At 42.9% G+C, this 144,179-nt stretch overlaps 1 protein-coding gene across 1 annotated transcript; it reads left to right on the top strand.

The window, feature by feature from the left end:
• Positions 1 to 45,861: 45,861 nt before the first annotated feature.
• Positions 45,862 to 124,312, top strand: RSPH3 (radial spoke head 3). The gene is made up of 9 exons (XM_069234592.1): positions 45,862 to 46,131; positions 62,658 to 62,745; positions 73,509 to 73,650; positions 85,252 to 85,397; positions 85,482 to 85,685; positions 91,553 to 91,715; positions 96,799 to 96,885; positions 108,894 to 109,312; positions 123,456 to 124,312. The coding sequence occupies exons 1-8, from the start codon at positions 46,013 to 46,015 to the stop codon at positions 109,277 to 109,279; spliced, it is 1,335 nt and encodes a 444-aa protein (XP_069090693.1). The 5' UTR covers positions 45,862 to 46,012; the 3' UTR covers positions 109,280 to 109,312; positions 123,456 to 124,312.
• The last annotated feature ends 19,867 nt before the right edge of the window (positions 124,313 to 144,179 follow it).

The raw sequence follows: 144,179 nt of genomic DNA, 5'->3' as shown, positions 1-144,179 counted from the left end.
CCACGATTTCTTTATTCCAACACATATCCAAACTTACAGCATGTTCAGGCATATTGACCACACTTCTGAGCTCAGAGAAATGAGAACATTGTATACTGCATTTGAAGGTTTTCCTGATTCTTACCACATCACCTATTTCTACTTTTTCTCCACACATCTTGTAACAATCCTCAGGTGACAACTTAGGGTCAGATTTAAGTGCCCCTAGTGCCTCCTTGCGCCACATTAGCGTAACTCTTTTTTACTCTAATGTGGCCCAACGAGGTCAAAATCGCCACGACAGATTTACTAAGTGGTGCAATGCATTTTTAACGCCTGTTCATAGCAGGCGTTAAAAGGAGGCACACTGCTGTTTACAGTGGGCTTCTGGGTGCTTTGCAGAATTAATATCAGAATTTTTTACGCTAATCCTGCAAAGTGCCGAACTAGTGTAAACAATTCTGACGCTAGTTCCCGAACTGCCACCGTGGTGCGCCATATATTAAATACGGCGCACACATGGTGGCGTTAGGGGGTGCGGTGCCACTTTTCATAAAAGTGCCCCTAAGCCTCCATCCTCAATCTGTTAGTTTTGTTACCTGGTAAACTGCCTTTCAACTAAACAAAAATGGGAAGCTGTATCTGCATTAGGAGTGGTGTGAATGGCCCACAATAGTTTTTTCACCTTCTGCAACCAATCCAGTCCACCCACAAGAGATAACTGAATATTTTCCTTTATCACCCTATTGCACCTTTCCACAAGACCATTACTCCTTGGTTAGTAAAGTGTGGTTAACACATGGTTATTACATATGTCTCTAAACCTCAAACGTGAAATAAACTGTGTCCCATTGTCAGTGATTATTTCATCCAGCACTTCCTCCTGGAAAAAACAATTTAACTAAAACCTCTTTTACTATAGTTGTGCATGTGCTGTGCTGCTCATAAAATGTACTCACAACACACTTCCATTCCCATAATTCCATTCTTTGCTTGGGTAGCCACCTTTGAAGGTCCAAATATATCACAGCCATTTTGGATCAAGCTCTGTCCCGCACAGGAACATAACTCACAGGACTAGGAACAGTAACTTGTGTCTCATCACTGGTAACACAGTACCTGCACTGCCTCACAAACTGGTCCACATGTTTATCCATCCCTGACCATCAAAAGAGTTTCCTCACTCTCCTCTTCATAGCTCATATTCCAAAATGTCCTTAATAAGTCTCAAACTTATGACTACAGGTACAATGTAGTCCTTTGGCCATTGACAGTTCTAAATCAACAGGACGGAAATTGTCTACATTGGCAACAGATATTTTGCAATTCAGCCATTCCATAGTCACATAATTGGCAACCAGTTGCAAAACCTCATCATGCTCCATAGCCACAATATACTCCTGCTCAGAACTAGTATCATTGGTAGGCACTGACAATTCACTCACTACTGTCTCTTCATCAGCATGTCAATACCTTTCCCAACATCTTTCAAGGGCAACCTGGAAAGACAATCAGCCATAATATTTTTTAGTCCATGTATGCAATCAATGCAGGACCAAAACTCTTGTAACCTAAATTGATATTTAGCAATTCTGGGTGTAGATCTAATAACCCCTTTTATGATGAATGAGCCAAGTAAAGGTTTGTGATCCATCCGAACAACAAACTCTGAACCCCATAAGTACTGACATAAGTAATTTACATCCCACCAGCAAGGTAGGGCCTCATGCTCAATAACAAATTTTGAGCTTTCTGCTCCTTTGAGACTGTGATTAGCAAAAGCCCCTACTTCTTCCCAACCATCTCTCTTTTGTAACAAAACTTCCCCAAGTCATGCTGACTAGCAACCGTCACTACAATGCTAGAATCATTAGTGCCAAAGAGCTTGAGAGGAATGGCCTTAACGATAGTGGCTTTGAATAAATTAAATTCCTGAGTACACTCCTCCCTCCATACATACTTCATTCCTTTTTAAAAGATCACACATCACATGGGTTTTATCAGCACACACTGGAATAAAATTCCATCAAATCCATAAACAAAAGTAACTGATTCTTTTTTGATGGAAGGAGTGCTTCTACAATCGCTCTCACCAAATTTTCCTCAGGCTCAACTCCACACTCAGATGATTTATGTCTCAAATACTCAAAATATCACCACCTAGCTTGCTTTTCGCAGCTTTCAAAGTGACCCTTTTTTCTTCGAGTACAGATAATATATGTGGAAGCTTACTGTTATGAAGACCTTTGATCTGAACATATATCAACACATCATCTTGAAAGCAAGTAACTCCTTTGACATCTTTGAAGAGCATGTCCACCAAATGCTGGAACACAGCAGAAGTAAGACCAAAATACATTCTTTCAAATACAAATGCCCCTTCAGGAGTCACAATTGACGGTAAGTCATGTGAACCTTCCTAAAAAACAATTTGCTGACATGCTGTTGGCATATCCAAAGTTGAAAATAACTTCGCTTCTTTGACCATTGATAACATCTCCTTGATATTCGGCAAAGAATGTCTGTCTAACCAAATCCAAGAATTGAGATCTCTCAGATCAACATACAACCTGAAATTTCCATTATTCTTACATGCTAAAACAACTGAACATGGCCATTCAGGACTCTCAATAGGTTCAATAATGTCTTGATAACAACGTTTGTCTACTTCCATGCGTAATTCAGGCCTAATATTTGACAGAACCCTTCTAAGTTTGTGCACAACAAGATTTGCTCCACGTTTAGGTTGGATTTTATGTTTAAAACACTTCAATCTTCCAAGAGTGTCAGTGAAAACATTAGTACATTTTGTTTCCCATTCCAAAACCTGCATAGCCCAAACACTAAAACATTCTTTCTTGAGGAGCACTTGCTCTGAATTACTAGGATTAATATTACCCCCAGATTTCTTTGCTACAACTACCCCAGTAATGATAAGTCAAATACCGCAACAGACACTACTGCTTCAGTAGAATTTCTCTTAAAAGACACTAGAGTGTTAAAATTTGCCCATAACTTGTATGGGTTTACCTCCATATTCTATCAGCCTGACCGTGGAGTTCTTCAATTTAATACCTTTAAAGTCTTTCTAATCACTAGTTCCTATCAAAATTAAAAGCAAACCTGAAACTGGCATAACACTGAAAATGATGTCTCAAACACCCACTTGACAATATAGCCTCCTAACAGTGGTACATCCTATACATCCTATTGTAGGACTTGTTGCCCTTAACCCTCTAAAAATGGTTGAAGAAACATCATCCATACATAACACACCACTTTCATCCTGGGAGTCAGAATTTCCCATATTAGAGCTATGTTCCTGTTCACTAAATACACTAGCCTGTTTGTTTGTCTTTTTTGCTAGACTTGCACACCTTACGAAAATGTCCTTTTGTTTTACATGTCACACATACTTTATCAATCGCAGGACATGAAGCAGAACTACCCAAATGGTTAGTACTGCCATAACCAAAACAAACAAAACCTTTAGCTAAACCAGAACCTACTGGTTTATTTTTATTCCTAGGTCTTTCCCTAACATCAGTTATTACAAGTTATGATGTCTGCTGAGTTCTAGACATTTCAGACATGTAGGATACTGTGCTTTTGGCACTAGCAGCTACCTCCATAGACCTCTATAGCATTACTCAGTGATAGATCAAGCTAGTAAGTTAGCAGTTAGTAAAGCCTCCTGGATTTTCTTATTAGCATGCTCCACTAACTGATCTCCGAGCCCTCATCATCAATCTATTTATTATTTTTATTTTTTCACAAAGAAATGTTTCCAAAAATAAGGAACGTCCTACATTTCTCAAGGTTTCTTGCAAACAGAGATCAAATTCATAGTTTGAATTAGCTATTCCTCTAACTGCGTATTACCTTGCGGTTCTCATTCCAAGGCTCTTTTTCTTAATCGCCAATGCCTCCATTGTAAACCACACATATTTTTCAGTTTTTCCAGGCGCATATCAGATTGTAGGAAGTAAATTAGATTATGAACTGAAACCTCTTAATTATACCTTAAGTGATTCTATTTAAGTGGGGTGACACAAAAATAACTGTATCAAGTCTCTTTTCCTTGGTGTAGTAGGCATGGTGCTCAATTAAGTCTAGTATATTTTGCAAGCCACTCATTTTTTAAAATGGCCGCCATAGTAGCAGCTATTTACCCAGGATGCTATGCATAGCAATAAGCACTTTTGTGGTGAAAGAAAAAACTTTAATTTTGCGACGTGGGTGGGTGCATTTTGAGCTATGAAAATAAGCAGTAATAGCTGTAAATGCTGAGTTATGAATCTTGCGCTATTCTGCATAATTTTGTTGTAATTCTGTAAAATTATGCCGCAGCAAGTCATGCCCTCCCCTATTTATAGGTCTAAAGGTCCTACATGTTTGAATGTTTCTAAGTTATTTGGACAGACGTGGCACAGAAAACCACTTTGCTGTACCATGGGCCAAGACACAGTGACTTGGGGGCCCTTTATGCAGCCGACTCATGCTTCACATAGCTCCTAATCCTTTAAAATTACCTGAAGATGATTAGGACCTTTGTAAGAATGGATAAAGCTATTAGCCCCACTATATCTATGCGCTCGCTCTTACTCACATAGCCACGGGAATTTACCAGGGCCATATACAAGATTACCAAAAGACTCCATGTTATCAGAACACTTTTTTTACTGCAGCAAATCAGTGTATTTTGGAATGATAAGTTATGGTTCTTTTCTATAAAGCAAGTCAGACTATGCCCCCCTATATCTATGCATTCGCTCTTACTCACATAGCCACGGGAATTTACCAGGGTCAGATACAAAATTACCAAAAGACTCCATGTTATCAGAACACTTTTTTTCCTGCAGCAAATCAGTCTATTCTGGAATAATAAATTATGGTTCTTTTCAATAAAGCAAGTCAGACTATAACACCTGAAATCATTGATTTACAAAAGCAAAGGCCAGAACTAGAAATGTTGTATCCAAGTGAGATAGTGCCTTTTGATATTTAGGGTGATCTTATCAAAATAGAAACAATTGCACATGTCCCCTTATGAAGTCATCAATACAGTGTACTTGAGCAGCTTAATTACAATCTTGTAATGGAAGGAAGAAATACTATGGATCTGATTTAGAGTGTGGGGAATGGAGTTAACTCCATCAGTATGGCAGACAAAATACCACACCGTATTGAGGGACCTACTCCTGCGAAATTTAGAGGTGACCTTGTGGACAACTCTCTACATTGACAGCTGTCATGGTGGCTCCTGTCTACACAGGAAAAGTGTGACAGACAATACCATCAGGCATGATGGGTAGCTAGCAAACTTTTCAAATGCTTTGTGTTTTTCAAAAAACAAACTCTCAAAGTGGGAATTTGTCTTTCCAAAACAAAAAAATTATGGGCCACACACCCTAAACAGGATGGATGGTGTAAAGTCCGTCCTCTGACGACCCCAATTCATGCAGGCTGCAAGAGGAAGTATTCCGTTGAGGTTCCACAAGCAAAAGATTGAGACTGTAATTAAATTTACTGAAGCTTATTGGAATATGAATGAAAATTTGCAGTTGATCAAAGAAATGCATAAGGCATCAAAGAGACAAAAGAAAAGAAACTCGCTGAGATATTTTATACATTGGCTTTAATACAAATATTGTAAGAAATAAGACACTGAATGAAGTGAGACATTTTGATATCTCCATTCTTGTGACCTACCGATCAATCATTTCACAGTTCCACTTTTATACTAATTTTCCAGATAGGGAATGTGGTTCCACTGTTGAGGTTTCAGAACGGATTTGGGGTGATTCTCTTTTAAATGCAATTTTCTGTCTGTAGCACTGACACAGCCTTTGTGCTAGGTGATGACTCTCACAAATAGTGCTAGCTCCAAATAGGCATATCCACATCTAGGTCACAATGAAGCATCAGATCTGTCTTAAATCTTCCTGAGCAGTCACCAGGTACAGACAAAAGGGCTGCCAGCTTAGAAACTCTGTCACCTTCAACAAGAGAAACCTCTGACCTATCCCTCAAACCTAACACCTACTCTATTTCATTATTCAGTAAGAACTAATTTAGCAGCCCTTTGCTAAAATTGACCTAATTGAATTTCTGTGGGTAGCCTTTTAGCCATCCAGTATCACTTTAATTTCTGAGTCTCTACCCTCCAGCCACAAAGATGCAGTCAATATACTATCACTGTCTAATGAAGCTGTAGCTACTCTTCATCACATCATGCAAAATACATCCCGCTAGTCTATAAAGATAGAATTCCACCAAACCCAGGGGCATACTTATACTCTGTTCGGCCGAATTGCGTCATTTTTTTTTTACGCACAGACCTAACTCCATATTTATATTTTGACGTTAAAATATAGAAGTTTGCACCATTTTTTGGATGCGTGCACCTACCTTGGGTCAATGAGATGCAAGGTAAGCGTTCCCATCTAAAACATGGTGCTATCCCCATAGCCCCATATTTATCCCCCTTGTGCTAAAATGACATACAGGTGGGAGGAGGGGCTAAATAATGCACCATTATTTAATGCCTGGGTCAGACCAGGAGTTAGGGGACCTGTTTACCCATTTCCATGGATAAACATCATGGATTAGGTCCGCAGGTGCCCTCCTCAAGCTGCAGAAACACCCCCACACACACCAGAGCGACACCAGGTGATGGGGGCCCCATCCCAGATAAGTGTGGTAAGTATTGGTAAGTATCTTTTAACTTTTTTTTAAAAGTGTCATCGGGGGCCCTAACTTGGGTCCCCCTGCATGGCACAGAGTAAAATGGCCATGCCCAGGGGACACTTGTCCCCTATGCTGGCCATTGGGGTGGTGGGCATGACTCCTGTCTTTCCTAAGACAGGAGTCATGTTTTTGGTGATTGTGCACTGGGAAATGGCACTAGTCTGGTTAGAGGCATTTCTTTGTCTCTAACCAGGCTAGCATAATTTTCTGATGCACAACCCCCTCCTTCCCTATTGCCACCCCCACCTTGCTCGTGTATTTTTTGAAGACGCTAGCCCAAGTTTAGCGCCGGCTTGTGCATTCAATAAATACAGCTACCGGCTGGCATTGTGAAATGACGCAAGCCGGCGCTAAACCTTTTGCCGCAAAACTGCATTAGTGCAGTTTTGCGGCAAAATGTATAAATATGGGCTTAAGATTTACAAAAGTGGTTTTGTTTTTAACAGCTGTGCCACTGAAAAGTAGACCATTACAAATGGAGAGCATCCAGGGCTCTTTGCCCCAGGGCTGTTCTTACTGGGGTCCCCACGCACACATATTACAGCATGTCTTTCCTAAGACAAGAGTCATGTTTTTGGTGGCTGTGCACCAGGAAATGGCGCTAGTCTGGTTAGGGGCATTTATTTTGTCTCTAACCAGGCTAGCGTAATTTTTTTGATGCACAACCCCCTCCTTCCCTACTGCCACCTCCACCCGGCTAGCGTCTTTTTTGAAGACCCTAGCCCAAGTTCAGCGCCGGCTTGCGCCATTCCTTTAATATGGCACCCGGCTGGCACTGTGGAATGGCGCAAGCCGGCGCTATATCTTTTGCTGCAAAACTGCATTTGCACAGTTTTGCGGCAAAAAGTATAAATAAGGGCCCCAGAGTCTTACTCCCACACACTTGCTACATATCCACCACAAATATACGTACATGGAATACATCTAGGCGTCACACAAACTATTCTACCAGCCTTGACTGTCATTGCCTCTTTGTTGGCATTCTAAACACTTCTGCCACATAGGTATCTCCACTACTGTTTATCCTGCTATTGGAGTTTCACAGATCACTAGTTTGGCGATGAACCTATCACTCCTGGTCCCCAGTGCTATCACAGCTATCAATCAGAACCCTTTGTTAATAGGAATCCGTCTTTAGGCATCTTGCATGATCTATCTGGAATCTCCCTCGCACCCCTTCTGCTCATATGAGCCTTCTTATGATCCCATCCAGAGCTCACCAATGCTAATTGCCATAGTCCTTTGAGTCCCTTTGTTAGACATTAACCGTTTTTCTGACTTCAGTCACCTGAGTTTCTTAAACCCTTTTTCCCATTCTTCACAGACCACACTCATTTTCACTCTTCCACTTTAGACCTCTATTCCAAAATTCAGCCCTCCTGCCATCTGATCCTCACTCTAGCTACAGTGCCCGCATCAGACAACGCCTGCTGTCACTCACAGGTCAGAATTTAACAGTCCCGGCTTTTTGTTGCCTTTGCATGCTCTGATTTACCAGCAAATAAGTAGCAGTTTGATGGGTGGGCTAAAAAAATAAATATGGAGTTTTCTGGGGGTTGACAGCATAGGACAGATGAATAAGAACGTTTTATTAAAGGGATATTCTAATACATGTGATGTAAAATTGCACATGTGTCCTTCTTCTCCTAGTCTTCTTTCTCTTTCAGGTCCTTCTGTGCCTTCTGGTCTTGGCCCTCCTCCAGGTCCTGCTCCAAGTCTTCGTTATTCTGATTCTCCTTGCCCTGATGCCTGTCTTTGTGATTCATCTGGTACTGTGTCCATGGGTCCTGGTCCTCCTTACTTGGGTCTTCTTGGACTGAGGCTGTTCATTTTGGTCCTGGTCTGGTCCATTTGAGTCTTGTATCTCTGGCTGCCCTGGCCCCCACTAATCCTCACCAGCCTGGTCCTGATACCCCAGTTCATGGCCCTCCTGCTCCGCTTGGTACTTCAAGGTCTGGTCCCCTTGGTTGTGGTTGCTCTAGTTCTCCTAGCCCTGTCCCTGGTCCTGCTTATTCTGATCCTTCTTTCCCACATAATTCTCACCCTTCTGGTCCCTAATCTTAATGGCCCCAATCCACCAGCTCCTGACTAGTTCTTCTGTTACTTCTCAAAATTGCCATGATACTCTTGGCCCTGGTCCTCCTACTCCTTGACAGTCTGATTCTACACTAACTTGTCCACTTAGGCTTGGTCCTCCTTAGTAGAGTTATTCTGTTCTTAGCCACCTGGCTTGATCATTCTGGCTCCTGTCATCCTGGCTCTCCTTGTATGATAATCCTGTGCCTCTGTGATTTGTTCTTCATTTTCCTCTTCTTGGTTGTGGTTCCACCTTGGCTGATTGCTCTGGTTGCCTCGCCATCTCCTTCTGATTCCCCAGGTTGTGTTCTCCTAGTCTTCCGCGCACTCAGTCTTATTTGCCTAGCTCTATTATTCCTATTCCTAGTCATCACAGTTTGTGTTCTCCCCTTGTTTTTTTGCCCATTAAACTTTATCCTTTTGTTTCTGGTCTTTCTTGTTTGGGGTTTGTATGCCGAATCTTTTTGGTTCTGGTCTTCCTGGGCCATCCTGGTCCAGGCCCACTTTTCCTAGCACTTCCTTTTCCTTCTTGATCCTCTTGACCCTCATCCCCTTTACTTTCTCATTATGATGCTTCTCGTTCTGCTCATCTGATTCCTAGTACATAAGTTCCTAGTCCTGGTGGTCCACTCTGTCCACCTGGCCTCATATGACCTGGTCCTCCTATGCCTTGACCTCTTAGCACTTCTCTTCCTGGTCTGGATCCTTCTGGTCCTCCTGGCCTATTGCCTTATCCTCATGGCCCTTTTGGCATTGCACTCAATGTTCTGGGCCCTCGTGGTCTTCATTCTCTTTGTCTGGGTCCTTCAGAGCCTCATAATTTTGGTCCTAGTCCTCCTGGAATTCCAGATCCATTTCCATTAATCTTCTTGGCTATTCTGGTTCTCCTGATCTTCCACCTGGTCCTGCTGCCCACAGATCATCGTCTTTCTTCTCCAATTGGTACTGTGAGCCCTGGTCATATTGTCATGCTCTACCTGGCACTCCTATGCCTATTCGTGGTCCTCTTAGTGCTGATCCTTCTAATCCTAATTAACCTCATCCTCATCCTTCTGGATGTGGATGTGGTCCTACTCATATCCTTGTTAGTGCTCTCTATGTCTTCTTTGCTTATTCTGCTCCCCTGGTGATAACACTCATGCTCCAGATATTCCTAGTCTCCCAGAATCTGGTCCTGATCCTTCTGTTCTTTGTTTCTACACTACCTGATCAGCAAGGAAGATCATGGCCTTCGTTGCTTTGGTCGTCCTGGCCATCCTGTACATCATCTTCCTGGCCACCCTGTTCATATACATGTGTAGTGGACCTCCAGGGTGTGGTCACACCTGTCCTGACCTCCATGGTCCTAATCCTCCTTTTCCTTCTCACCCTGGTTCTCCTGGTCCAAGTATTCCAGGGTCTGATTCTCTTTGCCCTGATGTTCCTGTCCCCCCTCGTCCTTCGTTTCCTGGTCCTCTTAGAACATTTCTTTCGGGCTCCAGTTGCCTGTGTCCCTCGTCTCACCTCCTTGACAGCCTTGCCATGGTCATCATATTTTTGTTTTTCATACTCCTTGTCCTTCTTTACATTATCCTCTTGGTCTGTTCCTTAATTTTAGTTTCTCTTCATCTTAGTTGTGATCGACCTGGTTCCCCAACAATCCTTGCTTTGGCCTCCTTGGTCCTGGTTGTCCTGGTGCTTCATGTCCTGTTGTACTTGTTATCATAAACCTTGTCCTTAGGCCATCCTGGCCCACCTTGGTTATGCCGATCTTGGCCCATTTGGCTCTGTTCCTTTCTGGTACTCTTGGCCCTGGTCACCTTGTCCTGGTTCTTCTCACCCTGGACTTCATAGCACTGGTACTGCAGGTCCTTGTCCATCTGGCCTCTTGTATCCTGGCTATCTTAGCCTTTGTCTTCGTGGTTTGGGTTGTCCTGGTCCTCTTTGATCTTTTCCTTGTCATTGTAGTCCTACGGGTACTGCAGCCATTGATCCTGGCCCTCTTGATCAAGGTTCTCCTTGTTTGGGACTTTCTGAGCCTGGTCACTTTGGTCCTGTAGGATACCGTGCACGTAAGGCACTCTGCAAACGGCAAAGCAGAAAGTGTTGCAGGTGGGTGGCATTGGCGAAGTAGGCATCCGCAGTGCACGAGAAAATATGATAATTGGGGAATGGATCAACCATTGTCTGGAGACTGAGCAAGTTTAAAGATTGTTGGACAAGTGCTTCCTGCATGATAGGCAGAAAAGGGTTGTTTAACAGTGTCAGTGCCGGGGAGTACAACGCATCACCCTGGAGCAGTTGAACTAATTTGCGCCAAGCCCAGGTAGTGGTGGAAATAGTTTGAAGATCTCTACAGTGCAGGGGAAGTCCCCGAGATAAGAGGTCGCCCAGGGAGACCGGAGTAGCCAGGTCTAGATTGTGTAGGGAATGTGTGCATCAGGATGGAACTAGTAGAGTGAATAATGACATTGTGCCTCAAGATAATATAGTTGAAAATGGGTAACTCAAAAGCCACCCGCTCATATGCGATAGTATGGACTTCCGAGGGGAAGGAGGGTGCCTGTCCCCCCACACAAGCCTAATAAGCAAACTATGGAGTGTGGTGAAAAAGTAATTTGTTAGCAGTATGGGGATGTTCAGAAAATGATATAAGAATTGTGGGAGATCCACAATCTTAATGAGGGATATACGGCCCACTATAGATAACGGTAGCTTTACCCATCTATCCTCTTGGGCAGTGAGCCTCTCAACAGAAGGCCCATAATTTAACCGGATGACCTGGTCGTTGTCCCTGTGGCTATGTATACAGAGGTATTTTGTGGAGTCCTCACACCATCTGAGGGGATATTCTACCATAGGTGGGAGGGTACTGTCAATGAGTGGAAAGAGTTCTGACTTACTCTAATAAATGTGCAGTCCTGAAAATACACCAAAGCGGACCTATTAATCTAATATCGGTTTGAGGTTAGCTTCGGGGTGGCGGATGAACAGCAATACATCGTCTGAATAGAGCAAGACAAGCAACGGCCCGCTAGTAAATTGTAATCCCTTGTGTATATGTCTCTCCCACAGGTGACGCACAAGGAGATCCATTGCTATTGTGAAGAGCAAGGAAGATAGGGGGCATCCCTGTCAGGTACCACACATTATTGGGGAAAAAGGAAAGAGCGCCCCATTTAGTTGTATAGTGGCCGTAGGCTGTGCCTACAGCAGGGATATTGACGCCGTGTATCTCCGTGGAAATCCAATTTTGCGAAGGATGGCATGTAGGAAAGGCCATTCAAGTGAGTCTAATGCCTTTTGGGCATCCAGTAAGGCAATAGCCGCCGGTAAATCTGGCGATACCCTGTTGAGTACTGCAAAAAAAGTACAGAGAATGAGAGGCGTGTAGAACAATGCGGAATAAAGCCCGACTGAGCTGAGGAAATAATCTGATCCATCAAAAGAGAGAGGCAGGTAGCGATCATTTTGGGCAGTAACTTATTGTCAAAATTTAGTAAAGAGAGTGGTCTATAAGACTCGCAATACAGGGATCTTTGCCGGGTTTCTGCAGCAGAGTTATGACAGCCTTTTGCATTGTTGCGGGGAGTACCCCAGCCTCAAGTGCCTCAGATACCAGGTGAGGGCCTAGTTATATTTTTTGTAGAATGCACCTGTGAACCTATTGAGTCCCGACTGTGTGTCCCCTCCAGGGAATCTATTGCCTGAGTGACCTTATCCGCAGAGAAGGGCTCAATGAGGAATTGTTGTTGAGCGAGGATAGCCATACTAGAGCTATATCATCTAAATATTTATGTAATACAGGGCATGGTGGTTTCGGGTGAGCCGTGTAAAGGTGTAAGTAGTATGCATAGAATTGAGACTGGACCTCTGCAGTACCAACGGCACAACTGCTCCGGCCTCTTTATTTCTAGTATGTGGGCTGCGAATATGATGGGTGGATAAGTCTAGCCAATGTTCTCTCCAGTCTGTTACCCTCCCCGTATTTACATGCCAAGGCGTATTTACTCCAAGGCACTGAACCTGTCCAGTAATAATTTACGCTGATATAACTGAGAGTCCTCACTCGTCCCGGGTCAAGGTTCACTAGCTGTTCCTCTATGTGTGCAAGACTCCTGTGAATGTCACGCAATACCCCAGAATGCTTAGATATGCAGATGCCTCAGATGTGTGCCTTGAATGCATTCCATAACACTGCCCAGGTGGCCACCGATCCCTCATTCAATTGGAAAAATTCTAATATTGCTTCCTTCAGTTCATGGCAGAACGGTGCATCCTCAACTGCCATGTCAGGGAATCTCCAGGACCACCCGGCACCCCAAGACACTGAGATAGCAAGTGTAGTCAGCACTGGTGAGTGATCTGACAGTGTTCGAGGGAGATGCTTGATCGAAGCGACCCGTTGGGCAACGGTGCTAGTTAGAAGGCAATTATCGATGCATGACCATGTGCCATGGGGCGCCGCACAGAATGGATATGCTAGTGAGTCAGTGCCATAAAGTCTCCACGAGTTCAGTAAAGCATATGTTTCGCAGATAGCATTTAGGGTGTAGAGAGACTGGGTTTTGGTCACCGAAGCGCGCAAGGTAATGTCAAGCGCCGGGTCCTTTGTCATGTTAAGATCGCCTCCAGTGATTATGTGACCTACCTCAAAGTGATCAATGTGGGAATGGAGATCATGAAAAAAATCAGGGGCGTCGACATTTGGAGTATATATATTTACCAGCAGAATTTTGAGTGTATCAAGTAGGCCAGCTACCAAAACATATCTACCATCCTTATTCGACTAAGTTGATAGGAGGCGAAATGGAACACTCCTGTGCACCAAGATGCATACCCCACAAGAGTAAGTGCTGTAACTAGCACAATAACAGTGTGAGCCCCAGGTGGATGCGAACATGGGCTTGGTGCCAGCGGGCAGGTGCTTCTCCTGTAGAAAGGCCACTTGTACGCTGTACCTATGAAGGTATTGCAGCACCTGTTTTGCTCGCGAATGTTCCATGACATGAAGTTGATGTCAAGAGACTGCTTGATGACAGGAGTGTTATTCACCATGTGAAACATATGTGTGGCCTTTTGGAATTAAAAAGGCAAATATGTGGTTTGCATTGTATGACAAAGAAACATTTAAATGAACATTCCACAGAAATATAATATCCCACCTGCCACCCACACCCGGCCTTGAACTGCCAAGTGGATCCCATACAACCTCAACTAGAGGTAAACCCAACAAAACAACAAATATCACGGTATCAACCATGTGTGCGAAGCAACCATGGGTGGATCATTAGAAGATACGTCTATGATGGAGACAGAGCAATTAACATCGTTATAGTCTTATGCCAATCAGTAAAGGCAAACCAGAGCTGTGCTGAGCTTGATAACCCAGGTGGGCCCAGTAGATTCAGTCTGGGGGAACAGGTCCATGCTAGAGAAGGGCCCTGCTTTCAGATCGCCATGCACCGGCACAATCCCACAGAGGGATGAACCCTGCTTGGATTGTAGCTTGCAGAAGGCTATGGCATCACCATTGTTGGTCAAAGTAATGTGGTTTACCATTCACCTCCACACGAAGTCGGGACGGATATAGCATTCCATAGTGAAGATCGAGGTTCCATACCGTCCTCTTTAACTCGGGAACTTCCGTCTAGTGTCCTGCACAGCAGGTGTGAAGTCTGGAAACAGGGACACAACAGCACCCTGGTACTGGAGAGGGCCCTTTTCCCAGGCCAGGTGGAGGGTAGTGTTGTGCTCTCTGTAATTGAGTAGACAGGCAATGATGAGGTGTGCAGGGGCACCAGGGGCAGGACGCAGCCCCAAAGTACGATGAGCTCTCCCCACTATGAACGTTGTGGTGAAACTCTGCAGTCTGAGCAATTCTGCCAGCAGAGTTTCAACAAATAGGTCCATTCGGCCTGTGTTAGTGGATTCAGAGATTTCTGAAAGGTGCAGGTTGTTGCGGTGCCCCCTCACCTAATTTTTCATTGCATGTTCAAAATTCCTTTCGGAATTTAGGATTGGAGAACATGTTTACTAATCCAGGGTCTCCACCCATTAATGCTAAGGAATTCCTCAAAACACAATATTTAGAGCACGCTGCGAATTTCAGATACCAAGGGGCAGTAAAATTGAAAACTTTTGAATCCTATGCTCAAATCTCTACCTCCACAGTGTTAGAACCATATTTAACTTGGTTTTTGAGTTCTTCATCCTATGCTCTCCTTGTGTTATTTAGATTAAATTTGATACATTTTAGAATGGCTTTTCCGAAGAAATGTACATGGCATAAAAAGCTCCCAAATTGTCCCTGTGACAATTTTTCCAAGCAAAGTACGTGTTACTTTTTCTTATTTTATCCCCCTTATTTTGCTCCTAGACGAAGGTTTATACTGCCGATTTAGCATAAATTGCAAACTACATCTCATAAGGAAGCATTGATTAACATTCAAAGACTTTCTTCAATACAATTGTGTCATTCTGTTTTAAGTTTTATTAAATCGGCTATGGCCGTTAGGAAGAGATATGAATTGATTGAAGCAGTTACACATTAACATACACTGGCAACATATGATTTTATCCTGATGTTGGGTTTTTTATCTTTGCACTGTATATGATTACATTTTTGGGTTGTCAGATTGATTGCGAATGGTAATGTGTAGAATTTTGTGATACTGCTGATTGAAAATGTTTTGTTATCACTGTCTTTTTTTTTTTATTGTATTGTATTTTAACTATTTAAATTTTTAGCTTGAAATGTTTTGTGCTTTTACGGCATATTGCCGAATAAAGATTCTCTGACTGACTGCCGCCTGTGCAAGACACACCCGACCTCTCTATAAATCGAGTATCTGAGGCAATCTTGTTACTTATTTGCTCACTCATAAGCATTAAACTAGAACAGTCAGTTTGCTACAGAGTAATTTATTAGCATTTTCTTCAATATTACATATCCAAGGCAACGTTTTGTTAACTAACTCAAATGTGAACCAAATGTTTACACATAATATTCTTAAGAAAAGAGAAGTAATGCTTGCATTTCACCTCAAGGATACTTGCTGTGACTTTACCAGCGTCAAAATCAACAGACATGTTTTGGGTTTCAAGGTCAACAATCAACATTACTACTACATTGCAACTTTCTTTAAAGTTCACTCAGTGTGACGTCTCATGTGCATGGCAGTTGTTGTCGATAACTCGGGAAAGATGAAAACTTTTATCTATTTACCCTTGCAAGATTGACTTACAAAAATTCTATACATGACAGAAGAGTTTCTGCTCACTTATTGGATCCTGCAAAATTTGAGGTTCCAGATAAATCACAAGTAAATGGCACCCACAGCATATGAGACTCACCACCTCTGACAGTTCTAGGCAGAAAAATGTATCCTTCAAAGGCAAAACTATTATCTAGTCATCAAAACAGTCTCTGTTGCTAGAAGAATCTTTAGCCTACTATTAGAAATATTAATTTCTCTTCTAGGACAATGGATTCCTACACATTTAGAGGTATACTTACCAGACGTTTATGCAACACAGGGCAAGAACCAAAGTTGCTACTCTGCGTTTCATGAACGGTAAAAAGCTAAAGAATGCTATATTTACTAAGATACAGCACTTTTCAGCTCTCTATCTGTGCTGGCGCACTTGAGTCTGCCTAACGTAAAGCAGACACCTTTGCGCCAGGCTGCCTGTGTTACAGTCAAGGTTGTTCTTCCTAAGAGGTCATTTCCTCTTTCCATTTGTGATGCACAATACATCAATAAACGTATTTCTACTCACTATGCCTTTCTGTGGTAGGCGCAATCCCAGGTTTACTACATTTAGTAAATCTGGGATTTCGTCAAAATCCATGGGAGGATACATGGGAATGCCCATGCTCCACCCCTGGAACGCCTACTACAACACAAGGTAATGTAACACAGCACAAGCTGCTGCATTGTATTAAATTTCTTTACAAAGTCATGCAAGGTTGCACAAATTGCCCCTTGTGTTGCTCTGTAAATTCCATTTAAGAACTGGCATTGCCTTGTGACAACTTGTGTCATGCAAGGACAATGCATGTCCTTAATAAACATGAGATGGTCAGAGGGCAAGAGCAGGGAAGCCAAGCTGATTTTAACTTCACCAACTCTTTTGTCCCTTCCCCTGTGACACCAGAACAAAAACATATCGAAAGGAATTCCATTCCACAACCCCTATCTACCCTGATGTTTATTGTGGACTTTACCATGCTGGAGAAGGGCACTCACATGGACCGTAAGGACTTTTCAAGGAACCCAGTCTGAAGAGGAGCAGACATCTCCTATTAGTATTTTGAAACCAAGGGCAGTCTATCTATCCCTGAAGTCATTATTACTTGTTGGACAGAGACATGATACAGGACGACATAATGATGTGTTAACTCAACAAGCAGAATGAAACAAAATCCAGGATCCTTTTGAAGGAACCTTAAAAGCTCTGTAACGAGTTAAACATACATTGTGAATAAAACGAGTACCTCATCAAGAATTTGGTAACAGGAGTCCTTGGTTATTGAGTAACCTCACAACTACATCTGTTTCCAGCGACAGAATTCAAAAATGCTCAGACTTCCTGTTTAAATTCCCATTCCTATTGAAATACCTATGACTCAAAATGGAGAGAGATGTACGTTGATCAGTCAGTCAGAGTCCTTTCTACAGTCCTTCCATAACTTCTTTCTGTTTTGTTATTCCCAGACGGTAACTCCAACCTCAATCAATGCAAAACTGATGATTCTTATTGCTCCAAATGGGTTGCATGTAAAGCTTGAGTGAAGGACTACAATGTCGTGGATAATCCTGCTCCTCCTGCTCCGTCTCTGTTGATGTGTAGGACATACACATCAATCAGAAAGAGTGAGGGGATAAGGTAGAGAAAGAGAGAGAGCACGATGCAGAGAGAGCGAGAAGAGACAGGTGTCACTTAACTATTTCATTAGATCAACAAGGAGGTGGGAAGATGCAGCAGGGTTGTGGATCTTGATTATAAAGATCATACAATGATCAAGTAAGTGACTGTGGAGAAATACCTCAGAGCACCAATTAAACATTTAGCATTGCTTACCGAACTCCTGGGTGAGCTGCACTATTGTGAGCTCCACACAAACCCAGATAGAGGCATGCAATCCCAGGAAGCCATGAGAGCAATTGTATTAGGATGAAGAGGAGAAATAAACCAACTCCAGACAAACAACAAGAACCCTATCTAAACCCCGCTAAAATGTGTGAACTAGAAAGTGAGAAAATAAGAAAGGTGAGGAAATCATAGTACGGTTTCAAGTTAGCCGAATTGGGAAGTCACACAACACAATAGAAAGTTGCCAGGCAACCTTGGCATGCTTCACAGGCTAGAATAATCGTGCTGACTTGATTGGTGTGGAAAGGATTGGCCTAACCTGGAATTGAGTATACAAAGTGGTTAGTGGTGTTGTCTGGAGTTTAACTTCCTTGGCCTGGACACACACTGCTTACTGCCACACTTACAGCCAATTCTCTCATTATGTAAAGGTGTAGCTGGAATATCTGCCTTGTCTCTTCCCAAAAGCTGTCTGTTTCACCACCAAGGTTGGTTCACTTCCTTCCTGTGATGTCAGGTGCTGCTAAAATTCCTGACGCTACATAAATGTGGTATTCTGACTAGCCTCTCCTGTCAGAGAAACCACTCATATCAGATTTTCTTTCAAAGGCTCTTACTTCACTTTCAGACTCATTGAACTGGGTGCTTCTGTCTTGAACACCTGCCAAATGTTAGTTTGCATCTGCCACTTGAGTACATTAATATTCTGGAAAAGGCTAAGCATTAAATAACCAGGCCTTTTTATGTCTTCAAATGCAAAAGATTTCACAATATGTGCCTTGGTAAGCAACTTGATCCAAGGCTGTGTCAAGAAGAGATGTTACTTCCATTAGTATTTTATTTGGCTAAATCTTTCTTGCTGTTTCCAGTGATAGAATATAGTCTGGGGTGTGGGAAGATCATCTATCTCCCATTAAAATAAATTATCACTCTTAGTAATTATACGTAGTCTTTGTGAACTTGATGTGTCCTCCTTTTGAGCTTATGCCTTAATCCAATATATAGTGCCTGTTGTAGAAGGTAGCATTTTTATGTGGCTATGGCACCGCTCATAAGGGTGACTGCGATACAGGTAATTTAATCCTTAAATCATTACACTATTTTCAAAACAATACGAATGCCACGAGAACTTGTCTTCTTTCCTTTCATATCAGCATTTTCTATAATTCTTCCTCTCCAGACAAGAGGTCTCTTTAATTACCACAGATATAGAAACCACTCTTAGGTATTATCGTGCCCAAACAAAAGGCATTATGAAGTGTCAACTTTTGGATCTACCTGAATATGTTCCACTATCTCTAAACAAACCCCGGTAAGGTGGACAGCCTTCTATAAGTACATTCAATCAGAAATCCAGCAAAGCACATCCAGGTAAAAACATCTTATTTCACAAGATGTTCAGCAGCCACCCTTCTCAGAGGAATGTCCATAAAATATACATAGCAACTCCTAAGAGATCACTATATACCTTTACCATGTACTATTGCTTTTCTTTCTTCTCTTGATTTACCACTTCCTAGAACAAGGAATCAACTTGCCTTTCTTGTAAAATGTATAAGCTTCATGAAGATAGTGTATGAGAGAAAGACAATCCCATGCATCCCCCATATTCCCACCCATTATGGAAAAAGCCAAGCCTCATTTAGGTCCTGTTTTCCTTCTCTGCATCCCATATGGGTACATAGGATCGCTGAAGGACTGAGGACCTGGTACTCCTGGGTAACCTGAGACTTGGTAGCACTCAAGGACCAAGGATCCAGAACCCCTGGGGCACCAAGAACCAACTACCATCTCAGGACCTGGTACTCTAAGAAGACCCAGGATCTGATACAAATAGGGAACCCAAGAACAGAGGAACCAACACCCTGGGAGCTCCCAGAATCGCTTACCCACGACGACCCATAATCAGGTACCCCAGGGGCCACACAAGACTAGGTACTGTCACTGACCCATGACCCGGTACCCTGAGGGCACCTGGAGCTGGTACCCCTGGGAAGCCCAGGATCCTGCACCACTGGTGCACCCAAGGCTTGCTACTCATTGTTCCAAATAACTAGAAAATCGTGGACTAGCTACAAATCTGAGACCCAAGTCTAAATACCCCCAAGGCATCCAGTACCATGTATCCCTGGTGGACAGAGGCCCTGCTAACTCCAAGGGATGTAGGGCCCTGAGGCTGAGAGGGCTGAGGGGACACAGCCCAAGCGCTCTTGGGGTACCCAAGGCTATGGGCTTCCAGGTCATCCTGATGCCCCCAAAGCAACTATGACCTGTTAACCTGGGGGTCTCAGGACCTGATACCCAACAAGGACTTGGTACGCCCAGAGAAATGCAGGGCCCAGTCCCCCAGGGCACTGATGACCTGATATCCCTAGTGCATTGAGCACCTATTACTTCCAGGGCAACCAGGTCCTGGTACCCCTGGTGACACATTTGCAGTGCCACAGGGGACAGATGACAAGGCACCCTAAGGGAGCTTTGTCCTGGTTCCCCTGGGGAACCGAGGTCCCTGTACCACTGGGGCACCCCAGACTCTGGAACTCTGGGACAGAGGACTCAGTACCCAGACCATTACCCTCAGTGCACCTAAAACCTGGGTGACACAGGGACTGGTACCACTGAAGCACTCAGGAGTAGGTGCCCCAGGGGACCAAGGATCTGGTTCAACTTGGATAAGGAGAGCCAGTACCCTGGGGCACCCAAGACTTGGTGCCTTTGAGGAACCAGTCCCTGGACCACCATGGGGGACCCAGTACTTCCCGGACAGCAAAGTCTTTGTAGCCCCAGTGGACCTTGCATCTGGTACCTGTGAGGCACCCAAGACTTTGTACTATCAAGGGTACCTACGATCTGGTACCCCTGAGGACCAGGACTCACTGTTCCCAGGGGATCCTTCCTCTGTACTCCTGGGGCTCCTAAGAATAGTAACAATAGAGGACCCAGTACCACCAGGGGACCCGGGACCAGTACCCCCAAGGACACAGTATCCCTGGGGGACTGAGGACATGGTACCCTCGGGCACTGAGGCCCCAGCAACCCCAGGGTGCCTCCCCATTTCTGGTACTCTGGTAATCCTGGAGTACCAAAGACCTTGTACTCCCGTATAGCGAGGACCCGGAAGCTCTGGGGAACAAAGGACCTAGTAACCTCTTGGGTACCATACTTCTGTGGTACCATCAGAGACCCAGTCCCAATGTCCCTGGGGCACAGAGGACCTGGTACCCCTGGAGCAGCCACGACTCATTGACCCTGGATCCTGTAACCCCCTTCCCCATCCTCATGGAGCACTTAAGATGCTTTACTCACAAGGAACCTGGGCTCTAGTACTCCTGGTATCCCCCTGGTGACCCAGGAGTTGGCACCCCTGGGAGTCAAAGGCATGTTATCCATAGGGTACTGAAAACCTGGGAACCCAGGACCTGGTACTCTGGATGACCCAGAACTTGGGATTCTTGTAACCCCAGGGGTCCAAGCTCACTACCTCCTTGGGACCATGAACCTGGTGTCCCTCGTGTAATGAGGATCCATTACCTCTGAGAAACCTAGGACCCAGTACCACTGGGAAACCCAGGTCCCAGTTCCTCTGGGCAACATTGGAATCAGTGCACCAAAGGGACCCAGGACCCCGTAGCCCTGGGCCAAAGGACCCGTTACAACTGAGGGACCCAAGACTATGGACCCTTGGGGAACCCAGGACCAGGTACGCATAGCCACCTAAGACCCACTGCTCTTGGTGGACATAGTATTCGGTACCATGGCGACCTAGGACGTGGTACCCCTGTTGGTCTGAGGACACAATACACAAAGGACCTGGTACCAATGGTGCACCGAGGACTCAGAACTCCCCGGGCAACCAGAACCTTGTACTGCCGGTGGCCCAGGACACAATACCCCATTGGGACCCAGAACCCTTTAACTCCAGAGAACCATGCTCTATGTACCCTCAGGGCATCAAGAACAAGATTCTTCCCCTGGGGGACGTAGGACTAGGGTACCTACTGGATTATGACAGAAAACATCTGTACTGTACAATACACTTGTACAATTGTTCTTTAGCCTATTTTAAAAATGAACAGCATTTGAGTAGAGAAGTTACTCACGCGGAGTGCGATAAACTGTACAGTGGAATGACCAAGAGCAGGAATAATGTACAGAATATGGAGGTTAATTACAAAATGCTTTTATCTGGTAATATAACAGAACTAAAGAATTACTCTTCTGTCAGAAGGGGGGGGACGCGGTTAGTCAGAAGATCTGCTACATATATTGTGGTCATGTCTGCACACAGAAATACTCTGGAATGAGATACTTGTGCCAATCAAAATTATATTGGGTTAGACTTCCCCATCTGAGTTAGATCTGTGTCAGCTGAATAGTAGGGCCTTTGGTAGAGGGTAATAGAGCTGTATTATGGCATTGTTTGGAGCCACCAAATTAGCTATTGCTAGTGACTGGAAGGAGAGGGAACCACCCTCTCTCAATCAGTGGAACAAAAAAACAACGTCACATTTTAGCTGTGGAAAGACTAACTGGTCAGGGAAGAAGCTGCTCTATTTGAGCACATATGTCTACGACTAGTGTACCACCTCTCAGCTGGTGTACCAAATCTAATGTATTCGATATAGTATCCTGATGTGTTGCCCTATACAGAGCGCTCTGGGCCACTTCAAGTGACCACAGTTAAAATATTGACACATTAAGGTTGTATGTGTGCCCTGGTATTTTGAAGACATTTCCTGTCTTATTGTCTTATAAAATGATAAAATAATAAAAATATTGTTACAAAACAAGATAATATATATTTTTCCTTTTGTAGGAAACCTTAACGTATATCTGCTCCTGAATCCTGGTTGCTTTTTCCCCATTCAAGAGAGTGCAGTAACTCTTTAGCCAGTGCTAAATATAGTTTATGACTGAAGTGTGGAGTTGCCAACAACTGGTTATAATTTATAATTTTCAGTGTTTTTCTGGTTTTAAATTCATAACTGTAACCAAACCTGTCTGTTACATCAACCTAACCTTCCTTTATATTTAAACAGCAGTTCTTTTGTGTGCAAATTATTCCTGATGGGACAAACTGAATATCAGATACTGCCATGTAACGTAATAAACAGCACTTCTTGTGTGCTCTCTGGGTCTTTAAAAAAACGGTATGTTATTTGTGTGCACGATGGGTTTGTATGACAAGAGTCAGATAACCTCTTACATTTAATCACTGTGTTATATGCACCCCTTTTATCTGGTTGAATGCATACTTAGAATGTTTTGCTTCCATTTAGTAGGAGGTAAATAGCTCCCTCATTTCCTTCAAACTCTTCCCAACCTCTCCCAAAGCTAATTCTCTAATCTGTGTCACACTCAACACCACCCTCTGCAACTTGAGACATAACAGAAACTCTGCTGATGTTAACGCCTTATAATATTTCCCTGGCTAAATACGTATAATGGACACACACAGACAGGCCCAGTTACGATGTACTTATCAAAATATAACAGTCAGCTACCTCCTCTGTAAAGTTGCTAAGATTAAAGTAAAATAAAAGTCATTGGTGTATAGGACCAGAGCAACCCAAATGATCCAATGTGAACCTGAGTAATATCTGGTACATAGGAAATTGTGGAAAATCACTATTTCCTATATGCTAAAGTAAAATCAAGACACTGGCCAAGCAGGCACGTATACCCTGATGGTATGCCTTCAAGGTGCTACACTCTAAGTGTCCTCCTTCCAATTGCATATCACAGCTACAACTCTAGTACTGCCTGCAAAGTGACCTCAAGGCATTACTGTTTTGAATAATACAAACAATGAGTACGTAAATGCTTGGGGCCTCAGTTACCCCTATTTGGGCATCCCCCCAGACCACCAGGTCAGCAGAGCCAGTGGTCTCTGCTCCCCTGGTGGATGGTCTCTTCCCAATTTAGAGATCACTGCCTGCCTTGCAAGGGTCCCTAAGCCTACATAGCTGGTTCTGCAGTTGAGCCACCACATCAACAGCAGCACTGGAGGCTGAGGACACCATTTTGTTTTGTTGCTGCTCTGCATTTATGTGGGAGTTTGTTTTGAGAAACAATCAATGGTCCTGACGCACAGAGTTGTTCTACCTGCATGTTGGCCCAATCACTGATTTCCCCCCCCCAAGACAGATATGCATCACATTGCAGTCCCGTGCTGGGAATGCTACTGAAGGTCTCCCTGTCCTAAATAGGGTGGGCATCTGCCACTATGATCTGATGGCTGCTGGTGAACAGGTTGTCAGGCGAAGGACTTGTGCCAACGAATCTTAGATGGGTCCATCTGCAAACCTTGTGGTTATCCCACTGTAAATGATGGGGTGAGGGGTTTACCACCAATAATGTTTAAAATGGGTTTGTAAGACCCTGCTGCATTTGTGGTTGGAATGGTATGCAGAGGCACTGCATAAACGCAAGCCTACACTGTTTAGCACTCCAGCACGTTGATGCAACGGCACAGACCTGGTGAATGCCACAGTGCACGCGTGGAGCAGATTACTCCACTATCAGCAGGGCACATTGCTTTATATGCTCACAATGCCTGCAGACTGGTGCATGTGGTTTGGGATTGAGCAGGAGAAGGGAGTAGCCACACAGTTGAGGAAACTGCATGTCAATAACACAGGAGATTTGTTCATAGAAGGTACATTGCTGACATTATCACAGTTTTGAGAGCAAGGACATACTCTAAACATGTTGGATATATTTTTGTATTATAAGATACAACACTCACTTTGGGAGATACTGGGAGTGGAGTTACGTCAGCAACAGACCATAAACTCACTAACAAATGTACTGCACAACAAGAGCCCCAAGCACATCATCACATAGGTATACTCACTGACTGGTAATACTAATGTAGTTACAACCCCAAAAAAGCAGACAGAACTGGCAATCTGATAGGCAGGAAACAAAAACGGATGAGGCCTGGGAAACCTGTGTCTCGACGATAAAAAACATAAAACTGAATAGTTGGAAAAGGCTAATACATTTTAAATACATACAAAGATATTAGTGCAGCCCTTCATAAGTATACGGTAATGCAGTGGTTCCCAACCTTTTGACTTCTGTCGATCTCCATTTTATCAATACTGGAGCCCGGGGACCCCCACTGAATCATTATTGGAATCCGGGGACCCCCACTGAGTCATTACTGATAGTTGGAAGCTAATATTATTACATTTTCTAAGCAGTCCCCCTTGAGGAGGCTTTGCGGACCCCCAGGTGTCCCTGGCCCACAGGTTGGGAACCACTGCGGTAATGGACCAAGGAAGTGGCAGATTTTCTACACATGGCCTAGACTTGTCCTGGCATACACCAATACTGGAAAGATGTATTCTCTGATCTCAGTAAGATAACAGAAACCTATATTGCACCCATTCCCATGCTTGCACTCCTAGGCTTCGTAAAGCAGTTACTCAAGTTGATCACAAAGTTCACAGGTATTGGATCGTTACTGGGGCGAACCAACATGTAGCAATGCTGTGGGCAAAAGCCGCCTTCTAACTCTAGAGGAATGGAACTGTGATTTAAAATACTATGAAAATATGTCTGATACGTATGTATGCTAATGCTAGTCAAGAGTAGACCCTGGAGTATATGGGGTCCATGTCAGGCATATTTGGCTAAGAGACTTGGCTCACCAGACACCTGGAAATGACACAAGCAAGAATCGCAATCTAAGGGCGTATTCCTAAAGACAAATGCTTGAAATGATCTGTTCTTTCTCTTAGCTCATTGCATTTAAATAATTTTCTCTACGTTTCGTGTTGTGGTGCCGTCTTCCTGTCGGAATGTAACAAAAAAAAATTCCTCCTGATTTCCTCTCTCGCGAACCATGTCATACATGCATTGTTGTAACTGTTACTCATTGTAATGTGGAAAATTCTGAAACAAAAAGTGCGCTTGTAAATGGGCCATGCGGTGTAGCTATCCACTTCAAGACATAATCCATAACTTCTCCATACCAAAATGTAACGGGCCGCCGGATGAATGAGGTCTCAGAATGTCTCCCTCCCAATTGGACAACATCTAAGTACTGGAATGCTTACTTTTGTCGATAGCAAGCAATGCCGGACTGAGTATGTGTGACGGCTCTGGTATCTACTGGGGTGAGATCATCATTCTTGCCTGGATTTCTACAATCATGGACGTAGGAAGAGTGGGTGACACAGGGGATATGTGTCCAGATTTTGGAGTGGGTGGACATGGGGGACAAGGGTGGGGGGGATGAGGGGACAAAAGAATTTCCCCTTCTCTACAGTGATTCACAGGGCCATTAGCGCGTGAACGCGCTAGCTATACTGGCCCTGTCTGCCCATTTGTTGTGCTGCAGCACACAAGGGATTCTTTCTCACCTTGCCGCCACAGCTGCCTGCAGCCTGCACTTCTGAGAACAAAGGGAGACGAGAGAAGCCCTTTGTTGATTGCTGTCTGCATCCTGTCCCTCCTGAGCCCTACCCTTTATGCCGCACTTTAGACCAAACCCTGAAGACAGCAGCAAGATTTGAGAAGGTAAGATGGTTTGGGTGTTTAAATAAAGTATTGCCAATTATCTCCTTTCTTTTTAAATACGGTGCTGTGTTGCCGAGTATCTCCCTTTTTAAACACAGTATTGTTGAGTTACTGTGAGATATGAGCAGGGCAGGCTTTAGCGCGCTGGTGGCACCCTGTGCGACAATGTTTGTTAGAACCCTCGTTTCTGTCGCCTCTCTCTCACTCTCATCTGTCTCGAGCTTGCCTACCCCAGTGCTAATTACTGTCCCCTAAGGTGACCATCCTGCCCCTTCAACATTTCTGTCTCCTCTCTCTCCCTCAGCCATCCTGGCATTTGTGACAGCCTGCTCTGAAGGCTAAGGGCTGTCTGTAAGTCTAATTTCCTGTCAGTGGCCTGTGGATGCGAAGCCAGCACTGTGGCAACTCACAGCTATACAGGACTTCACAGGTTGCAGTGGAACAGAGCCTGACACTGCTGGATAGAAAGCGGAGAGACCAGCATACAGCACAGGTCCCAGGAAGAACCAGATGGCCTGAGAGATAGACAGGGCCAGGTAAGGCAGCAGGGCCTGCTCTAGGGCAATGCGACCGGTGCAACTGCACCAAGTGCTGACTTAGGATTAGGCCACTGTGTTTGCAAGTATATTGTGGCTTTAAAAATAACCACTGGGTGTTCCTTGCCACCAACAGTTTTCAGGCAACAATAAAAATCTCAAGATAATTCCAGTGATTAATGGGGTTCCTGGAGAGAGATTGAAGTTTTTCTAGTCAAAGTTTTGACTCATCATAATGTAGAGGGTTAATATGCCTGCTGAAGAGAACGGCTACATGCAGATCACAAAGTGCATAAAATGTGAATAGGCTAGTGGGTTACTGCTTTTGTCAGATGTAGGAAAGTACCCTCATTTTTGCATGGTTACCCCGCCTTTTGCCTGCTGTCAGTATGTTTTAACTGTGTTCACTGGGATCCTGCTCTCTCTCTAAATTTGGTTGCTTGGACCACACACATCCCACATTTGGCATACTGGTGCCCCTTATAAGTCCCTAGTATATGGTACCCAGGGCATTGGGGACCAGGGGTTCCCCATGGGCTGTAGCATGTATTATGCCACCCATAGCAGCTCATGTAAAATGTGTCTGCAGGCCTGCTATTGTAGCCTGCGTAAAAAGGTGCATGCACCCTTTAACTTAAGGTCATTGCACCTGGTCACAGTAAGTCAACCCAATGGTAGGCCCTCCTAGCCCAGAGGGCAGAGTGCAGGTACCTGTGTGTGAGGGCACCTCTGCAGAAGCAGAGGTACCCCCACAACCTCCATCTCCATTTTCCTGGACTTCGTGAGTGCGGGACGCCATTTTACGCATGTACTGGACATAGGTCACTAGCTAGGCCAGGCTACAAAATAGTAACTCCAAACCTGGGCATGTTTGGTATCAAACATGTTGGAATCATACCCCATACTATTATCAGTATTGATTATATAATTCCGTGCACTCCGGGGCTCCTTAGAGGATCCCTAGCATTGCTCCTACCAGCTTTCTGGGGATTTCTGGGCAGCCCACGCTGCTGCCACCCCTCAGACAGATTTCTGCCCTCCTGCTGCTTGAGCAGCTCAAGCCCAGGAAGGCAGAACAAAGGATTTCCTTTGGAAGAGGGAAGCAACACCCTCTCCCTTTGGAAATAGGTGTTACAAGTCTTGGGAGGGGCAGCCTCCTCAAGCCACTTGTATGTTCTGTATGCATTTGGTGCCCTCCTTGCTTAAACCAGTCTGTACTAGTTCAGGGACCTCAGTCCCTACTCAGGCACAAAACTGGACAATGGAAAGGGGCGTAACCACTCCCCTGTTCATCAGCACACCAGGGGTGGTGCCCAGAGCTCCTCCAGGTGGCCACTTGATTCTGCAATATTGAATCCAAGATGGACAGAGACCTCTGGGAGCATCTGAGTGACCAGGTCAGGAAGGTGATGTCACAGCCCCCTCCTAGGTGGTCATCCTGCTAGGTGACCAATCCCCCTTTCTAGGTTACTTAGGGTCTCCCTCTTGGGTGGGTCCTCAGATTCGACATACAAGATTCTAGCAGGACTCCTCTGCAATGTTTACTTCGACTTCTGGCCACTGGTACCACAACTGGAATTCACAGGAACCTACAATCTGCCGCTCCAGCAAAGACTTTGCACTGCAACATTTTTCTCTGGCTCCTTCCAGCAACTGCACCATTTCCCCGGCTATGCTTCCTCTGAGGGCAGCAAGTCTCCAGTCTGCATGAGAAGAAAGAAGGAATCTCCCTTGGAGTGAAGGAGTTAGTTAACTGCATCCACAGGCACCAACTGCAATGACGACCAGCAGCATGGATCTCCTCTCCTCCGGAGCTGCATGGATCCTGCATCAGGGGTGGTAGTCTGGAGTGGTCTCTTTGGTCCTACCAGCTGTTAAAATTTGGAGAAGATAGGCCCTTGCCTTCCCACGCAGGACAGTACTCCCATGCACTGCGTCTCTTGCAGCTACCAAGGCTTGTTGGCATCTCCTCCAAGGAATCTTCAGGCTCCATGTAGCCCCAGCCAACAGCACTCTTCCATGTGAAGCACAGCCCTCTATGTGCTTCTTCTGCGACGTAGGACCTCTCTTCAGGTGTGCTGCGTGGGCCTCTCTGTGACTCCTGGGCTCCTTGTCTGTAGGTTTCTGTGTGGGGCTATCTCTCCTTCTCCAGACTCTCTGCACTGCTGACAGTCACCTGGGAATCCCCTTCTTGGGGTGAGTCCCCCTGGACCTTGCTGGTCCCCAGCAGCTCCACTTTTCTCCTACTGCGACATTTGCCTTTGCCAAGGCTTTTTGGTGGTCTTTCCACACCACAGACTGACTGCAATTCTTCATCCAGCATGGGACGTTGACTGCATCACCCAGGAACTCTTCATCTGCTCCAGTGATGCAATGAGGCCCATCTTCGTCTCCCCGTCGACCAACTCTTGCATCCACGACTGGAGACTCCAATGTAAACTGGACTTGGTCCCCTTCTTTTCCAGGTCTTCCTCTTCCAGGATCCACCTCTGGTTTCTTGCAGTCTTGTCTGCGTCTTGCAATATCATTTTCTGAAGTCCTTTCGGTGGGTTGGGGAAAAACCTCCTGGTCGCTGGGGGGCACTCTTGTACTTACCTTTGGGGTTTCCTAGTTTCTCCCGCCCCCCTCTTCCACTTCCTTGGGTGGGGACCTGACTTTCGCATTACACTTTTTTAGTATATGGTTTGGTCCCCTCTAGGCCTTCAGTATTGCCTGATGCTTTTCACTGTTTTCTATTGCTTTTTATGCCAATTTCTGATTGCTACTGTACATATAATAGTGTGTAGCTTACATCCTATTGGAATATTGCCTATCTAGTGTTTTAGTGTTTGTGTTACTGTAATAAGGAGCCTTTATTTTCGTAACACTGAGTGTTTCTTTCATGTGGGTAAGTGCTGTGTGGCTACAGTGGTATTGCATGAGATTTGAATGTCTCCTAGATAGGTCTTGGCTGCTCAGCGACACCTACTTCTAAAGAGCCTGGCTTCTAGACACTGCCTACACTTCACTAATAAGGGGATACCTGGACCTGGTATAAGGTGATAACCACACACCAGACCAGCTTTCTACACCAGAGAGCTCCTTTTTTTGTCCCCTGCAGTTTATAAATTAAAACCGACTATAGAACAGTGAGCAATTAACTCATCAAAGAGCTGCATGCAAACTTCAAGGTTTAGATTGGAGTGTTATGATTTCCCCCATTTTTTCATTAAGTTAATGTTACAAAACCGGTTAATTTGAGTGCCAATCAATTCTTATTATTATAGAGAGCCCCCAACCATGGTGTTGTGTTTTAAATTCTGAGTTTGCCTCTCTCCAGACAAAGCACTCTTAAACTATACCTGCTACCGGTATGGATGACCTGTGACTCCTACACCTTGTAGTCCTCTGTCTTATGTAACATTTCCTATACACTGATTTACACACATATGTACACATGATTGTCTCTGTGTAATGTATGTGTGATGTAAAGTGCTCTGACACCCTAGTCTGGTATGAGGGATGTATGATGGAACAACACATGCGTATATCATGCATGCCTTAACAACGCGGTCTCAACAATAAATGCATGCTTTTACAACTCATTTTATGTAAAAACATGTTTGGTAAAGGAACATGTGTGGTAAATTCTCCCCACCCTGCCCCCTTACACCTGATACCACACTCCACCCGCCCAAGCATTTAAAACTGCCCCTGTCCTAAACCCTAAACCCCCCCTGCCCTGAGACCTAAAAGTAACCCTGCCCTGTCCTAAAAACTACCCCAACCCCTCCCCTACCCTGAACCCTAAAACCTACCATGAACTGCCCTAAAAACTACCTTGTCGCCCCTGCCCCAACCCTGAGCCCTAAAACCTACCCGCTCTGTCCTAAAAACTACCCTGACCCCCACACCCTCGTCCTCAACCCTAAAACCTACCCTACCCTGTCCTAAAAACTCCTCCGATGCTACCCTGTCCTAAAAATTACCCCAACCTACCACCCTAAACCTGGCCCCAGCCCTACTTACTTCTCTCCCCTCTGCTCCTTCCCGTTCCACCTGGACAGCTAGACAGCTCTCTATGCTGTAACCACGCATATGCATGGTAAAGACATGTGTGGTAAAGGCATGCGTGCTAGACCCATATGTGTTGTAATAGCAGCGTGGTCAATGCATTGCATTGCATTGATTGTGTTGTAAGTGATGTTTCCCTGTATGAGTGGTGCTATAAAACTAATGATATGCATCTGAGAGAGGGTGGTGATGGATGGTAGTGAGGGAATCCGTGGCGGAGGTGGTCATTGGGGGGCACCAACAAACAATGTTGCACAGGGCACTACCAGCCCTAAAGCCGGCCCTGTCAGACAGCACAGCAGTTCACAGGAAGGTGGCAGCACAGAGACTGCCACTCAACAGTCAGACAAGGACCTAGCAGCAATCATAGGCCTTACTGGACTTCATAGGCAGGCGGGGGCCCAGAGACTGACACCACTTGACGAGAAAGAAGCTCCCAGTAGGCAGCACAGTGCTTGGCAGGCAGAACAGGAATCAACAGGAAGCACTGCGCCCAGCAGGCAGCACTGGCCTCTTAGGACTTCACAGGCGGACAGCAGCACAGAGCCTGTTGCTGCCTAACAAGCAGTAAAGGGCCCAGCAGACAGGGAATTGCAGGCCGCACAGGACTCGACTGGAAGAGCTGGGCCTGACAGGCAGTGCAGCCTTTTAAGGACATCATAGCCAGGCGCCAGCACACAGCCTGCCACAGCCTGATAAGCAGGAAGGGCCCAACCAGTGGAATCTCACCTGCCAGGCAATGCCTGCCAAGCAGCAGTTAACAGGGAAAATGCACATTACTTGGCAGGCAACACAGGACATAGAGGGATTCAAAGCAGGTGGTGCAAGGCAGCCTGACATTACCTGGCATTCAGCAAAGGACCTAACATTCAGTGGCACTGTGTCTGGCACACTGCCTTGGACCTTACAGAAGTCCCAATCCTCACAGGCAGAACAGGGCCTGATAAACAACATAGGGTCACACAGACTCTGGCACAACTAATGGCTTCACCAGTGCCACATGGTGCGTCTTGACACAATCTTTTTTGAGTGATGCTGAGTTAGTCTGGCTGGCCAGGCCTCTCACTTACCTCTCAACCATCTCTCTCTCTCTTAATATGGCCAGGTACTGCTGAGGCCTCCCACCCATTCCAGAGTTGTCCCTCCCACATGTCCCATTACTACTATTTAGTCAATAAAACACACTTCTTGGGTTGGGGTCGTAAACCCCTGGCCCTATTTCATTTGTGAAACAGCAAATTAAGATCAATCATCAATTAAAACATTTATATGCAGTAACCCCACCCTATTTACAGCTTAATTTATATGTGTAAATGTCTAGCCTTAGCAGAGGTGCTAATAAATCTGATTTCCTAATATTATCTAAATTCAGTTGCTGCGTATCCACTTCAGTGACTGCGGATGAGTTCATGACTGGCCCCGATGAGTCCCAGGCCTGGATCCACCCCTCTGGTTAAGTAGCCCTGGGGTTGGTCCCTCCATATGTGAGGGCATTCCCCCCTCGCCCCCCCCCCCCGCCCAGCATATCAACGACCTCCCCACCCCCACAACCCTCTGGGTGCAAACTTTGTGCAGGGGGCCCACCTCAAGGTTGTCCTGTCCCACCCAGAAATTTAGTGTCTCCTACGCCCCTGTCACAATGGATCATAAATTTCCAGAATAAACACTGTTTGTGTTTGTTTAAATGCAATATGATTGCTATTATATAGAAGTATTAATTGATAAAGTTCCAAACAATGTAAAAGTTCTATAATGAAACACACGGTGATAAAACACACTAGCAAAACATTAAATAACTCAAACACCAGTTCATTTGTTTATCCCCGCGTCACTACACAGTCTCTTCCGGTTTGGCTTGGGTTTCTTGTACACTAATGAGTAGCTCTAAACACCTTTCACCTCTCAGGAAAAGTGTATTGGTTTACCGCAGCAGGCCTACTCCCACGATGTTAGCTTCCTGAAAACACGTCACTTGCACTACGTATGCGTGGTAGGAAAGGGGAATTTTTTGAAACACCTGAAAGCCAATAAATATTTTTAGAAATGTGAAACAGGCAAAAAGGACCATCCGAAAAGTTTAATTTCTAGAACCAACCATTCACATCATTGCTTCAATCGTTTTGTAAGTTTGTAAAAGCCCGATGTGCAAAAAAAAAAAAAAACACTTAGATATTATGTTGCAGCAAGGTTCCACAACGTTATGCAAATTCCTGATATATTCTGAACAATTAAGGTTATGGAATTAGACAGGAAACCAATGTTTGAAAACATATACGTTGTCGAAAATGTAAGTTTGTATTATACACTGCTTTCGTGTATATATATATATATATATATATATATATATATATAAATACACACATATATATATATATATATACATACACATATATATATATATATATATATATATATATATATATATATATATACATACATATACATATGTGTGTGCCCACATCTCTGGCAGTATAACTGCGTTGTTTGGCGTGACTTAGTGGGTGCGAGCTGCCTGCACAGTCACCTCTGGTTTTAATTTCAGCTCATCAAAGGCCAGAGTTAACTCCGCCAGACATAGTGGAAGAAAGGGGAGTCCCCCCCACCCCATAGGGTGTCCTAGCCCCATCATGTCTGCTGCTTTTAACAGCATGATGAGAGACCTCCACGCAAACCGTGATGACCACTGTTTCTGGATAGGTCGGGCACTTACCTCTGCAGGCGCCCCTCGGACCACCCCGACTAAGATCTATAAGTGACAAATTCAGGCCCTCATTTATACTTTTTGGTGCAAAACTGCATTAACTCAGTTTTGCACCTGCTTACACCATTTTTTAGCACCAGCTGGGCACCATATTTATGGAATGGTGCAAGCCGGCGCAAAAGGTAGGCTAGCGTAACAAAAAATTACGTTAGGCAGGTAAGAGTCAAAATAAATGACTCTAACCAGATTAGCGTCATTTTTTTACACTAAGGGGCATATTTATACTTTGTTTGCACCAAATTAGCGTCATTATTTTTTTTACTCTAATTCGGTGCAAAACGAACTCCATAATTATACTTTTGTGCTAGACCCATCTAGCACCAAAATTATGGATTTAAAGTCATTTTTTGGAAGTGGAAACCTACCTTGCCTTAATGAAATGCAGGGTAGGCGTTCCCATGCAAAAAATTAATCTATGGCCTTAACGCCATATTTATACTCCCGTGCAAAAATGGTGCACAGGAGGGAGGAGGGGTCAAAAAATGGTGCAAAGCTTGCTTTGCCCCGTTTTTTAACTGCTGGGTCAGGGCAGGCGTTAGGGTACCTATGTGCCTATTTCCATGGTGGAACACCATGGAATAAACCCACAGCTGCCCTCCCCAGGCCCCAGGGGCACCCCTAACCACACCAGAGGAACTGCAGAGGATGGGGGACCCCATCCCAGGTAAGTATAGATAAGTACAGGTAAGTATTGCATTTTATTTTTTAAAGTGCCATATGGGGCCCTGAAATGGGCCCCATACATGGCACAGGGTGCAATGGCCATGCCCAGGGACCCTTGTCCCCTGTGCTGGCCATTGCAGGCGTGCATGCACGTACGCTATACCACATGTCCATCCTTTTCACTAGTGGTCAGTGGTTTCCAAATACTGAGGGGCATATTTATACTCTTTTTTTTACTCTAATTCGGTGCAAAACTAACACCATATTTATACTTTGGTGCTAGACCCGTCTATCGCCAAATTTATGGAGTCAAAGTCATTTTTTGGAAGTGGAGACCTACCTTGCCTTTGCTTTTTCTGTGCTTGACTATTGAAAGGGAGAGCAAACTCAAGTACTCTGACCCAAAAAATCTCTCTCCTTCCCCTAGGTGTTAAGGGCAGTGTGTTGCATATTTCTGTTTCTGCGGATCTGCAGTGCCGGCTCGCTCGCACTGCTAAAAAGTTCGAGACAATGGAAACTATATGTGAACATCTTGCCTCTTAGATGCAGCTCCTGTGATACTCATTTATCAACATCACTACTCCCGGTATCGTTAATTTCATAATACTCCTCTACTACTAAATTCTACCTCTGCAGCTTCTATCTCTGCACTTACCGCCGATGCTCCTAACATCTCTGAACATCTCACCACGTGACTGCCATTTTTGTGAAGCTCTCTTCTGAATCACGTGATACAAACACAAAACAACTTGACTGCCATTTTTCCTCGGGGAACTCTTTCTTGTATAATAAGGAGTTCTCTTGACAATATTCATGTTGTTATATTTTTTTGCTTGATCTTCACGGTTCCTTTTCAGGTGGAAACTCCAGTGTCACAGTGGACACTGGTGGCATTTTGTCAAGGGGATTCTAGGGTATTTATACTGCATACTAGTATTTTTATTAAATGCATTTAAGCTTTAAGAAACGATGTGATGCTCTATTGGGCTTTCCTGGCATTTCTTCTAATGCCTGCGCAGTCAGTGTTATATTTTTTCTCTAGGTGAAAACATACTTCAATTCCCCAATCTTTTAGGATGCTGTTCCTTTTCATAATTTGCATTGGGAGTTCCGGTGAAGCAAATACCACAACAGTTGGATCCGTTTGTTGACTACCCTGGGCTTGAGTAAATTTTATAGCAACAATGTCATCTGAAGCCACCGGTGCCAGGTCCAGGAGGGCATTTATTAATTTGACAACAGTAGAGCGGTTAAGCACGCCTTGAGGACCTCTGGATTTCTATTCTGGGATCCATTGCACCTGAAGGCCTTGGTCTAACCTGGCCTGATGTAAGCTATTCGCCAAACTTAGCTGTTCTATAAGCATGCCTGCTCTGTCTGTCCTCACAAGGCGGTTCCATACTGTGGCATCTGTCTCCTCTGTTCTGGGTACCGCCTCTGTTTGTTTGCCTAGGGAGTACCTAGACTCCACCTGGTTGGCTTCAGTGGCTAGCAATGAGATAGCTATTTGCCAATCCTGAGGGGGCCGGGCCTTGTCCCCCATGCCTTCCAATTCCAGTCCTTTCGTTGCTCGGGCAAGGGGAATGGGCCTCCAAGGGTCTGATGGCTTTTGTGGGGGCCCTGGGGAATTTATCCTCACATCCTCCTCCTGTATTTTGCCGGTTGGTGTTTCTGTATTGTCTCTAAGGGCCGCTTGAGTGTTCTTCCTGCCCTTCCTTGCACGATTTCGCTCTCTCTCTGTCAAAGATACTGGAGGTGCCCTTCTGAGTCCCTAGGCTCTGCCATTTGATTAGGGTGTTCTAGAGCACTTCCAAGTGCAGCTGGAGTTGTTGCTCTGATAACGTTCCCCTCTATATTACTTAACCTTCTAACTGGGGAACCTCGCAGGCTATGCTGATTCACCTCAGAGGTCACTAAAGCTTGGGGAGTAATAGTCTGGCCCAGGGACAATGGGGTATCTGCACCCACTTCCTTGGATGGGGGGTGGATCTCTTTCAAAATTCCTTCAAAAATTGCTGGCAATTGTACCAAACAATCTACTACCTCCATGCAGGAACAGATAGTAAAGTCATTAAGTTGCTTTTTTTGAATCCTTGTTATTAATGAGTTCTATTCTTGTAGCTGGCCATCAATTCCTGCGCCGAACACACCCAATGTATTTAACAAATCTACCTGAATGTCCATTTTCTGAGACTGAAACTGCAGACTGTTGTCTGCAATGAGTTCAAGATTTCAGCCCATATATCCGTTACGGGGCCGAAGTGGCTGCCGACTCAATAGGCTCACTTCTCTGAGTTACCCCAAGGGTTACCTGGGCAGTGCAGTTAGGCTGAGTGGCTCTCCCTATGACCCTGCCTTGCCCCAGGGCACTTGGAGATGTCCCCTCTGGGTCTGCAATTTTTGGACTAAAGGCAGGGAAGTAATATTATTTGGATCTGGGTCTCCTTGAGGGAAAATGTTGTTCCTCTTTCCCTGCAACCATAAAAACCTCATCCTGTTCACTAGGTAGGTTGGATAAGTTGGCCTGACAGGGAGAGGTAGAATGCTGTTTGGTCAGGCTTCCCCACACAGGGCATTGTGAAACTGGATCCTGACCACTTAAAAGGGACACTGGCCCCACCAATGTCCCTCCAGGGGCACAATCCCTGATGTCTTTGTTGTCCTCCACCATAGATCTGACATTTATGGCTCTATCCTCCAGAATGTTATTGATAGGGGAGAGTGGTGTTGGCTGGGGCCTGAAGATTCCTTCTTCCTCAGGTCCAGTTTTTTGATCAGGGGCCTGGTCCCGGGCCAAAACTGTCGGGAAAGTGTGGCTTGATGCTCATCACCTAAAAATTATCAGTAATTTTGTGGGGCTTGGTTAGAGCTGTGGGATGGCTAGTCTGTCTCTCCTCCTTACCTAGAAGGCCCACTCCCCCTGACTGAGGTCCATCTGTTACTTTTGCCTTTTTCACTACTTATACAGTGTTTTGCAGTGACGAAGATTCAGTGTGGAGGGAGCTCGGAATAAAGTCTCTGGGTGATCTTATGGGCTGGACCGTGCTGCTTGGTCTCCTTTTCGGCTGGATTTCGGCAAGTAATGATTCCTCCTTTCTCCTTCTCTTATTTGTGAATGAGGTCTTGCCTCTTATTTGACCTGGTCCCATTTACCCTTAATCAGCAGTCAATGTAGGCATTGTAGGCAATATAGACAATGTAGACAATATAGCCAAGCAGATTAGATCCTCAAAGGCCAAAACCTTCAGTACGCCTCAGGCAGCGTTATCCTGAAGCCATCTCAGGCTTTTTCAACCCATTTGCAGCCACACCCTGCCCCTTCAGCTCCCTCTTGCAGCTTTCTGCTCACTCCCTTGGTGATGCTTTTCCGTCTTTCTCTTCCTCTGTCTTTCCCATTTGTGTCTTTTGCTCACAGTAATTGTCTGATGCGGATATTAGATGGCAAACTTCAAAAAATAAGTGCTGGTGCCTGCCCCCGGAAACCACTGGCTCAAATTAAGCACTGATTTGCTCCCAAGTTGGAGAGCACAGAACAAGGGCACATTTGTTTTTTCACTGCGTGGCTATTGAAAGGGAGAGCACAAGCAAGTATCTGTCTCCTTCCCCCAGGCCTCAGGTGTTAAGGGCAGTGTGTTGCATATTTCTGTTTCTGCGGATCTGCAGACAATGGAAACAGCATGTGAACATCGTGCCTCTCAGATGCAGCTCCTGTGATACTCATTTATCAATATCACTGCTCCCGGCATTGCAAGTTTCATACTCCTCCACTACTACAAAATTCTTTCCTCTGCAGCTGCCATCTCTGCACTTACCGCCGATGCTCCTAACATCTCATCACGTGACTGCCATTTTCTTGAAGCTCACTTCTGAATCACGTGATACGAGCACTAACCAAGTTGACTGCCATTTTTCCTTGGGAAACTCTTTCTTCTACAATAAGGAGTTCTCTTGACAATATTCATGTTGTTATATTCTTTTGCTTGTTCTTCAAGGTTACTTTTCAGGTGGAAACTCGAGCATCACAGTGGACATTGGTGGCATTTTGTCAAGGGGATTCTAGGGAATTTATACTGCATACTAGTACTTTTATTAAATGCATTTAAGCTTTAAGAAACGATGTGATGCTCTATTGGGATTTCCTCACATTTCTTCTAATACCTGTGTAGCCAGTGTTATATTTCTCCTTATTAGTTCATAGTGAATTTGTTTAATATACAGAATGTGACTGTTCCTCCATTTTTTCTTACTGTTCCTGGAGACCAACCCATTCCATGCCTGAAATGGAAAAAAGTGTTTAACAATTATACAAAGATATGTGGCATATCCCTTAGCTCTGAACATAAGGCCTCATTATTAATGCACTATTTATGTCCCGAGGGACAAGAAGTCTTTCACCATTTACCAAATCTCTCTCAAGAATAAGCATCTAAGTTAAATTAATATGAAATCTGTATTAAGAAATTAGATGTGCATTATTTTCCCAAAGTTAGTATGGTTCTAGAATTCTACCACTTTGGAAAGAGAATGCAACCCTCTGGGGAATCAGTAGAACGATACATTACAGAACTACGTAAACTAGCTTCCCCATGTAATTGTGGAATCTCAATTGAAGAATGTTTGCGTGATCAGTTTATGTTGGGGCGTGCACTGGAAGTAGCCAAAGATAGTATGTGGCAAAAGGACAATTCTTCTTTACATGAAGTCATTACAATGGCGAAAACCTATGAACATTCCAAAGTGTGTGTTGAAGTTATCCAAAAAGATACTATACACTTTGATAGGGGTGATGGCCCTCCTGTTAAAGCATTGGGAAAAAATAGGATTCAACCTAATAAGTATGTGAAAGGATTCCAAGGAAAATGTTTCCGATGTGGGACCATGGGACAACTGGTGACTTTTTCGGATTGTCCTGGGTGAAAAGTAATGTAAAATGGGTGGAAAGAAGGGTAATTTTGCAAAATGTTGTAGAGTGGACTGTGAATGTAAAGGTGTGAGAGAAGTTGAATGTGAATTTGAAATGATGAAATGTGAATAAATCATCTTACAAATCAAGGAGAAAGGCACTGAAGGACCTTTTGAGGTTGTGGAAGTGAATGGGGTGTCAGTCACAATGCTGTTTGACTCAGGGACAAGAGTAACTTTGATTCCTATGGACGTTTATGAGAAAAATTTGAAAAGGAATGTTAAAGTGTTTAAGCCAACATAAGACCGAAAGGATATGGAAGAGAATCCATAGAATTACTCAGTTATTTCTGGGGAAACCATAGAATTCAAAGAAAAAATAATCCCAGGGAAAATTTACATTTTGTTCAAGGGCGAGTCCTTGATAAGTTGGTTTCACCAAAATGAGTTATTTGTGTATCCTGATCCCAATGAAACACCATTTGTAAAGGCTGGCTAGGAGGCCAAGTGGTGTAAGGAAGCTTTCTTTAGCTTCTAAGTATTTTTGTAAAAGACTTTCCAGAGGTATTTAAAGAAGGTGTGGGGTGTCTAAAAATTATCTCCACTTGATTAAACTTAAGACAAATTCCCAACCCAAAGTTGCTGAAGTCCACAATGTTCCCTTAAGCGTGAGAGATAGTATGAATAAGGAACTAGAGAGATTGATTGAGGGTGGAATCATTATGGAGGTAGAGGCAATGTAGTGGCTGGCACCAGTGGTCATGGTACAGAAGGCCAATGGAGAAGCAAGGGTATGCACTGACCTTAGAGACTGAAACACATCAGTAGTTATTGACCATTATCATCTATCAACCATTACTTAGATGCTATGTTCGTTGAGTAGAACAAAACATTTTTCCACTTTGGACCTAACTTCAGCCTACCAACCGATTCGGTTACACTTCTTGTCCCAGGAGTTAACAGCATTTGTGACGCCATTTAGAACACATTCTTTTCTAAGCATGCCCTTTGGCTTAATCTCTGCTTACGCTGTTTTTCAAAGGGCTATGGAAAATGTGTTGAAGAGTATTGATGGTATCAATGTCTAATAGGATGATGTGTTGGTTTATGGGAGGAAATAAGATGAGTGCAACAGCAGGTTGCGGGAGGCATTGAAAACCAATAAGTGCAATTTAAGGTTGAGGAGATGGAATATTTAGGATTTTTGGTTACAACCAATGGAATTCGGCCTAAGAAAGAACTTGTTAATACTATTGTGAATTTAGACTCCCTAAGGGAAAGGACGATTTGGTGAAGTTTCTAGGCATGGCCGAGTTCTATAGCAAGTTTGTGCCTGAGTTTGCTCACAAAAGCAGCTGTATAAGCGGTTTGCTAAAGAACAGTAGAGAGTTTGTCTGTTGTCAGAAGGAATTCCTTGATATTAAGCACTGCTTGGCTAAATCTTCATGCTTGAGCAGCTTTGAATCCTGTGATCAGACTCTTTTGATGACTGATGCAAGTTCGAGAGGATTGGGTGTGGTTCTGCTGCATAAGACTTAGGGACAGATGAGAATCATATTGTTACTATCTCAGGCATTGGGAGGCGGAACCTAATTACTCCATCATAGAAAAAGAGGCCCTATCAGTATTTTGGGCAGTAAGAAATCTTAGAAAGTTTTTTGTGGGGACAAGAGTTTGAAATGAAAAGTAATCACAAACCTCTCAGAGACGTTTTCATGAAGAAAGGCATTGACTATATTCACAAATGGGTGGTTGCGGTACAGGAGTTTGAGTTTGAGCTGTCATATGTTCCGGGTGTGAACAACTCAGAAGCGGATTATTTTTCTAGATTGTGCCGGACTCAAATTGATAGCATTGAAGGGTGTGATTAGGATTTTGGAGGTGAGATTTATGATGTAGAGATCAATGTTTTTGTGTATCATGGAAGTCAAATTTAAGAACAGGGGTGGAGGAAAAAGTTGGAGAAAGACCAAACTTTACAGAAAGTGATGAAAATGATGTCAGAGAGCTGGCCTAAAAAGGGTTGTGAAGAGCTGAAACCGTATTGCCAAGTCAAGGAACAACTTGTTCTTATTGATGGACTGATTATAAGGGGTAGGCCGTTGGTACCTCCGTGTAACTTGAGAGAAAGATTGATAGACAATGCACACATAAGCCACATGGGTATTTCAAATACCAAAGAAAGAGTATGAGAAAGGTACTGGTGGCCGGGTATGGACTCATTAGTGGAGAAGATAGTGACGAGGAGTGCAGTAAGGACAGAAGGTTAAAGGATTTGGAATTTAGGAAGAGTGGGCAAGTGACATCCCAAGCAACCTGTGTTTGACGATTTGGCACCTAACTCTCATGATGTAAATATGAGAAAGAGCCAACATGTGAGGAGAAGGCTTTCTTGTTTAGGTGATTCTGTTTAGAACATTTTACTATACTCCTATTAGACATGTGCAGCATTTAATTAGGAACATGCATATACAGTTAAGTGACAATCTCCAAATAAGTTTTTTGCTACATCACTATTTCTGTTTGTATTGTGTAAATTTTGTATGTTGTATGGAGGGAAGTGTGTGGTTTTCTGGAATGTTAGGAGTGAGCTGGAGCCCAGAATGTTGAAACATCAGAGGAAGAGAGGATGGGGTGTAGTTAAGCTGGGCTCTGGCTGACTGATGATAGATGGGGTCTTATTGTCATGCTTTACTTAAATAAACCTTCTTGAGATTTCCAGCTGATGTCCTTCTCATCTTTATATGGAAATTGTACAGCCTATTATTGTTATTGTTGGCTTGTAATCATAAACAACTCTGGCCTATATTAGAGAGTGTAATCTTTCCCACAAAGCAACCATCAGGCATACAGTCATAAAATTACAAATGTATATAAAACTACAACTGTCACGGCAAAAAAAAGGCCTCTCCTATAAGGGCCTAACAAGGATTATCACAGAGCAAATCTTCTATATACACAGTTTGCCAGAGGGGGATACCAACATCAAAACCTTTGTCTACTACAGTAATATGTGAGGTTCAATCAGCTGCGTCACATTAATTGTGATATATGCAAGGTAGGCGTTCCGTTTGAAAATCCCCCGTAAAACAAATGCACTGGTATTTAGGACATTTTTCATAAATGACGCATCGTCGGAAAGCAACCTGCTGCGCTAGCAATGCGTCAAAATTCCTGCGCCTCAAAAACCCAGGCTTAGGAATGACACATTGGCTGTGGCAGAGGAATCTGCTAGCTCAAGTCACTTCCAAAGCTGGAATCTGGAAGAAAATCACATCACCCCAAAAGGTAAGTACACACATAAGGTAGGCAACACAGTACATTACACACTACACTTCATCAATGCCTTATGCCACACATACGTGGGCTTAATGGTACACATGAGTACACTATGCCCACTTTATTCACACCCTTTTACATTGGTCCTCATGCAGTAGGCTATGCATCAATCAAAACTGATGCATCACCTCTGTATTTTGATGCATTGCTGTATTTGCATCAGATTTTCTGATCAACTACAGAAATGCACTACTTTTGGGCCGTTCTCCCTATGGATGCGTCAGAATTTTTTACTCATCCTTGGGACCTTGTGCCATGGAGTGCCGTATTGTAAATCTTTGGCATCCATTGCATCATAAACTTTTACGACGCAGTGCAAGGAAAATTGATCCATTGCTGTGGTAACGCAGCAATGTGTCAGTTTTCGTAAATAAGGCCCTTGGTTCTTTCTTTTCTTCACCAAATATCTTCTCATTTCGTCAACCTCTAACCAAGCATAAATGCTTTCGATTGGGCGTGACCTGCAATTAATGCAAGGCTTCCAGCAGCACATACATTAACCCACTGGGCTACCCATGTGTAATCATAGATATTTGGTAGTGTTTTTTTTTTTTTTATCTGGAGCAGCTGCAGCATTAATTTTCAAAAAAGTATTTTCCATTACTATATAGATAATTATACTGCTGGTATGATATGATGTATTTGATCCTGCTGAATGGTTTAACATCACGTCTTGAGTGTTATTATACTGGGTAATTGTAAAATCTGTTTTTTACATTTAGTAATAACGAAAGTGTGGTAAATAAAACACATTATTATGTAGATAAATGGTGTAGAATCTGTGGTGTATAATGGATTGCATCAAATATGAGATGTGAATTTGTTCGAATTACCAGAACATCTGGATAAATAGGGCAGAAGCAGCTCTTTAGCTAGCTATCCAGCTAAATAATGCTGTATCTGGTGTATTTCACAGGAAATCCAGATAAACCATGTGCTGTATCTTTGGTATTTAACACAACAGGGGCAACTTGTTTTGAATCAATACTGTTGAGGGGATATTGGGGAAAAAGGTGACCCACCTGTGCTTTTTCACAGAACGTCCGATATATAGTGCAGAGTATGTGCTACTTAACAGCACCTATTGGCGAATAAGTGACTGTTCTATTCAATATGACCTTGAGATAAACAGCTCTTAATAATATTATTGACTCAGAATGGCAGGATATGTCATGTTTATGTGAATTTTTTCAGAGCTATATAGCACAGTAGGAGAACTTGGGGTCTGCTTGCACTGGACAATTCTTGGGTCTGAGTGATCAAATGAGTTTTTGTAGTAGGTTAGCTGTACGGTTACGATTGCAATAATGAAATAGTTGGTGCACAGTCACATCACAGCTGCGATAATGAACCACATCTTGCGACAAGCCAGCCCCCCCCTCCCCCCCCCACCTGGGGAAGTGAGAGGGTGTGACATTATGGCCAGAGCTGCCGACTTTGGCAATGCAGCAGGGGTGTAGCTTGGTCAGTACAATTGAGGGGTGTGAGCTTCAGATTTTCCCAACAATCACGTTGGAATATAATGTTAAAATACATTATACGGGGGCAGGGTGCATTAGAATTCTTTAAGCGGCAGTGGAAAGTGTGGGGAAAGCAGAATGGTAGGGGTACTAAGGTACAGATTTAAGAGGGCCTAGCGCCATTTCAATGGCACATTAGTGTAATTTTTTATGCTAATGTGGCGTTAGATGGCCAAAAACGCTGCACCATATTTACAAAGTGGCACAATGCAGGCATTGCACCACTTTGTAACTCTTTGAGCTACATTATCACTGCACTAAGGATAATGTATGCGAAGTGCCGTTCCCCCATTAGTGGGCCAAAAAAATGGGTCATGCGTCATTTTTTTCTGCACTTTTGATGACTGCTCTGAGCATGCATTAAAAAGAGGCTCCTATTGGTTACAATAGGCCTCTGGGTGCTTGATAGGATTAGCGTCAACAGTTTTTACGATAATCCTGCAAAGCACTGAAATAAGGTCAAAAATTCTAACTCTAGTTTCTTAACTACTGCCATGGTGTGCGATATATTAAATATGGCACACACAATGTGGCATTAGGGGGGCGCTAAGGGACGCAAGAAAAGTGGCGCTGCACTAAGTGCAGCTCCATTTTTCATAAATATGCCCATAAGTGATGGAAAACATAGTATTTTGTAAACGTACCAACATTTTTGAAGACTTTCAAAATAGAGAAATGGAGACCCCGTGTGCACTTTTTTGTCTGTGTATATGTAAAGATTTATGGTGAAATCCGACACACCTCCTCATAACCGATTGAAAACACCTATACCCAAATATTTACCAGAAAAGACATTTATTAGGGGAATGTGACACCCCAAACACCCCCTTGAAGCTACCCCTTTGCAATGGGGAACAAGGTTCACGTCTCGGCAACGTCTCAACAGCCTGTGATCCTGGGCAAATCACCTAATATCTCTGTCTCTATCAAAAAGGAATGTGTAAGGTAACTGATGTTCATGTAAAGCACTCCAATACCTTCAGGTCGAGTTCGCGATATAAAAAATACAAAACAAAATGTGACTGAAACAGCCTTGCTTAAGTGTTTACAACAGTGAGCAGTGTGCTGTCCTTACAGCTCACACCTTGCCGTTTCCGAGTCAGACGAGGTCTCCATTCCCTTTCCTTCTGTGATCAGAGAAACATTCCCACAGTTTCTCGAGGTGTCTTTGCTTTGAAACTAGGGCGGCTGCTCCTTTGTGTCTGCCTAAGCGTCTTTAGTTAGTGACCTTTGCTGGTGACATTTGTATGGCAGAAGAAAACATTGGCAAAAAGCCAAATGATCTCGAGTAGGCAAAAAGCGAATTGCCACTGCTTTTTTTGAGGCAGTGGAATATCAAGTGATTTGAATTACCCAGAATCACAGGAGGTTGAACCAAGCCGTGACTCGTACCTGATTCCTTTCAAGGTCGGCTGCTCTGGCCATTTATCAGTATCTTCACTCTGTTCGCAAGGGATCTATTCAAGGCCATGAATTACGATGGTCCTCTTAAATTAAGGCGTCAAGTAGGCAAATGTGAAATTACCGAGGTCAGAATACATCTCGCCATGGAAACCGCAGCCACTGATGACTGACTATCCAGGCCGAGAGTGGGTGGAGACGAAAGTGCCTGGCTCCGACGTAGGGATAGTTTACATTGGAGACTGTTGTCAGGGAACGTGCTCCGTAACTTGGCAACCGCAGAGCACGAGACGCTTCAGAGGCCACAGCTGATCTGCGCGCGCAGACAGTACCCCCCTCGAGCCAGAGCGCAGGGGGAACCGTGCGCGGACACAGCCCTCGACCTAGTCTCCCGGCACCCCTGCACCCCGCAACTCACCATCATCATGACGTCAGTACTTCAGGCCCAAAAAGAGGTCACCTCCGGCGGCGGGACCTACACCTTCTGCAGCCGACCCCGAGTGCTGCCCAACCGCAGCAAGTACCGTGGCATCCCACTAACTACGTGAGTGTTGTGGCGCTCATAGTTGTGGGGTTAGCTTCGACGTGTGTGTGTGTGAGGGGTGTTCTGTGTTTCGTAAGGAGAGCTTCGGTCTTGTATCTGTCGTGCTTCGTATTTTCATTATTTAACATTATTTATTTAACACCCCCTCCCCTACAACGGCCGCCCTTAGAAGGGAGATCTATTTTGCTCAAGTGAGATACTACCTATTTGTCCTGAGCGATATGAATGCATTTTTGTAATTTCTGGGAGTTTTTTTTTCTGTTTTGTGATGTAATGAAACTGTGGAAACATTGGCAGAACTCGTGTTTCTCAGAGGTGAGATAGAAGAGCACCTTCTGGGGTGAAGTACCTTGCTTTGTATCTTAGAAGAACAAACAGTGATGGGTGGAAAAGCATCTTTTAATTACTTGTAGCACGTCTGACCTTATTTGGCTTCTCTTCATAAATTTATAAGGAGACGCTTTAGAGGTTCAATGGACCTTTTGACTGTGCTTAGAGTAATTCCCACCATAAAACTCGATTTCAAACCCAATCAATAAAAATATTAATCAATTGAATCGATAATCTTGGGAGTCAGTAATTTCCACGCACCATGATCCCTTTGGCCATGAACAACCACACCTTTATGTAAAAATTAGAATGCCTATTTCCCCATATTAACAATGCTAATGTCCCGTAAACTCAATCTCAAAATCAGATGATAAACACAAAAACAACAGTGGTTGACCAGACCTTCCAAAGAATCTCAATTTTATGAGTGCATTGATCACTAAACATTCAAGAGTTACAGTACAAATCAATAGCAAGAATAACTGAGCAATAGAAATAGCATACATTTAGGCTCAGCAAATAACTGACATCAACTGTTGTTAATATTTAACAAACATCTTCTGTGAGTCTCCTAACTAACCTTCCGATTAGAATAGCATGTTTGGGCTTGATGCAAAACAATTTAGTCAACACAAATTTGGAAAAAAACATCTAGCTATGGCTCTATCAAATCAGCGGTTGGTACCTTGAAACAAAGGACAAATTACACCAACAATAACATCAGGCTACTACCTCTCCTCAGTATGGATATGGAAGCTGCAACTGCCTTTATCAATTGGACATCTGATTGGTCAGCATCCGCATCGAAACATAGCAATAGAGTTTAAGATAGAAATGTCTCTGGACTGGGGATAGTCGAAATGGCACTTCTCAGTAAAGATTAAGAAAAGAAAATGAGCTCCCCTCTTTCTGTGCAGTCGGGCTAAGTTAAAACCATCCAGAACACTCTCCATGTTGCTATTGGTCAACAAATCATACATTTACATTCAGTCCAATGAAAGTAGAACTTTAAATCTAAGATATAACTAAAACTGTCTTTCACACATCAATGATTGGCTCCTCTTCTCTTGTTCCCATCATCGGACTCTTCAGGTAACAATATTGTATTGCCTTGTACTCCAGTCAGTGTATCCATTGTCAGTTCCTGGGAACATCGCTTTCACACACACAAACGTTACGAAGTATCAATAGCTAATACAGAGTATTCTAGCAAGCAGCCCTCACTGGAACAAAACATTTACTAGTGTTAGGTCAACGCAGTGGAATAATACAGGTATTCATTTCTCCAAACAGCCATTTTGTGTGATTTTTCAAACACTGCAACTTAACGTGAGGCTGTGCAACTAGGCCCAAGACCTCGCTAACTTAAGGCCTACAATTAATAGAGCAAATACAAAATACATGATTATTGATATATCATATTACTACATTAATCTAAACATGAGCACATCATTTCATATTAATAAGCAATTAATAAAGACACTTCATAATTACTGAAGGCCATTCAAGTAGGCACATTTTCAAATTGCGCATAATTTTCTATATTAATTCATTTCTATGCAGATTCATAAATCGGAATATTTATTAGTAAAATTCAGCGTTAACATTACCCAAGCCAGTATTCCAGTCTGTTGTTTGTTTCTTCTGCTCGCTGAAACAGTACAAACCTGGACTAGCCATATGTGAATGATATATGCTAACACTACCTCCTTGTCCATCTTCCATGACCCAACCCTTACACACAAGATTCTTCTCCAACTGCAGAACATATTCCCTAGCCAACAAAATAGTTCCCAGAGGATAGACACTATTTACCCGGCTATACGATAAAGATGAATCCATGATATCACTTCCTATTGAAATAACAAGCATAAAAGTCATAATAGAAATCAATAGTATAATCAGGAATGGTGCCTCCTTTAGGGTGGAGGAGCGTCAACCCCCCCCCCCCCCCCCCAGCCAGAAGCAGCAGCTGCAAAACCTTTAAAAGAAAACGATAATAAACTTTGTTCATTATTGTTTTCTTTTAAAGGACGGGGCCACAGGGGTGACGAGCAGCGAGCCCTCAGAGTGCATGTGTGCTTGGCCGGCCATCTCAGGCCTCCAAACACACATGCGCAGTAGGCTCTCTCCAGGCCAGCAACACAGTTGCCAGGTTGGAGAGAGCCTGCACAGTCGCCCAGACTGCCTGGGAGTGCCATGGCTGGGCTCTCCCAGCCAATTCTGACGCTGCTCTGTGCAGCACCAGGATTGGCCACAGGGCAAGCTGGGAGCCTGTGTCTGCACTCACGGAGACAGAGGAGCAGAGCAGCACGCGGGTTTAAGGTAAGTGGCTTTTAAAAAACAATATTTGTAATTTTATTTTAACCCCCCCACCTCCTCCCCCATGCGCCCCCCTTCTGCTTGCCACTTGCCGCTTGCTGCTCCTGAGTATAATATCATCAATCCCACCTCCGGGAGGGAGGGCGGGAATCAGGACTGTGTCAGGGAAGACCAGGTCTCGGAGTAATGAAAAAATAAGAAATTGCCATTTGGAACTGGGAATTCTGTGTGGTTGTACGACTGATAAGTTCCAAATGGTTATATTCCATTCCATGGGGTTAAACTCATAACTTCACAGTTCTAGCCTGGTGTTACATCACTACACCGTACATTCTACCTGCTGAGTTTCTACCTTGCTAGCTAGCACCATGTAACTCTTAACCATGTGTTGAGATGAAATAATCCACGTTTTTTCCAAAATCTACCTCTTAATTGATCTCAAATGTTGGCATGTATGCTCATCAGTAATGTACAGCTCGACTGCTGTGGCACAGCAAGCTATGACCCACATGAAGCCCAAGGGCTGGCTTTAGCACTGGTGGGCCAAGTGCGATCATGTTTGCTGGCACCTCCCAATGACCACCTCTGCCACGGATTCCCTCATTACCAACCTTTAAGAGCATTAAGTGCTCTTGCATTTAATTCGTTTTATAGCACCAGAGAAGCAATCAATCAAGAATGTGGAACAAGTAGGACCAACCCTCTGCAGCACAAACCCTTTGGCTGCCAGTTTATAGAGAAGGAACTGTCTGAGGTTGAGGTAATATGTGTGTCTGTAAGTTAATGCTGTTCGACCTTGTATTTGTGGTTCATTAATGAAAAGCCATCATTATTAGGGTGAGCGCTGTAAATAAACATTTTAAGGTCACACTGTACTAATGACATTGTGGTTCCAGTACAAAAAAAAATTGTACACACATTTAAAAGGTTTAACAATATGAGGCTAAGTATATTGCTCCCAGAATGCTGTCTGATTAGATGCAAATGTTTGCAGAAGCTTGTAAGCAAGAGAGATGCTCAGAAACAAATGCAAGTAGGACATTTTAGGTGCTATTTCTGTAAAACGTCATCAAGTAAAATGTGTTGATGCATGCTAGTATTTCCAAAACATATCCCTAATGGAAAATCAGTGTAACCATTTCAAACAAGATTATGGGAAGCATAAAAATAAATAAGCACTAGCAAAGCCAACCGCTCCAAATTTTTTGGTGAGTCTATCGGTTTAATCAATGCATGTCTAATTTTGACTTGGCTTTTGTAACACCTTATTGTTCTGGGAGCTGCCAGGCCCTCACCATTTTAACAAACACTGAAAAAAATAAAGGGTTTTGGGTCTCAAAAAGCACACATTGCCACCAGTGGCGTAACAAAGTCCCCACAGCCCCCCTCCAGAGCCCCCTGCAGCACAGCACCTACCCTCAGTGAGTCTGGAGGGGGGCCCTCCATATTCTTTAAAGGGGGCCCCTCTTTGATCTGTATTTTAGCACGAGCAAATATGCCTGTGTAGATTTGCTCATGTGAAAATCTATTGAGCGTTTACAAGTTCACTTTCCCTCCAACCACTTTTTTCCCAACCCAGGAAGGACTTTAAAACATGCAAGTTACTATGTTTGCAGACTCAAAGGCATTCCAGCCCTGGAACTATTTCTCACAGCTTCCCCCAGCCCCAGCATGTAGATCTGCAGAAAGGTGGCAAAATAAGGATATTGCCACAGTAGATATTGAAATTGCAAGTATTCGAGCCCTACTACGGCAGTAGTGTTGGCATAATCAGAGAGGCTATTATCAGAGCTCTAACATAATGAGATTGCTGCTATAATTTGTCACCGCACTACATAGCACCAAAGGGACAAGTAGTTTTCTTTACAGGAAAAGTAGATTTAAGAAGCAACCTGTCCCTTGGACAAATAGATATTTTACTAAATTCCACACCCCTAAATCATATGTAAATCCGTGTGTAGGAAATGTTATACAAGGCAAGGTATAGGATTCAGATGTATGGTAGGCAGTATAGTTTAAGAGCGCTTGATCTGGAGAAGCAAAAACTCAGAATTTAAAACTTAACAACATGGTTGGGGGTTCTCTTAATAATAAGAACTGATTTCTACCCAAATTAACCCTTTTCACAACTTTACGATAATGAAAGACTGGGGAAAAATTATAACACTCCAATCTTTACATTGCAGCTTGCATGCAGCTCTTTGACAGTTAATAGCTCACTGTTCTATTTTACAATTTTAACTTAGAAAGTGCAAGTAACAAAAGAATCTCTCTGACAAAAGCAATAAGCCACTGACCTATTTACATTATATGCACTTTGTGATCTGCATGGTACACGTTTTTTGCAGCAGGCCTATTAACCCTCTGCACTACCTTACGATGAGTCAAAACTTCCACTAGACAAAACTCATCTCTCTCCAGGAAGAACATTTATCACCGTAGTTATCTTGACATTTTTATTGTTGCCTGAAAATTGCTGGAAGCTGGGAACAGCACCAGAAGGTGCTTTTGAAATCTTAATATAGTTGCAAACATGGCACCCGCACCTGAAGTCAATGCTCTGTGGGGTGGCACCAGTTGCACCACCCTACAGTTGGCCCTATCAAGCCCTAACCATCCCGGTTAGTTTTAGTCCCTGAGTAGAACAAAAAGTAATGGGTGATAAGCTAGCATTAATCTCAGCCATTGGCAACTACTATTGACCTGCTTTGTATCTATTATGCAAGAGGTAGGGGAAGATTGAGTCTAATTCAGTGTTTGTAACAAAAGCTGGCAATCCTCTTTTATGGTAAAGTCGGGGTGGGGGAGGGCAAATGGGATGTAACTTTGTTTGCTGTATCACTGCCTAAAAACATCTGGACCTTTGTGGCAAGTGTCACTGGTCATACCGGATGCCTTGGACATAGTTGTCAAGGGTTTAGACTGTTTATGTGTGACATTTTAACAAATTCAATGTAATTATGAATGGCATTCAACGACTATGAGTGACACTTTCTCACAAGCAAAATCAAGCTATGAAGATGAGGGAAACGTAAATAACAGAAATGACACCTATTTGAGCAAAGTGAAACTCTAAGATCTTAAAACTGCTGCAAAGCACAAGAAATGGAAGGGCACAAACCTAGTGCCCAGTTTACTTAGGCCCATGATCATGACGTGCTAAAAGTAAATTAAGTAAGGACTGGAGAAGGTGCTAGTGGCACTTACTAGTCTGTAGCTAACTGAAAACAGTAGAGCCATTCACAACAAGGCAGAGAATTAGAGATATTCTGCTTAGCATTTTCTTCATCTCATTTGTGTGGCAATGTAGCAATCATCCGGTAATGCGGGAACTTAACTTAAATTGTGTTACCCTAACGCGGCATGCGTGGCACTTGGCAGGACTGCTTGAATTGTTTGGGATTCCCAGTGTGGGTTGAAACCTGGGCACTCACAGCACACACTTGCTAACAGGTTCAGGGCACTCAACAATAAACAGAAACAGACAACAATTTCAAGGCACATTACTCACATGATAAATGAGACCTGAGTGTTTTCAACCAAACCCTTTTCAATACATAAGTACTTTGTGCACCCCTGCGTCTGAGATCTTTTTAAAATATTGCTATTTCAAATGTGCTCATGTCCTCTACTTTATTATTCACCCCAAAAAGCTTCATCATTTTTTGTCACACTCTGGATATGTATTGATGAAACTCTTGGGCCAATATCTGTTTTCATCCTGAAGATATCAACGGAATTGTAAGGGTCTTTTTTAACATCATTGCTCAGTGCTTCTGATAACTGGACATAACTAAAGTTTGTTTGTATTTTGGTTCATAAAATGAATTATTCATTACAAAGCCTAAATCCACAGAATAAAAATAAATACAACTGTAATGAAATGTTACTCAAACCTTTTATATTGCTTCATCAAAATCCTTAGTTCATTTACTTTTAGGGGACTTCTAATATAGCCTTAGAGGCCAATGTAGCGGGCTATCTGGCCATTAAAATCCTGCTTTAGAATCGAAGGCTCGAGCCGAAGGCCGTTAATCGCCGATATAGCTCCCTACGGCAGGGCCCGAGAGGGTTACATTTCCCTTGGGCTCCGTGAGGCCTTTGTTCACAGCAACAGCTGTTAACGACAACATTGGAATGTTGGAGCTCCGTGCTTCTACTGGCCATTAGAAGCCCCGGGCACTCCATTGTTTTCAGTGGTTCTCCCAACATTCAGATGTGCTAAATACATTTTTAATTTTCCTTTTATGGGTCATATCTCAAATCTCTTCACAATTTGTCTTGAATACACATTTCTTTAACACAACAGTCCTTGTTAACAAGATCAAATCAAATCAAATCATGGTTAGCCACATAAAAGCTCCATTGATTACGGACATACTGTTTCATGCATATTGATAACTGGATCTGGGAAAGAATATAACCTTGCTTTTCCCAATCCCATATAATCTGTGGAGACACATTTTTCTAGAGGACGCACATTTTCCCAGTCCTGATTGCCTGTCCAAAAGAGTTTGGGGAAAATGGGTATTTATTGCATTTTTGTTCATGACATTGTAACAAATAGTGCCAAAGCTGAATGGTCTGGCTATTTTATGATTGAAAGTGATTCTTCATTAATTCGCAAGCTTGTGTGTGTTGTTGTGTAGATGGGTAAGCAGGCTTTATAATGATTCAACAGTTGGTTGGATGAGTGGGTACAGGGATGGCGGAATGAATAAGTGACTGAGTGAACGGTTAAGTATCAGTCGAGAAAGCTTATAGATCATGAATGCTAGAATGAGTGAGTCGATTGATGATCAGTGGTTGTATAAATTGGTGAGTGCATGAATGGATGCAGACAGGTTACACCAATCACTCTAGCTGAGCACTCACATAGCAGTGGTAATATTGTTCTCCAAATGCCAAGAATTACCAATATAATGCCAGTGTAATCGCTACACCAGGACTAGGAACCATCGTGGTAAGAATGACCACAATACATATAAAGTATTATCAATAATATGCCACTGCAGGCATTATACCACTGTTCCAAGAGTCACTATTTTATGTCAACGATTACTGCTTTTATGTCAGTGCAGGCATTGCGCAGGGGTAATGCAAATCCACCTTGTGACAAGAATTGCCAGCATATGAATTTTCAGAATTGCTTTATCACTCAGAAATCTTTAATGCATGTTTGGATTTGCACCACCACTTATTTATCCTAGCTCCATGTTAAGATCAGCCCCATTACTCAGTAATAATTACTGCAGTAATCCTCAGTGCATGTTCAGTTTTGCACTGTCACTCAGTCATCATTAGTACATGTTGAGGTGTTCACCACTATTGTAATCCTCAATCCGTACCCAGATTTGTTTCATCACTCAAATGATGTCACATTCCGTTTCCAAACATATCAACAAAATACATTTTTCACAAGTAAACAATATAGGATCACATTTAGAATTTGGCGGATGTGAGATATGAGCCTAAATTTTGCAGCTGTCTCGTCCATCCTATTTAGAAGGTACACATACAGAGCAGACTGGGCATTTTTCAGCTTAGAGTATATACACATACATGCACATACTGTAAATAGGATGCATGGGGACACATCAATCAATTTCTTAATGGCCCCTTAGTTTTTATGCTGATATCACTCTACCCACTCCTTGTTTCGCCCAGTAATTTCTTTATTTTCTCTTTCCTACTCAAGAAGCCAGCTTCACAAGGGTGCAGGTTCACAAGTGGTCCCTGGACGGATCTATTTACTGAGCAGAAAGAGTATAGTAACTCAGGTTTTTACCACAAGTCCCTCTGAAGGTGTGAGAAAAGGTGTTTTAAATTAGGTTGTTACTTGAGTTCCCTCTGACGTCAGCAAAAGTGTGTGGTTCCACATTTGGTTACTAGATGTCCTGTGTACTCAGAAGCCTCCCTCATATTCCCCAATACGACACAAAGTAAGATCTTGAAATTATCCCTGCACCAAGAGCCCAATCTTGCAAAGACCATAAACTGTTCTTTTTTGTTTTCTGTACCTGATTCCTTTGTAAAACATGTAAAGGGAAAATTAGGCAATACTCCTAGGGAAAGAAACAGGTAACAGAGCTGGTGCTATTCGATTGGCTCGTAGAAGGAACATCAAGAAGCTCCTTGGGCAAATACACTTAGGAAGCTGGACCAGATAGTCAAATATATGCTGTGTTCAGGTACTAAATTGTGCTGCCTGTCATTTACATAAGCATGCCCACTTGTTCCCTTCAGAGTATACTCACTCGTGCATGAAAGAATGTATGTATGTGGACAGATGTACTACAAGAACACGTCTGCAAGACTGGTGCAGACGCAGCAGGTAGGGCTTATATATAATAATAAAACTTTCTAAAAGATCACTTTTGCTTTTGAAATCAAATGTAAGAGCCCTTGATAGCGAACTGAAAGGGAGCAGTAGATATGAATGGACTAAGTGAAGGCAGGATTGAACATCTACATGCTCCAAATCCTTTTTATGAAATCTGCATGCCACAATTTTTTGGTATCATCACAAATCCTTAAGGGGCAATTGTTATGAGAAAAAAACATGTATTTAAAGTTTATTTGCTTTGCCAAGTGTGGTTGAAGTTTATGGGAGGACAACACTCTTGCTGCAACAGTCTTACTGGTAGGACAGCAGTTTTGTGAGCAAACCATCATGAGGAAGACGAAGACATACCTGATGTGACATTGATGAAAATGTTTAGAATTATTGAAGGATTTTAGGGCCTGATTTAGATTTTGGCGGACAGGTTACTCTGTCACAACGGTGTTGGATATCCTGTCCGCCAAGATATAAATCCTATTATTTCCTATGGGATTTATATTTCAGCTGACGGGATATCCGTCACTGTTGTGCTGGAGTAACCCGTCAGTTGAAGTCAAAGTCCAGCCCTTAGTCTCAGAGACAGGCTATGGGGCTGATTACGACCTTGGCGGATGGGATACTCCGTCACAAACATCATGACTATCCCGTCTGCCATATTACAAGTTCCATTATATTGTATGGAACTTGTAAAATGGCATGCAGGATATCTGTCACGTTTGTGATGTATTATCCCATTCACCAAGGTCGTAAGCAGGCCCTTAATGTTTAAGTTACTGTTGGGTTGTAGAGTTCTTATGTGAGGCATGAGTGGTCCTGGAAAGTGATTCTTTATGATGGCAACAATATAGAATCAACATTGTTTTGTCTTTTAAAAGTGAATGTGAGTTGACCTGTAAATGAGCATAGCTAATGCAAATCTCAACTCCTGGCTATACCCAAGTGGATGGATATTTGACTTGAATTGAGGATTAACATCAACAGTTCAACGACATATCAATAACAGTGAAGCACATTCTGCCTGACAAGAATGACAGAGAGTAGTAGATTTGAAAATCATGAAGGTTTTTTTAACAGAGCAGTAACGTTACAAAGAAAGTCAATTTGTTTATTCATAGGTTAATAATCATCTGGTTAACTCATGAGTCCATATAGTTGAGGCAGGTCAAATAGCAAATGTGAAGGCAAGTTATTTAAACATCTAGTACGCACATCATGACAGATTCAGTTTCCTTGAAGGGATACTCCCTAATGCTAAACTCCAGATTTGGTAAAGTCAGGAAGATTTTATGCAGCAGGTGTCAGCAAAAAAAGCCACTAAGGCAGAGCCATATGATGGTTCTAATCAACAAAAGGAGAACTATGCATGCTTGAGAGATTACATCTATGAGCAGAAATAATAGACGCACAGGGTCTCAAGAGCTGGAGAGGTTGTCCACCTCCAAGGACAGATAGGAGCTGGTTTAACTGGCTAAAGTCTGTGATACACAATTAAAAGATGAAATTCAACAAAATATTTTCTCTAGTGGTTCCCAATTATCAAAAACATTTTTTTAAAAACTTTCGGTGTCGGCGCTCGTCTCATGAATCATACAGTGTAATACTTTCAAGTAGCCTGGCCTTTATTGCTATCGCACAGGAGAGTATTCTTCTTCACTTTCCTCTCTCATGCATCGGTGTTAAGATTTCTTGTCCAACTCATTAGAAATATACTGTCAATGGCCTTCACTCACAGTCTAACTATAACAATACAGATTAGTAAGAACATTGCTAGACTTGGCTTTCTGAAATAAGAGAACAGATAATGCACAGCAAGCATAAACACAACATTTCATTTAACATGGGGCCTTTCACATCGAGGCCTACAGTGACTATGGCCAATTACCGTGAACACACTCATGATTAACTGTTAATGTAAAAATCACTCATTATGGTCATTCTAAATATAAAGTATGCATGCATATAAGTAAGCATTGATTTTATGTAATGTGTAAAAATGTGTAGTTAAATGAAAATGAAAAATTGTGACAGCGTGTCACCACTTGTATTCAGCCATATGCATCTGATGTCTTTCTCCATAGTTCCATAGGCTGAAGCTTCCTGTCAAAACAAGAACTAGGATCTTTGTTTCATTGCAATCAATAACATTTAAAGCACACTTGTTGGAAAGCGGCCATGCCATGCTTAACACTGTATAATGGTTTTGCATATTGATGAAGTTGTAGAGTCTGATTACAACATAGTGCTATTTTCTTACTTTCAGTTGTCTCTTATAGTCACAAATAAAATACTGAAAAAATGAGGTTTGCTCCTCTGCTCCTTATCAGCTGAGGAAAACTGCAGCTATGGGGGGACCACAATTTAACAGCTCAAGGTATCCCCGCAGCTGCAGCTGGAGTGAGCAGCCCCTTGTAACTTGGAAAGTACATAAAAACAAGCCAGCACCAGATTGCACCATGTCCTACCTGGGACGTCCAGCAGAGAAGCAGGGAATCTCCTAGCCCTAGGTATTTCTCAAACAAGCTGAGCGCACACAAGTGCTTTTTGTGCAGCTTTGATTCTCAGGCTTCTGGAGACCATGGCAATGGGCATGGCCAATGCCTGTGGCTCATGTGGACTAGCGCTCATGGAAGTGAGCCCCATGCTGTCACCACTAGGAAAAATTGAGGTTACAGATACCAGAGCTGGTCCAAATGCCTCCCTTTAGTACATATTTAATGCCTGCCCGAACACCAAAATAAAGGCATCTTTGTCCTTTAGTGCTCATCTCTTTCAGTTGCGGGTACCATAGTGAACAGGCAAAATGTTGTGATGCAATGTAACTGGCACTCTAATTAGAAATAGCTGTCCTATGTGACGATCCAACATTTGAGTGACACTCCAACAAAGCAGTAACTGAAGAGGCTGACTCTTTTTGTTAAGAATATTATTATTAGTATTGTGCATTATTTTTTGTTGGTTCAAGAGGCCGGAAAGCAGTTAAAGATATCTCTAGGCCAGACCTAAAGTGATGGAATTTCTCTTTTAGTTCCCTCACATGAGAACATTTCAGTAGAAAATGTTCTCTCATAAGTTGATTTGTCATTCTATTTGGTGTTGTGTGGGGGGGGGGGGTTACAGGCCTGTATAGGGTTTGAAAGATATGGGCTGCTTATAGGCACTAAATCAGGTGCAGTGCAGGGAGCCAACCTTAAGGCAGAGTTAAGCAGAAATGCTGCTTGGAGCACCTGCATGAACATGAAAGAGAAACTAGCAAGGTGATTATATCATACATAAAGCAACAGAGAGAGCTTCAAAACAGAAAAGGATTGAACTGTTAAAAAACCTAAGTCACAAATTAAAAGTATAGATGCATAAACTGTAAAACTCATAATGAACTATACTGCAGAGAATCAGAAAGTATAATAGGCTCTTGAAAGATATTGGCATCTGCTGCTATGTCCAAATGCACCGCTACTAGACTTCAGCTCACATACAGGCGTAATTTCACTTTGAAAGTTATGTGAGTCCTAGTGATAGTATCTGATATACAACACTGAATTGTAGTCTTGGAACTTTTGGTTTAGAAATAGATAGATAATGAAAAAAGCACAGAATATGAAATACGAGCATTTATAAATTGTAATACCATTTTCCTCTTTAAATTATCAATTGTATTTCTTTGAAGATATATGTTGGTGCTACAATAAGAAAGCCCAAAGTTAGAAGGGAAGAGCATATTGCACATTTAGGGTCAAAAACAAAAGGTACCTGATAGCTATACACATTGAAAATATAAGGAATCAGATACTTCAGATATAAGATTTGTAGGTATAATTATAGTTCATCCACCTAGAAGAGGGGTGTAAACAGAGAATTAAAAGTACAGGGATGTGGAATTCCTATCGCCCGACACCCGGGACATCTTGTTTGGGATCAAGGGCAACAAGTTTTTATGTTTACTTTGTCCTTGGGACAAGTAGGCCCAACCCCCTGCAGCACAAACCCTTTGGCTGCCTGTTTACAGAGAGTTGAACTCTCTGCAGTTGAGGTAATGTATTTCCAAAGGATAATGCTGTATGAACTTGTATTTATGGTTCATTATTTGAAAGCCTTCATTATTAGGGTGCGTGCTGTAAATAAATGTTTTAAGGTCACACTTCACTACTGACGTTGGTTTCAGTACAAAAAAAAAAAAACGTGTACACACATGTTTGAAAAGTTTAGGCTAAGAGGCTAAGTATAATGCTCCCAGAATGCTCTCTGATTATATGCAAATGAAGTGTCATTTAGTAAAATGTGTTGATGCATGCTAGTATTTCCCAAAAATATTTCTAATGGAAAATCAGTGTAACCATTTTCAACACGATTATGGGAAGCATGAAAATAAACAAACACTGACAAAGCCAACTGATCTGACATATTTTAGTTTCATCAATGCGTGTCTTGTTTTGACATGGCTTTTGTAACACTTTATTGTTGTGGGAGCTACCAGGCCCTCAACATTGTAACAAACATTGGCAAAACCCCCCCAAAAAGTTTTTGAACTCTTAAAGCACACGTTGCCTCCAGCGGCATAACAAAGGCCCCGCAGCCGCCCTCCAGGGGGCCCCGTCAGCACAGCACCTGCCCTGAGTGAGTCTGGAGAGGGGGCTCCTCCATGTTCTTTGCAAAGGGGCACCCTCCAGTTTCGTTACGTCACTGATTGCCACTGTAGTTCCTGACACTGAACAAAACTACTTTGTGTGGCAATATGCTCCTTGTGGAAGAGCAGAATCCGATCACTCACAGTAAAGCCAGCCGAAAGAGAGAGAAATAGAAGTTTAATAAAAACAAAATGTCTTTGTTAACACCAGACCTAATTAAGGACCAAGACCCACATGTAGGTAGCTTTTTGCATGTCGCAAACAGCGACTTTCGCTGTTTGCGACGTGCAAAAAGCACATTGCGATGCACAAACCCAGTTTTGCGATTCAGTAACCTGGTTACCGAATCACAAAACGGGTTTGCGACTCGCAATTAGTAAGGGGTGTTCCCTTCCTAATTGCAACTCGCAATGCAATGTAGGATTGTTTTGTGACCGCGAACGCGGGCGCAAACCAATCGCAGTTTGCACCCATTTCAAATGGGTGCTAACACTTTCGCAAAAGGGAAGGGATCCCCATGGGACCCCTTTCCCATTGTGAATGTCACTGTAAACATTTTTTCAGAGCAAGCAGTGGTCCTGTGGACCACTGCCTGCTCTGAAAAAATGAAACGAAAACGTTTCATTTTTCGTTTTTGTTATGCATCTCGTTTTCCTTTAAGGAAAACGGGCTGCATTACAAAAAAAACTGCTTTATTGAAAAGCAGTCACAGACATGGTGGTCTGCTGTCTCCAGCAGGCCACCATTCGTGAGGGGGTCGCAAATTGCGACCCACCTCATGATTATTCATGATGTGGGCATTTGCGAAGCCCTTGCGAATCACAGATGGTGTCAAGGACACCATCCTACATTCGGATTTGCGACTCGCAATTTGCAGGTCGCAAATCTGAACCTACCTACTTGTGGCCCCAAATTCTTAAAGAAAGTCACAAAAGTGCACCCATGGTATATGTCGTACCCCTATAAAATATTTGTGAACTGTATTTTAGCGTGGGTAAATACGATGTGTAGATTTGCTCATGTGAAAATCTATTGAGCATTTGCAAGTTCATTTTCCCTCCAGCCACTTTCTTCCCAACCTTGGAAGAAGTTCTAATTCTGCCATTGTCAGGAGTAAATGTCCAACCTTTCTTATTATGGGAAAATATTAGAGTGAAGCTGGTAAAAATCTTTAAAACATGCAGGTTAGTAGGTTTGCAGACTCAAAGGCCTTCCAGCCCTGGAACTATTGCTTACTGCTTCCTCCAGCCCCAGTATGCAGATCTGCAGAAAGGTGGCAAAATAAGCAAATTTCTACAGTAGGGATTGAAACTCCAAGTATTCAAGCCCTACTATGGTAGTAGCCCTGGCATAATCAGAGAGGCTATTAATTGCTGCCATAATTTGTCGCCACACTACATGGCACCAAAGGGACAAGTAGATCTTTTTACAGGACAAGTAGATTTGAGAAGCAACCTGTCCCCTGGACAAGTAGATATTTTAATAAATTCCACACCCCTGAAAGTATCTAAATTGGAAGCGATGTGAATATATAGGTTGAGATCAACTGTGACCGGTCTAAAGACAGAAAAGGAAATGCAAGTATATATACAGGAGTACATTCATTAGAGGTTACTTAAAAAGTACCTGTGTGCACAAATCATAACAATCTAAATGTAAGAAGAAATACTGACATTCTGATTAACACAATGTAAGCACATTTGAATAGGTATTAATTGAAGTGACATAGAAAGATAACGTTAACTTTGTATCTGAACTCATGAAGCTGTAACTAACTAACTTTCTAAGAACTGATTGAAGGCATGCATTGATGATCAATATTCGAAAGACTATTGGACGTAATTGGTTTAGTTACTAAAGATCGATCGATTGTCTTGAATTAATTAGTTGAAGAATAATTAAGGAAAGGAATTAGGCATCGATGATATCTAGTGCAATAGGTCATATTAGTTTTCAGTTCATAATTTTGAGGGATATGATACAAATGAGAAATGTGTGAGAATGTAATGAATGTTGCAGAGAACATACTGATTCAAATGATCTGCATAAATAAATAATACAACATAAACTAAGACCATGTTCTATAGAAAAACGTTTCACTAGACAGTATGTTGATATTAATTATGTTATTCAGAATCTTTATTTTGCATTGATTATTTGGCCCAGAAAAAGCAATCTTTGTATTGTGAAACACATGTTGGCCTAGTGTGAATTCTATATTTATAAATAGTTTTTGGATAATCTGTTCAAAGTTTTCCTTCATTTTTGAATTTGAATAATTTTATACTATAGCAATGGTAAACTCAGAATGAAATTCCATATTAAAACAGTTCACCCAACAATACTTTCCTGCTTTAAGAGTCGCAGTTGCTTAAAGTATTACATTTTCAGTTTCTAGTAGAACCAATGAGTCACAGTTGTCTTTACTAGTTTTTGCAAGGTTTACTATACTTAAAAAAAATCTACATCAGTCATTCTAGAAGTACCTACCCCATGCATTTTCTGCTCAGAATATCTGCAAACCAAATATGGATTTATTCTCAAAATGCTCATTGAATAGATGTACGTGTTCAAACTGCATTTTCACAGTTTGAAAATTTGTGCTGAAAACTCTTGTGTGATTTCTTTTGTTTTTGCCAACATGCTGGATTGCAAATTTCTTACAACATGTTGTATTGTAATTTCACCAACACCAATCATGAAATGAAATTAAGCTTACAGATGTATAGTTATATATCAGATTCCTAAGGTAGTGCTAGAAGTCAGCACTCAAAGTATTGCAATTCCTGTTTAAGGATAGTTATGCACTTGATAAACCTCAGTGTGGTTCTCTCACAAGTATCCTTGACATCACACCAAAGAGTAAACATGTGGCATAACATTTATCAATTCTTTTTTTTTTATTACAGTTTAGAAGAAGCAATTCAGTATGGAAACATTATGTATGACAGAAGAGTTGTACGAGGTAACACATATGCACAAAGCACTCTGCCTCTGGTAAGTACAATGTCCTTAAATCATAAACTTTATTCATGTTTAAATTTGAATTAATGCTACAAGTTGGTAGCTGCAGCATAAAAGCAAAAACTCCATATATGTACCCTGTTTATAGAAGTTGTAACTCTATTGGACTACTCTTGCTCTTTTGCAGTCTTAAATGGTGTGTGAGAGGCTCTTAACTCGATTTCACTCCCACATCCCCCTCTTTTTAGAGCCATAGGTAAAGCCACATTTTGGCTTTCATTTTTTCCCTTTTTTAATCTGCATAATTTTAGCTGTGAAATAACTTAGCCAGCAAAGGGAAAGTATTGCAATCATCCCTTAATTATTGTGGATACATTCTTCTAAGGACAACCCTTAACTCCAGAGTAAGGCATTTAAAAAAGGTTTCTATTATTCAGGCAGTTCAAATATACTCATTCTACTGTCTTCCTTTTAGCAGGGGTCACTTCCTCATGGCATTCGGTAGGGTTCTGTATTATGATTAGATTTTTTTTTTATTCTTCTCAAACTTGGCTAAACTATGGACCTGCTTTTCCTCGCAAGAGAGCCAAAGGGCTTTGGTCAGGAAAGACCACATCAGTTCTGTCCTGTCTCTCCATTTTCCACTCAACAATCGCCTTGACCTTAACTTTTTTAATATCCTGTTTAGTTTAGATTGTTCTTAATTTTTTTTCACACTGTAAAGTTCAGGGTACACACCCTCTTTTTTTTCTGTGCCTTTTCTGTGGCTGGGTTTTTCTGTTGAAGCTCTACCCTCCATCTAATAGAAGCATGATTTTCAAATAATGCCAGCATTTGGCCAGCGTGCCATGTGGCCAGGCAGCAATTCCCCAAAACGTAAGGCTTCCATGCACTCCCATCCCAAAGCTGAGCTATAGCCCATGCCTCAAATTTCTTCATGATGTAGTTATATTGGGAAACAATTTGTGTTACCCAGTGTTGCTATGTCATGGTAGTTAATAACCAGATTCACAATAGATGTTTTCTAAGAGAGCTATACCTAACAACACTAAATGTTTGTCTAATGTACTCAACCACCTGAACTGCTTGCAGGTAGATATAACAGATGGAGCACAACATTTATCAGTTTATAATGGATGAAGGACTGATTTAGCCTAGTGGGGTGATTTAAACATTTGACTTCCACAATACACAAGTCTCAGTACAGCATCTTAGTTAGCTCAGTCTGCTGTCTTGTTGAGATGGTAGCGCAAGCTCCAAGACCACATAGAGTACAACATCAAGGCACATTTCAAATTAATAATTCACTAACATGTTACACATAAATTCTTCCTAGAAAGGAAATCTTGTATATTATCTCTTATGTGGGCTTATTCCTTACAATGTTTTCAACAAAGGTCTGGTGTATTATTACACATGAGAAAACTTGATTGAAGCCAGTTGGTTCTATGTCTAAGGAAGAGAATATTCTGGAGATAGAGCCTGAACAAATGGCGACCTTGAAAAATCCAATATTGAGTTTGCTTTATTTCAGACCATTAATCCCTTTTCATGTTGTAGTCACTCAGTTTCCCCCGATCATGTAATGTAAAATGTGTACAGCTGACATGCCATATGGTCTACATTACTTCACAACCTAGGGAATGCTGATAATGTCATTTGTATTATTGAATGTGGACTGTTGTAACATAAATATACATAATTGCATGTGATGTGCTTTTTCCATTTACAAACCAGTGATGTGCAGTTTCCACACTACGTGGTTTGCGAATTGGAATGCAGTTTGGGGAATAGGAGGGCAGTCGAAAATCACCCTGCCTAATGTATATTAGTTAGACAGGCTGCAATTTGCTACCCCTTGTGATTGACTGTGAATGCAAGGATTGAGGCCTGTACGAGATAGCAGAACTCCATTCCTGCATTTGCATTCCAATACAGATTTTTATAGTAGCTTGTGCTTATTAAATGGTCAGGTGCTGCATAAAAATATTTCTCATTTTGGGACATATCCGGGGTGCAGCCTCCTCCCGAGGCTGCTGCTACAACTTCAAAAGAGAAAGCTGCCTTCTCCGGGGCATCTTCCCATTTACAAATCAGCTGCAACCCCAACTGGGGTTCGGTGACTGGTCAGTGGTTTGCTAACACAATTAAGGTTACAAATCTTGATACATTCCATTGCAACCCCAGGTAGGAGGGGATGTCCCCTTCATGCTCCCACCTATTTGCAATTCAAAAGCGCCAATTCCTCCAGCATGAAATAGAATCCTTTGGCTATGAATTCTCTGGATAGGGAATCTCAGTTGACCAGGCAAGACGTGCTAGCATCAGAAAAGCAGAACCCCCAAATCACCATCAGAAAAGCAGAACCCCCAAATCACCATACAAAGTCAGGAGGTTTGTGGAACTAGCAATATATTGGGGGCAGCTCATCCCCATTTTGGCAACCCTGGCAGACCTCCGGCGTAATCTGACCAACTCTTCCACGCTGTGAACCTGGGGCTCATCGGAGGAAACAGCATTCAAGAACATTACGGAAGAATTACAGCAAGACACAGGAATGTCCTACTTTGACCCTACTAAGGAATCCAAATTAACTATTGATACCTGTTCCAGTTCTCATGCATGACAAGTGGACACGGATTGTCCTTTCCGAAAAAAGGTATGCCCACATTAATAAAGAAGCTCACACTCTTAAATGGTGCTCACTCATTTTCATTTATACTTGTGTGGCTGTATATTCACAGTTACCAAGGACCATAAACCTTTCAATCCTCTTTTTGTGGGCACCGCACTGCACCAGATGATATATTAAATGCTTCTCCTGGTCCACACAAGACATGAGAATGTGACTAAGACCAAAGCACACAGTGGCCCATAGTTCCAAGGAAAAGAGTTTAAGGGAAATCTCTAATCTCTAAACAATACTCAGTGGGAAATAATGCTAGAGTGGCCTCAGGCCAATGGCAAAGTCGAAAGACTAATGAGCACACTAAATAAAGCTATCAGTATTGACCTTGAACAGCAAAAGACCGGCGAAGATGCAATACACAAGCTTCCAGGAGCAAAACAAGTGCACACCCCACTTTCACGACAAACAACAGGACTCCAATCATGATGTTATTCCTCATGCTAAATCATGGTCTCCGATGGCACTAAATGTGTGTGCGATTCATTAGAAATGAACCTCGAACAAGGCCAAAGCAAGCAGGTTCAAAAGATGTAAGAGTGCAGACATCATGGTCGGGTACTGGGTCCTTGTGAGTAACAGGCAGAGTGGGGAAAAGGTCTGTCACCCTTTTAAAAGCCACCCACAGGGGCAGTGTTGGAGCACCTGCATCAGAGAACCGAAGACGGCCAAACAATCTGCGGCCTCAAACCAGGGAGCGGGGTTCCAAAGAGGTTTGATGATTATGAATGTTAATAATAGGAAACATTGATGCTGGAGGGTAGGAGCCACATGGTGAGTGACTGGAGGATAAAACTTCGTTTGTGTTTTAGTTAAAATAAATTTTGGGAGAAATGTAATGTGTCACGTGACACATATTTGTGACACCTGCATTAAGAATGGAGCTCTCACAATCAAATGGGACTGCTCCCAATTTTATTCAGTTTATATGGCCATTTATTTACGCTTGTATGGCATACTCCAAAAATACCAGTTCATGGTTGGGTACAAAGCTGGATGTACTAACTGCTTGACATGCATGCCGATATCCTGACACCGGGACCAGCATCAGGCATCAGTGGGTGGTGAAAAAAGTGAAGAGTGACATATAAGGACGACAGCTCATATCAATAACCCAAACCAACATCTGTCTCTTTATTGGGGTACCCATTTATTCAGGCCTTGCATTCTGCCAGTAGACCACAAAACTTGTCCAAGGCTTGTGCGAGTGGTTCATAATGTTTCTTTTTCATTGCATTGTTGTACTTTTAGTCTTGATATTTTAATCACAAACACAAAACCAGGGCCCTTCTGTGGGAATAACAATGGAGCTATGAGTCTCACAGCATCTGCCTCCTTATTGGGGTAGCCATTTATTCAGGCCTTTTATGCTGCCAACTGGAACAGACTACATTGTCCAAGGCACGTTCCCTTCTTGTATTCCATGTCACCTCAAGATCAAGAAGGCTATTTTCAGGGTTTCGAAGGAGCCAAATCACTTTCAGATTCCGAGATTCCTACAGAAGTCCTATTCTTTGGAGGAAGTGGATTCTCTGCTTCCTTAGTCCATTAAAGAGGATTCTATTTTGGCTACCCTGCTTAGCAGATCATCATTAAACCGTGATGGCTGTTCTCTATTGGATCCGGAGGGTGTAGATGTTCCAGACATCCTAGTACAGAAGGAGCAACAGTTGAAACTCTTTACTAGTATTTTCTCAGATATCATCAAAGCGGTCTTGGTCGCTTCCAGTTCAGTGGTGATGGATCATCAGAATCTGTGGCTCTGGGAGTGGAAAGCAGACTTCTTGGAGAAAGCATCTTTTTTTAAACTATGTTTTGAGAGCAAGAAGCTGCTTGGCAACCAACTGAATGATATAATGAGGAAATCTTTCAAAGTCAAGAAATATTCCTGATTGTGTAAATAGTCTTATGGGAAGGCCTTCAGACCCCAGTCTAGAGATTCCAGGGATTAGCTCAAGAAAAACTCAAAGTCTTATTCTGCTAAACACCGGAAATACCAGCATGTATACCAGGGAGGTTGCAGGAAGGATCCAATAAGGCCTGCTCATCGATGCATAGCTCCTGACTATTCCAGTCCTCCAGCCTTGGATGTGAAGGGAGGAAGGATCAAAGATTTTCTCTCAGTGGGACTAGCATGGATTGTTGGGTTCTGAAAATCATTCAGAACGGGTACTTTCTAGAGTTTGACTCCCTGCCTCCAGACTCAATGTGCATTCCTACTCCCGTCCCCAGAGATCCTGTCCAGAGGGGGGCCTTGTGGATGGGATTTCAACCTTGCTGCTCAAAAAGGTCATATTCCCTATTCCCTAGGACGAATGGAGCAAGAGGGTGTATTCCATCCTCTTTTTGGTGCAGAAAGACTCAGAGGGCTTTCCTCCTGTACCCTATTTAAGGAGGCTTAACAAATGGTCAAAACGTTTTATTTTCACACTGTAACGCTGCAGGTTATCATTACTCTGATTTCTGTTCAGGACCATCTGCTACCATCGATTTTCAGTACACTTACTTGCATGTATCTATTCATTAAGCACATCAAAGAATTCTTTGTTTCAAAGTTTGGGGGAAACCTCTTCCAGTTGCAAGTCCTCCCATTTGGGTTGAAATCTGCCTCCAGGATTTTCACCAAGATTCTGGCTCCTTTGATGGCTCTTCTGTATCGGCAGGGGATTGGATATCTGGATGATTGTCTGGCATCTGCCAGTTCAGCCCTTGAAGGAACAGAACTTGTGAATCGAATGGTGCACATGCTGATGCCTCACAGGTTTCTAATCAACATCCATAAGTCTCATGTGCGCCTTGAACTGGTGGGTGTTTTTATCAGAGCCAGATTTTGTACAGATTGGGATTTGGTTACTCTTCTAGACAGCAGGTTACCCAAAATTCAGCTCCATATTCTGGATCTCGTGAGAGATGCCTCTCCCAGGGTGTCAGACAGGATGAGAGCTTACGGGCATTTGTCAGAAACTGTATTTTTTATTTACTGGGCTTGCTGTCACCTGAACGAGCTCATTCACTTCCTGCTCCAGTTCTGGGATCACTCCTTGGAGTATATGTTTCTCTAACTTCTAGTGTCAGAGGAAATTAATCAGGAGCTGGCCTGGTGGTTTGACCCGTGGCGTCTCCTAAAGGGGATGCTCTTATGCCCTCTTCTTCCGTCTGTGCTTACTATTGATGCAACAAAACAGGTTGGGGACCATGGATGCCTTTGCATCAGGTCCAGTATCTGGGTACTAACACTCAAAGCATCTGCTCAGCCAACAGGAGGGAGCTTGAGGCAATCAGCACCAACCTGTCTTGATCAGGACAGACAATACCACAACAAAGGCCTACATTAGTCATCAGGGGAGATCAAAGGCCTTATCTCTGTCTTTCTTTTTTGGTCGCAAACTCTCTTGGAGCCAGACTTATCTCTTGTCTCTGACAGCAATATTTTCAGAGTCGTCTGAACTTCCATGCGGACGTATTGAACAGGGTGATTCCCTACTCTCAATACTTTTTGTCTCTCTCCCCGATTGCTCATTCTGATTTGTCAGATGTGGGGGTGTCCAGTAGTGGATGTGTTTGCGTCTTCCCACAACACTCTGCTTCCCAACTTTTGCTCCAGGAAGAGGGAGTCTGCAGCTTGGTGAATAGATGCTCTGCAGTGTCCTTGGCCACAGGGTCTACTGTTTGATTCATTCCTTTCCTTTGATCCAGGGGTTTCTGATTATGGTAAGGAGGGAGGAGACTCTGGTGATACTGGTTGATGCAGCCTGGGCCTGCTCGTCCTGGTTTCTTCTTCTAGTGAGGATGAGGATGAACAGGGAGTGGTGCTGCCTGCGAATGCCTCTCCTCAGATCTTCTCTGTTCTCACGTACTGGAACGTTTCACAGAACGACTTCAGTTCGAACAGTGGCCTCAGAAAATAACATCAACTGTATTCTATTAATTGCGCACCTGGTCTTTAAACACGTCTTTAGCCAATTTGATATTCAAATAGTTGCATAACTTAATTATGGATTTTGCCCCTGTACAAAAATGGCTCCACTTATGTCACAATTCAAAAGAGCACGATATTTTAAAGAGAATGTATTCCGTACATGAACATAAGCCGAACACTATCCACTTGTCTTGGAACACCCACCCACATATTTAGATAAATATAAACATATTCTGTGCGAGCAAGTCTGAAAATGTTCTGTTATGTAATACTGCCCTCCTGTGGCAACTCGATAAACTGTCTGCCATTAGATCAGTGTAAAATCATCTTGTTGTGTTGCCATGTTCACCCTAAGTGACAAGGGTATGCCCAGATGTGTGTCCCTTGCTCACTGTGCCACCGGATTCAAGCTAGCCTGGCTGAGGAGGAGTGATACCCAAAAACTGGTCCCAGGATGCTTGTTTCTGGTCCAGGGAGGACCTGGCCTGGCAGTTTGGGCTGGACTGTTCCCTTTGGGAACAGGGTCAAGAATGATTTGCATATGCCTGGGTCTAAACTGGGGTGGCATGGTGAGCAAAAGAATGATAGGCTTAACCCTGATCTGTGACTGGGAGTGAGTGTTTGAAAAGTTTCAGTACTCTGTCCATAACTTTTTTGTGTTGCTACGTCCTCCGTAAGTGCAAAAAGAACAGATGATGGACGGAATGCAGAATAAATCAAACATTCACCCCCAGTCACAGATCTGGGTTTAATCCATCAGTTTTTTAGCTTACCATGCCATGCCATTCCAGCTCAGACCCAGCCATATGCAAATCAGTCTTGACCCTGTTCCTCATGGGAACAGTCCAGCCCGAACTGCCAAGCCAGGTCCTCCCTAGACCGGAAACAAGCATCCTAGGACATGCCAAGTGCATGGGCAGGGGGCCCCATGACTCCTGCGAGCCTTTCCACCATGGAGAGGCTGGCGGGAAGGGGAGTCATAATCTCCAGGGTAGCGCTGCAAGCCACACTGCCCTGGCGGATTATAATCGCCGGGACAACGATGGCGGGAAACCGCCTGTCCCGGCAGTGCGAGCGCCGTGCTACCACCCCGGTCATAATATGGCAAATTGTACCGCCAGCCTGTTGGTGGTACAATCGCCAAAACATGGTAATGAGGGCCATAGTGTCTCAGGAAGAAGAAAGCCTGGTCTGAAGATGTAAAAATGCATTCCTTTCACAAAAATCCTTAAGGTGCATGATAACAAATACTTGTTTCTTTGCATTGGCTGTAGATGTAGAGTGGGCTTGCTTTTTAGTTTTCATTTCTTCTGCCTTAAGTAGATATTTGGGCTTTAAACTGAATATACTCATGATCTACAGAATGTGCATATATTCTCACACACTCCATCAGACAATAGATGTACGGTCTTTTGGCGGCTAATTGTGTATTAATGAAACTCAAGGATGGAGCTGGAGACTGAAAACAAAAACCTGCTGACTGTGCTCTGCCATCTGGTATAAATGGAAACGGAACGCCGCAGTGCGATACGCATACTGCATGTTACTTCCTAACATCATGATAATAATAATGGTCCCAAAAAAAGAAGGCAAACGCTCTCTTCAAACATTTTCCATTACCTGCCCTCTTTTCAATGCCTCAAATAACATATAGTTTCTTGTTGGACGAGCGAAGAAAAAGAATAATGTAAGACTCAGTTCACAAACATTGTGATCAACTTCCAGTGATCCTGTGTTTGTACGATGCTTTTCATAGGAACCTCTCTTCAGAGGAAACAGCATCTCCCAGCCCTATATCCAACTACCTGAAACACTCACACGGTCTAAAACTAACCTTGGAACAGGCTGCACTCCTCGATCAATACAAGCAACTAGCCTAGCGAGGCTAAAACCGATAAGTCTCCTGGCCAAGATAGGCTAGGCACTTCCACTTTACCTTCACATGTCTTTCTGTGAGACAATGTTCCCTATTTAGATGGAATTATTCACCTCGTTTTTTTAAGAAAGCAGAGGTTTCCACACGTTGTCTTTGCTCAGGCAAATGAGACATTGACAGAGAGGGTCTGTAGGAATAGGGACATACAAGGTGTTCACATAGGTAAAGAGGACTTTGACAGAGTATGCTGATGAAGTGCTGGTCTCGATCTCAGTTTCAGTTCACCCCCTCCCATCAGATGCAGGAATTGATTGATTATGGCAAATATCACATGTATTTAACTTCGTGGTACTGCAGTCTTGGGTTGCAGAATTGAAGTCACAGTCTGCTTTCCAGTTGACAGCTTACTCCATAACCTCTGGTGGATTCGCTAATACTGGTGAACTTCATCCCTTTGCAAAAGACCATACAGAATTGTAAGCCAGGCATACGTGTGGGCTCTCACGGCTGTAGAGACTTGCAGGTGTTAAGATAAAGATACTGCCTACAATCATTCCTCCTTCAAATAAAACTGCTCTCAGTGTCTCCACTGTACTTACAAAGAACTCCATAAGACAATAGGCAGTTTCATAGGGCCTGGGAAGCGCCCAAGATTCCTGACCAGAAGAGGAGGACAATTTGAACTCCCTAATGTGGGGAGATATTTCTGAGTAGCACAACTGCAGTATATGATGGAATGGAACAAATAAGAAACCGAAAAGCAGCCATGTTTTTTGATGAGCAAAATGTTATTATGCTTATGTTTTATTATACTTTATTATGGTTAATAGTGCAGGCACTATCCATTAGTACATGAATAAAAACCCGACAGTATATAATTGAACTGCACTTGTGCATGTTGCTAGCAGCGAGCATAAGACAATACTAACATTGCTGAACAACTCTAACATGCTTTACAATGCTCCTATTCCCCGAACACCCTAACTCTACTTCTGTTTGTTACACTATAACAGCATAGATTGGCTAATGTGCGTGTAGAGTTTATCGTATCCTGTGCACTGCATACCTGTTCACAGCTGTAACCTCAGACTTCAACCATGAAGAGAGTGTGCCTTTGGAAAATAAACATACTATCAGCTGAGCTCAGCTCCCCTCATTGGAAAAGAGTGTTCGTTCTGGCAGTCTAATTGGACTTTTCATGATAATCTGGTGCCAAGATCCTCTCCCCTTTAGTGGTCACTTCCAGAGGTTTATATAAGATATTGACTACTGACTTGTAGCTTGCGCTGCAAAATCAAGTGGGGAGTTTGCAAAATCCAGGATGCAACCGGTCTTAACTAGTGAGATGAAAATACACCAACTCGGACTACATGTTTACCTTTCATATCTACTGTTAAACCTTCAGATGGTGATATTGAGGAGTTTGTATCAGACTTGTGGGCCCTGATGTTAGGACAAATCAGTATTTAGCTGAAAATTAAATTTTCAAAAGTACTGCTAAAGATAAGGACATGCTGACTGGCAAACAGGCTGATTTAGCATTTTAAAAATGAAGTCTGGCTTGGGGGTTTATGACACTGGCTGCTATAGGATGCTCCTTGAGGGGACTCATAACAGTATTGATAGCCACCAAAGGGAGCATTTTAATAGCTGGCCAGCTCCAAAGTCCCAATAAGTGCTAATGAAAATTCTACCGTGAAGAACAAGGCATAGGGCATGGCAAGGAACAACAAACTGGCAACATCGGATTGCATTTTTGTCATGTTGACTCATCCTCATGGAGTATTCACTGCTATAATTTAAAAGGGGTAAACGGATAATGCCTTTTTTTTAATGCATTTCCGAGATTCTTGATGCTACGATGCACAGCAGGAGCCTGGTGGCACTTGCAAAGGGAAGTGGACTCAGTTTGCTTGCTTCTGTCAGTGTTTGTATACTGTTGTTCTTATTCACTGATATTTGCACAGAATTTAAAGATCTGCCTGAAAGATTATTTTTTGTCACATACGTCTGTCTCAAAGCAAAAACAAAATCTGGGAGAAACTATGATGTGGTATAAGAAATACCATCTGATATAAATATCATCTCCTAAATGCTATGTATTAATATATCATCCCGCTGGTGTAAAAATCAACACACAGTGGGATGATATTTTTGTAAATGATATTCAGTATTCAATATTTCTGTCAGATGACTTCTCACAATGATATTGTAACATACAACTGTTTGTCTTTTTTTAACAATCTATTTTATGTTCTTTCCATAGCGGTTCACCTGTTAAAAGTTTTTTTTATTTTCTTTAATTCTCTTCCTAGGGAGCCCAGCCTGATCCTTTGGAGCTGCAGAGGCAGCAAGAGCTTCATAGAAGAGCTATTGCGAAGAAAAGAGCAAAGGAGCAGCTTCGAACGAGGACCCCTGAGGCTGTGGAGGGCAGAAAGCATGTGGATGTACAGACAGGTGTAATTTTACAACTAGACTTTAAAGATTTTATTTTTCTTTGGACCTATTGGTCTTTGTTTACAAGAGAAATACCATACAACAATACAAAATGTTTCCAAAACAAAAACTAGAGTAGTTTGCATAACGGGTTGTTTACATGGCCATGGTCAGCCATGGCCATGGTCATAGCTGATGAGAATGTGCGGTATGCTAAGTCATATACTAAATTATATTTTATTCTGCTGCATGGCGACTTGTATTGAAACGTAGGGATTACTTCAAGACAATGAAAAGAACGATGGCTGCTCATTGTAGATTTGCATGAAGCGATCTTTGTGTCATGTTTTGTGTTTAAGTTCATGATCACATTGATTCCAAGGCTGGAGGGTATAGATATGGGATATGAAATGGGAAGAAACAGCATTCTTTAGATTGGGAGTTGACCTCCAGAGCTCTTTCTTGCACTTTTGAATAAAACTATGATATCCTTGTTGTGTGTGGGGATGGTCTCAGTCTTGCACATATATTCCCTTTAGGTCTCTCCTGCCGACAGAGCATGCACTGTCCATGGTAAGAGTGGTGTTTACTATAATGGGCTTGGAGCCAGCATGCTGTTTACCATTAGTTGGTATCATTGTCACTGTTCTTTTCTGCCTCCTAAGTGGCTAGTGTGTGCCAGGCGTCACTTCTTTTTCTTTCTGTGTAACATGGACCAAACACAGATTGATTTATCTTAATTATTGTCCGTCCACTGCTGTGGCTGTGATTGAGGTGCTATTTATTTGTTCAGCTCCCACCCTCCTTTGTCTGTGGTGCTTCTTACCGCTCCCACCCACCCCTTCTCAATGTTGTTTTCTTCCCTCTCCATGTTATCTCTTCTCACTCCCACCCACCCCTTCTCCATGTTGCTTTTTCTGTCTCACTTCCACCCCTTCTCCATTTTACTTCTTTCCTGTCCCACCCACCCCTATTCAATGTTAGTTCTTCCCCCCTTCTACCCACCTCTTCTCCATGTAGCCTCTTCCGCCTCCCTCCCTCCCCTTCTCCATGTTGCTTCTTTCCTCTCCACCCACCCCTTCTCCATGGTGCTTCTTTCCACTCCACCCACCCCTTCTCCATGGTGCTTCTTACTCCTCCTATCCACCTCTTCTCCATAGTGCTTCTTCCCACTCCCATCCACCCCTTCTCCATGTTGTTTCCTCCCCATCTAACCCTCCCCTTCCCCATGGTGCTTCTTCCCCATCTCCCTCTCTCCTGCTCCATGTTGCTTCTTCCCCATCTCACCCTCCCCTTCTCCATGTTGGCATTTCCCCTCTCACCCACACAATTCCACTCCAAACCATATAATTCCATTCCATGATGCGCAATTCCATGTTACTCTGTGCCACATAATTCCATGCCACTCCAATTCCACTCAATTCCACAGAATTCCATTCCATGCCATTCCACTCAATTCCAATCTGCTCCACACCGCTCCACTCAAATCCACTCCACACAATTCCACACCACACAATTCCACTCTATGCTACAGAATTCCACTCCATGCCACACAGTTCCACTCCATGCCACACTTGGACCCAGACCCAGAACCTACTCCAGCAACCTCGAAATAATCATTGACAGCAAACTGGTCATGGCCGCACAAGTCAATGCTGTTAGTGCATCCTACTTCCAAACCCTGAAAATAGATCTTTAACCCCCCAGGGTGCCGCGGGCGAGCTGGTCTCGTCTAGGCACACGCTTTCAGTGTGCCCTGGACGAGACCAGCTCATCTTGCACCCGGCCCACAGAGGGAGTGCTACCAATCCCCCCGTGGGTCCTCCACCCACACCCCTCCATCAGGGATGAAAGGGGAATCGCTTCCCCTTTCACCCCGACTCCCCCTGCTCCCCCAGTGGCGTCTGATGACATCAGCTTGCAAATCGTGCGCTGACCTCATCAGAGGTCACCTCAGATTTCAAGCACGATCCCGGAAGAGAAATGGTTTTGCATTTCTCTTCTGACCGGGAGGTGGGGTGGGAGAGACAAGAAAGGAAAGGAAAGACATTTCCTTTACTTTCCCTTCTTGTCTCTCAAAGCATTTCTGCTGCCCGATCGCAATGTGATCGGGCAGCAGAAATGCCCACTAGACACCAGTTTTTTTTTTATTTTTGTAAATTTCAGTAAGGGGAGCGGCCCCTTGGGCAAGGGCCTGCTCCCCAGGGGGGCAAATGATTTCTAGGCTATATCTGCCACTCCCTTTATGCGCAAGTATGAATAAAATAAATAATCCCTGGTGTCTTGTGGTTTCTGCCCCCCACCGGGGGCAGTTCGGACTAATTATATTAGGCTGGGCTGCACTTTTTTTTAAACTTTGGGACGCTGCCATGTAGAAAAAGCCACAAGACTTAGACACATCTGAAAACTAAACATCTGGTTGATTCCAGGGTGGTGTGCTTCACATGCACCCTGCACCATTTCCTTACCCACAATGCCCTGCAAACCTGCAACTTTGCTGGAAAGCACACATTTTTCCCACATTTTTGTGATGGAACCTTCCGGAATCTGCAGGAATTCACAAAATTCCTAACACCCAGCATTGTCTCATCTATACCAATAAAACTTCTGCTGCACTTGTCAGCCTGAATTTTTTTTTCAAACTGCCCTTTTGAACCCACTTGGTTCCCCCTCAATTTCAACATGTTTTTTGGCTCTTCCCTGTCACAAGCACTAGGCCCACCCACACAAGTGAGGTATCATTTTTACCAGGAGACTGAGGGGAACGTAGGGTGGTATGAAATTTGTCCCTGTGTGGTGATCCCACACAGAAATGTGGGAAAATTTTGATTTTTTTAGCTAAATTTGAGGTTTGCTGAGGATTCTGGGTAAGAAAACATTGCGGGATCCACGCAAGTCACACCTCCCTGGACTTCCTCTGGTGTCTAGTTTTCAGAAATGTCTGGGTTTGGTAGGTTTCCCTAGATGGCTGCTGAGCCCAGGACCAAAACCGCAGGTGCCCCCGCAAAAACAGGTAGTTTTGTATATGATAATTTTAATGTGTCCAGATAGTGTTTTGGGGCATTTGCGAGCACAAGGCCTACCCACACAGGTGAAGTACCATTTTTATCAGGAAACTTGGGGGAACGCTGGGTGGAAGGAAATTTGTGGCTCCTTTCAGGTTCCAGAACTTTCTGTCACCGAAATGTGAAGAAAAAGTGTTTTTTTAGCTAAATTTTGAGGTTTGCAAAGGATTCTGGGTAACAGAACCTGGTGAGAACACCCCATCTTGGATTCCCCTAGGTGTCTAGTTCTCACAAATGCATAGGTTTGGTAGGTTTCCCTTGGTGCCGGCTGAGCTAGAGGCCAAAATCCACAGGTAGGCACTTTGCAGAAAACACCTCTGTTTTCTTTGAGAAAATGTGATGTGTCCACTTTATGTTTTGGGGCATTTTCTGCTGCGGGCGCTAGGCCTACCCACACAAGTGAGGTACCATTTTTATCAGGAGACTTGGGGGAACATAGAATAGTAAAACAAGTGTTATTGCCCCTTCTCTTTCTCTACATTTTGTCCTTCCAAATATAAGACAGTGTGTAAAAAAGACGGCTATTTGAGAAATGCCCTGGAATTCACATGCTAGTATGGGCATCCCAGAATTCAGAGATGTGCAAATAACCACTGCTCCTCAACACCTTATCTTGTGCCCATTTTGGAAATACAAAGGATTTCTTGAAACCTATTTTTCACTCTTTATATTTCAGCAAATGAATTGCTGTATACCCCGTATAGAATGAAAACCCACTGCAAGGTGCAGCTCATTTATTGGCTCTGGGTACCTAGGGTTCTTGATGAACCTACAAGCCCTATATATCCCCGCAACCAGAAGAGTTCAGCAGACATAACGGTAATTGCTTTAAAAAATTTGACATTGCAGGGAAAGGTTACATAGTAAAATGTAGAGAAAAATGGCTGTTCTTTTAACCTCAATTTAAATATTTTTTTATTTCAGTTGTTATTTTCTCTAGGAAACCCTTGTAGGATCTATACAAATTACCCATTGCTGAATTCAGAATGTTGTCTACTTTTTAGAAATGTTTAGGTATCTGGGATCCAGCATTGGTTTCACACCCATTTCTGTCACTGACTGGAAGGAGACTGAAAGCACAAAAAAATCATAAAAATGGGGTATGTCCCAGTAAAATGCCAAAATTGGGTTGTAAAATTGGGTTTTCTGATTCAAGTCTGCCTGTTGCTGAAAGCTGGGAAGCTGGTGATTTTAGCACTGCAAACCCTTTGTTGATGCCATTTACAGGGAAAAAAACACAAGCCTTCTTCTGCAGCCCATTTTTCCCATTTCTTTAAAAAAAATGAAGTTTTCACTGTATTTTGGCTAATTTCTTGGTCTCCTTCAGGGGAACCCACAAAGTCTGGGTACCTCTAGAATCCCTAGGATGTTGGAAAGAAAAGACGCAAATCTGGCATGGGTAGCTTATGTGGACAAAAAGTTATGAGGGCCTAAGCGCTGCCTGCCCTAAAAAGCCAAAAAAGGTCTGGCACCCGAGGGGGAAAAGGCCTGGCAGCGAAGGGGTTAAATGGCTCACATTCATCACTAGAAATACTGTTGCTTAAGCTCTTGTCACCAGCAAGGCGGACTGTGGGAACATGTTCTACTCTGAGATAACCAAGCAACTCACTACATAACTACAGACCACCCATAACTCGGCAGCCAGACTCACTCTCAACCTCCCACCCAGAACTCACACCACACATCAGGGAACACCACTGGCTCCCGATACAAAAACTTGCTCAATTCAATCTCCTCACACTCTCGGACACTACACAACTCAGGGCCCACCTACCTGAACAGTCTGATCTCCTTCCCCCAACCTTGCAGATACATCTGCTCTGCAGGACTCCTACTTGCACACATCCCACGTATACACAGCACCAGATCAGGAGAACAGGCGTTCTCTCACATCACTTCTAAAGCATGAAATGGATTCCCACTTCACATCAGAGCCTCCTCCACTCTTCTTGAATTCTGCTAAAGACACAGCTTTTCAATTAAACAATCTACCATAGGCAGGGTTATGCACACACAACTGCTCAGCGCCTGGACACCTTCAAGGATGATAGGGCGATTAACGAATGCACATGACATAACAACATGGTATAACAATTCCACTCAACACAATTCCACTCCAGGGGCACAGTTTCACGGAACACTTTCCCACTCCACTCCATGCTACACAGTTCCATTCCAATCCACTTCACACATTTCCACTCCACTCCACACCATCCCACAACACACACCGCAACACTTCCACACCATTCCATTCCAAACAATGCCACACCACACAGTTCCACTCAATGCCACACAATTCCACTGTGCACATTTCCACTTAATTCCATGCCACACAATTCCACTCCATTCAATGCTACACAATTAAATTCCATGCCACACAATTACATTCCATGCCACAGAATTCCGTTCAATGCCACACAATTCCACTCCATACCACACAATTTCACTCTATGCTACACAATTCACACCACACAATTCCATGCACATAGTGTTCCACCTCAAGCCACACACTTCCACTGCAAACAATTACATTCCATTTCACCTGCACAATTCCATTCCACATAATTCTACCCAACACCACAAAATTCCACGACAGACAATTCCAATCCACACCACACAATACCACGCCAGACAATTCCAGTCCACTTACCACAGTTCCACTCTGTCACACAATTCCACTCCACTCAGCACATTTCCAGTTCACCCAACAAAATTCTAGTCCACCCCCACATTTCTATGCCACACAATTTCACTCCACTCAAAACAATTCAATGCCACACAATTCCATTCCACACCACACAATTGCACTCCACTCCCCAGCACACAATTCCATGCCACTCAACAGAATTCCATTTCACGTCATTCCATTCCACTCTGCACCACACAATTCCATGGCACCCAATTCCACGCCACCCCAATCCATGCCACACTATTCAATGCAACCCAATTTGACTGCACACTACACAATTCCATATCATGCCACAAAATTCCTCTAGACACAATTTCACACCACTCCACCATCTAAATTTCCAAGCCACACAGTTCACTCCATGCAATTCCACTTCATTCATGCCCCTCTACTCATATACATTCCACTCTGCACAATTCCACTCCACTCAACACAAGTCCCCTCCACACCACACAATTCCATGCTATTTCATGCCACCAAATTCCACTTAAGCCATGCCACACAATTACACTCCATGGCACATAATTCCTCTCCACGCCTCAACACACAACTCCATGCCATACAGTTCCACGCAATGCAACTCCACTCCATAAATTCCACTCCACTCTACACCATTCCACTCTACCCAACACAATTCCATGCCAAACAATTCCACTCAAAAGAGTTCCAATTCCAGTTAAAACGAGTCCACTCCATGCAACACAACTTCACTGACCTCTAGTCAGCGTTAACCTCACTTTCCCTGCGCAGCTCCACCTGTTGCTGCTGCCGCCTTTCACCTTCTGAGCCTGCCTGGCTTATTGGGTTTGAGGCCCTCCTCCACCCGCAGGCTCCCGCCTGCACCTCATCCCTCGTGGCCTAGTGGTTGCCTTCTGTCCCTCTCTTCGCTGCCTTCTGCCTTTTCTGTGCCCTTTTTCTGCCTTTGTGCTCTATTGCTTTTCCTCTGTTCTTTTATCCTCTTTTTCCCCTTTTAGCCTCTTTTTCCTCCTTTCTCCGTTTCCCAGCATCTCTCCTGCTGCTGCTGCCCTGCCCCTCCCAGTGGCTTGTTTCCAACCTTCCCATATCCCAGCTGAGCGACCCATCCCTTCTCCCTCACCTTCTTAATGGCGGCTGCTACGAGGTGAGTAGAGCTACTTCACTGACCTCTGGTCAGCCTTAGCCTCGCTCCCCAAGCGCAGCTCCCCCTGTTGCTGCTGCCCCATTTCACCTTCTGAGCCTGCCTGGCTCGCTGGGTTCGAGGCCCTCCTCCACCTGCATAGTCTTGCCTGCACCTCATCCCTGGTGGCCTAGTGGTTGCCTTCTGCCACCCGCAGATTCTGCGCTAGGACCCTGCATGCCCTCAACACCGGAGGCTCAGCCGTCTATCACCGTGCCTCGCCCAAGAACACCCAAGGTCCATTCTCCTGCAGCAACTGCACTTTCATCTGTCCTCACACCCTAAGCGTCCCCCCTGCTAAACCCTCCAGACATCTTAGATGTATACTACAAAACACTCGCTGCCACATCAAACATGCAATAGAAGTTTGGGACCTCCTCGACTCCATCGTCTCTGACGTTGCCTTCTTCACAGAGACCTGGATCCCCACCTCCTCAGCTCCGGACATCGCCACCGCCATCCCTGACGGCTACAAGATCATACATCATGACTGCATCAACCACCCTGGAGGAGGTGTCGCCATCGTCCACAAAAAATCACTCCTCCTCACAACCAGACCCCATTGCCGAACACCTTCACTTCCTGACCCAGACTAATCCAAATACCACCGTCCGCGGAATGCTCATTTACAGACCCCAGACCCTGCCCACCCTTCAGCGAAGCACAGGCTGACTTCATCGCCTCTTATGCCCTCACCTTAACATACTACATACTCCTTGGCAACCTCAACTTTCACCTCGACAACCACAGTGATCCAAACACTGCCACCCTCATGGAGAACCGTGCCACACTCGGACTTAAGCATCTGCTAAACCTCTCTCAACACACTAAGCAGGTCACACCCTCGACTCTGTCTTCTCCGCCAGATGCCACATCTCCTTTTCACACACCTCCGAACTCCACTGGACCGGCTACATCGTCGGTGCAGTCAACATCGAAGAGACTTCTTTTGTTGACTTCGCCACTGATGTTGAAAAAACAGACTATCTACTTCATTGTCACAAATTTCCAAAGCTTGGTCCATATTGCTATCTAGAGTCAAAACTATATATGTGTCTGCCTTTCAAGCTATTCAATCTTCTGATGATCAACAAAATCCCAGAAAACGACATAGGGAGGAAACAACTTCTTAGTCACCAAGAAGAAATAGACAAACATCTCAAGAATTGGAGCCATTACCATCTCTAGCCATCACTCCAATTATAACACTTGAACATCCAGTACATGTTCGTCTAACCCCACTTAATTTTTCACCTCAAGGAAAGTATTGAGAGCAACTTTGTTGCCTTCAGTTAGAAAGTGGAAACCTCCATCACCAATCAGGTCTACAGTCAGGTCAAATCAGGCACAGAGGAGAAGACACACTTCTCCTGAGTTTCCTCCACAAAGGAGAACAAGTTCAAGATTACGATCTAAATCTACGTATACAGATACTGATACGGATATCACATCATATACTCCTACTTCACCGGCTGAAATTTCACCAGCTAATGATATCTTCATTTTTTAAACATATTAGAGGAGCTGCAAAGTGAAATACTCCTCTTGTGACTCCTCAACCATCGGTGTCTATCATTTTGGAGACTTTACAACCTAGGTCTGCACCAAGGCCATTGTTGCTTTCGCTACCAGGTCTTTTTGAGATAGAAGAAGAAAAATTATTAACACCTGCTAGAGTGAAGGCAGTATTACCATGCTTACTGCAATCATACAGAACTCCTGATCAGGACCCAAGTTTCCTTCCAACAGATCCAAAATCAGATTTGATCATAGTGACAGCCACCAGTAAAAGATATGCTTCTGCACCAGCAGGGTCTGCTAATCCCCCCAGAAAGGGGAAGCAAACACCTCAATGTGTCAGCAGAGGGAATGTGTGAAACTGCTTCAGCACAACTGAAAAATGCAAGTTCTCTGCACTATTCAGAAGGTATCACAGAGAATTCTGGGATAGCATGAAATCCTCTGTGGATGATTTGCCAAAACATTGCCAACAAGACTGTTTGGAAATGGTGAAGGAGTGTTTACTAGTGGTAAATCAAAAAAGTAGGTCTACTGTCTATGGTGTAGAAGTTTGTGATACTGTTTTTTGTCATGGGATATCTCTTCGAAGAACTTCCTGGCTCATGGTGTCATCCTTGAAGCCAGACACTCAATCAAAAATAGCAGATCTCTCCTTTGTCAGGTACTTCCCTATTTGGCCAAGATATGAATGAGGACATGCTTCAAATGAAAATAAAGCTGAGAGTCTTAAAGCAGTTGGTCTAGACCAACAAAAAAAGATTTTATACACAACATAGGCCGAAGGAGCAGCGTTTTCTCCAGCAGATGTTCAACATCCAAATAGCTTTATCAACAGCAACAGAAGCAAAATCAAAAACAATTTCAAAGAAGATAACAAAAAACACCTCAACAAACTTTAAATTCAAGAGGAAGACATTCCTCAGAAAACAACAAACAATGTGTGAGCACTTCCCCACCGTTTACCCACTCCTGTAGGGAGAGCTCTAATGAAACACCTGCAAGAGTGGAAATACATTATAACCGACAAATGGGTTTTAATAATCATACAAAATGATTATTACATATGTTTCAAAACATTACCACCTTGTTTTCCTCCAAAACAAACATTGAAATCTCAGATCAACATCCTGAAAATTCTAATAGCCAGAAAAAAGCCATTCAAAAGGTTTTTCCTCATAAACAAAATATGGGGACATACTCAAAATATTTTCTCATAAAGAAAAAGACTCAACCCATTCAATACCGCCCAATTTTAGACATGTGTCTTCACAACAAATTTGTTTTGAACGAAAAGTTCAGGATGCTAGTACTTCATCGTATCTTCCCTCGTCAGAAAATGTGATTGACTGTGTTCAACAGATCTTCAAGGCACATATTTTCACATTCCTTTTGCAGCCCAACACAGAAAGTATCTGAGATTTCAGGTAGGAAATTCCCTCTACCAATACACTATTCTACCATTCGGTCTAAAATCCACTCCAAGAACTTTTTCAAAATGCCTGTCAATAATCGCAGTGCATCTCAGAAGAAACAAGCTTTTTATCTACACGTATTTAGAAGACTGGCTCATAAAAGCCAATACTCATTCAAAGGCAAGCAAATACTTCCAATTCACTCTAAAGCTTCTGAAGCACCTAGGTCTCACTGACAGTATGGAAAAGCCAATGGAGAAAACAGTGCAAGCTCTCACGTATTTGGAAGCATTCATAATCACAAAAACAGAGGGACATTATAAGCAGTTAAAAAAATGCACATTTTGTTGCATGAAAAATAAATCGTTTCACGCAAATGTTGTTTTCTTTTATGTGAAAATATATGAGTTAGAATAAAGATATGCAGTTGATCTGGCCTACAGTGGTCCTAGTAAAGGATTTCATACTGTACAAAATCTCAGAATCAGCTTGGCATAATGATGGGTACCTTGGTTTTGAGAACTATCATAAGTATTATTTAGCATAGTTTTTAAATTATCCAACTAAGTGGTGACTCAAATTTAGAATACACAGTAACAACAAATAGAAAGGCAGCTACAAAAATATCTAGGGAGTTGCGTTGATGCATTGAATTAGATTTAACTTTGATACAGTCAAAGTCATGCAACCAGGACATAGCTATACAAAATAAAGGAACAAAAACGGTTGAAGATTTTATTGTATTTATTATGTTGCTGGTGATCGGTACCAATGTGTAGTGGTTTTAAATAACTTGAGGAGAGGAGAACAGTCTTCAGGTGTAAACATCTAGAGCCAATTGGTTGCAGCAGTGTGTGAAAACAAGTATTGCTGGGTCACAGCAGTTGCAAGAAAGGGCAGAATGTAGTGGTAAACAAAAATGTAACATGAAAAATCAAGTTGATTCCCTATCAGAAAGGCATATATAATGTTATGCGCTTTTAAGCAATAGAGAGGGCAGCTGCACTTCTTACTCCAGACAACTGACATTTTAGAGGTGCACTAAAATTATGTGGTGGTATAACGGGCACACTATTGTGCTAGTGGCACAACTAACTTTGGAGCCTTCTCAGTACTGTGACTTATAGTCCACTACCTTCCTTAAGCGCTCTTGCCTGCTCTGGCCCACAGTGTAAGCAAATATCTAGCACCACTGTCTCGTTCTTTGGTCAACAATGCTCCACTGGTAGGGTACAGTGTTGAATTCGACTCACTGCAATAAAGAAGTATAGCGACTTGGTAAAATGTGGAGAAACCAAGCAAGAATAGTGTAGGAAGACATGCTGAAATAACTTTGCATAATATCCAGAAGAGTCTGGTGGGATACATTAGAGCTATACAATCAATCAAAGGGTTGTAATTTCTAGGAAAGGAACGTATTGTTCAATAGAATAAGATCTTTTGGTTAGAAAACTAAAATGATAATTCAGTGTATAGGCATGTATGTGTACGTTTTAATTACCCCTTGAAATTGCTTTCAGATCAAGGTAGTTTATCTGCTTAGGGTTCAGCCATAGGTTTAATAGAGGGATATGTACATTAGTATAGTTATTGGGTTACTCCACCATCAAATTTTTACATTTATTATTTTTCAAGTTGTCATATAATAACAAGGCCGTGTCATTTTATCATGCTATAACTTGCTTGATATTTCTCTGTAATGTTGACTGGCAGGTTTTTAATAGAACAAGTTCTCATAACCTACTCTTGGTGAATATGGTTTCTCTTCATGCCATACAGAACTCTATCTGGAAGAACTCACTGACCGTGTTGAGGAGGTGGACATGGAGTGTCAGACTGATGCATTCTTGGACAGACCCCCAACACCTCTCTTCATTCCAGCAAAGACTGGTGCTGATGTGGCCACTCAAATAGAAGAGGGCGAGGTTGAGTACATGCTCCAAAGTTTACAACTATGGTCATATATTTTTTGCTTTACATTTATATTTGTTTCCTGATGTCTTTCCCAGCTCTTTGATTTTGACATTGAGGTCAAACCTATGCTGGAAGTGTTGGTTGGAAAGACAATTGAGCAAGCGCTCCTTGAAGTTATGGAAGAGGAAGAGCTGGCCAACCTTCGTGCGATGCAACGGGCATTTGAGGAACTGCGTAATGCAGAGCTAGCAGAAGTTCAGCGTTTGGAAGACAAGGAAAGGAGGCACAGAGAGGAAAAGGTGGGCATATGCTGTGCTTTATAAATCTTAATTTTGTTACCAAAACAGACTACAGGAATGAAATAGATTGTTTTTTTTCCCTTCATATGACACAATACTCTGAAACCACCTCTTAGAGGCCATAAAACGTGCTTCTTTATTGGTGTACTTCAGTATAGGTCTCAAAACCAGGTTCTACACAATCTTCCAACTTTCCTAGACTGAATTGTATTCCCTCCAACACTCCACAATTTGTGTTGTTGTGTTTCTGATCCTTTTCTCTGTAGTGTCCTCGATTCACATTGTAAATGTGCCTGTATGTCTCCTTATCCGCAAATGTGACTGTATGTCTCCTTATCCGCAAATTTGACTTATGAAATCTATTTTTGTGGGCATCCTTCCAATGCCTGTGGAGCTACGTTTGCACTTTTTAAATACCCCTAAGAAGATACATAATGAACATGAAAACTTGCTGGCTTGATTCAGATTAAACCAAACATTAGAATGGTAAAGTATTTTGCAATCTTAGTCTGAGTGGGGTTCATGCACCTAAAAAGTGATAATTACTATTCTTTCATCTTTAATGTCTGTATTTAATTCATCCACAAATATTTCAGCTTCTTAAATGCATTATATGTTAAGTTGTGCCTCAATTCTAATTTTGTAACATTTCTGTTTCTGAATCGAGGGAAACCTCTATTACCAAATTTAACTTTCTCCCTCCCTTTCCGATCCTACCCTTTTGTTGAGGCTTTTCTTCTGCTTGAGCACACCGGCCTCCTTTTCTTTCCTTGAAATCTGCTTGCCCTCCCACTAACCTTGCCACTGTTCTCTTGCAGACTCCACAGTTATCCCATTATCATGGTCAAATGTTTGAGATGTCACTTGGGAAGATTTTTATGTTTTAGTGAAATCCGTATGATGGCTGAAATTCAGGTTTGGATTAAGGTTTCAAGATTTTAATCTCTGAATGCCACTGGCTAGTGACGCTTTGCTGTGCTGTTTTGTCTCTTCTGCACTTTGGTGGGTAGAGAGTCCTTGTATTGTGAATATTGCCCACAAAGGTGTTCTGCTTTCCCTCTTATCTCATAACCGAGCTTACAGAACCTCTCTGGAATGCACTTCTGAGTTTAAAGCAGACATTTATTGTTATTAATTCCCCACCCACAAGTTCCTAAGAGACTAAATTAGTAGATTGGAAGCACACGTTCAAAAGTAGTCGCAACAATGAAAGCAAAATAGTACTTCTCAGTTGCAATGTACACAGCAAATATAGGTGAGTATATTGTAGCATAACTTCAAAGCAAAGCATAAAAGTCAAGATTCATCACCGTATAGGCAAGGCGGTAGGGCCTATATTCAGCTTCATCTTTCTGGGGTCTGCAAGTTGATGACTCCGGTCAACTGCGAGAAAGAGATTCTCTACCCAAACAGGAGGCAGGCAACTGACGTCTAGTTCCTGTCTGAAGTCAAGCAGATTTAATCTACCTCACCGTAGCCCAGAGTCATCCTTAAAAGCAAACTCAGTGTGAGAGCCGAAGAACCTTGGAGAGAGGCCAGTTCTCCTGAGCTCCCCCTTCACAGACTGGATTGCGAGGTAAACACAAAATCTACGTGCTCTTATCAGCTAAGGTCTGGTGTGAAGAAAACAGCTTGGTCCATCTTGTGGAAAAACACAGCTTGGAAAAACGCAGCTCATCTGCAATGTCTCAACTGCAATGTCTAAGCCCACGTGAAAGCCAATAGGCAGCTAACCTAAATAGCAAATGTAATGTCTAATGTCATGACAAAGCCAATAGGCAGCTAAGCTGAATACAGAATGTAATGGCTAATGCCATGTCAAAGCCAATAGGCAGCTAACCTAAATATCAAATGTAATGTCTAATGTCATGGCAAAGCCAATAGGCAGCTAAACTGAATACAAAATGTAATGGCTAATGCCATGTCAAAGCCAATAGGCAGCTAAACTGAATACAGAATGTAATGGCTAATGCCATGTCAAATCCAATAGGCAGCTAAACTGAACAAAACATATAGGGGGTCATTACGACCTCGGCGGTCTTTGAAAAAGACCGCTGAGGCCGCGGGAAACAGAATACCGCCATTGCCGGCGGTATTCCTAGCTCCCTATTATGACATTTCCGCTGGGCCAGCGGACGGTAACAGTGTTACCGTCCGCTGTCCCAGCGGAAATGTCACATCAACATTGCTGCCGGCTCATAATAGAGCCGGCGGCAATGCTGATGTGCAGCGGGTGCAGTAGCGAAATTCGGGCAGTGAAATGCGCGACGGGGCTATGCCTGGGGGCCCCTGCACTGCCCATGCCAAGTGCATGGGCAGTGCAGGGGCCCCCAGGGGTACCCCAAGTCCCCTTACCACCAGCCTTTCAATGGCGGTGTGTACCGCCACGGACAGGCTGGCGGTCGGGGACTCATAATCCCCAGGGCAGCGGTGCATGCACCGCTGCCCTGGGGATTATGACCGCCAGGCGCAATCCTGGCGGGAAAGTGGAGGGGCCGGCGGTATGGCCGTGGCTTTTCCGCCACGGTCATAATTGCTGGCAGAACGCCGCCAGCCTGTTGGCGGTGTTACTGCCAACTTACCACCGGCCGCCAGGGTCGTAATGACCTCCATAATGTGCTACTAGTGAACATTGAGCAACTAATATGCACAGTGGTGAAACACAAAGTCATTGGTCAAACACAATTAATAGCATCCCATTCCACCCTATGACCAATTAATTTTTGTTTCATACCTCTTATTTCAAACAAAAACAACTAATAACAACAAAACAAAAACATTATAAGCAAATCAGATTTGAATGATAAAAGCAATCACTGTAAAGCAATGGAAGTGGATTAACATATTGATCTCATAACCTTTCACATCAGATACATCTACACAGAACAGACTGAAACTTACATTGTCTCTAAAACAACAAGTTGATGTAGCAGGGGTTCTACTCCTGTAAAGGTACACAGTCCACCTGAAAGGTTTGCTGGCGAAAGTCAGAGTTCCACACGAAAAAAAAAACACAGACCATTAACTGTTAAGGTTGAGATCTGTTCTCAGTGTTATCAGTTAAGGAATGCACTTCAACTGCCAAAAACTGAGGGGTATTTTGTTCCATGCCCGGCACACACGGAGGCTCAGACTGGCTCACAGCTGTCTAAACCCCCTCTTCACTGGAATGGGAAAAGCCAGATTCTTCTAAAACAGCAGTTTTATAGCTCTCAGCATTATCTTGCATTAATGTGTTCTGGCTAATTTGCTCACGTAAATTCTTATTTTCATGTTCCAACTGCCTACATCTCTCCTGCATTTTTTTGTAAGCAGATAAAAGTATCCAAACCCTTCTGTCAAAAACAAAAGGAACATCATTGCTTTCAAAAGGCACATTTTCTAAATATGCTTTATCACAGCAAGAAAACATGTTTCTCACAGCACCATCAGGCAGTTTAACTTCAGATGCATTTTCAAACATGGTCCGCCGTGCTTCTGTAATTCTCTAAACAACAAAAAACAATTACACTTTTAAATAGTGCACTTAGAAATCTCTAATTTCCCGACTCTGAAAACTGACGACTACAGCAAAATGTTCTGCTTTCCCTCTTATCTCATAACCTCTCTGGAATGCACTTCTGAGTTTAAAGAAGACATTTATTGTTATTAATTCACCACCCACAAGTTCCTTAGAGACGAAATTAGTAGATTGGAAGCACACATTCAAAAGTAGTCGCAGCAATGAAAGCAAAATATATCAAAGTACTTCTCAGTTGCAATGTACACAGCAAATATAGGTGATTATATTGTAGCATAACTTCAAAGCAAAGCATAAAAGTCAAAATTCATCACCGTATGGGCAAGGCAGTAGGGCCTGTATTCAGCTTCATCTTTCTGGGGTCTGCAAGTTGATGACTCCGGTCAACTGCGAGAAAGAGATTCTCTACCCAAACGGGAGGCAGGCAACTGATGTCTAGTTCCTGTCTGAAGTCAAGCAGATTTAATCTACCTCACCGTAGCCCAGAGTCATCCTTAAAAGCAAACTCAGTGTGAGAGCCGAAGAACCTTGGAGATAGGCCAATTCTCCTGAGCTCCCCGTTCTCAGACTGGATTGCGAGGTAAACACAAAATCTACGTGCTCTTATCAGCTAAGGTCTGGTGTGAAGAAAACAGCTTGGTCCATCTTGCGGAAAAACACAGCTTGGAAAAACACAGCTCATCTCCAATGTCTCAACTCAAATGTCTAAGCCCACGTTAAAGCCAATAGGCAGCTAACCTAAATAGCAAGTGTAATGTCTAATGTCATGTCAAAGCCAATAGGCAGTTAAGCTGAATACAGAATGTAATGGCCAATGCCATGTCAAAGCCAATAGGCAGCTAACCTAAATATCAAATGTAATGTCTAATGTCATGTCAAAGCCAATAGGCAGTTAAACTGAATACAGAATGTAATGGCTAATGCCATGTCAAAGCCAATAGGCAGCTAAACTGAATACAGAATGTAATGGCTAATGCCATGTCAAAGCCAATAGACAGCTAAATTGAACAAAACATATAAGGGGGTCATTCTGACCCTGGTGGTCATGGACCGCCAGGGCCAACGACCGCAGAAGCACCGCCAACAGGCTGGCGGTGCTTCCGGGGCAATTCTGACCGCGGCGGTAAAGCCGCGGTCAGAAAAGGGAAACCGGTGGTTTCCCGACGGTTTTCCCCTGCCCCAGGGAATCCTCCGTGGCGGCGCTGCTTGCAGCGCCGCCATGGGGATTCCGACCCCCTTACCGCCATCCTGTTCCTGGCGATTTTCACCGCCAGGAACAGGATGGCGGTAACGGGTGTCGTGGGGCCCCCTAACAGGGCCCCATAAAGATTTTCAGTGTCTGCTTTGCAGACACTGAGAATCGCGACGGGTGCCACTGCACCCGTCGCACCCCTTCAACTCCGCCGGCTCCATTCGGAGCCGGCATCCTCGTTGAAGGGGGTTTCCCGCTGGGCCGGCGGGTGGCCTTCTGGCGGTCGCCCGCCGGCCCAGCGGGAAAGTCAGAATGACCGCCGCGGTCATTTGACCGCGGTACGGTCTTCTGGCGGTTCCCGCCAGGCGGGCGGCTTTCGCCGCCCGCGGGGGTCAGAATGACCCCCATAATGTGCTACTGGTGAACATTGAGCAACTAATATGCGTAGTGGTGAAACATAAAGTCATTGGTCAAACATAATTAATAGCATCACAAAAGGGTGCGAGGGATGCTGGTGCCTGGATAGAACCATGGGGAATGGGCATCCCTGACCAATAGCCCTCTTGTGACTCAGAAGAGAACTTAGTATTTAGTTAGACAAACAATAACATGCTAACTAAAGAACCACAGTTTTTGATTAGCCCTTTTGTGATGTCATGAAGCTATGTTCTGGTATCGCACTGTATTATGAAATGTTTATCACATGTGCAATAATTGTTTAGAAAACTAGATTGGGGCTGGCACTTTGGGACATTATTTTTAGATATACATTCAAGGAAGATGTCCAGGTTTTTATTCTAAGCAACTAGCATGGTCCAGCACAGCCTAGCAGCTTCTGAAGAAGCTAAATCACTGGAAGATAACTGTTAGGCTCAAAAATAAGTACTGGCTAGGAGAGATGTGACAGCTGAAGTGGAGGATGTTCTTTTCAAAGCTGCAGAAAAGGCGGAAGCTTTCCTGAAAATATGGGAAAGCTACATAGAAATGTATTTTTTTATGAGAGGCGAGTGAACATTCCTAAAGGAAAAAAGCTTTATGTTATATGCAATGCTGGCTTCAGATCCTCATTTGCTTAACACACACAGCTAATGTAATAAAGAAGTACAGAAATTGTAATTGAAAAGAAATGTAAAAAAAAAAATACACTTTCTTCAGGAACGCCGGCGAAAGCAACAGAGGGAGGCGCTCATGAAAGAGAAAGAGACCGCGGAAAAAATTGCAGCTCGAGCCTTTGCCCAGCGTTACCTTGCTGATCTGATTCCATCTGTGTTTAGCAATCTTCGGGATAGCGGCTACTTCTATGATCCAGTAGAAAGAGGTTTGCACTTTTTCTATCACATCAACCATGTCAACTCTCATCTTTGAAAGTAGAGATGCTTAAACTCTAAAGTCTCTTGAACAAATGCTTGTTGAACATCCATGGGAAATATTGGGTACAATCGCACAAACTTATAATATGGGATGGTAGTTTTTGTGCAGCATTTTTCTCTCCATAACTGCTGTATTATCAGTGTGTTTAGCAATGTGGTTGTATACTTTGATTTAGGAGCATATTATACAGGTATGAAACTGAAGTATAAGTGAATACCTCATCGGAAATACAAATCTATAGAATTTTGGTATTGAAAGGTTACCAGACATGAAGTCGAGGTGGAGTGCAAAAAGCATTGTATGCATCAAGCTGAAAATGAAAAAGATGTTGGGTCCTGTTTATAAAGGCATACATAAGTAGTACTCTTTTGCTTACTCTTAGATGCCTTTGTGAACTGGCCCTAAGCATATAAAAGAGAATAAAATGGCAATAGTCAAGGAGTATTCATATACCATTTTTATGAACACAAAGGACTGTGCTCTCTTTGCACTTTTACTAAGATAGTTGGACGTTGCTGTTTCACGAAGGCATATAAAAGTACTTAAAGGAGTACTTCTGTAGATCTACTTCCTGATGCTTTTGTGAATTGGGCTTGTAGTCTTTTGTAGTCATGAATTGCTTTCTCCAAACAGTAGTTATTATTTGGCACAGCCTTTTCTTTCTTGTTTTGTCAAGTGGGTATTAGCATAACGCAGCCTAAATTTGCTCTTTTGATGTTGATAATTCCTCACAGTGCTTGGGATATGTGGACAAAGTATAAGCACCAATTCTCATCCTAGTGTCTTTGAGGGTGATGTTTTCGGTCTGGCCTTGAGACAGTCAAAAACATATAAGTACACTGTTCTGAGGTAAATAAGCCTCTGTACCAGCTTGGAGTGGAGAAACAGTCACCAGAGGCATTATCCAGTTAGGAGTAAGAGCCCTCACCCACCTTTAGGTGGCATGCTTCTTCATCGGGCTTGCTCCTCGTCGGGCGGGTGCTGAAAAGCCAGACTGGCCCCGCAAAGGGGATCTAAGCTGGAGATCTTTTTGATGGGTGGCAACTAAAATTGGAAGTGCAAAATGTGTCCCAGTGAATAGTGTAGTGAAAGACTGGTAAAAGAGTGAGATAAAATTTGCTACAGGTACTACAGTTGTATTTTTCTGTGAATGTTGGTACCTATGTCAAGATTAAAAACAGAATGGACAAGTCACCGGAGATAATGCATTGTATTATACAGCATGGATTTGCACAGTGGGGTTTCATATGTAAGCACCTCTGCACTTTGGGATTTCAGAATGCATTATACAGTATTTATTTGCATGATAGGATCAAGCAGCCCTTTGCATGAATGCACATATTCACTTCGAGACCTAAGAATGCGCTTTATATTATGAACCTATAGGTTACAATTCATTTTATAATAAATGATGCTCAAGATGTGAAATGATTGATATGATACCATGCAAGATCATTTATCATTCTCTACATCATACGTGTGTTGAGATAAGTAGACAGCAAAAACTCAGAGAATAATAAGAGCTTAAAATCATCAGTGTTATCGGCAATTGGGAGCGATGCCCAACTATTGGTAATTAACATTATGCCAAAGAAAACATGGAAGTGAATTTTGGCAAACCTGAGAATCCTTGTTATGAAATTAAAAGTAAAACTGTAGGAGGCAGATTATGCTGAAGCTATTATAAAATGATACAATGCACGAATTAAATTGAGCAAAATGAATGTAAGACATTACAAGTTAAACTTGTATTAATTGTTAAATATTATGGATGATGGAAGAGACTAAACTTGATGCTTTGAGAGTATGTCCAGCCCTGCTTTATGATTAAAATGTTAATTTAACGGTTGCATATTCCATAAGAATTCTGTAATAATTAACATGGAGAGGCTGATCTCTGCTTTTATTTCTTCTTTCATTTTATGTTTTTTATATTTTTTGTGAAAGGTCATTTTTTACTTATGTTTTCTGCAAAGATATGCGCATCCTTCTAGACAGTGTCATTTTTACGTCTTATTACTTTATAACTTAATTTTTTTTATTGCCTACTGCAAATCTTACCCAAAAATGAAATAAAATAAAACCACAGGCCTGCCAAGGCCAGAGATTTAGATTCCCAATGCTTGTTGGATAGTGTGCTACCAACATTTACAGTAAATATCTTGAATGTAAAGGGATCCGTCAATGAATGATGGGTGCTAGTGATGTGGTTTATCATGAAACTCTTTCAGAATGCTCTTTGTACCAAGATTACCATCAAATGTAGTGTATAAGAGAAGCATTCATACATACATATCCCCTACTTGCAAAGTGCACCCCCTCATCTAAGGATTTAAAATGTATTTGCTTGAGGTCTTACAAAGGTAGACCTTCATAGCTTAACCCATTCTATGTCAGATGAAAACGGTCCTTGAGATTAAAAAAAAAATCCACTTTCTCCAGCGACTTCCAGTTCTATTCAGCAAACCATTCTATTTTTGACCAGCAGACACCAAAGAATATGCTATGAGTTTCAACCAAATTACAGCATTCAATGAGACAGTTTTCTTTCGCATTTAAATTTATTTAATCAGGAGCAGAACTGATGTGAATCAATGGGACACAAAGGTAAGGAAAGTGTAAGGATTAGGTCTCCATTGCTGCCCCATCATTTTCTAAAAAAAAACTTTGATGGTTTTTGTTGGATGGCATGTGGGGAGATGGTTAATCAATAACAAGCCAGATTATCCTATGCTCGTAGAGCAGTGGGTCTGCCTCTCTTATCTCAGGTGTCATAGAGAAATGTGCTCTTACCATATCTGGCATAACTTAGAGGGGGAACTGGCTTTGGAAATATGGGATCTGAAGCGTTAACAAGAGGTGATAAGTGAAATCCAAATGTTACATGCGCAAGCATGCTTTATAGTGTTGCTGAGTGTTCCAAATTCAATGTCTGTTTCTAATCTCTAAAGGAATTATGTTCTACGTTATGACCTGGTGTAGAGAAGAAATTGCTTGAAAACACAAATGTTTGTATATCAGTTCTTTTTTTATTGATCCCATAGTTCTTGCAGTTTATCCTGCATTTTATTCATATCAGGTTGGTACAGCCAACATGTTTCACCCCGTTACAGTGCCTGGACGTTTTTGAGAACTTGGGCCTCATTATGAGGCTGGCCGTCTTGAGACCGCCAGCCTCACGGTGGCGGTCAGGAACCCCGCTGTTGTGGCAGTCTGGCCACCACATTAAGACCTGCCGGTCAGACCACCAAGGTACCACCATCTCTGCCGGGATCAGGAATCCCGACGGGCTGATGGTGGCGGAGGTCAGAATCAGTTAGGGCGGCGCTGCATGCAGCCCCACCCTGCTCATTATGACCTGGTTTTCCGCCAGCCTTCTCATGGCAATTTTACCACCATGAAAAGGTGTCAGAACACAGGTGCAGGGGGTCACAGTGAGGCTTCTGCACTGCCCATGAACTTGGCAATGGCAGTGCAGGGGTCCCTCTACCCAGCACCTTCGCAATGTTCACTGTCTGCAGACAGTGAACATTGCGAAGGTGCTGGTGCACCCTGCAGGCAACAGCATTGCCGCCGGCTCGATTATGAGCCGGAGACAATGGTGCTGCCACTTTCCCGCTAGGCTGACTGGTGGAAACCTCGGATTCCCCCAGTCAGCCTAGCGGGAAAGTCTTAGTGGGTCCAGCGGGGAGGTAGCCAGTGTGGCAGCAATCTCCCCATCTGAGGTTCGGCAGACGGGTCTTCCTGTCTGCCGAACTCCTACTTAGGCCCTAAGTCCCAAGGTAAAAAGTCCGACCTGCTTGAACCTGGTTTCTGTAGTCTACTGGGCTCCATAGTGGTTGACCTCAAATCGCATCTAGGTCCTGTTCTACCGCAACCAATTGACCACAGTTGGCCCTTAACGCTTTTTGGTGCTATTTTCATTTAAAGAATTTAAAATGCATATCTCCGGTTCCCTTTATTGTGTTTTTGTTGTTTTGGTGTTATTTAATATATGGAAATGTACTTTATTTTTCTAAATTGGTTTGGGATTTTTCTTGTGTTGTGCTTTGAGTTTGTTACTGTTTTTGTTATTACATATACATTTTATATATAGCCTCCAAGTTACAAGGGACTGTGCTCAGGCTAATTTAGTGACTTGAGTGGTTCACCCTGACAAGGGTTATGCCTATTCCTTAAGGTGGGTAGTCCCCTAAAGAATAAAGTGCTTCCAAGGTGTATGAATTTATCTTTTGATGCAGAGGTTTCTCATGTATTAACGATTAACACGTTTGCATACATTTGATAACTGATATTAACATCATTAATGATTGAAGGTGTGCTGAGTGAATAATCTGCTTTGCAGCCAAATTCATTGCTATTAGACTTTCAACTTTCCAGGTTTCAGAGTTGATAGATTACGAGCTGCATGTCTGCAGTACCTTTTAATTGTGTTTGTCTATTATGAAGGTACAATTTTCTGACTTGTCCTTTGTACTAGTACCCCTACAGAGGCACTCCCACTTTATCAGTGCTTGTTCTACTGCAAAACTAATTACCAGCCACCAAAATGAAATTAATGGTTGGCCTCTGTGTAGAGTGTTTCCGCTTTGCTGGTAGTGACTGGTATTTTTGATGATGAAAACTAATTCTGACCTACTTTGCTGTGCATTTGGCCTCTGAGGAAAAAGATGGTTGTTTTTTAACTTGTGAGCTTGCGATGTGGGTTATCTGTGACCAAGGAGGGTCTGATGGGAAGTGCAGATGGCTGCTGGGCACTATGGTTGGTATAGTTTCTCAGGACATGCAGATATGTGGGCTTGACCAACTCCATTCTAGAGGTAATGCTCAAAATTCTGAAAGAAAGAGTTCGTCTACAGATAGGCTATAGATACACTATTGAGATTTGGAGTGAATTGATGGGCAAAAAACAGATGATTTGCAAGGCAGGTAAGAGACACAAATAGAGTGTTTCAGTGTTCACAGGAACCTGACTTGGAAAAAAGCAAAGCAAGGTTCCTTGAAAATAATTGTGACTTTATAAATTCCAGATGTGGAGACAGGATTCATTCCATGGCTGATGGCAAAAGTGGAAAAAACCATGGAGAAGAGCATTCTGGGAAGAACTATGCTTGATCGTAAGTCTCACACAATATTTAGAGAGCCCAATGTACAGAGATCAATTGCAGTATTTATTTTGTATTTCTAAGCAAATAGACCAAGTTTGTTAAATGCAGTTCTGTTTGAACATTGTGAATGAATATCCACCTTGATGTAATACATCCATAAGCACAATTGATGCATATATAGTTTGTACACTGATATAAAAGGCTCATGTTTAAGAGAAGGGGGAGAATCAGAGTAGATAAAGATTCTCATATTAATGCTCAAAGCAAACATGTCAATAAACAGCACAGAAAAGATGTGTCATACTAAATAAGAAACACATATGCTCATATTTACTGCAGATTGTGTTGCACTATGTTTAAACACACCAACCAGTTAGCTCTTAGTTACTTGGAAAAGAAAAGCTCCTGGTACCTTCTCAGAACAAATGTAATGAGTTTGAATCCTCACGTTGTTGAGGGGTTTGGAACTCCCAGCCATTGAATATAAAAGGACTAGCCAACCTGATCTTGTTGAGGAAGGTTCTCATCCATAAGCACAATTGATGCGTCCATAAGCACAATTGATGCATGTATAGTTTGTACACTGATATACAAGACTCATGTTTAACAGAAGGGGTAGAATCAGAATAGATGAAGATTCTCCTATTAATGCTATATTTACCTTTCTCTTAAAGCCACTATTATTTTCAATGCATTATTTTAGTCAGTTAACTCTGCTGAGGTGGAGGCAGATCAGTCACCCTTGATGAAGTGGCTGTTTTGCACCATGTTCCAACCTGCACAGTTAATCCAATCCTTGTTGAGACAGTGGTAGAGCCAGAGGTAGGCCGGTCACCTTGAGTACACTAAAAAGGTCTATTGCACTGCCACCTAGGATATGCTAAACACTACACCAGAGTTTTGGACAGGGAATTCACCATTTTTGCCAAACTCTCCATTACAGCTCTTCTCTAAACCAGGCTTTAAGACTTCAGCCAGCATGAAGCCTACCCTAAATCACTGAAGACCCTGTAAATGTACCTTGCTTAGTCACAGAGTTATTTCACCTGACCTGTAGGTGTATGTTCCTGTGGTTGACTGATGGAGTGAACAAACCATAAGATCCATGAACACTATTTTTTGCCCAACAGTCTGATATCCCTCATGTGAAAGGATCTCTGGAGAGTGAGTACAGGTCCACCCCGAGTTTATTTTGACACATTGCTTGATAACCGCAGCTAGAATTTCACTAGTCTGCTATTCCTTGCGTTAAGATGTAATCCGCTATACACTTTATCATATTTAAATGGGACAGGCTTAGTGTCACACACCAAAGGGCACACACTGCAATCCATCTTTGATTGAAATATACTGATTCATTTTTAAACACATTTTGTCCCTAACTTGGTCCTATCCCTATAGGATTTTGTTAGCTTTTCTTCCTACTATGAAACTGATTATGCCCAGTATCTCTTCACCACTGAATGAGGAGGTTTCTCAAACTGCTGACTCTTACTAATTTAATTTTCTCATTTGAGAACCGTGATTCTGGTCTAGTAGTGGGGGCTCAGAATCCCTTTTAGACCTGTTGTTGTAAACATAGATGAAGAATCTAAATACCATCTCCCGTGGAGAAGGTGCAGGCTTACATAGTGCTCCACTTTTCTTGTGAAACTGGAATTTTGGAGAGTCAAATCAATTATTATAATGGAATTAGGGAGCACTGTCCCCTGGAGATCAGGGCTGGCTTTAATGCCTGTTTCCTATTGTTCAGTAAACCTTTACACAATGAATGTACAATAGAATGTAAAGTTCCAAGGAATTCAAGCTATGTTCACCTTTATGAAAGCTAATAGCAGGAATGCAATACTCTACAAAGTGTTGTGTATATCTTTATAAACACCTTTTCAAGATAAAAGCAACACAGTAAAGCAAGATGAATAGCAAGGTAAAAATACTTGATAGACTTCTTATAATCATGTAAGCTCGTCTTCCTTTGATAGCAAAGTCAAGTCAACAAGACCATAGTGGACCCCTTCCAGCATCAGTCATTCAAGAATGTGCAGGACATCTATGCTGTTTAATGCACATATTTTATTCTCTCTTTAATGGAGTTTGCAATGCCCAGTATGCTAAAAAGATGTGTTGAATTCTGATTTGAAAGAACAAACTTTGAACCACCATTTTTAATCCATGGAATAACAGTTAAGGATGGTAATTATTGTACTCTGTCTGTCTGAATAGGTTTTGCACAGTGAGGCTGTGAGCTTATAAGTTCAGTCTATTTCAGTATAGACTGATCTCCACTATCACCTATTTTTCAATGATTCTCCTGTTTACCCAGATCCTCTGCTTCACAATAGAACATCAATCCAATGTGGCTGATTCTCATTGGATGCTGTCAAAGAAAACTCCCTGAGGTACAGCTGGCATCAGCTGAATCCCACCAAGTTGGAATATACTCCCATTTACAGCTATTTGCCCCCTTTTTAACAAGGGTGTTCAACTAAAATGAAACGTTAATAATCAGGGGTTCTTGGTTGATAGTCGTGTCACATTAAAGAAGTATCTCAATGCAATAATAAACATTTTCTTTCAATTGTGTATATAACAAAGAGTAGTTTCTCTAATTCCAGTGGAACTAGAAAGAACCATAGAGAAAGACTTCAGTTTGTGACTGGACTATAGAAACTGCATTTTCAATTGGTTCCCAATAATGTATACTGTGTTTGCAGTTTGTCCTAAACACCAACAAAAACCTCACTCTGAGATAAAGAAACAAGGAGTATGTGTGCATGTTCCTAAAAAAGACACACACAAGACCTTAGTGTTAAAAAGATTAATTTGTAAAATATTGTTAATAGTCCATGAAAATTTGTAAAGATCAGCCCCCAGCCTCCTAACTTGAAAAAAATGAATGTTATGCCTCATAATGAGCCCTGAGACTGTAGGTGTGTGTACTGCTATACTATTGAATCTGCTGTCAGTAGAATTGTTCTGACATAAAAATCATCCAAGAATCTGTAAGTGGATGATGGGATGGCTCTTTAACTCCTCCATAATATGTTGGATGGTGCCCTGAGAAGGTAAGTATATGTGTGTGGGTGTAGGTATCAAAGGAAACCTCTCAAGTAGAGTTCATTGGGCAGAGAATAATTGTACTTCCATACTCTTTCAGGTTGTAGAGGGGTACTGATCACAAGTAACTTGGAACATTACTGTTTCAGGCAAACTCCCTGATGTAATCTCCCTTGACATGACAGGAACTCGTCTTGATCACAGCACCCAGACTGTAAGGCTAGGATCCTCAGCATTCCCGTCATCCATTTTAACTATTTTCCTATTTGTAACTGCACCCAATAACGTCTTGTGTGACTTTGGGAGTGCCTAAATCTCTGGCAGTTACAATAACGGACTAGCCTACTTCATCATACATGCTCTCCATGAGTTCTTGTTTTTTTTTAAATTAATTTATTTGAGAAAAAAATGTAAGTCCCCATTTGTAACAAAGGGAAGGAAGTACCAAGCTTGTGTCCGTGCTCCTGCCTAAACCCCACAAAGGGATTAGCCCCTTAAAGCTGACCTCCACCAGCAAATAGAGAGAAAAAGAGGCAAGAGCAATCCCTCGCCCTTAATTCCTCCTTGTTGAGCCTTGTCTCTCAGTCATAGGACTGTCACATATTGATTTGTCAAAACAGATTGACTTCCCCCCAAGATGGGAACAGGGGAGCTAGCTGAATAGAAAGAGAAGAAAAATTCCTACATTTTGAGGCATTTCTGTGAACCGTTATTAGTCTAGGCTACCGATTCTTTTTACCGCAAATATCAAAACTATTTAGGTAGGGGAAGACGTACATAGCAAGTTAGTACAGATCTCCCTATGCGCTATTACTACAAATAGAAAATAAGATGCACCTGAAGCTTCCCTTCTTCGCCAACTAGACTCATCCCGGCCCCCTCCTGCACACCAAATATGACCAATGGTAGGCTTACCTCTATTTCTCTTTTCATTATGGCTGCTACAATCTTATCCACATATTGCCAGAAGGTTTGGATATCCGGACACTGCCACAACAAAAGTACATTGTCTGCATCTTCCAAAGCGCACTTTGGGCAGGAACTCTGCCTCTGGGCTTCTAATTTTACCAATTTTCTCAACATCCAGTAGGCACTGTGCACAGTAAACAGATGGCTGCTTCTGAGAGATGTAGAATTCACAACAAGTCAAAACGTGCGCATTGATACTTGACAAGGATGTGAGGAATTTGAGGCAAGCAGGTCCATTTTCCAAACAGCTTTCGGCAATGGAAGAGGGACATCCTCTGCTTGAACCAGGGACCAGTACAACCTTGATACCTCCTTCTTTAACTCCTGAGTACCTATTATATCTTTTTCCCAGTCCATATTGAGCCCTACCTCCAATTCTCCTGGTAGCCAGCTTTTTATTTGTAAATATTTAAATCTGAATAATCTGTCATTAGTCCAGCTGGCTCAGGAGTCCCATGAAATCAAGGAACCCCCCCATGATCAATTGTCCCTATCTTGGTACGCTTGCATGAGTTATTGTTCTTGTGGAGTGCAAGGAAATACCATTGCAGAATGTAGTACAATGCAAGTAGCATCTGGATTAATAAGTTGTTTTAGAGTTTTTATACTGCCTTCATGTCAAAACTCATTTGGCTATGACAGTGAAATGTTTTTTTTGGGTTGTTGCTAGTAACGTTTATTCCACACCACAGTATTTCCTCGTCATCACCAGCTGGAGTCTTCTCCAGAGAAAGAGAGCGAAATCATTCTGACTCATAATGTCATCTTCACACCCACTTTAAAAATCTTCAATGAAAGCTACACTTGTGTATGTTTGCCCTGGGCAGGATTGTTTGGTATTTCGGCTGTGAAGGCCTGATGGAGAGAAAATCACCTCTTGTTTTTTTGGTTTTCAGTGTCTGGTTATATAAATTAAGGCAATCAGCACCTCTCATAGGTAAGCTAAAATTGTGCCAAAAACTGGACAAGATGGTACTTTAAATTTAGAACCTTTGGCTGAGGGGGTTCCATTACCTCCGTGTCACAGCAGCCATCAGTCTCAACTAAGGATAGTCTTAATGATAAATGCCTGCAGAAGAGCCACAGAAAAATAGAATCTTTGGTTGGTTGTGAATCTAAGCCATCAGAAACGTAAAGTTGCTGCACAATGAGAACCGTGTGAGGAGGATCCCAACCCAAAAATAGTTCCCTCGCCCAAATAAGTGATCTTATAGGAGCAAAGAGAGAGGACTGCTTGAAGAAGAGATTCTGAGAGAAGGTAAACTGAAGGTGACTTTGTTCTCTTATCCCGTGAGAAAGATTCTTACTAAGGTGCCTGGGAAGATGGCGACTAACAAAGGACCACAACTGATGGGCGCAAGACATAAGTGATTACCACAGCTGGTAGAGATAAGAGGATGCCCACAACTGAAAGTGAATACTTCAGTACAAAAATGCCTCAGATCTAGGTGCTGAGACACGGGTAACATGACCCAAAGGAAGGGTTGCAGCCACAAGAATTCCTCCTCCCCTTCATACCTGGGTTTCAGTGCCCTAGTGAAGGTCATTAGAGAAAGTACAAAACGGCATTAGAGAGAGTACAAAATCAGATGTAAGGAGGATTCTGTGGAAATTAATGTGCCTGGACCGCCCTCACAGAGGGGAGTAATCTAGATGTTGATACACCCTTTGCTTATAAGCATCAAACCTGATTCTCTACATTTTGTCCTTGAAAGGTGTGAAGAACCACAGACATAAAATACAGCGTAAGATCCTTAATTAAGAGTTTTCTTCTTTTTCATGTTCAGCGAATCTTTGCACACCTTTGTCATTCTTAACAGAATCAAAGTGAATGTAAACTCCCTATGGTCAGGTGAAATCTTGCTTTTTTACCGGCCAAGCTGCTAGTGTCCCTAGGGAGATTATTCCTGATAAAATATCAAGCACCCCAGGTGAGGTAGCAGTTCATTCGTCCTCAGCACTGAATAAGCCTAAATGTTATTAAGCAAATTCAAGCATTATAATTTCACACCAAATGTTGTTGTTCAACTTTGCTTCAGAACAATTATGATATAAAAGGTATTAGGGGTTCTCAGCTGGTTAAGTGACTCTGTATTACCTGCATTTGGGAACCAGTACATACAGGTTCAGAAGAGGAGAGCCCCCTTATAGCCTTAGGACACTCCCTTCCAGGTTTCTCTGCTTATCTGCATTGCGTTAAGGGAAGAGCTGCACTATCCACAGTGCTGACTTTGGCTAATATTAGCAAGCCAGGGAGGAACAATGGCAATGGCTGAGGAGTGTTTCACAACTGGGTTTCAGACAACGCCTCTCCTTCTCCCTCATCCCCCAGTGCTCACTTAGGCGTTACACAGGGCGGAACACTTCTGGCTCAGAACCCACTGGAGATGCACATTTGGACCAGGGGCATGTGCCATTTTCTGGATATTACTGGCTTCAGATAACCTCTACATAACCTACAGCATGATTCATCATCCTATGAATTTATTATCACATTTGAAATAGGATTCCATTGGCTCCACCAGGTTGTTGTGCTTCAGCCTTGCCAAAAAACAGGAATTACCTGCAGGTCTAATAGTGTTAATTCAGATTTGATTTAAATATTTATACTGTCAGCGTGCCATTCCAGTTGAAATCCATGGGCCACTTCATTCTCCATTCTTCCCAAGACCCTGATGTAGGCAGGGCTGCAAGGCATCTGAATACAGCAAACTCTTTTTAAGCAAATATTAAATGGCAGCCTTTTGTCATCTGTTTTCAGGATATCACCCCCTGGTGTGTAAACACTTCTTCTGATCGTGCAAACAGACACTTGGGTGTTTAAAGTCCTGCTGAGCGACTATTTGTTAGAGACAGGCTTCTACTTCCATTTTATCAGTCAAAATGAGACCTAAGAACGGATACATGGGTGATGAAGCCAATGCTTAGAACTGGCAATGGGCAAGAATGGAACTTAATGATGGTGGACATTTCCACTGCAAGTTGCAGCTCTGGGATTGCCCCACCTGGTCACTTTGTTGGGATGTGAGACACCACGTCTGGCATCTAGTCAAAACCTGTCACATCCTCTAGACAATCATTCGTCACTGAAGAGCCCACACCCACACAATCTCAAAATATTGAGCAGATATTAGATATAACAGTGCATCACTGAGTGGCATGGACTGAACAGTCTATCCCAGAATAGTACAATTTTCAGTTAGGCTGAATATGCCTGCTCCATTAGGTAGGATCAGAGATCTAAAGGAATGAAAGCTTTCAAATGACATAAGATATTTGTTTCTGCTGACAGTTTCAAACTGTGCTCAAATTCCAATGCTCCTTCTCTTGGAACTTTGAAGTGCATATAAACGCTGGGGTTCACCATGTTACATTCTGAAAGACCCCACTTAACTTTTGTTCCAAATTTCCATGTCATCACTCGAAACTCAAAGAGGCTGTATTCCAAAAATGATGCTGCCTCCACCACCTGCCTGGATCCCTTATTGTCAATATCATCTTACCATAAAGGAGAAACAGGCAAAAATTCACTCAAACAGAAATTCATTTAACGGTTTACAAATAGTAAACTCTTCTCATGCTGTCCAAAGTTCAAAATGTTGCTTTTGCATGACTAGCCAGTAGCCTAAGAAGTCAATTGTGATTCTTAGCCTTCCACAGTGTCCTCACATACATTTTATGGTCTGATTGTACTATTAATATTTTTTATGATTGTTTTGCCTGCTCACGGAAAGGTGGTCCCTTGAGAAAAAGAAACGTAAATGAAAGTTTCAGAAATACATCTTAAAAGTTAAATAAATTAAAACAAATATTCACAGAAGTCAAATTATATGAAACTGTCAATAAGTATTTCCTATTAAATAATGTATTCCTTAAAAAGACACACAAATAAAATGTCCATAGTGTTCTGAATACCTAAGCCACATAAAGTGCGCAATTAAAGACCTTGGAGTTTTATAATCCAACAAGAAACTGCCTTAATTAAAAGTAATAAAATAGTGTCTAACATTAGGATTTTAGGATTAAGTTGCCTAAAATGGTGCATTAAACTATTATTTGTCTCTATCAGCCACAAATATTAATCTGGTAATATTCTCTTACATTTGTTTTTAAAGCTGTTCTTGTTGGTTTCATAACAGATTTTTGTTTTACTAGAGCAGTGATAAAGAATTTCTTTCTAGTTCATGAGTGATTAACTTTCACAATGAATTATCCAGTGTAGACATTAAAGTCTGTCAAGTTTTCATTATCTGACCAGCTACTTATATTCCAGTTCCAGTGAGTGATAATTCCAATTGGACTGTCTAAATGGACATACACTGCATACAAATAACAACCTGTTCCACAATTTCCCCTCAACCATATTGTAATGGCCGATTAACCTAAATGGAATACATTAAATACCATGTAATAAAATGGATGGGGGTAATTGTCTCTTGTTGTTAATCCTGGGTCTCAGTGTTTTGCTTTCCTATACTGTTTCCAGTAATTGATTACCCATAATCCATATTTTTATGCTGCGTGATTGGTGTTTTGAGCACACCAAAACTTAAATTGTGTAATGTTAATATATAAGCTAACTGAATTCATATATATTTCATAACTATTCATTTGTTTGAGACTGTCTTGATCAAATCAAATAAAAGGAAGTTTTTTGAGCATACACTAAGTAAGAAAAATACTTTCACCATGGGAAAGGAGAAGGAACAGACCAAAGAAATGTCCTCAGGGTGATAGGATTTCGATCCTATTTCTTTTTAAATTTCTAAAGCATGCAGTTACCTAAAGGGGTGCTGGTGCTAAAAATGAAAGTTTGTGTATGGAGAAGACAACAGTCCTAGATAACGACGAATGACAATGAGAGTTGTTGAAACAAAAAAGCTTTTAAAGACCTTATGGAATCTTCATAGTTAGGGTTCTGCCTGAATACCAGATGGAAGTTTGTCAAGCTCGCACTGTAATGACAGAGAAAGCTTGTCCACCACATCTAACCTTATAAAATTTGGGAACAGAGACCTAATTGGTGGAAGAGGAATGCAGCAGCATGACAGGTCTGCGTTGGATGAACATATTAGAAATGTATTAAGGCCGGCGGGTAGGAACATGGACTTGTGACAGAACCAAAGACCTTTAATAAGGCTCTTCTTCTGAAAAGCCAATGTACGGTTTTAAGATGAACTGATATACTTTCATAATTACAAAGGCTGAGTAATAATCTTGCTGAAGCATTTTTAGTTTATCAGCTGTCCATGCATTAAATAAGCAGGAAGCCCAACATTTAGCACATTGCAGTAATCAATTTTACTGATGATCAAAGTTTGTATGAGCGGCTGTCTGCATGAGCAGTGGTATGGTGGGGAAATTTTTCTTAAGAATCTTCACAGTAAAAAACAAGCAGCTGCCAATAATTTATTATGGTGCTTGAGGGAGAGTTTGGAGTAAAAAATGACACCCAAATTCCGTGCTTTAGTAACTGGGTTAGGACATGTGCTCAAAGATTACAGCCACCAATAAGGGGACCATCAGTAGGCACACATAGATACAAGACTGCATCAGCAGGTCCAGAATATTGCTTTTAACTATTACAGACCTCTATTCCTTAAACAAATGTTGAGCTTAGTTGAATTTAAACCAACATCTCTGTCTTATTTCATCAAAAACACATGAGAGTTTCATGTGATAAAAATTCCTCTATCGATCATGTCGAAAGCGTTTGTCTGGTCAGTGAATGCTGGAAAGACAGAAGTATGTTTTTTTTATTCACGTACTTTGCTATTTACTTTTTTGTTATTAACCTACTTGTCTGCTATTAATTGTTGTTCTAAATAATTGTCTGTTGTGGATTAGAAGGGATGATATCTTGACTGCTCGATGAGGACTTTGCTGCTTTCCTCAGTCCATGTGTTTAGACCACTGAATAAATGTTTTTGAATAGTTTACTGATTGTGGTAAGTCAGCGTTTGCAAATATCAACTCCTAGATATATATTGCATCTAAAGTTACTTGTCAGTGAAAGACTCCCTTACTTACACAGTAATTATCCCAAATATCTTACATGGCTATGTACCAGGTTGACCAATGTTATATAATATGAAAGCTTGAAGTAAGCCTTCTATGATGGCAAGTTTGAGCAAGGCCTATAGTTTTCATAGCAGATTAATATGCTAGAAACTTTTTTCTTAAGGAGTTTGATCACAGTATTTTTCAATGTTGATTGAACAGTTCCTGAAGGTCTTTGGCTATAAAATATGTAAGGGTTGAGGGTTCAAAGATGGAAGAGATTTTACTCTTGTTGAGCAATGCCACATATTTCTCCAATGGAACTAGTACAAAGTGGGAAAGCACACTTTAGCGAGTTGCCAATGGCATATGGTTTACAGCATTTGATGGAGTCATCCCTGGGTTGGACTATGGATTCAAGATAGTTTGAATGCAGTGTCCTTAAAGAGAGCAGTAATACTTTTCCAGAAATTAGTAGCTAGATAGCTCACAAGAGGTTTAAGGAAACTATCTTTGTTTTGAAATTGTTAGGTTTCTGAACTCCTACCTTCTGTAGAACAGTGCTAACGTTAAGATTAATGCAGACTAGCCTGAAGCTGTCCTACAGAATTTCACTGCTTTGTTAAAAGGTTGAATTAGATGCTGACATTGTTGATGCACCGCTGATCTCTGGGACACTGCAACATCATATTGGCATAGGTAACCCCACTAAATTACTACTAAGAAACCCCTCTTCTTGGCTTTAATCTGCCTCCAGGAGAAGGCATGGAGGTGCCTATTTGAATCAGCATGTATCAAGAGGAATAGTGATTCATTTGAGGTCATTTGTGAAGAATATGGCGAAAGAGCCGGACCTTCTTATATCTACAAAACTAAATAAAATTTTCATTAAATAAAACACTTAATATTTGAAAAAAGGCATACCATTCAGGTGTATATGCAAAATAATGTACAGTAGGGTGCTGCAAAGTTGATATGGGTGACAGTGCAGTGAATCAAACTTGCAAATATAGCCCTGGACAGTGGCAAGCATGCTGCCTTCCAAATACATGGAGTTCCAATAAAGACAGTGATAGTGTCACAGTCTGTTTCATTCCAATACAGTTTTCGCTGTCAGGCTGTCCTGTCTGTGATATAGTTGTTTTTTATAATGAAAATGTGATTTAATCTTGTAGGTATAAGCAAGTTAGCTTCAATTATGCACTTGTATGGACTGCTTGGACTTCATTGGCTTTCTACAGGGAAAACAAGAGTAGAGACAGAGAGAATGGAACCTGCTATACTTTAAAGCACCACACAGTCCATGAAGATATGGAGGATCTTATGAGTTGCTCTCAGTGACTATGTCTTTCTGAGATTAATTTTTCAATAATAGTCCGTTAACCTGTTGCCCCTTTAGTACCTCAGCAGTACATGTCCTTTATAGTAAATTGGTAACATAGGTTGAGCAGAATATCAAGTGTCAGGGTTGTAAGAGGAATAAGAGTCACTTAGAGGAGGAGAAACTGGATAAGAGAAGAATGTAGTAATCCTTACATGGTTTACATCTGGTTACACATCCTTTCAAATTTGCCAGCAGGGAATGTTCTTAAGAGTCACTTTTAGAAGGAGGTGTCATGCACATAGCATTGTAGGAACGCCTCAGGATCATTAGTAGCCAGAGTTGGTCCCCTGCTCCTCCTAAACCTGGTTGACTGAAAGAAAGAGTGAGAGTTGATAAAAGTGTTATTGGATGTTTCCTCTTGATGTTGGAAATAAACTTCAACATATGACTTATGAAAAATCCTATTCTGTTAAGCGGACATTACAGGCAAGTAACTTCTTTCTTCAGAAGTGATGTTTTTTATAGAATGCAAAATACCGCAGTTAGTTTTTGTGGTTTTTGCAGGAAATATTCTTGATTTTTGTCTACATATGCAGTTTTGTACCAGGCGTGTTTATGTATTCTGTCCTGTGTGACCAAAAATAATGGGCCTCTTGTCTCATTTCAGTACTGATCCGTGAGGTGGTGGGGAGGAGATTGGATGGGCCACCAGCTGAGAGCGATATGCAACAGAAGGAGCTTGAGGAAGATGCACAGCAGATAGTGCCTGAGGTAGATGCACAGCAGTCAGTGCCCGAGGTATATGCACAGCAGTCAGTGCTCGAGGTAGATGCACAGCAGACAGTGCCCGAGGGAGATGCACAGCAGATGGTGCCTGAAGGAGACGGGCAGCAAATGGTTCCAGACACAGATTCACAGCAAGCATTGCCTGAGACAGATACTCAGCAGGAGGATCCTGAGAAGGACGTGCAGCAGACAGCACCTGAAGATCTGCACAAGGAGCCTGAGAGAGATGCAGTACAGAGGCAGCCGGATACACTTGGACCAGACTGATGGGAAGGTGAAGAGCATACATCAGATCATGAGGTAATGATGAAAGAAAACTACTCAAAAGCATTCCACAGTCGCAGTATCTTCATGAATTTATAAAACCTCTTTACATGAATCTGCTGTGAGCATTTTCGTTCAACTATATATTATTTCATAATGTTAAAACTAATTAAGCATGGCCGTTTTGTGCATTCTGGCGTGAATAGGCAGGTCAAACCCATCCTCTTGGAGTTTCATGCTTAATCTGGTGCAGGTTAGATAAGAGATTATAACACTTTCCCCAGCCTTTAATTTTCTATATCAATGATTCACCTTGACTCACAAAGAGAAATGTAGCCGAGATTTAATTTTGTTTTCACCCCTCCCTTTGCTGTCTTGCAAATGCACAACCTCTTTATACCAAACATTGTGTCCTATATTTGGCTCTGAATAAGAAATAAAATGATCTACAATGTCTAGACTTACAGTGATGTTTCTTAAATGTTAGCAATTCTTCCTGCTTGTCACTGACACTTCGCAGTGGGAATAAATTGCTTAACTCTGTGGCCTGTGCTTTTCCTGCAGTATGGCACAATTTAGAGACACTTTTGAAAGATGTTTACAGAAGCCCCGAAATATTGTTTTAGGGAAAAAAGGGTTTCAACTCTTTGCCGGTGTGACTAAATACAATTTCACAGGTTTTTCATTTGGCTGATGGTTGAATGCCACATGCTGACTAGAAACCTAAGTATTTAGCCCTACAAGAAGACATCTAGTGCTGAATTTTATACTTTAACAATTCACAATTCAAAATCGTCAATGGCTTCTTCCAAGCCCTAGTTGGCCTTGGCATTATAAATAGTCATATTTCAGTACTTCCTTGGCCGACTCACTTTCCTTTGCAGATGGATGGAAAATGTCTTGGCCAGCAGACAGAAAAGTGTTCTTAAAAAGAAAGTTGCCACATCAAGACCTTTAGAGCCCTATATGTGTGAGGTCTACCCCCTACTGTTGCATCACCAACTCCCACACTACATTCCTGCTACTCTGCCTTCTCTACAAGAAATGCAGATTTGCATCTCCAGTACTTCCTCTTTTGGAGTATCATGTATAGTATTGGTGTCTTCCTTTCCCTAGAGGGCCATCTCTCATGTTTTTAAAAAGAGATTTTCTTATGGAATTCCATTCACACCTGAAAATTGTCCTTACTTTTTTCAGCCATGACCTCATGCTTCCTTTGCAGAACCAGCCTTCAATGGATGCTGAAGAAACTATGCATTCAAACGTGAAGGCAATGGGGTTGCCGCCCATTGCACGGCTGCAGAGACTGGCTTATCGTTCTTATGGTGCTCTAAGCGCTTATATCGATTCTGGTGGTTCTTGAAGATGGCACAACGCTGCTGCCTTTGTTTTGGTATGCGGCCCACAGTTTACGTGACCTGCACTATCTAGTTATTTTTCCTCTTGGCGCCCGGAGCCCACGTATCTTAGATGTCGCAGTCAGTGTCCTTTGCAACCACAGACCAGGAGTTTCCTCTGAATACATTGAAGTCTGTCTCCTCATCTGTCTGTAGCGGCCATATGTTGAGCAGCTAGACATTCCTGTTATTAGATTGATTTATGGTGCCTATTTATTTGGTCCCTTGTGGTTCAGACTGTTCAGTTGTATCGATTTTGATTGCTAATTGTCTTTATGATGATCCTTATACTAAGAAAGGATTGAAACTTTATCAACATTTCATGCAGAGCTTTTTCTTGGAATTTAATTTGATTACTCTGTTTTGCAGTCATCTGAATTGTGACTTCAACAATATACTTTTAAGTCATATTTGTTACTTTTTTGTCTGAGCACATTATTATGTATTTCATTACCCAATATTTTTGATTAATATTACAATTCCATTTGTAATCTAATATATTAACATTCTAGGTTAGATTTAATTTAATGTCTGTTATTTTAATTAAATTTTCTCTACTGCAGGGACTGTTGTTCCCCTAAAGCAGTGATACTCAAAGTACGGCCCGGGGGCCACATGAGGCCCTCCTGACATTTATATGCGCCCCCTGGTCAACAGCAGCACTGGCACAAAAAATTGTAAAATAAACTGGCAAGTATTTATTTAGAGCCTAATTGAAGTTAACAAAAAGGATTAACTAGGGTGTTCTGAAACTCTTAACTTTAGAAATACCTTCATTATTAATGCCATCTTTCAGCAAAAATATAAAAGTATTATCTGTGTGAAATTAAAACTGTGCCTTTTATTAACCTGCAGTACCATTTCACCTTAGTACACAACATTATATCACTGCACTGAGAAGTATTTTTTAAAGTCATAGTTTTCAAACATGAATTTAGAAACTTTCTTCCCCTTCCATCCCCCACGCCCTGACAACAATGTGAACTGTGAACTAAAAGGCAAGTCAGTTGTTATGTGAACTCTTTGGGGAGGCAAGGTTTCTATAAAACATGAACAACATTATAGTTTATTAAATCAGACACAGAAGGTTGTATACAGCATACATCCTGAAGACATATTTCAAGGTTTTTATATGTGATGATGAAGAAAAACGAAAAAAGGAGGCAAAGTGAAATAAAACATTTGCCTAGGATCACACAATTTGGTTAAGTGGAGAAACCGGGAATTATACCCAAGTTTCTAGTTTCACATTGGGCAAGTCAGACCCTAGATGTATATGCTTCACTTGCACTACACGCACTTTACCACTATCCCTCCCCACATTATACCCAGCCCTCCAGCCGCCACCATGCTTGCAGCAATGTGGCCCTCGGTCACATCAAAGACCAAACAGTGCAGCCCCTGGGAAAATATTTGTGAGTACCCATGCCCTAAAGCACTGAGGTTTATTCAGTCCACTCAAATCCCTAAAAGAATACTTGTATGAGTTTTCTATTTTTTAAGCAGTTGAAGCTCATGCCTCATTTGTTACACTTGCTTCCCTCAAATTGTATTTTTTTGTAAACATTTTTTTATTGAAGATGCAGAGCAGAAAAAAAGCAATATAAATAGAAGGCATATAAATACATATAAATAAATACATATAATTTATCTCATCCATATATAAAAAACAGCAATTGCTAATTAGGTTCATTAAAGCCATCCTAAAAAAGAAGTAAAGTGTAGGTAAAGTGCAGGAATTAATCATGCTTGATACATATCGCATACAATCGGTGCTTAGCTATTGCCTAGCCACTGTGTTAGGGGGGTCCAAATTAATTTACCAATCTGTCTACGGGCACGACCCTTGAGCACGTAAGAGCCCATCTCGAAATAAAACGTTGAGCATAGAAGGGCCAGCCAGTGGTTAAAAGTCGGTGGCATTGATTCCAGCCAATCAGATGTAATACAACAGGCCACTGACATAGCTAAAAACAAAAACCTCTGTTACTGGTCTGCATGCCCCGCTCTATCCATTCCTAACAATACAAGTTGAGGAGTAATCATAACATTCTGATGAATAATCCTAGACAAAACCTTGGCCATATCAGTAAAAAATTCATGTAGTCTACTACAGCTAAAAAACATATGTACTAAATCGGTAGGTTTCTGATATAGGCCCTGAATTGCCCTGATAAAGCCAGGATCTATATTAGCTTTGAAAAGCACTGCCCAAAGATACTCCCAGCTCACCCGATCAAAAGCCTTTTCGGCATCTAATAAAATTAATGACATAGGGGCTGCTACAACCTGGGATGCATCTTACATGGCAATAACCCGCTTCATGTGGCCAGCGGTCCCACACCCATGAATTAACCCATGTTTCCATGGGGAAACAAGTCAGCTAATTACTCGACTCATTCTAGTTGCAAGAATTCTAGCGTACAACTTAGAGTCTGCATTTATCAATGAAATAGGGTGATAGGAACCTGGTAGTGATGGATCCTTCTCCTTTTTTAAAAATACAATAATATTAGCATCTAGCCATGAGCCCGGCGCCTGTACTCCATCCTGTACTGACATAAACAACACCAGGATGTCATCTTTCAGTTCCTCAAAAAAGGTCTTAAAAAATTCCATTGGGATCATATCAGGCACGGTAGCTTTCCCATTAGGCAAAGAGGCTAATGCTGCTATGATCTCATCCAGCATAATAGGAATAGCCAGTAGGCGATTCTCATCTGCCGACAGCCTTGGATCTGGCGTTTCACTCAAATACTGGCTAATCCTCTCTTCTAAATCACATGGGGTTGGTTTTCTTGCTGATACAAAACAGAATAATAATCCTTAAAAAGCTTTTAATATCGCCAAATCCCCCCATACAATCTGCCCTTGGTTGTACTTGATAGTGATAATGGCATCCCGGGTCACCTTCTGTCTCGTATTATATGCAAGTAGCTTGCCCACCTTCTCACTAAACTCGTAGCTTCCTGTCTGCGAGTATGAGCTTTAATAATGTCTTGATCTAAGTACATCTGGGTAATCCTAGCTGTCATAATGGCAACCTGATTTAAAGTATCCTGTATAGAAAGATTATTCATTGTCAGCCCCACTATCTGCCGGTCCAAAAAAGCCAACTCCATCTGAGCCGCATGTATAGCTGAAGTACGTTTTTTTTCCCGGTTTTGGGCATAGCTCAAGTTTCCCCACGAACAGCTGCTTTTAGGGCATCCCAAAGCACCCCAGGAGGAACTGTGCCCCTGTTAAAACTCAAGAACTCTGGTATCTATTTTTTCAACCGTAACACATAAGCCGAGTCCAGCAATAGTCCCCGATCAAAAGACCAGGGTTTAAGATGTCGCTCTTTGTGTAGGACAAAAATTTGTGCTACCAAAGGATTATGGTCAGACATGACTCTAGGAAACTTTTCGACAAAAAGCCCTTCACACAACGGGGCTGACAAAAAAAAATAGTCTAGCCGGACAGACTTCCTGTGCGGGTGAGAAAAAAGGTATACCCAGGGTTAGCGGGCGTACAATGCTGCCAGGCACCTACAAGACCATGGCTCTGCATTAGGATCTGTAGAGCTCTAAACAACTTGGTTTTCTTCCTGAATATAAATCCTGGTGCTGAAGGAGAATACTAGTCTCAATGTGTATATTCAGATCACCACAGGCAATTAGCAGCAAAGGCCAAGCAGCAAGCTCCAAATTCAAGGTATTAATAACATCCAGATCATCAAGGTTAGAGCCATAGATTGAGCACAGGGTAGAACTAGATTGCCCCATTATACACCCTAAAATCACTCAGCGCCCCAGATTATCAACCCTTTTCTTACCCACCATAAGGAGATCATGCTGTGCAAGTACTGCAACTCCTTTTGTTGTGGTTCCTTGAGTGGTATAAGCCAATAATTAGAGGCCAGGAAAATCCAACAAATATTTTTTAGTCGGGATAACATGTGTCTCCTGTAGGCAGATTACATCTGCCCTTAATGTTTTTAAACCATGGGGAACAAGACGCCTTTTCGTAAGATCATTTAACCGCATATATTTAATGTAGCTATACGGAGATTATTACAGTGCCCCATTTAAGGCTCTAATGTTAGCAGCCATAATCAAACAAAACCTAATCATACATGGAAATAATATCTTCAATGCCTTACTGTGTATCTTTCTGTGCATCTTCCTTACTTTATCACTACCCGACCTACCCAGCCCCACCCCCCACCCCCCAACCACCAACCCCCCCATACCAGAAGCGACTTCACCTCTTCCCCCACACCCTACCAGATGAGACAGCCAGACTGAAGGTCTGTAAGATGGACAAGACCCCTCCCCTCGGAAGCTCCAAACAACAGCACCTTGGTAAAAGACCAAGTGAACAGCAACATGGCCCCCCTTAACAAAAAAAGGAAAAAAACACCCCAGGATAGTTCCTCACAACAAAAAAGAAGATAAACTAACCACCAAAAAAGGAAAAAGAAAAAACAACTAGCTGTTAAACGACTAAACCAATATCATAGAGTATTTTTCCCCTTTTTATCCCCCCTTTCCCCCTCCTCCTCCTTCCTCTTTTTTTTTTGTTTTAGCCTCTTGAAATCAGTTAAGTCAGAGATTGCAAATACTCCTTGGCCTTAATCTCGGACGAGAACATACGAATCGTGCCTTTATGTATTGTCTTAAGGCAAGCAGGAGACAATATATAAGCTTCAGCTCCCTTCTCCTGAAAGGAGCTAATCAATTGTCTCAAGCGCCATCGTCTCTCTACTGTAGCATAACAGAAATCCGGGCGGGAATAAAAAGTACAGCCCTCGCAGTTAATCTTGGAATCGGGGCAGGCTTTCTCAAACATTAATTGGCATAGCAAGTAGTTACCAAAATAGGCAATAAAGCCCTGGGCTGCTGTTGATTTGCCCCGGTTACTCCTGCCGTTGCTTCTTCAGGTACAATGGGAACCGATGGGCTCTTTGTATCTCTTTCTCCCAATTCGATCCAGCCTGTTCCGGAAATGTTGCGTTAAATAGCCTAACTATGAAGGCCCTTGGGACCTGCCCTTCTGCTCCTTCTTGTATCCCCAGTAAACGCAAGTTGTTGCTGCGTTGCCGGTTTTCAAAATCCTCTATTTTCCACTGGATATCTGAGAGTTGAGTATCATGTATGTCAGTTTGTTGTACCACCCCCCCAATTCTGTTTCTAACACATTGGCCCAGGACTCGATTGTAGCAATCCGCTCCCCTATCTCTGAGCCGGTCTTCGCAATCTTGCTTACTGCTACTTGTAATTGCTTCGTGGCCACCCTAGCTTTCTTGCTATCACCTTGAGTCTGTTCATGTTGCGCCGTGATGGTTTAGTAAATAAGGTGCAGAGAAGGGAGAGGAGCCTCTGCGCTCACAACATCAATCCCGGAACCCGTCAGGCCCACAGAAAGATCATCCAGGCTATGCTGCAGTTGTTGAGTCCCTATATAGTCACACGACATTGCTCTCACCCCACGTGCATTTTTCTTTTTTTTCCTTTTCTTATTAGGCTCCATAAACTTGTCCAAGTTGGCCACCTCACCTCTCCTTTCATGACATTTGATTGCAGTACGCCTCAGCATGGAGGTAGGAGGCAAGGGGGCAGTGGAACCATTATAAGTCTCTGAGTCTGTTAAGGAGCTAATACTGGCATCATCCGGATCCCTGGATTGGTCCGAAAGGGAATATAAATTCTCTCCAGCTTCGCCTAGAGCAAGGCAATCCTCCTTTCCCTGCCAGGAATTGCGTGTGGCCCCGAGAGTACAAACAGGGGCCCGGAAGTCTGCACCTGCCGGTGGATGTATTGCCACTGCCCGATCACAGTGCGCTATCTCAGGATCTTGAGCAAGCACTGCATTACCCAAAGGGACGGTACCCTGTGGCTGCTGACAGCTCCTTCCCTCAAACAATATTGACTGACTGACCTTCAACACTAGAGCTAGGAACTGAAAGGTGTAAAGATGCCAGTGAAAGGCCCCCAGCAAAATTGCTTGTATCCAAGGGCACATTACCATCAGCATCAACATCAGCCTGGAGCAGCATCTATTATATGAAAAAGGTACAAGAAGCGCTGGTTTGCAGCCACTGTCACCCACCTCAGCCACCACTGCCGCCAAATCCCGAGGGCATTCAAAGTTGGTAGACTCTGTGGGCATACTGTCCACTGGAAGAACTGAATTTAGAGGGGTTTTGAACATTATGGGCATAGTCAGCACACCCCCATGTTCTCCAGCAAAATTGGCATCAATTTTCGACTTACAATTCCAGTCCCGTGCCGGAGAAGACCCTGGTGCTGGCTGTCTGTCCTCCGGAGCCCCCTGGCCTCTTAGAGCTTCTTGCCTCCTGACATTACCAGCACTTCCACTCCTGGAGGCACCCCCCGAGGCGGGGGTGAGAAGGTCAGCAGTCCTGCGGCCCGGGCTTTCACTGGCTGCCACACACAAACTTCGGGCCCATTAACTCCTGCTGGCCAAGTCGAAGTTGAGAGGAAGAGAAAAAGAAAAGAAAGTGTCAAAAGGCTGCCGTTACGACCGTTGCGACTATAACAGCTCGCACGGCTGTCATGGCTCACAAGCCACTTACGGCAGGCACAACCCTGAAAAATTGCAGCGAAAATACCCCCTATTAAGTCGTCGCTCGCCTCCCGCATAATCTTCTGTGGGGGGGCGGGAGGTGGAGAGAGAGCCTACAGCCGTTAGCAAGTCTCTGCCGCCATCTTGTCTCGAGCACAAAATCCGTCAAGCTTCCCTCAAATTGTGTAGTTGATGGATTCTGTTATCTTGGCCATTGTAGAGGTAAGATAACCCTTCTTGCTCAAGGAAATGTAGAGCATATGAAGGCAGAAGATCTTCTTTTCAGGAGAGGAACTATCTCTTCATGACCTTCAACCAGGTGATCATATGACCATTTTTGGATTCCTTAAAGAGGATTGTGGCAGGCTTCGGACGGTACAGAGGGTCTGAGTCTTATATCAGGTGAAGGAAAGTTTGTTTTATTTAGTTTTAAACTAGCACACTTGTCTTATTTATGAGTTTTGGAGAGTCCCCTGGTTTCTGTTAATCTTCGTGTCTTTTGGTTCTTTCTCTGGGTCCGACGGCGTCTGGTCCTTGGGCCTCCCGGGAAAACCGGAAAATAAACAGAGGAGAAAACCTGGGTAAGTACGTTGTGGGGCGTCTTTGTGGGTTTCTTTAGTAGGGGTACGTGCAGGGAGGGACCTCTCAGGGTGTCTGGTGGTGAAGGGTATTCCACTGTGAGGGTGAGGAATTGGTTACTTGTGGCACGTTCCGCCCCTTTCTTTAATAGACCGAACTGTGCCCCAAAAGTGCTCCCCAGTGGCTCAGTGGTGCTCCCCCTGGCCCACCTCCCCGGTTCCTTTCCCCTGTGCCCCTATTGTCTTTCTTGTGCCCCTTTTCCCTAGGAGGGACCGTACCTTGAGGAGCCACGACCCTCCTGGGCCGTGGCGGGCTCCTTGGGTCGTCGTTTCTCGTTCATCCAGGGGAACGGGTTTGTTTTCCTCTCGTCTCTGTTTAGGATCGAAGCTCTCTCCTTCTTCTTCGGCGTCCGCACCTCTCTCCACTTCCGACTCTTCCTGCTCTGTGTCTCGCGCGAGTGCCGCGGAGTCCGTCGTCTCTTTTGGCTTCCTCGTCCTGAACGTCGATCCTGTGACGTCCGACGGCGTTCCCATGGGAACATCGGAACGCGGAAGTGACTCGAGCGAGCCGTAATAGCGGCGCCAGTTCTGGTAGGAAGAAGACGCGGTCGAGGAGACCCGTCTACAAGCATACTGAATGTGGCTTTTTCAGTCATTAGTTAGTCATCATCATTTCATTATTCAAACTACAGGGATATATTTGTGGTTTGATAGGATCCAGAATATTCTTTTTAAATAGATATTTATCATTAAAAATAAAATTAAGTATTTTCTCTCCCTTTTACACAGTGGCCACCATGAGGGGCTGTATCGTGAATGGAACAATGGCCTTTAAGGCAACTACTTATCCAGCATTGACATTGCTCTGCCCCAGTCTACTGTCTCAGTTCTATGTCTCAATCTGACAGAGAGGACCCCTGAACACTGAGGCTCATTTTCATTTGTGCGACTGAAGGCCTTTTTTTACTTTGTTTTATTTCTTTTTAATGTGAGCTTCATGGTTTAACTGTTTGAGCTATGGTAAGTGGTTTCCTTGTTTAGACATTATTCTAAATCTGGAATTTCCAAACACCTTGTGGTCTCTAGTGTACAGGGCTGCTGTGATTTGTTAATAGACCTAATTAAGTCTGCCTCCCACATATTTTATACATTTCCAAATGGTGTTCCCTTGGGTCTGTAGTGCCCTATTAAGCCAGGAGGTTGGCTGTCTACTTTCTCCTATTACATTGAAACGTTTAATGGGTCCAGGTTGCTCTATCGTTATCTCCCCACTTGCTATTTAATAACCCTTTTAATGTCCTATTTAAATCTATTACAGAGGTCATCATCTGCCATTAGTGTTTCAAATGTAATCAGGGTTTTCTCTTCAAATAAATGACCTGCTGTAGTGATCCCTGTTGATTCCCAAGTAGTAGGTTCTCTGGCAGTATAACATTAACTTTTGTTGGATTATCCCCTCTGTGAGATCTGTGGGAGCTGGAGTATAGGCCGTCACTTTCTTGGTTTTCCAAATTGAACATTCATAACACCCTAATGTCACCCTCTCCAATCTAAGAGTGCTTGCATTGTAGGTCTAGGATTATGGTACAGGTAATTTAACATGCCATTCTGGAGTTTGGCTTGGTGGATGCTCATTTCTGAAATGTTGCTATCACTGAGCCAATGAGCACTCTGTGACTGCTGGTATGCCACACAGGGGCCTTCGAACCCTATGTCAGAAACTTATTGGAGGTGCATGGAAGGTGCAAAAGAACTAGTAAACACCACCAACATAAACCAGGCCCTTGATAATGGAGGCAGACCCGATCGAAGAGGAAGAAATAATCCAGCAGGGTGTGTTTTAAGTAAATGCAGAAAGAAAGGACCCGTATTTCTTGATAGCAGCTGTAAAAGCATCTGTTAAATTGTGCAGTCCATTAAAGATGAAAAAAATCCAAAAATAGGCATAGATACATCAAAGAAATCAAGGAGCCTCACAGGCAGCTAACGTGTAGATTGTGGGCACAACTACTCAATGAAGGTGTGTCACATCCAACACCTGCAACAACCTACAACAGGTAAAACCAATGTCAAATCGTGGAGAATTCCAAATCAAGGGAACAAAAGAGAGATTACTGTCCTCTTTCCTCATACTAACTATTCCTATGCACACAGATTGGCCAGGAACGAATTGGAGCCTGACATCTTCAAGTAGGCCGGTTCCAAACAAGAGCAAACACACAGAACAGAAGAAAGCAAAACATTGACTAAATGTAAGTGCAGGCTTTCATAATTCAGTAATGGAGTTTCCTGGTAGATAAGGTAATAGAAGAAAGCCAGAGAGGTGGGCAAACCAGAACTGATGTTCTTCTTGAGGCGTCCTTCTGATGACATATGCCTGACTGAGGAACAACCTTGCTGGAGTTGCTAAAGTGTTTGCGGCCTGTAGTCGGGGGCATATCTTCAGGGGAGTGTTTGGGATATTACACCCTCCCCAATATATTTTCTGATGAAAAGTTGGGTACTGGTGCTTTCAGGCGGATATGGTGAGGTGGATTTTGGATCTCACCTGGGATGTTTGCATGCACACAGACAAAAACACACACACTCTCTCCCTCACTCTGTTTCAAAAGTCTTTAAAAATGTTGGTTATTTTACAGAATAATGTGGTTTCTCTGAATTATTACTTCTACCAATCCACACTCAGCTCCCTTTCTACTGCCCATTAAGCCCTTTTCATAAGCCCTGCTTGTCATATAATGTATTTTAACATTATATGCCAGCGTGATTGATGGAAGCCCCCCTCCACCCCTCCCCCACCCAAAATCCTACTGACCAAGCTACGCCCCTGTCTGTAGCCTTCTCTCCAGAAGTAGTCCTTGTGTTAGGTTTGCTCATGCTGTTCTTGGTGAGAATCCTAGACAAGCTGTTGTGCTTCTTTGCTTTCTGAGCTTGCGTTATAAAATGTGAGTATAATAATTCCAAATGAAAAGTCAGGGCTGAAAGAACAGCCCTATAGCATTTCTTAACTTAAAGATCTGTCTCTGATTGACCTGGCCTGATTTGAATCACTGCTAAGAGCACTAACATATTACCAGTTGTCAGGGCAGTTCTCTGTGGCCTATATTACTTGAGCCCACTTAGCAATAATCCTTGTAAGAAGTATTGCCTGTTGTCCCTGGAGATACAGGTAACACATTAATGGTAAGCAGTAATTATAGTGTTCAGCTATTGTTTTGACTTTAAGGTGTAAGACTTTTATTCATTATTATTAATGTTCAACCCAATAATTAAACTGTCTGGCTTCCCACAGAGTAGCAACGATTCATTGTATAGTTACTATCTTTACTGGGCACAGCTTAACATTCTCATGTTTAAGCAATGCAACCTTGGTGCTGTGTCTGTTGTACAGGAGTTGCAAAATGTTCGGTTTAGAGTTATGTTTATTTGTTGGTTAGCCTATGACTCTCCTTCCTCTTGCCATTGTAACCATCTGGAGCTGGGTACACAGCACACTGGTGTTACTGTCTTTCATGAACAACCTCCACCACTGTGCCGAGGTAAAGAGGGAACTTCACAGATCAGCAACAAGTGAGGTGACACTCATGCTGATCACCCACAGAAATATGAGACCATTGTGGGATAAGCTAGAGCACCTCTCCCATCCTGCACTTTCACAGTGGCTCGTCCTGTAGGCCTCAGGTGCTCGTTCCTTCTGCATTTAATAGCTGGGCACAATGATGATTTCTCTGTTGGGGAAATGTGGCAGGAAGTGAGACACCTGGATTTGGTGATCATAGGGTCTTTCGCTCAACAGCAGCAACATTTTGACCTTCGCAAATTTTAATGCAAATATTGGTCCTCATACAAAGTAGACGCAGGTGGGCCATTTAGTCTTGAGTTGAAAAAACAGGGCAATCATACAATAGACAACAATGGCCATTGGTGTGAGACTGTTCAGTCAATTGAAAGTGGGCAATTACTTCAGATGTTTGAGGTGCTAAAGGGGACCAATTGAATTCAAGTGTTCCTTTTGTTCAGTAAAGTTCAGTGCCAGTGTAAGGAGCGCCTCATGCTTTTTTCAGTGTCTCTGCTCCTGCGATGGTGGTGTTCATCCCATGATATTGCATTGGAATATATATTTCTGTCCTAGGTCTCCAGCTAATCAGACGCTGTTGCTTGGGTTCAGCTATCTTTGTCAGAGCTGACCACAAGGGCTAGTGGTGTCAAGGTGCTCTTTATTACCCATTTTGTTGATGCATTTGTTTATCCGGTAGGACACACAACAACCTAACTACAGTGGTTTTTGAAAGGAGAGGTGTAAATAGTGCAGGGTCATGCAGGCAGACAAGAAAGCTACCTAAAGGGCATCTTCAACTTAAAGTCTTGGAAAAATACAAAGCTTAGTGACACAAACACATTACATACACGCACATCTGACAAACTGAGTAAAATAAAGAGTCTATTCATGTCCCAGTGCCAAAGAGGGCCGGTTGGCTTGATTCCCCAACTTAAAGTGCAGATACAATTGGTATGTAGAAGAGGATTATTAATTAAATGTCACCAACCACTGACCTGGTTGGTGGACACGCCATGTTAAAAGGTGGCCCTTGTATGAATCCTATCTCCAGCATAGCAGGGGGCTCTACTGGTAAGCAGCAGGTTCCAAAACCTTGCACTTCACTTGCTGGGCGGTTCTCAGATGTAGTTAAAATAAGGAGATGTGGGTCACAAAGCAATATGTTTGTCCATGCAACCCAAGACGTGTTTCCATGGATACCAAATTGCAGTGATGATGACAAAAAATCCACTGGTAGAGCTGGAAATCCCCACAAAGGCTGGAGGGTAAAAGTAGCTGAATGATGAATAGAAACGAACAGTCCATCTATCAAAGAGAGTTACACTAATATTTTTTTTAATGAAATGACTCTATAGTCACATCTATACTTTGTGGGACATTTTTGTGCTACATCCTATATATGCTACAGGAGTTGGGGAGAGCCCATAGTACCGGTTATTATTATTCTGACTTTAGCATTCCTACCTAACTCCACACTTTCTCATTTAGCGGAATTCTGTAAAGAGTCTGGCCCCCATTCCAAAGTCCATTGTTATCCCAAACAAGACTTTGCCCCAAAATTGGGATTCTGAATTGTGTGGTTATTATTGTACTCACAGGTTACTTCCTACATGATATTCACCAGTTAAAGTCTAGCGGATTTGTGTGGTGACAAACCTCATCATTTGAGTTTTCACAAATCTGAAAGGTGGAAACACAGTATCACTACATTATCTCATATTCCAAGGTGCAGAATTTGGAATGATGCAATAATACTGCATGTAGTAAATACTGCAGTCACCAGTATCTGTATTTACCAGGTGTGGTATTCCTACACTAAAAGAGAGTGATATAGTAAGAAGACACTTCACACATAACCTTTCCTATCTGTGTCAGATTAAAATTAGAAATGACAGTTTCAGCAAGCTCATGAACACTAGTGCTGATTGTGTGGTACTGTCCTCTGCTTGTTCTGAAGCATTCTGGTAAGTGACACCAAATCCCATAAGAAACCTTTAGTAAATTAATTTTGTGAAAATAGCTCTGTATGAGTTGACAACATGGCAATGATGGTGATTTCCGTTTTGTCTTCACAGAAGAAGCCAGTGAAGAAAAATGGGCTTCCAGTAGAAGAGTTCAAGAGCAAATTGTTTAATGTGAAAGTATATATTTCTTTATAGAAGTGGCAATAAAATAAAAGACTTATATTTTCTCTACATATTTGTGACTGCCTTATACACTTCACAGAACAAAATCAACGAAAATTACTTTCACTAGGTGTTCATATATAAAAGGTATAGATATGCCTTCGGGATGAATATGTTAAGTCATGACTATATAATGTCCGATAGGCTGACTGTCTATTCCACAACATGAGTAGGAAGAGTATTAACAGGTCATAGACGAAAGTCACATTGTGCAATGTTGTAGTATTTATCAATGTTTAAAGGTAGAAATAAGTGCTAAAAGATATGTTGCAAACCAAACATGAAATTCTGTTAAGCATAATTCCCTCTGGATGCTTTGTAATGCATTGGGTCACAAGGGCCCATATTTATACTTTTTTTTAGCACCGCATTTACGTCTTTTTTTGAGCAGCGCAGACATACTAAATACAATTGTATTTTGTAAGTTTGTGCCGATTTTGCGTCAAAAAACGATACAAATGCGGTGCTAAAAAAGTATAAATATGGGCCTGTATTCGGTATAAAAAGTCATAATCTGTCTTGTATTCTGTAAGAAAATACCTGGCCTGAATAAAAAATATTTGCAAGACCGTGCAGTGGCATCCCTAACAATAAAATGTTTATTATAATGCATACCACATTTTCTTGATGTACAGAACATATGATACAAAATTGTGACATTATAAACATTGAAGATAGCATAAAAATGTACCATTATTACAAAGACTGAAATATGGCAGATACAATAAAAACAAGCATATATGACATTTCACTGTCCCTTATTTGCTCACATTAAACTCTTCAAATCCGGAAGTGCTCATAATTCTATTTGGTGTTGCACCAACGTTCGGGAACTCACTCTCACTGGACCATAAACATACTGTGAAATATACATACTTCCAATCCTGTTGCAAAGCCAACCCATTCTTTACTGAGACCACCCCTCTTATAAAACTAGTGTACCTGTTGAAAATTATGCCTATTACCCTGGTGTGGTGAGTGCTGTAGGGGTGTGATAGTTTATTTAAAAAAATGAACGTTTGGGAGACTGAAGAAGAACGTCAATCTGTACCTTTCATATTCTGACTTCGATTAACCAGAAGAGGAAGAAAGGGTGCTAAGGCCTGTCATCTATAGGTTGTATTTGTGCTTATTTGCCATCGTGAAGTCCTAGCGTTGCTTTGGATTTGCAATGTACCTACATAAATTCATGCCAGGTCAGATTCACAAATGTTTTTTGTATGTGCTTGTGGAAAGGGTCTATTTTTTGTGTGTGCACAGTCGCAAAGGTTCACATGGGCAAACTGTGATGCATGTGCACTAAGGGGCATATTTATACTGTTTGACGCTAAACTGCGCTAACACAGTTTAGCGCCCAAAAATATACCGCCATTCCTGGACGCCTGCTGGGTGCCATATTTATGGAATAGCGCTGGCCGGCGTTGAGGCCGGGTTAGAGTCATTATAAATGATGCTAGCCGGGTGGGGGAGGCGTAGGGGGAACAGAGGGTCTAGCGTCAAAGGATGACGCTAGTACGGGCAGGTGCATAAAAACTGCCTCTGACCAGACTAGCATCATTTTTTTATGTTAAAACCTCATGGACATGACTCCTGTCTTAGTAAAGACAGGAGTCATGCCCCCCAGCCCAATGGCCATGCCCAGGGGACTTATGTCCCCTAGGCATGGCCATTGGGCACAGTGCTATATAGGGGGGCCCAAGTTATGCCCCCCTACAGCACTTAAAAAAAAATTTCACCTCTGCTTACCTGGGATGGGGTCCCCCCATCCTTAGGTGTCTTCCTAGTGTGGGTAAGGGTGTACCTGGGGCCAGGGAAGGGCACCTGTGGACTCTTTCCATGGTCTCTGACCATGGAAAAAAAACCACACGTCCCCTAGCACCTGCCCTGACCCACGCGTTAAAAAATGGCGCTAAGCAAGCTTAGTGTCATTATTTAAGGCCACCATCCCCGTGCTAGATTTTAGCACGGGATAAATATTGCGCTAAGGCCATATCATCATTTTCTGCATGGGAACACCTACCTTGCATATCATTGACGCAAGGTAGATTTCCACGTCCAGAAAATGACGTAAACTCCATAACTTTGGCGCTAGACGTGCCTAGCGCTAAAGTATTAATATGGAGTTAGGTTAGCGCTGAATTAGCATAAAAAAATGATGCTAATTCAGTGCAAACCAAGTATAGATATGCCCCTAAGTTCCTTAATAAGCAACTGGTAGATGAGATACTCCAGCATAAACGTGACAGATATCCTGGCTGCCGTATTACAACTGTATTAAAGCATGTGGCACTTGTAAAGTGGTGGACGTGACATTCACCACGTTTTGATGGAGTATCCCATCGGCCTGACTCCAAATAAGGCCCAGATTGCTCAACATACAGACACCTATCTCTGCCAAAATGTAAACTTAAATGGAAGTCAACTGTGGACCCCCCATTTTTGTGTGCATCTTTCTTTCACAGCTGACGTGCACAGATGTACAGAGGTGACTTCCCTCCCCTATAGGAGCTCTTAGCTGTTGCTACACTCCCACAGTAAAAAGAGCAGTGCAGGCAAAGGCCAAATATGTCTCAACTCTCAAGCAGGCAAGGATGCGGTATTTCCTCTCTCCCACTATTGGAGGCGGCCTGGGAATGTATTCTGTACTTACCTGTGGAAGCAAATGTGCCACATAACTAAAACAGCGGTTGTCCTATAAGTTCCTTTAGCAGATTCATTTATACATATTGGGTAAAGTATGAGGATAGCTTGAGCCTCATTATGGTATGTTTGTATTCTCATTCCCAATAAGGCTGCTTTAGATCCAAATTATGGGCATTGTGGGTGAAAAGAGGTATTCCTAGATCTCACTTGTTGTCTAATCTGTCACGAATTCACCTCTTTTTCTGTTACACAGCATTAAAGCTTCTCATACCTCACTCTGGGTATTATTGCATATCAGTGATACACAAACACACTGATGCTATTAGTGTTATCATTTAGTTATGTATCTAACTCTTTTTTCAACGAAAATTCAGATTTTCAGAAGTACAAATAACGGTTAGATAAAAAAAAGTTAAATAACGGTTTAATGACATTCAGACTATGGAGTACATAACTTCATGGTTCAAAAAACACATTGCCAAAACTGTAATAGGGCACAAATGTAGTCAAGCGATCGACTGTATCTATACCATTGTGAGTCATTCTGGTACCTTTGCCAGAGGCACCTTCTCTCTGGGTATCCTCCCCTTCGTTCATGTCACTTAAGATGTCTTATAGTGTTGCCACTGTCAGGGATGGGACCTGTGGCAGGTGAAATGCTATATTTTTCAGTGCCGTACATGTGTATTGTTCTTTATGTTAGTTTAATATCTTGCTCAACAAAACTGGATATTCTTTTATAATTACCGTTACCCTATGTGTCCTTGGCCTTTGCCCTTTTGAACTCTTGGACAACCTTTTGGATAAATAGTAAATCGTGTATCTCATCACCTGCAATGAACTCAGATCAACCCAGAAGAAAACTCAGAATTCATCCTTCTTCTGATAATACATAGGGATGAATGACAATGTGCAGATCAAATGTTGTTACTGAAATATGTGATTAACTGAACGATTTAAGACTGTGTTTATCATACCCACATAACCCAACTATTGGAGTGTACTAAACAATTAGGCATTTTAAAGTAATTTTTTCACCTCTGATTTATGCTAATCCTTTGTATAGAAGTTGTATTAAAGCTAAACTGTGCGAAATTGTTTGCCTATTGCTTTATAATGACATTCTCTAATTTTTGCACTCATGTTTCATATCAGTGTAAATTAATTCAGATAAAAAAATTCAAATAATCTTACAGCTCATTTTTATTAATTGTATTCATAGTTTTACAAAGCCTACTTAGCATGAAGTGTGAATTAACGAAAAACAGGCAATTAACCTTTAAAACAGATATTTTAACGCACGGTGCAACTCTGGTTTATAGCATATCTTGCCCTACACACTGTAGAAAGACTATGGGTCAGATTTAAGAGCCCCTAGCCCCTCTTTGTGCCACATTAGTGTCTTTTTTTTTCTCACTAATGTGGCCCAACAAGGCCAAAATTGCTGCACCAAATTAAAAAAATGACGTAATGCATGCATTGCACCACTTTGATGTATGCAGAGGGGTCATTCCCCTGTTAGGGTGGCCAAAAAACAACGCAAAGAAATTAAAAGATTTCTTTGTGTCATTTTCTTTGGCACTTTTAACGCCTGCCCAGAGCAGACATTAAAAGGAGGCACACCATGGTTTACAATGGGCCTCAATGGGCTTTGCAGGATTAGCGCCACCATTTTTTACGCTAATCCTGCAAAGCTCTGAAATAGCGTAAAAATTCTGACGCTAGTTTCCTGACTACCGCTATGGTGCCTCATATATTAAATACGGTGCACACAATGGTGGCATTGAGGGGGCGCTAAGGGGCACAAGAAAGGTGGCGATACGCTAGGTGCATCATCACTTTTCATAAATCAGCCCCAAGGTGGTCACAGTCATTGTATATTAGTAACTAGGTACTTCACTAAACACTGAAGAAGGACTGTGCAGTCAATTAGTCCTTGAGTGCGAAGTGTCACCCACACTAGGCAACGGAAAAAGTTTATAGTTTTTCTAGAATTCTTTTTCAGTTTCTAGCATCTCAAGTTCTGTCTTTCATCACAGAAATATGGTAGCAAGTATGGTGGGAGGAGAAATTATGAACTGAAAGAAAAATGACGAAACATAACTAAGAAAAATGTTTGGAAAGGGCACTAGGAGAGGTGAGACACATGTCCCCTTCTACCCGGCCTCCGGAATGACCTGAAATTGTATCAAATGAATTGTCAATTAAAATATTTTCAAAGAAAGAGATAATTTCTGAAAATATTTCGTATTTGGTCCATCTCAATGTCAAGTTTCTTGGTGGGTGGGCAGGTAGGGGTTCTGGTTGAGTGGCAGATTAATAACAAATTGGTGGAGATCGAACCGTCAATGAGGAGAAATTTGTTATCAGTCAAGTTGGATAAAGAGGCCCCATTCTGAGCTAGTATGATGTGCTGAGAAGCAAACAAAACTGCTTTTACGAAGCCCTATGTAGAGACCCGTCCAGTTCATTTTTCCTGATTACTGTAAAGATTTCGGGTGAGGATTACTGCCCAAATCGGCCGGGTTATGTCACCAAGTTGTCGCATAAGCACCCTTGAGGTACTCCTGTCCCTGGAACCCCATGAATGGCTCGGTTTGAAGAGTGAGGGAAACCGCCCATTGAGAATTTATGATTGCAAGCCCTGAGCCTGGGTTCACGGGCCAGCTTTAAATTCCTTTTGGAGATCGAGATCTTGTGGGGATGGCTAAAGTACTTTGGGAACATGGATCCCCTCAGCCCAGTCTCAGGATTGTAATAGAAAAGTGATGGAACTTAGCACAATTCAGGATGGAAATTACTTTAACGTTCTTTTTTGTAATACTGGCGTCTTTCTGCAGTTCCTGTGTTTATGAATTCAGACGCACATTATGGCTCAGTTTAGTGTTATGTATATCAAAGCTAGCTGATGAAGATTATTTGCATAAACCATCCCTGTTTACCACCCCTTTGGTATTCTGAAGTTGCATCTCCAGTTACGGGAATGCGTTAAGAACAGTGTCTTTCCCGCTCTTTTTCTGTGGAATTTACAATGCTATACACATTAATTCATTTTACCCTGTAAAAGCTTCACAGTCAACATTCAACTTTTCATTGTATTATTTTTATCCATTTCTTTTAAATAGACACGAGCATATATCCCATAAATGTTACAGTTTATAATATTGTTCAGAAGGAAAATAATTTTTGAACTTTGGGTTGATGTTTCTGAACTGATCATCTACCTATTTATAAATACAGGGAGTGCAGAATTATTAGGCAAGTTGTATTTTTGAGGATTAATTTTATTATTGAACAACAACCATGTTCTCAATGAACCCAAAAAACTCATAAATATCAAAGCTGAATATTTTTGGAAGTAGTTTTTAGTTTGTTTTTAGTTTTAGCTATGTTAGGGGGATATCTGTGTGTGCAGGTGACTATTACTGTGCATAATTATTAGGCAACTTAACAAAAAACAAATATATACCCATTTCAATTATTTATTATTACCAGTGAAACCAATATAACATCTCAACATTCACAAATATACATTTCTGACATTCAAAAACAAAACAAAAACAAATCAGTGACCAATATAGCCACCTTTCTTTGCAAGGACACTCAAAAGCCTGCCATCCATGGATTCTGTCAGTGTTTTGATCTGTTCACCATCAACATTGCGTGCAGCAGCAACCACAGCCTCCCAGACACTGTTCAGAGAGGTGTACTGTTTTCCCTCCTTGTAAATCTCACATTTGATGATGGACCACAGGTTCTCAATGGGGTTCAGATCAGGTGTACAAGGAGGCCATGTCATTAGATTTCCTTCTTTTATACCCTTTCTTGCCAGCCACGCTGTGGAGTACTTGGACGCGTGTGATGGAGCATTGTCCTGCATGAAAATCATGTTTTTCTTGAAGGATGCAGACTTCTTCCTGTACCACTGCTTGAAGAAGGTGTCTTCCAGGAACTGGCAGTAGGACTGGGAGTTGAGCTTGACTTCATCCTCAACCCGAAAAGGCCCCACAAGCTCATCTTTGATGATACCAGCCCAAACCAGTACTCCACCTCCACCTTGCTGGCGTCTGAGTGGGACTGGAGCTCTCTGCTCTTTACCAATCCAGCCACGGGCCCATCCATCTGGCCCATCAAGACTCACTCTCATTTCAACAGTCCATAAAACCTTAGAAAAATCAGTCTTGAGATATTTCTTGGCCCAGTCTTGACGTTTCAGCTTGTGTGTCTTGTTCAGTGGTGGTCGTCTTTCAGCCTTTCTTACCTTGGCCATGTCTCTGAGTATTGCACACCTTGTGCTTTTGGGCACTCCAGTGATGTTGCAGCTCTGAAATATGGCCAAACTGGTGGCAAGTGGCATTGTGGCAGCTGCACGCTTGACTTTTCTCAGTTCATGGGCAGTTATTTTGCGCTTTGGTTTTTCCACACGCTTCTTGCGACCCTGTTGACTATTTTGAATGAAGCGCTTGATTGTTTGATGATCACGCTTCAGAAGCTTTGCAATTTTAAGAGTGCTGCATCCCTCTGCAAGATATCTCTCTATTTTTGACTTTTCTGAGCCTGTCAAGTCCTTCTTTTGACCCATTTTGCCAAAGGAAAGGAAGTTGCCTAATAATTATGCACACCTGATATAGGGTGTTGATGTCATTAGACCACACCCCTTCTCATTACAGAGATGCACATCACCTAATATGCTTAATTGGTAGTAGGCTTTCGAGCCTATACAGCTTGGAGTAAGACAACATGCATGAAGAGGATGATGTGGTCAAAATACTCATTTGCCTAATAATTCTGCACTCCCTGTAGTGATCATGACACTTTGTGCAGAGTTTTTAAACATTGAACTTCTTTTCCTTCAATGCATATTTTTTTTAACAGATTAAATGTTGTCACTTTTCCATAGTGTTTCAGCATTCCTGGTTGAGAACACCAGTGCACACGATATTTGAACAACATGTTAAATTCATATTCAATAGTCTCGTGCGTTGTACCGTGAATATCACAGAAACAGCAGAAAAGGCACTGTTCTTTATGCATTGTTGAAGTGGCCCAGCTTTCTACCCCGCTTTATAAGGGCCCAACCCCATTTTCTGTAGTTATTAGCTGGAGGGGGGGCATCCAGGGTAAACCAGGGTGCACACACAGACTTTGTCCAATAAAAGGAGAAGCCTAGGGTCGTATATATCAACTTGCTTTGAACAGTACTGTACTGTGAAAAGTTAACCGAGTGCAGCGAGAGAGCATTGGTACATTGTTTTTTTGTTTTTTTTTTAATTAACGTCAAAAAAAGAACAGAACTAAAACAAAAATCCCAGCCTTGACGCCCACTTTTGCAATCACGCACCTGGTTTCAAACACATCTACCACCTCCAGTGACTAAAATACAGTATAGGTGCACCGGACGTTTTGCATGCATTACTCTATCTCCACAATCACATTGGACAGTTGGGAGGGAGAAATTCAAAGAGTGAAACAAGAGAACGGGAAAAAGTGGAAGGATGCAGGTGGCTCGGAGGTGAGTGATCACGTGATGGTGATACATCATCAATTGTTGAACCCCATGTCACACTCTCCACCCACTGCACCAGGTCCAAATATCCTTTCGATAGATTCAGGCAGTGTCAATACAAAGGTCATTTTCTACAGAGGACAACACCACGGTTCAGCCCACATTGGGATCAGCCTTGGCTCCTATTAACTACACCCAACCACCACCACCCCCAAAAAAAACTCTACTGTGCTGTTTTAGTTTGTCAACGTGCTTCATCTCTCTGAGACATCTTCAGCCAGCCCAGAAACCGCACAGATGCAGTCAACCCTCAAATCTGCTACATTCTGTCATACCCTCTGAAGTTCCTTACTTCTCCAGCATTGGATTTTTCATAGATTCACATGCTAGAATGATTTCTCGTCGTCAGGCTGGGAGCCCCGGTTTGTTCAACAGCAAGACGTAATCAACCTGTAACATACCATAGTAAACCAGCAGGCATCTTTTGCAACCCTTCATCTTTTTATGACCCAAAGTTCAGCCAACTATATTGCTCTGCCTCCAGCTGATCTCCCACTGAACCTTCCAACTGTTAGATTTTCTATTGCACGTTCAGAGTACAGGAAACCTATCTGACAGGTCTTTAGAGGAAGGATTTTTTAAATTATGGTGGGGACAATATTGAAGAAATCTCTTTTTTAGGACATGTGTGTCATGTGGTAAAAAGAATATATATACTAAAGATCCACATGAGAAGAGTCTCTATTGCCTACACCCTGAACATAAGCCAGGTGACTTTCACAGTAAAAATGTTAAAGGACAGAGAGAGGCGACTGGTTGTTACACTCTTGGATACAAAAGATAAGAGAAGGCAAAAGATACAAATGACCTTGCCACTAAGAGTCAGACAGTAGGTCATAAGGTCAAAGATCGTGATGTTTCTGACTTTGAAAACATTTCAGAAAAGCCAAAAAAGAAGAATGACCCCAAAGCCATCAATCAATCATGGATTTGGAGAGTGCGGCTATATCACCCATAGGGTCTCAAGGTGCTATTCGTGGGCGTGCTGCTCAGTCGAAGAGCCAGGTCTTGAGGTCCTTCCTTAACTGAACTGCTTCTGTGATGCAGTCTGCCTGAGTTTGAGGGATAGTGTGTTCCATGTTCGGGCTGCTAGGTATGAGAAGGATCTTCCTCCTGCTGTGCTTTTCCAGATCTTGGGGACAGCTGCAAGGGTGAGCTGGGAGGAACTGAGATGTCTGTTGGGCACGTAGAAGGCAAGGCGGTGGCTGAGGTATGCCAGTCCTGTGTTGTGCAGTGCCTTGTAGGTGTGGATCAGGAGTTTGTATGTGATGCACTTATTCATTGGGAGCCAGTGTAGGTCTCTGAGATGGAAGGAGATGCGGCTGTGTCGTGGATGTCCAGGATGAGTCTGGCTGCTCCATTCTGGACTCTGTAGTCTTGATTGAAGTTTCTTGGTGATGCCGGCATTGAATGCATTGCCGTAGTCCAGTTTGCTAGTGATGAGTGCGTAGGTGACTGTTTTACTTGTGTCGGAGGGAATCCACTTGAAAATTTCTGCAGGAGTCGGAGGGTGTGAAAGCATGATGAAGAGACGCCATTGACTTGGCGGATCATGGTTAGAGAGGAGTTCAGGATGATGCCCAGGTTGTGCGCGTGGTCTGAGGGGGCGGGGGCGTTTCCCAGAGCAGTGAGCCACCAGGAATAGTTCCAGGCAGAAGGGGTGGAGCCGATTACGAGGATCTCTGTCTTGTCTGAGTTGAGCTTGAGGAAGCAAGCCTCCATTCAGGTGGCGACTGCTTTCATCCTGTTGTGGGAACTTCTCTTGGGCTGAGCAGAGTCCTCAGACGGGTAGATCAGTTGGGTGTCGTCGGCGTAGGTTACTATGTTTAACCCGTGTTGTTTGGTGATCTTGGCAAGCACGGCTGTATAGATGTTAAAAGCATCGGGCTGAGTGAAGATCCTCGGGGCACTCCGCAGCATGTGTCTTTGGGATCTGACGTGAACGTTGGTAGTCTGACACTCTGTGTTCTTCTGGTGAGGAAGGGCATGATACAATTCAGAGCTTTATCTCAGATGCCAGCGTCGTGTAATCTGTTGCAGAGAGTGGAGTAGGAGACAGCGTCAAATGCAGTGGAGAGTTCGAGGAGGATGAGTGCGGCCGTGTCACTGCCGTCCAGTATGATGGGTATGTCATCAGTGGGTGCTAAGAGTGCGGTTTCAGTGCTGTGGTTGCTTCTGAATCTAGATTGCAATGGGTCTAGGATACGATGTGTCTCGAGGAATTCGGTTGAGTTGCTGGTTGATGACCTTGTCCGTTACCTTGGGTGGGAAATGGAGCGGAGAGATGGGTCTGTAGTTCTTCAGCTCCCTAGGTTTGGCAGTGGATTTTTTGAGTGGCGGGTTGATTTTGGTGTGCTTCCAGTCTGAGGGGAGTGTGGCGGTCTTGAAGGATCGGTTGATAGTTCGGCTGAAGACATGATGAGGGCACGGATCTGAGGGTGCTCCAGAGTGGATGGTGTTCATCAGACTTTGGGTGTCCTCTTTGATGATGGGAGTCCAGGAGTTCAGTAGCTGTTAAGTTAGCAAAAAATAAAAGGCAAATGTTGCCGACAACAAGAAGAGAAAGGACTTCAGCAGGCCATTTCCATGGAGACAAATACTGTTGAGGAGTAGCGAGCGGCTGTCATTGTGGACAGGAGGAAGATAAAACAAGCACTGACAAATGCAAAAAAAGAGTGATAACAGACAAGCCTTAGCAAAGTCGAATTAAAAAAGAAATACCAAACAAGCATTGGCAAATGTAGATATGAATAGAATGAGTTTCAAACAAGCATTGGCAAAAACAAACATTGGCAACAAATAAGTTACACGCAAGTTTTGAAGAAATGCAAGAGACCATTTTAATTTCACCTGTGCCTCTAAAACCGCCACTCAAATTATTACGGGTCAGTTTTACATCACCAAAACAAGACAGGCCTATGGGAGCTAGAGTTCCTGGTTTGGATGATATGGAGGCATTTTTCAGTGAAGACAGCACTGACAATGAACAGGCAGACATACAGTAAATTGATGAGGAAGATGAGGATGAGGAATATTCCAACCGAAGCAAGGTCAAAACCAAATGTCAGATAAGTTGATACAATTGCCTTATGAAATGTTTACATCATTACAGAATATGGTGGCTGATATTTACAATAAGCTACAAATGCAGCAGGAACAGAGGGAAAAGGAGACCACCAATTTTACAGCAAGTAAAATGTCAAAGGAAACAGCACCATTCTATGAACAAGAGTCTGGAGGAGAAAATACCGGATAATGAACTTGGTGATGATCAGGAGAGTCAATTGGATTCATCCTTCTATAGCATTGATGCAGATGACAATGATAATGATGTAGATGATGATAAGGAGACACAAAGCCATCCAAAGATACAAGGCAATGACTCAGAATGGAATCAATTAAACATACCTAGGGATGCTAGTCCAGAACCCATCAAACGTATTTTATCCCAAGATGACATAGGGAGATTCCATTACTTAATAGAGAAGGCCTCAGAACATTTTAGTCTGCCAGTTTCTGTGGCAGAAAAATTGTGTTTTTTGTTTGATTTTAGACAGAAGAGGCACAAAGGCACAAGGTGAACATCCATATTTCAGCACCTGTGGAAAGAAGATTTATCGATGATGCAGAATCCGGCAACTGCTTCAGTAAATCTTTTGAAGATTGAGAGGAAATATAAAGCCACATAACACTCAGTGGGATGCATTTCAAATCAACTTTGCAGTGAGTCAGTCATAGCAGCAGCAGCACAGCGCAGTTGAGAAATCCATCATCCCCATGCACTGCACCCACGCTAAAGAAGGTAGGAAAAGGAATTCCATGGGAAAAAGAGTGAATGTGCTGGCAGCTGATGCAATTAAACTTGCAAATTCCATGGTGATCATAGCCTGTTATGACAGGCAGTTATGGAGTGACATGCCCTGCTCCTGGAGAAGTTGCCTGAAGAACATAAGGAAAAGGCAAAAGCAATATTAAGGGATGGAGAACTGGCATCTGCATCATTGATAGATGTGGCCATGGACAAGTCAACATCTGCATTCAGGCAAGTCAGAAATGTAACCATTATGTGAAGGTAATTAACTGTCTGAAAAATGCGACATTTCAACCAAAGGTAAAGGCACAGGTCATGGATATGCCTTTTGATAGAAATCTTGTATTTGGTAATAAAGTAGATGAGGCACTTCAAGCAAAAAAAACAGATATAGAAATGGCTTGCACACTTATTACGCTGCAAAGAAGACAGCCATACAAAGCTTTAAAAAAACATTTTTTTAGACAGTGGCAACAGGAATCCTATTTCCATCTATACAGACAAAATGCACCCTACAGACAGTATGGATAATACAATTCATATGGTCAGCAATATAGACAACAAAGACTAAGGGGGCAAGACTACAGACAAGGTCAAGGTAGAGCAAGAAGAGGAAATCAGCCTTAAAGTTATGAAGGCAAAAGCAGAAGGTCATGACTTCTTAAAGAACACAGGCCCTCATGTTGACATTGGCTGTAAAAACCGCCTACCGCCGTGGTGACGGCCGCCAAAATACTGCCACCACGGCTACCATCCTTCCGCTATATTATAAGCACTGCTGGACGTCCGCCACAAGAAGGGTGGAAATCCGGCAGAGTTCATGGTGGTGGACGGTGGTAAGGTGTCGCTGCTACCACCAGCACCGCCACGCCAGTAAAACGCCGCCAGACGTATTATGACTTCATACAGCCTGGTGGTGTTCTGCTGGTGGGGTGCTGCTTGTGGTAGCAGTCCCCCTTCCAGTCCCCTGCTGGAATCAACCAATCATTCAAAGCATTTGTAAAGCGCACTACTCACCTGTGAGGGTCTCAAGGCACTGATGGGGGGAGACTGCTACTGTTCGAACAGCCAAGTCTTGAGGTGTCTCCTGAAGGTAAGTAGGTCCTGTGTCTGTCGTAGGTGGGTGGGAAGAGTGTTCCACATCTTGACGGTGAGGTGGGAGAACAATCTGCTGCTGGTGGTCGTTCTGTGGATGCGAGTTGACAATGGCGAGGGCAAGGTCAGCAGAGCGAAGCTGTCGGTTCGGGGTGTTCTGGTCCGGTGTTGTGTAGTGCCTTGTGAGCATGTGTGAGGAGTTTGAACGTGATTCTCTTGTTGACGGGGAGCCAGTGCAGGTCTCTCAGGTGGGCTATGATGTGGCGGGGGGATGTCCAGTATGAGGTGAGAGGAGGCCTTCTGTATGCGTTGCAGTCTTTTCTGGAGCTTGGCGTGGTTCCTGCGTAGATGGCGTTGCTGTAGTCCAGTTTGCTGCTTATGAGGGCTTCGGTGACTGTCCTCCTGGTTTCAGTGGGGATCCATTTGTAGATCTTCCGAAGCATGCAGAGGGCATTGAAGCAGGAGGAACAGATGGTGTTGACTTGCTGGGTCACTGATAATGATGAGTCCAGGATGAATTCCAGTTTGCATGCATGGCTGGTGGGTGCCAGTGTGGTTATCAGTGTGCAAGACTACCAGGAGTCATCCCATGCGGATGGGGTGGAGCCAAGGATATGGACCTCAGTTTTGTCAGAATTCAGTTTCAGGCAGCTGTTCTTCATCCATTCAGCGATGGCCTTCATTCCTTTGTGGAGGCTGGTTTTGGCAGTGGAGGAGTCCTTGGTGAGGGAGAGGATCAGCTGGGTGTCATTGGCCTATGAGATGATGTTTAGGTTGTGAGATCGGGCGATGTTTGCGAGCGGCGCCATGTAGACATTAAAGAGGGTCGGGCTGAGGGACGATCCCAGGGGTACGCCGCAAATAATTTTGGTGGCTTCAGAGCAGAATGGAGGGAGGCGGACTCTCTAAGTTCTGCCGGTGAGGAAGGAGGTGATCCAGTCCAGGGCTCTGTTGTTGAGGCGTGTGCGTAGGGTGTGGTGGCAGACGGTGTCGAGCACGGCCAAGAGGTCCAGGAGGATGAGGGCGACGGTTTCACCATTGTTAAGTAGGGTCCTGATATCATCGGTGGCATTGATGAGGGCGATTTCGGTGCTGTGGTTGCTGCGGAATCCGGATTGGGATAGGTTCAGAGTGTTGTTCCCCTCAAGGAAATGGGTCAGTTGTTTGTTGACCATTTTCTAAATTACTTTTTCTGGGAAGTGGAGCAGGGAGATGGGCCGGAAGTTCTTGAGGTGCTTTAGGTCCGCTTAGGGTTTCTTGAGGAGGGCGTTGATCTCGGCGTGTTTCCAGCTCTCTGGGAAGGTGGCGGTCTTGAAGGAACTGTTGATGATCTTCCAGAGTTGAGTTGCGTCTCAGACCTTGCTTTGTTGAAGATGTGGTGAGGGCAGGGGATGGATGGTGAGCCGGAGTGGATGGTTCATGGTTTTGATGGTGTTGACGTGAGTCCAGGAGAGCAAAAGGCTTGTGGGCAGTAAGTTAGTGGTGTTGGTGGTTGAAGGGTGAGATCTGGGTATTGAAGCTGTCATGGATGTCTGCGATCTTGCGGTAGAAGAAGGTAGCTAGGGAGTTGCAGCGGTCTTGTGATGGTGGGATGTTGTTGATGTTGAAGCCGGGGCTGGAGAGTTCCTTCACAATGTTTAAGAGCTCTTTGTAGCTGTGTGCGTTGTTGTTGATGCATTCTTTGAAGGCGTTCTTTTGGCGGTTCAGATGAGTTCTTGAAGGCTGTGTGGTTGTCCAGTGTCTGTTCTTGGCGCCACTTTTTCTTGAGTCTTTGGCATTTTTGCTTGGATTCTTGGAGGTTAGCGGTGAACCAGAAGGCCTTTCTGTCGGTGCGTCTGTTAGAGGGTTTCTTGATTGGGGCAAGAGTGTTCACACAGTAATCAAACCATTGCCTGAGGTTGCAGGCTGCTGTGCCGGTGGTGTTGATGGGTGGGTTCCTGGGAGAGGGTGGTGGTCAGCTGGTCTTTGGTGACCTTTTTCCATCTGCGGTGGGGAATCTGGTGATGGTGTGTTGTGGGTTTCTCGAAGGAGAAGTGGGTGCCGCAGTGGTCAGTCCAGTGGAGTTCGGTGGTGTGGCTGAAGGAGACGTGTTTGCTGGGGGAGAGAATGGGGTTGAGTGTATGTCCTGTGGAGTGGGTGGGTGTCATGACGAGCTGCTTGAGGCCAAGATTGTCGAGCAGGGTGGTGGAGTTGTTGTTGATGGTGTTCTTGAGGTGGAAGTTCAGGTCCCCGAGGAGTATGTAATCTGTGGAAGCGAGGACGTGCATGCTGATGACGGGGGGGACTGTAAATGAGGGTCCCTCTGAAGGTGGTATTTGGATCGGTGTGGATCTGGAAGTGTAGGTGTTTGGCGGTGCTGAGGGTGTCTTCCTTGCTCAAGGTAAGTTGGGCTTACGACAGGGGAGGGGGTGGGAGGGTGGGGTATGTTGTGTGTGTGTCTAAGTGTGTGCATGATTGTTTGAGTGAGTGTGTGAATGCATCTATGTGTGTTGTGTTATTTGCATGGTTGTATGCGTGTGTGTGAATGCATGTAAGAATGGTGAAGTGAGTGCGTGTCTGCATAGCAGTGTGATTGTTGTAAGAATGTGTGTGAGCATGTCTGGATGTATGCGTGTATGAATGTGTATGTGCCAATGTGACTGATTGGGTGTATGTGTGGTTCGTGTCTGCAGGTCTGTGTGTGTGTATGGGGGAGGGGGGTGTGTGTCTGTCTGAGGTTCGGCGGGCATGGGGGTTGTCTGTGAGGATCGGAGGGGGTGGGGGGTGATGAACGTAGGTGGTGGGGTTTATCTGTGAGGATCTGAGGGGGTGGGTGTGTGTGAGGATTGGAGGGGGTGGGGTGTGTGTGTGTGTGAGGATCAGAAGGGGTGCGGGAGGTTGGGTGGGGGGGATTGGGGGTGTCAGATGAGTGTTGGGGGTGGGGGAGCACCTTACTCGTGACAGGGAAGAAATTGGTGTTGCTAACATCACTAAAATATGACGGTAGGCAGGCTCATAATGCCGCCAGCTGTACTATGCCGGCCGCCGGGCTGGAGATACACATCTGCGGCCCGGCGGCTCATACCGCCATGGCCGTATGATTGGAGAAGTGGCAGTATACATGTGGTATTATTCCAAAGTGGCCCTGGCTTCTTATCCTTTCACTCCATTCCCAGCATGAATGAAACGTATGGGCATATTTATACTCTGTTTGCGCCGAATGTCCATCAAAATTTTTGATGCACATTCAGCGCAAACCGTGCACCGTATTTAAACTTTGACGCCCGAGCCCGCGGACGTCAAAATTCCTCCGTGTGCATCATTTTTTGGATGCGGGAAACTGCCTTGCGTTAATGACATGCAAGGTAGGTGTTCCCGCACAAAAAATTACTTTAAGGCCTGTGCGCCTTATTAATACTCCAGCGTCATTTTGACGCACAGGTGGGGGCAGGCCTTAAAAAAATGGCGCACAGCCTGATGTGCGCTGTTTTTTAACGCCTGGTTCAGGGCAGGCGTTAAGGGACCTGTTGGCTCACTTCCATGGTCTCTGACCATGGAAGGAGTCCAGAGGTGCCCTTCCCTGCCCCAAGGGGCACCCCCTGCCACCCTCGCCCACCCCTGGAGGACACCCATGGATTGTGGGACCCAACCCAGGTAAGTACAGGTAAGTTGAGGTAAGTATTTTTTTATTTTTTTAAAGTGGCATAGGGAGGCCTAACTTGCCCCCCCCTACATTCCACTGTGCCCAAAGACCATGCCCAGGGGACAGAAGTCCCCTGGGCATGGCCATTGTGCAAGGGGGCATGACTCCTGTCTTTGCTAAGACAGGAGTCATTTCAATGGGGGGGGTGCATCAAAAAATGGCGCAAGTCCGGTTTGAGGCATGAGTTTTGCCTCAAACCTGACTTGCACCATTTTTTAACGCACAATCCCCATTTTCTCCTACGCCAGCGCTGCCTGGTTTGAGACTTTCGTTTTTACTTAGACCAGTCCGCAGCGCCGGCTAACGTCATTCCTTAAATAAGGCGCGTAAGAATGGAGTTAGCCGGCGGTAAAATTTTGGATAACATACCCACAATGGCTAACCTAACAGTATGGAGGAGCCTGACTTCTGTGTTGTTAGAAATGAGGTCTTTGGTTGACAGTCAGGTTACCCCCTGTCGAATCACACTGGTCAGGGCTAAGGGGAAACGCACCTGGTTAACCCCCACTCACCCCCTTGGTAGCTTGACAAGAGCAAAAAGACCTAACCCAGAAGCAATGTGTAAAGTATTTGTACCAACTCATGCAGTAATACAGTGAAAACAGTACAAAATGGGCACCACACCAGTTTAGGAAAATAGGCAATATTTAGCAAAAACAATACAAAAGTAAAAATATGAATTTTTAAAAGAATAAGGCCCATATTTATACTTTTTGACGCAAACCAGCACCAGTGCTGGTTTGCGTCAAAATTTTTACCGCCGGCTAATGCCATTCCTACGCACCATGCGGGCGCCTTATTTAAGTAATGACATTAGCCGACGCTGTGGACTGGTCTGAGTAAAAAAAAATGACTCAAACCAGGCAGCACCGTCGTAGGGGGAAATGGAGGTTGTGCGTCAAAAAATGGTGCAAGTCAGGTTTGAGGCAAAAATCATGCCTCAAACCGGACTTGTGCCATTTTTTGACGCACAACCCCCATTGAAATGACTCCTGTCTTAGCAAAGACAGGAGTCATGCCCCCTTGCCCAATGGCCATGACCAGGGGGACTTCTGTCCCCCTGGGCATGGCCATTGGGCACAGTGGCATGTAGGGGGACCCAAATTAGGCCCCCCTATGCCACTTCAAAAAAATACAAAAAAATACTTACCTCAACTTACCTGTACTTACCTGGGATGGATCCCCCCATCCATGGGTGTCCTCCAGGGGTGGGTGAGGGTGGCAGGAGGTGTCCCTGGGGGCAGGGAAGGGCACCTTTGGATTACTTCCATGGTCAGGGACCATGGACATGAGCCCACAGGTCCCTTAACGCCTGCCCTGACCCAGGCGTTAAAAAACGGCGCACATCAGGCTGTGTGCCGCTTTTTAAGGCCCGCCCCCTCCTGTGCGTCAAAATGATGCTGGAGTATCAATAAGGCGCACAGGCCTTAAAGTCATTTTTTGGGCAAGAATGCCTACCTTGCATGTCATTAACGCAAGGCAGTTTCCCGCATCCAAAAAATGACGCACACAGAGGAATTTTGACATCCGTGGGATCGGGCGTCAAAGTTTAAATATGGTGCACAGTTTGCGCCGAATGTGCGTCACAATTTTTTACGCACATTTGGCACAAACAGAGTATAAATATGACCTAAGAGTCTTACTCCTTCGAAAGTAATGGAAATGTTGATTTTACACAAAGTACCTGGTTTGTGTCAAAAATAAAGTCGCATGGGCAAGTGTGCATTGGAAAAGTCAGCGATGAGTCGATTCCTTACTCGCAAGTGAGGCTATGCATGTTTCTTCTCTGGTCGGGTAGGGGATGTGTCATTTTTCTCCTTCGCAAGAGAGCAATCATTTCCAGACATGGCACCTTGGTAAGTTCACAATGACTTTGATGCCCAGTAACGATGCGTGAGAAATTCGGTCGCACGGTGTTAGAAAACCACACTGCTTGGGGTTTGCATCGTTATCAGCAGCCACAAGCGAGTGTTGCGTCATTTCTCCAGCTGCGATGTGTCGATTTCCCAGCCGCAATGCAGGTGGGCGTCAGTTTCAGCTGCAAAGCGGGAGGCGCATTGTTTTTCAGCCGCTTTGCAGGTGGTGCATCGAAAATTTCCCCGCACAGTGTTCTTTGTGTGGATTTCAGTCCTTGTTCTGCCAGCATAACCTCTCAAGGGCCCAGGGACTGGATAGGGCACCACTTGGGAGGGCAGGAATCTCAGCAGAGCCCCAGGTGCCTGCAGAGGAAGTCTTTGATGGCCCTGACACTTCAAAACAGGAGGCAAGCTCAGTCTAAGCCCTTGGAGATTCTTCTCAAGCAGGAATGCACAACAAAGTCCAGATTTTGTCTGCTTTCACAGGCAGAAGCAGCAACTGCATGACAGCCCCACAAAGCACAGTCAAAAGCATGGGCAACACTTCTCAGCTCTTCTCCTTGGCAGAGGTTCCTCTTGGTGCCAGAAGTGATCTAAAGTCTGGGGGTTTGGGTCCAATCGGTACACCCTTCTCTGCCTTTGAAGTAGACAAACTTCAAAGTGGAGTCTCTGTTGTTTACAGGATCCTGCCTTGCCCCAGACACACACCAGGGGGTTGGAGACTGCATTGTTTGAGGGCAGGCACAGCCCATTCAAGTGTAAGTGACCACTCCTCCCTCCACTCTAGCTCAGATGGCCCATCCGGATATGCATGCTACACCCCAGCTCCCTTTGTGTCACTGTATAGAGGAGGTTCACAAACAGCACAGCTGTCAGTTTGACCCAGACAGGGAATCCACAAACAGGCAGAGTCAGAGAATGGTTAAAGCAAGAAAATACCTGCTAAAAGTGGCATTTTCAAACTAACAATCTAAAAACCGACTTTACTAACAGATGTTTTTTTTAAATTGTGAGCTCAGAGACCCCAAACTCCATATTTCCATCTGCTCTCAAAAGGAAACTACACTTTAAGGATATTTAAAGGCAGCCCCCATGTTAACCGATGAGAGAAACAGGCCTTATAACAGTGAAAAACGAAGTTGGCAGTATTTCACTGTTAAGACATGCTAAACACACCAGTACATGTTCCACCTTTAACATACTCTGCACCCTGCCCATGGGGCTACCTGGAGCCTACCTCAGGGGTGCCTTACATGTATGAAAAGGGAATATTTGGGCCTGGCAAATGGGTACACTTGCCAGGTGGAATTGCCAGTGCAAAATTGCACACATGGATGCTGCAGTGGCAGGTCTGAGACATGTTTACAGGGCTACTCATGTGGGTGGCACAATCAGTGCTGCAGGCCTACTAGTAGCATTTGATTTACTGGCCCTAGGCACCTCTAATGCACTTTACTAGGGACTTACTAGTAAAACGAAAATGTAAATCAGGAAAAAGTCAATTACACATATAATTTCACATAGGGAGCACTTGCACTTTAGCACTGGTCAGCAGTGGTAAAGTACCCTGAGTAACAAACACAGCAAAAACACAGTCCAGCACTCAATCAACAACTTGGAAAGCAGAGACAAAAAGTTAGGGGAGACCACGCCAAGGATCCAGGTCTAACAGGTGTTATGTAGGCACTGTAATCAGCACAAGCACGAACTTATTCACATAAATTGTATTTGGTCTACATGAACTCTGTTGGAAGTTGTTGAAAAGAACCTTTATGAAAGAGTAATTTGGACTTGCAGAGCAGCTATAGTAGCATGTTTCAATCCAAACCACCCACAGCTAAACTGTAAATTTATTAGCTGGATTACTCCAGCATTAGCATAAAATAATTGCCTGCTAGATCTTAAGAACTATTCAATAAAAGATGATTTAGTCTCTCTGGTTGCAATAGAACTTTAGGTC

The sequence above is a fragment of the Pleurodeles waltl genome, chromosome 5 (assembly GCF_031143425.1).
Source record: "Pleurodeles waltl isolate 20211129_DDA chromosome 5, aPleWal1.hap1.20221129, whole genome shotgun sequence".
Taxonomy (NCBI): domain Eukaryota; kingdom Metazoa; phylum Chordata; class Amphibia; order Caudata; family Salamandridae; genus Pleurodeles; species Pleurodeles waltl.
Note: the sequence above shows the minus strand (reverse complement) of the source record. Positions and strands in the feature narration are given on the sequence as shown.

Excerpts from the sequence above, each read along its gene's own strand:
- RSPH3 (XM_069234592.1), top strand. The coding sequence starts at position 46,013 with ATGACGTCAGTACTTCAGGCCCAAAAAGAGGTCACCTCCGGCGGCGGG. Across the intron at positions 73,651-85,251 it reads GCATGTGGATGTACAGACAG|AACTCTATCTGGAAGAACTC; the intron begins GTGTAATTTTAC and ends CATGCCATACAG. Across the intron at positions 91,716-96,798 it reads CTATGATCCAGTAGAAAGAG|ATGTGGAGACAGGATTCATT; the intron begins GTTTGCACTTTT and ends TATAAATTCCAG.